The sequence below is a fragment of the Hyla sarda genome, chromosome 3 (genome assembly GCF_029499605.1).
Source record: "Hyla sarda isolate aHylSar1 chromosome 3, aHylSar1.hap1, whole genome shotgun sequence".
Classification (NCBI taxonomy): domain Eukaryota; kingdom Metazoa; phylum Chordata; class Amphibia; order Anura; family Hylidae; genus Hyla; species Hyla sarda.
This window is the reverse complement of record NC_079191.1, coordinates 239,361,117-239,483,615: the sequence shown is the minus strand read 5'-3', so window position 1 is coordinate 239,483,615 and position 122,499 is coordinate 239,361,117. Positions and strand designations below refer to the sequence as shown.

General features: G+C 43.0%; 1 protein-coding gene and 1 long non-coding RNA gene across 2 annotated transcripts; one reads left to right on the top strand and one right to left on the bottom strand.

Moving 5' to 3' along the window:
• Nucleotides 1–19,966: 19,966 nt before the first annotated feature.
• Nucleotides 19,967–84,090, bottom strand: CDC40 (cell division cycle 40). The gene is made up of 15 exons (XM_056566312.1): nt 83,746–84,090; nt 60,056–60,142; nt 59,186–59,315; nt 56,549–56,632; nt 56,142–56,281; nt 55,957–56,053; nt 52,210–52,349; nt 48,948–49,022; nt 48,131–48,176; nt 45,598–45,699; nt 44,822–44,937; nt 38,459–38,592; nt 27,552–27,628; nt 20,898–21,042; nt 19,967–20,559 (listed from the first exon to the last, which is right to left on the bottom strand). Exons 1-15 carry the CDS (start codon nt 83,893–83,895, stop codon nt 20,382–20,384), a joined length of 1,701 nt encoding a protein of 566 aa, XP_056422287.1. The 5' UTR covers nt 83,896–84,090; the 3' UTR covers nt 19,967–20,381.
• Nucleotides 84,091–84,142: 52 nt separating this feature from the next.
• LOC130362199 (uncharacterized) lies at nt 84,143–99,328 on the top strand. The gene is made up of 4 exons (XR_008891315.1): nt 84,143–84,234; nt 93,221–93,470; nt 98,415–98,540; nt 99,046–99,328. It is a non-coding gene; the product is annotated as an uncharacterized LOC130362199 (long non-coding RNA).
• The last annotated feature ends 23,171 nt before the right edge of the window (nt 99,329–122,499 follow it).

The window sequence follows — 122,499 nt, the reverse complement described above, 5'->3', positions numbered from 1 at the left end:
GCCGCTACCTATCATTCGCCCTGATATCCCCTGTTCTATACCTAACCCTAGGCGGAGTTGACACCCTGATAAGGGAGGCCCCGCTCTGGAACCTAGTCTATTCTGTCACCTAGTTGCCCTGATATACGGCAATTAGGAAAGTACTGACTGTCTCACTGGGGAGCCCTGTATAACTAAGTGGACAGGGATGGATGACCCTATCTTCTATATTATAGATGTTTATATATGATGTGAGACTTCACCCTAGGGTGGAAAGAAAGAATAGACAATTTCTATCAGATTGATGTTAGACTCAATATGATATTGATGGAACTGCTCTAGACAAAATTCTGTGTCTCATATATACAGCTATATCTCTATAATTAGACATGAAGATATGCTCATTGTACTGTATATACAGTGGCCCACGAGGCCTAGTGGATGGCAACACAATTGGACCAGTTATAGTACCTCCGGAGGATAGACCTGAAGTCACAGCTTGATCACTACAACCAGCCCACAGAATAGATTATATATCAAAGAATTACATCTTGATTATGGATGCAAACATGTAAAGAGTCACACATAAATCTGAATACAGATAAGGATATACTTATTCGATATAGGAGTTGAATAGGGATGTCCCGACGCGTTTCACCCCCCCCCCCCCCCCCCTGGACAATTGGGGGCTATATACACGCTCAGGAATGATGGCCCATGGAGGAGCAGTGTAGATTGTAACTGCCAGAGACCATCTACACGGGGAATGGGAGGACTACAGTACCCAGAAAGATTATCAGAATTAGGGTTATTTAGTTTAGAAAAAAGAAGGCTTAGGGGTGTCCTAATAACTATGTATAAATATATCAGGGGACAGTACAGATATCTCTCCCATGATCTATTTATACCCAGGACGGTATCTATAACAAGGGGGCATCCTCTACGTTTAGAGGAAAGAAGGTTTCTACACCAGCACAGACGGGGGTTCTTTACTGTAAGAGCGGTGAGACTGTGGAATTCTCTGCCAGAGGAGGTGGTCATGGTGAACTCTGTAAAATAATTTAAAGGGGTACTCCGGCGCTTAGACATCTTATCCTCTATCCAAAGGATAGGGGATAAGATGCCTGATCGCGAGGGTCCAACCGCTGGGGACCCCCGTGATCTGGCACGCCGCAACCAGTTAAAATCAGTCCCCGTAGCGTGTTCGCTCCGGGTCTGATTACTGTCTATCATGGGGCTGGAGCATTGTGATGTCACAGCTCCGCCCCCTCAATGCAAGCCTATGTGAGGGGGCTGTCTGGATGCTGGGAGTCTGGATGCATTTTGGAGAATAACAACATTACAGGTTATGGATTCTAGATCTATATGGACAGAAGGTTGATCCAGGGATTTATTCTGATGCCATATTTGGAGTTGGGAATTACATTTTTACCTTGAGTAAGGTTGAACTTGAAGGACTCTGGTCTTTTTTCGACCGGATGAACTATGTTACTTTGACAGGTACTCTTTAATAAAAATCACTTATTTTTCCATTTTACAAAAAAGAAAAAGAAATCAACATGTTTTGGTGTCACCGTGTGCATAAATGTCCAAACTAGGGATGTCCCAAAACCATTTTTTTAGACCGAGTACGAGTACCGATACTTTCATTATAGTACTTGCCGATACCAATTACGAGTAATTTTTTTTTTTTTTTTTAAGGGAATCTGACACTAGGGTGACCCGGTTTCTGGCACTGCTTAACCTGCTGATATGTGGGTTCCTTGTTGACTACAATGGAGGCGGCTGCTGTAGTATGAGCAAAGATTTCTCTCTTCTTCATTGGGCAGAAGAGGGAATTTGCATTGGCAGCGAGACCGATGTCTCCGGAGCAATTGCGCTGATGTTCACATGGTGAGTAGTGGTAGAAACCGGTCACCTGCACTGTCTACCTATAAATTCATGTTAGTGCAGGTGACTCTGCTGTAAGATTGCCTTTAATAGTAGGTAGTATCCCCTTGTGGGCAGTACAGATAGTTACAGACATTACCAGCAACCCCTGTAGACATAAGTAGCAGCCCCCCCTGTAGACCGCAGCCCCCCTCTTGTAGACAGCGCCTTCCCCCTTGTAGACAGACCCCCCCCCCCCCTTCTAGACAGTAGTGTCATATGCACAGTGTACACCTCAGCAGTTTCATATACAAAGTATATGAAAGGTATATCTTTGGCTACCTCACTCCACCTCCTCTTCTCCCGGAGCCCCAGTCATGTCTCTCCTCATACTCTTCTTCCTGACAATCCGCAGCCGAGCACCAACGCTCTGCTTCCCCATTCTCCCATCCGCATCATGGTGTCCTATGGAGGAGCACGTGACATACACGTCACTCTGCTTCCTCCAAAGTGTTACGCTGGGCGCAGTGGAGGAGTTGGAGTTACTTGTGTATCACATGCTCCTCCATGGGACGCCATGATGCAGACGGGAGAATGGGGCAGCCACACTTCATGGACATTAAACGAGTCCCGGATACCATGCAAATACTAGGTATCGGCCCTGATACCGATACTAGTATCGGTATTGGGACATCCTTAGTCTAAACTATTAAAATATATTGTTTATGATCCAGCATGGTAAACGGCATAAATGTAAAAAATATCAAACACTAAAAATACAGATTTTTAATCTCATCATATATCAGAAAAAAATCGAAGAAGCTATCGAAAAGTCCCATCAAAACAAAAATGATACCAATAAAAACTACAGATCACAGCGCAAAAAATTAGCCCTCATACATGTATCTGTATACGGAAATTAAAAAAGTTATAGCAGTCAAAAAAGGACAATTTTATGTATACCAACTTTGTTAAAAAAAATTAATAAATAACCAAAAAAGAACGGTCCTCAAAAGCTTCCATGGGTCCCAAAGCTGGTCCCGGTCACAATAAAACGGATATAGACCAAATAAATGTTAAAAATAATATAAAAATGTAATGCCGGTAATTAAATGTATTCAGGATACACAAAATATACTGAGAGATCGCTGCAGAGCCCTTGCAGCTACTCCCTGATATTCTTTGTACTATTACTGTCTAAAAGCAAATACTGAAATTATCTGCACAATAGAAGCTCTGGATGTTGGCTGATAGGATGGAGTGGTAGTTCCAATATCTATCAAGCATATATTGTAAGGTCCCATGTGTGAATGGTGTATATTAGATTTTGCACTGGAGAATTAGTTGTATATCAATCTATAATAAACGCTAAACTTTCAGAAATAAACAGCAATTAAAAGATGTTATCACTGTGTACTATGTATAAAAGTCAATGAATCCTGTGAAATAAAAGTATGCAATATTGGCTCTATGAGCCGTTCATAGTTCTTTTAAAAATATGTAATTCCTGTGAAAGTGAAGACAGCTTATGCAGCCTATCCTTGAATCCATCCCATATGTTCCAATCAAGGAATGAATCTTTAAATCCATCCCATATGTTCTTATAATTTCCCTTATAAATAGAAGAACTACTACAGCCATCATGCACTAGCTACTGAAGAAGGGGTGAGACCAGCACCCTGAAATGCGTTTAGCCTCTACATTATTGTATCTGCACCAGCATTGATTGCTCATACAGGATCCCGTTTGTACCATAGCACTACTTTCTGTTTGTACTATATCGCTACTTCCTGGGACTTCCGAGACTTCCGACTCTCACATGGGAAAGCACCATAGAGACAGCATCTCAGCAACTGAATATCTGACCTCTCGCTCCCCGCGCTCACAGACGTCGGCGACCTGCTAACTTGGTGGCGGCTAGGGGAATCTGGTAAAGCTGGCGGGATAAGCTTTGTGGAACAGATCGCCTAGGAGGACAGGTGGGAGGTGTACGGCACCATTTGTTTAACTCCACAGGAACTCCATCCATTGGCATAAGAAGAACACCGAATGGCTCATAGAGCTAGATTTGCATGCTTGCCTCCACAGGAACTATTGCCTTTCTATAGACAGCACATAATGCCAACTGTATAAGCTGTCTTTCATTCCACAGGAATTACATCTTTTAAAAAAAAAAAAAAAAAAATACTATGAATGGCTCTGCAGCGATCTCTCACATACATTTTAATTACCAGCATTAAATTTCTTTATATTCTTTTTTTAACATTTATTCGGTCTATCTATATTCGTTTAATTGTTGCAGGTACCAGTTCTGGGAATCCTGGAAGCTTTTGAGGACCGTTCTTCTTTGGTTATTTTAGCTTCCACTTTGTGGACATCTAGGTGTATTCGTCCATTTTCAGTTAACCTCGAGCTTTGTGTACTGTAAGCTGCACTGACTTTTTTTACTATACTTCTGTTAAAAAGAAGTTAGTAATTTTTTAAAGTAGTAAAATAATAGAAATACTATACAAATTGGGTATTGTTTTAATCACAACCTACAGAATAAGGATAATGTATCTTTTTTTTCAGCAAAAATTGCAGTGTGAAAAACAAACCTTCCAAATGTTGCATGATTGCAGTTTTCTTATAAATATCTGCCCACAAATGATATTGTTTTGGTTTTGTTTTACATTTTATGCTAAAATCAAAGGTGTCATTACAAAGTGCAGTTGGTCATCCAAAAAACAAGCCCTCATATGGGTCTGAAGGTAGAAAAATTAAAGAATTATGGATTTTAAAAGGAGAGGAGAAAAAACAAAAACGCAAAAATGAAAATTTGCTTCGCCCTTAAGGCCAAAATGGTCCTTAAGTGGTTAATGTCTTACCTAGGATTTTCAGCACTGGTTACTGAGACTGAAAAGTTGCATTCTTCAAAACATTGGCATTCTCAAATTTTGATTTCTTTAAAAATAAAAAATTACATAAAAAGAATGTCTCCTTATATAAAGACTCCACATGCATTGTTTACTTATTCTAACATATGCCTAGGTTGTATCATTGCTGCCCCCTGCAGGTTATAAGAAATCAGTATCCCTTATACTGAGGGCTTATTATTATTAAAAATAAACAATGTGCTTCAATTCTAAATCAGTTGACTGTTATTGAACCTTTTACTGGTCCAAAACCCAAATGAATATTAGAAGATAGATGATATGTTAACCATTTAAAGCAGTTGAAATCATTTTGCTATTAAATACTATAGTCAATAATATATATATATATATATATATATATATATATATATATATGCTGTGTGACTTACTTTATCACACTGTAAGACAATTATTGTATCCAAATGTATTTTGTTAACTCCAAAATAATCTTATATTTGTTTTCAGCATGTCAGATTTTTCTGGATTTGCTACATATACAAACTTGGGACAAAACTGTTGGTACCCCTCCATTAAAGACAGAAAAACCCACAATGCTCTCTGAAATAACTTAAAACTGACAAAATAACAATGAATAATAATGTACTGAAAATGAACTGATGAAAAACAGACATTGCTTGTAAATTGTGGTTCAACAGAATCATTTTGAAAGTCAACATAATGAAACTGACCTGGACAAAAATGATGGCACTTGAACGTAATATTTTGTTACACAACCTTTTGATCAAGTGATTTCTGTAACTCTCAATGAGTCTCCTGCACTTGTCTTCAGGTATTTTGGCCCACTCCTCATGAGATGCTGCTCCAGCTGTCTCAGGTTTAAAGGGGTCTTCTCCAGTCTGCATATTTTAGCTTCTTCCACAAATGTTCAAAAGGATTCCGATCAGGGCTTATAGAAATACACCAGAATAGTCCAGTGTTTTGTTGTTAGTCATTCTTAGGTATTTTTAGCTGTGTGTTTTAAGTCATTATCCTGTTGGAGGACCTATGACTGAGACCAAGCTTCATGACACTGGGAAGCACATTTCACTCCAGAATGCCTTGATAGTCTTAAGATTTCATTGTATCCTGTACAGATTTAAGATACCATGTGCCAGATGCAGCCCCAAAATATAACTGAGCCTCCTCAATGCTTCACAGTAGGTACAGTGTTATTTTCTTTGGAGCTTTTTGGCACAGACTCAAAAATGAAGCATACAGTTTTGTTTCATCTTTTTAAAGGAAATACTCCCAGAAGCTTTGTAGCTTGTCAATATGCATTTTGGCAAATTCCAGTCTCACTTTTTTCTGATTTGCTTTTAACAGTGGTGTCCTCCTCAGTCACCTTCCATTAAGTCAACTTTGGCTCAAACAGCAACAGAAGATGCTATCTGACACTGATGTAACTTGACCTTGGAGTTCACCTCTAATGTTTGGTTACCATTCATATTATTCTCCTCTTTGATTTGTCATAAATTTTTCTCTTGCAGCCATGTCCAAGAGGTTGGCTACCAGGGCCGGACTGGGGATAAAAACCAGCCCTGGAAATAACTGCATACCAGCCCCACTTGTCAACTGGCACAGCCACAATGTAAATGACAGAAGCCTAGTAAATAAAAAAAACAAGCTTTTACTACACCCCTTAGGAACGGACCCATTTTTTGTACTCCGGTGGGGAAATAATTTTTATTATTATTATTTTTTTTTTTTTTCAAATCAACAGGCTCCCTCCAGAAAGTTAAAAAAAATTGTATATTACTTCTATTAAAAAATCTTAATCCTTCCATTACTTATCAGCTGCTGTATGCTCCACAGGAAGTTGTGTAGGTCTTTCCAGTCTGACCACAGTGCTCTCTACTGACACCTCTGTCCATGTCAGGAACTGTACCGGAGCAGGAGAAGTTTGCTATGGGAACTACACAACTTCCTCTGTAGCATACAGTAGCTGATAAGTACTAGAAGGATTAAGATTTCTAAATAGAAGTATATATATTTGAAAAAAAAGATATATATTTTCCACCGGAGTAACCCTTTAATTACCAGGCACTTTTTTTTTAAATAATTTGACATGTGTCACCTTAAATGGTAATAACTTTAGAACACTTTTTCTGAGCGGAGCTTTTTCTGAGATTGTTTTTCGTGACATATTGTACTTTATATAAGTGGTGCAGCATTTTTTGTGAAAAACTCCAAAATATTGCAAAATATGAGCCAAACGGGTAGACAGTAGGTAATGCCCCAGTAGGTAGTGCCCCAAGTTAGTAGTGCTCCCAGGTAGGTAATGTGCCCAGTAGATAATGCTCTTAGTAGGTAGGTCCCTCAATAGGTAGTGCCCTAGGTATGTAATGCCCCAGTAGAAAGAGTCCCTAGATAGATCATGCCTCCAGATAGATCAGTTGCCGGCATGCCTGGACAGCCAAAGTCATGCTGGGAGTTGTAGTTTTACAACAGCTGGAGGCCCCCTGAGATCTAACATAGATATAGATAGATAGACATTAGAGAGATAGATAGATATGAGATAGATAGATAGACATTAGAGAGATAGATAGATATGAGATAGATAGATAGACATTAGAGAGATAGATAGATATGAGATAGATATGAGATAGATAGATGATAGATAGATATGAGATAGATAGATAGATAGATAGATAGACATTAGATAGATATAAGCTATATAGGAGAGATAGATAGATATGAGATAGATAGATAGATAGATATGAGATAGATAGATATGAGATAGATAGATATGAGATAGATAGATCAGTGTTTCCCAACCAAGGAGCCTCCAACTGTTACAAAACAATAACTCTCAGCATGCCCGGACAACCAAAGGCATGTTGGGAGTTGTAGTTTTACAACAGCTGGAGGCCACCTGGTTGGGAAACACTGAGATATAACAGATATAGATAGATGGACATTAGAGAGATATAAGCTATATAGGAGAGATAGATAGATATGAGATAGATAGATATGAGATAGATAGATAGATATGAGATAGATAGATATGAGATAGATAGACATGAGATAGATATATAAGTGGTGCATGAGATATGAGATAGATATATAAGTGTCCGGGCGGGAGCTGTGTCCCCCAATGGATCCTTCGAGAAAGAGATTTTACGGTAAGTGTTAAAAAATCTCCTTTTCTCTATCGGCTCCATTGGGGGACACAGACCGTGGGACGTACCAAAGCCGTCCCTTGGGTGGGCAGATAAGTAATGAGGCAGACGGCCGATCCACTGCCGCCTGCAACACTTTACGACCCAGACTAACAGCAGGCCGATGCGAAAGTATGAACTCTGAAAACCTCGAGAGAGAGTGTGCAAAGACGATCAGGTAGCCGCCTTGCAAATTTGCGAGGCAGAGGTTCTACTCTGGAGAGCCCAGGAAACCCAACAGAACGTGTGGAAGGAGCCACAACCCTGAAAAGGAGGAATCTTCCCCTTACAGCGATAGGCTTCCGCAATGGCCGACCGAATCCACCGAGAAATGGTGGCCTCGGAAGCAGGTTGTCCCTTGCGACAACCTTCCGGAAGGACGACAAAGGAATCACACTGACGAAACGAAGAAGTGATGGAGAGATAAGACCGAACAGCCCAAAACTACATCCGGCTCGTGTAGCAAGCGCTCCTTAGGATGAGAAAGAGCCGGACAAAAGGACGGGAGGACAATGTCCACATTGAGATGAAAGGCCGAGACCACCTTAGGAAAAAAGGAAGGAACTGGCCGGAAAACGACCTGTCCTGGTGGATCACCAGAAACGGAGAACGTAAAGAGCTGCCAGTTCAGACACCCTCCGGATGGAGGTGATAGCAACAAGAAACGCCACTTTCCAAGAAAGGAGGCGGAGAGGCACCTCTCTAAGGGGCTCAAAGGGTTCACCCTGGAGGGCACTCAGAACCAAGTTCAAGTCCCAAGAGGGAGAAGGCGACCGATAAGGAAGAACAGCGTGCGCCACTCCTTGCATGAAGGTCCGGACATGAGAAATAGAAACCAGGGGCCGAAACCTGACCTTTAAGGGAACCGAGAGACAACCCCAGTTCCATCCCCGACTGCAAAAAAAGGAGAGAAGATGGGGAATCGAGAAGGCCACCGGGGAGAAGTCCTGAGCTTCACACCAACGAAAATAAAACCGCCAAGTACGGTGGTAAATTCGTGAGGAGGAGGGCTTACAACCCCAGAGCATGATGTGAATTACTTGGGAAGAGAACCCGCAGGCCCTCAAAACCGCGGTCTCAACCGACATGCCAACAAATGTAGTGACTGTAAATTGGGGTGGCAAGAGGCTCCTGGGAGAGTAGGTCCGGGCGGAGCGGAAGGCGCAGAGGAGCGTCGTCCAGGAGCCTGACTACGTCGGCGTACCACGACCTTCAGGGCCAAACTGGAGCTACCAGAAAGGCGAGGACGTCCTCTGCCTTGAGCTTCCTCAGCACCCTAGAAAGGAGCGGAAGAGGAGGGAACAGATAAGGTAGGGAGAACCCCACCCAAGGAATCACTAGGGCGAGGGTCCCGGAAGTTGGACACAAACGGGAGGAACTTCCTATTGTGCCGAAATGCGAAGAGGTCCACGTCTGGAAGCCCCAGAGGTCGCAGAGCTGCGCGAAGACCTCCGGATGAAGAGACCACTTGCCGGGGTCGGGTGAGGACCGACTGAGGAAGTCCACTTCCCAGTTGAACACTCCCGGAATGTGAAACGCTGAAATGGCCGGAACCTCACTCTCCACCCAGGTGAGAATCTTGGTCACCTCCGCCATGGCTGCCGAGCTGCGAGCGCCGCCCTGTGGATTATGTACGCGGACAGGACGAGACTGAAGACGGGACTCCCAATGAAGAAGACAAAAAAAAGAATCGCCCGTAATTCCAATATGTTTATCGGAAAAAGGATCTCCAGGGGGGACCAGAGTCCCTGGACCGTCCAATCCCTGAACACGCCGCCCCAGCCCGACAGGCTGGCAACCGTTGTAACAACCTGCCAGAGAAGGGGAAGAAATGACTGCCCTTGGAGAAGAAGGGGGGAGCGGAGCCACCAGAGCAGAGACTGACGGACCCTGCGAGGGAGAACAATCTGACAATCGAGGGACAGAGGAGACCTGTTCCATCGAGAGAGAAACGCCAGTTGAAGGGGGCGGTATTGAAACTGGGCAAAGGGTACGGCCTCCATAGTTGCCACCACCCGACCCAAGATGTCCATACTGTGCAGATGGAGACTGATACCTGGGTCCGAAAAGGAGCGGAACCTCAACCAGAGCGCCAGGCGTTTGTCCAGCGGAAGAAAAAATGCGGCAGAGGCCGTCGTATCGAAGTCCCAGGAAGGTTAGAGACTGGGTAGGACAGAAGACTGACTTGTCCCGGTTGACCATCCACCCGAAGCGAGTCAGAGAGTGGAGAGTGACGTCCAGATTCTCCAGAGTCTGGGCTCTGGTCGGAGCCTTGATGAGAGGGTCGTCCAGATAGGATATCACCGAGATTCCCCTCGACCAAACAGGCCCAACACTGGCGTAAGGATCTTATAAGGACCCGAGGAGCCGTGGCCAAACCAAAGGGGAGGGCTACGAATTGAAAGTGCCCCTCCGCACTTTGCGGAACCGCAAGCCGAGGTAAAGGATGATGGCCCGGAAATATTGGCACATGGGGGTAGGCATCCTTGATGTCCACCTTGTTCCAGGGATGCCACCACCGAATGGAGAGATTCCATTCCGAAGTGGTGGATGAGAAGGTGACGGTTGGATTGGTCACACAGAACCGTCCATCTTGGGTACCACAAAAAAATTTGAATAGAAACCCCGAAAACGTTCCCCTGGAGAAACGGGGACAATAACCCCCTGGAGAAGCAGAGACTGGAAAGTCACTCGAAATTGCTTCGCCAGAGGAGGAGACCGGGGGGCCCGGGATCGAAAAACGCGATCCCTTGGAAGGGAGGCAAATTCAATCCAGTAACCGTTGGACACCACAACCCTGACCCCAGAGTCCTGAATGTGTGAAGTCCAGATGTCTCGGAAAACCAGAGATGACCTCCCACCCGAAGAAACCGCAGGTGGGGGCCTCACTTCCGGTTGCCCGATTTGGGCGCAAAACGGCCGGACCGGTTGGAGTCCGACTTCAAAGCCGGGCGTGCCAGGCACGAGGGAGCCTTCTTGTCCCGCGAGGGCGCCTGCCCGGACCCTAAGTTGGAACCAGAGGTCCGGGAAATAGGACGAGCCTTATTTTGAGGTAAGAAGGAACTCTTACCTCCCATTGCCTCGGAGATAATCTCATCGAGGCGTTCGGCAAAAAGATGGCCACCCGTAAAGGGAAGCTCAGTGAGAGACCTTTTGGAAGCAGCATCCGCATTCCAAGCTTTAAGCCACATAAAGCGGCGGAGAGCCGCTAGGTGACTCACAGCAAAGGCAGAACAACAGGCTGACTACGTGGGAGCTGTGCACAGAAAGTCCCCAGCTTTAGAGCATTGGAGAGCCAGAGCAGATAGATCCTCTGGGGGGGATCCCGCTATGATATCCTGATGGAGCTTTCGGCACCACTCCGACAGGGCCTTGGACACCCATGTCGAGGCGAAGAAGAGAAGAGCCAGCTGCTTCACAAGCAAACTTCGCTAAGGATTCTACCTTCTTGTCCGTGGGATCCTTGAAGGCAGCGGCATCTGCCAGAGGCAGTGTAGTCGCCCTAGAGATCCGGGAGATTGGTGGATCCACTGAGGGAGGGGAAACCACCTTAGCGACAAAGTGCTTGACCAATGGATAACGTCCTTGGATTGTCTTGATTCCCGGGAACCTCTTGTCTGGATGTTGCCATGCAGATTCCAGAATGTCTCCAAAGGCAGCGTGAGAGCTTTGAGGTGCTGCCTTAGCACGATGAAAGGATACTTCTGGATAGACATTCGAAGATCCTCTAGGTGAAAGGTGTCTCTTATGGCTGTCACCAATGAGTTCACCGTTGCAATTGAGTCCGAGCGGTCCTCTGAGTCAGATGCCGGTTCGGAAGCCTCGTCCACCAGTTCACCAGGGGAAGTGAATGAGTAGAGGCAGTCCTGAAAGGAGGCGACCCTGACCGGGTACGCAGCTCTGGCGTGGCAGAGCGGCGACTCCGAGAACGTCCTCTGGAGGAGCGACGTTTGTGCCCAGATGACAGGGGGGGGGGGGGTGGAACCCACGAAGGGAACGCCCTCGTCCATCTGAAGACTCAGTGGAAGAGTCAGACGAGGCACCCCTAGTACACTTGTAAGAGCGTGAAGCATGAGGAGACGAGGAGCGGGCCCTCTCAGAGGTCCTGCACAGGGAAGACCCCATCAGGGCGGACACCACTAGCCGGGAGGCCTCAGCCACCGAACGGGAGACTTGGGTCAAGTCAGCCATATACTGGGTCAGGGAGAAACCCAGGGTGGTGGAGCGGCTGAACCCACTGGGACCGAAAGGGCATCAGGGGGTCTGGGGGAACAGTGGAGCAGGCAGGGCAAGTGGGCTCAGCAGAGACGGACATCTTGGTGTCGCAGTGCTTACAAAAATATTAAGTCACTGATGTTCCATGTTTCCGACTAGAGGGAGGAACAGCTCTGGGAGCGGACATAATGGTGAAAAAAGAGATAGAGACTAGCCTTCTCACCCTGGTCTGTGTCCTGTCAGCTGCAGTGAGCAGATAAAAAAAAAAGACCAGCCAATAGAAAAGGGAGGCACCCAGTAACAGGCCCCACATTGTGAAAAGCGCACCCACGGCGCTGATTGAAGGCTGTTTCACGCCCCTGGAAGCTCCATGCCCTGTGGGCGGAGATAAGACCTGGCGAGAAGGACTGTCATGGGGCCCGCTCCTTGTCCCGAGCACCATGTCCAGTCCGCATAGCGCTCGGGGGAATGGAGCGGGCGGCCTAAACGCCGGCCGACACGGCTGGCGAAAGTGAAAGTAAGCCGGCGCAGAAGTGCCCGGCTCGAAGCGGCGCTGCGGCTGTAAGCCGCGGATAAGGCGCTGAAGTAAAGCGAAAGTAAGCCGGCGCTGGAAGCGCCCGGCCCGAACAGCGCTGCGGCAGACAGCCGCATATAAGGCGCTGAAGTAGTTGCTCCAAGCACACACACACACAATAAAATAAAGTGCCCCCAGAAGTAAAGTGCCCTGTAATATATGCCCCCTTAGGTGCCACTGCCCCCCCCCCCCAATAAAAAGATGCAGCCCCTGTGAAATGAAGCCCCAAAAAACTGAGGGTGGGCCAAAACAGGGGGTCTCCAGAGGTTGCGAGTCCGTACCTTTGGAGAAAAAAGGGGGGAAAGAACTTACCTCAGTCAGAAGAACCTACCTAATGGAGTCTTCAGTGAAGTCTTCAGCCAGCTTATGGTCCCTGCATCACGTCTAGCTGCTATGCCCGAGCGAGGAGAGCAGAGACATAGGGGGACCCGGACCCATGAGGTACCAACCCAGGTGCTGACCGTTGGCGAGGGGGGGTTAACAGCGCATATACGCAATGTCTGTGCCCCCTTACTCACAATGGGGAAACAGTGAACCGCAGTTCCTGAGTCCCCACCTGAAAAACGAAAAAGAAAGGGAACAACTAACACGTCCCTATATTAGGAAAATAAAAAACAGAAGACCTGGACTGGAGAATCCAGACCGCGTCCACCTCCTTCAGACACTAAGCTTAAACTAACTAGCTCAGAGCCTGAAGGCGGGTATATCCTGCTGGGAGGAGCTGACTTTTTTTTATTACCATAGTGTCACACCTCCTAGAGACAGCAAGATACACCCACGGTCTGTGTCCCCCAATGGAGCAGATAGCGAAAATAAAATAAAAAGTTCTTCAATAAAAGTACGAAGTGTAAATAAAAAAAATGCCCATTTCCCAATAAAAGCCCTGTATTATCACCAAAAAAGATCAAAAACACAAATCATATACATAATTGGTATTGCTACGTCCGTAATGACGTGTAAATCTATAATGTAAACTATAATGTAAATTATCCTGCACGGTGAACGCCATAAAAAAAATAAATTATAAATTTGCCTATTTTGGTACAAATAGCGGAATATAAAAGATCAAAAGGTAGCACATATCGCAAAAATGATGCCATTAAAAAGTACAGCTCATCCCGCAAAAAAAGTTACGGCTGTTGGAAAATGAATGGCAGAAAAATTATTTTGCTCAGAAAAGGAAAAAGAACATATAAAATGTGTAAAATGTTTATCGCCATAATTGTACTGACCCACAGAATAAATATAGCATCACTTTTACCCACAGTGTACACCATAAAAATGTAATTAAAAAATATGCCACAAATTTTCCAGTTTTTCACAATATTTTGGAGTTTTTCACAAAAAAATGCTGCATGTGTCAACAAAAATGCACCACTTATATAAAGTACAATATGCCACGAAAAAACGCTCTCAGAATTGCCCCGCTCAGAATTTCCTTTTTGCCTGACCACAGTGCTCTCTACTGACACCTCTGTCCATTTTAGGAACTGTCCAGAGCAGGATAGGTTTTCTATGGGGATTTGCTCCTACTCTGGACAGTTCCTAAAATGGACAGAGGTGTCAGCAGAGAGCACTGTGGTCAGGCAAAAAGGAAATTCAAAAAGAAAATAACTTCCTGTGGATCATAACAGCAGCTGATAAGTACTGGAAGGATTAAGATTTTTTCATAGAATTAATTTACAAATCTGTTTAACTTTCTGGCACCAGTTGAATTAAAAGGAAATGTTTTCCAGTGGAGTACCCCTTTAAGAGGTTAAGGCCAAAATGGGCTGAGTCCTTAAGGGGTTAATAAATAAAACAGCTTGTGAAAATCCCACCACTAGGGGTCCCCATACCTATGGGACACTAACCAGTCCTGCAGCAGCATCAGCCTTGTCCATGAGTAATAGTCGAGATATGATTCATAGACATGGCTGCATTAGCAGACACCAACCTCCTCCCACCATCACAAGGAGGGACACGCCCCCTTCCCCTGAGAGGATTTCTAACACTGTGAGCTAATGAAAAGAGGTATTTTATAATAAATATAAGTGATGGAGGCATACAAATTAGATGTACATGGTCAGGATTAGGTACCGAGTAATTTATACATTTTTTGGTGGGATCTGACAAGAACTCGCTGGCAACTAATCTTTTAAAGAGTACCTAACATTTTTCTAGTTTTCCCAAATCTCAGCCACTGCCTAATGCAGGGGACCTCAAACTGCGGCCCGCTGAGGGCATTTATCAGGCCCGCCGGGTGTTTTTGCCGCCGCTGCCTAAGGACATCTCTGTGTCCCGAAATATTTCGGGACACAGGAATGCCCCTGTTAACTCTGTGGCCCCGCGGTTACTTTAAAAACACAAAGGACCGCAGGGGTGTCACGTGCGTGCGCCCATAGCAACGGAGCACAGAGGAGCAGAGCAGCGAGCAGGACGTGCGCTGCCCAGCTTGGTAGGTGTAACCAGCAGCACGTCAGCTTCGGTGCTCCGACCATCGCTCTTGGAACCTACTGCTATGGCCGGTCCGGAGGAGCGGTGGTCATAGCACTGAAGTGGGGGAGTACACAGGCATATGGGGGGGGGCGGGGTGGAGAACATACTGCCAGCCTAATGTGGGGGGAACTATACTGCCAACTAAATGTGGGGGAACTACAACCTAATGTGGGCGGGAACTATACTGCCAACCTAATGTGGGGGGTACTATACTGCCAACTAAATGTGGGGGGAACTATACTGCCAACCTAATGTGGGGGGGGGGGGAGAACTATACTGCCAACCTAATGTGGGGGGGGGGGAACTATACTGCCAACCTAATGTGGGGGGAACTATACTGCCAACCTAATGTGGGGGGGGGAACTATACTGCCAACCTAATGTGGGGGGGACGACTATACTGCCAACCTAATGTGGGGGGGACGACTATACTGCCAACCTAATGTGGGGGGGGAACTATACTGCCAACCTAATGTGGGGGGGGGGGAACTATACTGCCAACCTAATGTGGGGGTAACTATACTGCCAACCTAATGTGGGGACGACGACTATACTGCCAACCTAATGTGGGGGGGGGAAACTATACTGCCAACCTAATGTGGGGGGGAACTATACTGCCAACCTAATGTGGGGGGGGGGGAACTATACTGCCAAACTAATGTGTGGGGAACTATGCTGCCTACCTAATGTGTGGGGAACTGTGCTGCGTACTTAAAAGGGGTAGTCCACTAATAAGATATGCAAGGTGTGCATAGGAATTTGTTCATTTATTTATTTTTAACTATAGTCCGAGAGATAGTGAGATAGTGAACTGGCCCCCTGTTTAAAAAGTTTGAGGACCCCTGGCCTAATCCATTCAACAATATGGAAAACCAGGTTCAAAGAGTGCAGTTTAACCTCTTGGGGACGCAGGGCATATGCATACGCCCTGGTCTGGTATAACGGGTTTGAAACGCTCTCACAGTCTGAGAACGGGTTAAACCAGGGGGGTCCTGGTTGCTACGGGCAGCCAGGACCCACTGCTAATGCCGGGCACATAACGTAATGGCATATAACTGATCAGTATCATACGCCCCATGCACACTCAATTCCGTGAACACGTGCGGTCAGTAAAAACACTAAAAAGGCTGTCCCAGAATTATTGAACACATCAATGATGAACATACAGGAGATACCTCAGTTTTGAACTTCTTCGGAATCGAGAGAGTCCTCTCGGTTGCTGGGGGTGACAGAAGGAGGCTGTTACTACAGAAGGTGGTGAGATGGATGTGCAGAGTCCAGCTGGCCTTAAAGGAGTACTCCGGAATACAAAAATGATTTGGCATTTAGTTTAGCAACAAAAGTTATAACATTGTAATATACTTGCATTTCTGATTTTGCAGGGATCATAGTGTTCTCTCCCTGGTCCGTCCGGCAGGAAGCTCAGTAGTTCTTCTGAAATACTGACTTTCGACTACTATTAGCTTCTATTACAGCGTCCATCTTGTAGTCGGAGTGTCATAACTCCCAGCATGCCCAGCGGTTCATCGTTCCCTTCCCTGCCCGTTGTCAGTCTCCCCACAGCCGCTCCCCCTTCATGAATATGCATGCAGACTTAGCCTTGATTGGCTGATCCCTCTGCACTCTGAATACTAAACAGGCAGGGCGGGCTGCATAGTGCAGGAAGCGTGCGCAGGGCACTATGGGCTTTGTAGTATTTCTAGTGCTGTGCTGAGCTCCATGAACCCGGAAGGAACAGGTTTTTCAAGCGGTACTAAGGGGAGAATAGGACGGCCTATTTTCATGCTGAAATGCTGTACAAAGGTGAGCAGATTTACTATTCTATCGATTTGATTTTTTTCTTTTTTGCCTATCCTGGAGTACTCTTTAATGATAAGGTGGATTTAAGTATATTTTTAAGAATTTACACTATGTTTTGAATTATGTTGGTCTGTTCGTATGTTTTTAATCTTTTTAGTCTTCACTTTTGAGTATTTTGAAGGCATACGCCCACTGATGTCACTGCCAGGTATTTCACACAGGTACTGACGACAGTGGGGGAGTGGTCTGAAGAAGTGCACCTGGTGAATGAAATGGCTATCACGCTCTTGGCGTTCCAACTCACCATGCTGTAAGTCTGCCGGTCACTGAATGAAGCATAGCCGTTACCTCAACTGTGGTGAGTGCCATCTTCATTCTTTTTTTTTTGCACAGAAGATTTTATGTTGGGGCAAAAAAAAGGGTAAAAAAAATTTTTTATAAAAAGTTCATTAACCCCTTTCCCTATTAAAAAAAAAAGTTTAAATCACCCCCCTTTTCCCATTTTTTTAAATAAAATGTAAGAAAGAAATAAAATAATCATATGTGGTACTGCCACGTGCGTAAACCACATGGTTGATGGTGTAGACGTACAAAAATACCAAAGTCCAAAATTGTGCATTTTTGGTCTTCATATACCATAAAAATATTAATAAAAGCGATCAAAAAGTCCCATCAAAACAAAAATGGTACCAATAAATAGTACAGATGACGGCACAAAAAATTTGCCCTCATACCGCCGTGTACACGGAAAAATAAAGTTATAGGGGTCATAAGATGCCAATTTTAAACTAATTTTGGTGCATGTAGTTTATAATTTTTTTAAGTATTAAAATAAAAACTATATAAATTGGGTATCCTTGTAACCGTATGGACCTACAGAATAAAGATAAGGTGTCATTTTTACCAAAATATTGCACTGCGTAGAAACAGGAGCCCCCAAAATGTATAAAATGGCGTTAATCTTTTAATTTCATCCCACAACATTTTTTTGGGGTTGCGCCACAGGTTACATTATAAAATAAGTGATTTCATTGCAAAGTACAATTGGTGACGCAAAAAACAAGCCCTTATATGGGTAGGTGCAAAATTGAAAGCATTATGATTTTTAGAAGGGAAGAAGGAAAAAGCGAAAATGCAAAAACGAAAATTTGCTGAGTCCTTAAGGTGAAAATAGGCTGAGTCTCTAAGGGGTTAAGTGTCAAAAGCCTTACTAAAATCTAGTTTGTGATGTCTACGGCACCTTTGCCATCTATTATTTTAGTCATATCAATTATAAAACTCAAAATGATTAGTTTGACTTAATCTAATTGAAGTAAACCCGTGTTTTCCATCTTGCAACCCACGTGATTTTAGATGGTGAACAAACTTATGCTTAAATGGGCACTGTCAGATACAAAATGTAAATGTATGTTGTAAAGCATGTATAACCAATGGGTTTTGCAATTGCTTTCATTAGAAAATTTTCAGTATCTCATACTGTAAAAGCCAGTCAGTCAAACAACTGCCCCCCCCTGCATGCTTGGACACATACTAGTCCTGTGTCCATGTATCATTACCTATGTCATGGACACACTTCCTTGATTGACAGCTGTGAGCGCAGGGCTCACAGCTGGGGGAAATATCCTCCCACTGTCAGCTTGTGTCCCGCTACTCTCAGTGAGGACAAGCTGGGAGTTGTAGTTTTGCTAATGCTAGGGGAGATGCGAGCAGACAGCATTCTGAGGGAGGGGGCGGAGATCTGCACAGTGAGGCCATGCCCCCTCCCTCTGGGAGGAATTCAGACTAGTGAGCTAAATTAAAAGTGTAATAAAAAAATAAAATAAAAGGTGCTAGATACATAAAAATTAGATTTACATGGTCAGGATTAGGTACTGAGTGATATATTGAAAAAACATTTTTGGTTGGATCTGACTAGTACGATTTAAGTATGGTTTCCATTACTTTTCCTACTATTTATGTAAGGCTTACTGGCCATACAGTAAGAATAGCCTAGATGGCAGGTAATTCATTGAAACGACCATCCATCTCTTCCTAGTCCAATGATGCGCCCCTCTCAAAGTCTGTCGGCTGGACAAAATGTCTTTTAGTGTGTTGTAGAGGTATGTTTAGCAGTCAACAATCTCTCACTAAGTGACTATGGGGCAGGAGGAACCACATGCCCCAGTGTCTATTCAGACCACACAGTATACAGGTGAAACTCAAAACACTTGAATATAGTGTAAAAGTCCATGCTTCCTTTCCTTTTAAGTTGCGTTACTGAAATACAATGAAGTGCTCCAAAATCTCCTGGTAGACGGATGCGTTGAACCTGGACTTAATGAAGCACAGTGGACCAAAACCAGCAGATGACATGGCTCCCCAAATCATAGTAATTGGGGGGGGGGGGGGGGGGGGGGAGGATTTGGTGTTTTCATGAGCTGTAAGCCACAATCATCACAGTTGAGAAATCACGGCTTGAACTATCTTGCTTTGCATGTAATGAGTCTCTCTCATATAGTTTCACCTTTTAAGTTACATTACTGAAACAAATGAACTTTGCACAATATTCTCATTTTGCGAGTTTCACCTGTATTGGGACGTTGTAGAACATTGTTTCTCAAGCGTGGTCCTCAAGTACCCCCAACAGGTGATGTTTTCAGGATTTCCTTAGTCTTTCACAGGTGATATAACTGTGGTGATGCCTTGAGGACTGTGCTTGAGAAACACTGTTGTAGAATGTTTTACTATTATGTCTAGACTTAAATGATACAATACTGCAATCATACCATGGCTAAATTCAGCTTAAATATGGAATTATGTTAGTTATATGCAAGTATTAGGACTCAGGAAAGATTATGGACATATTAATATTTGGGTCTTTCATTGACCTTGAGGTCACTAAAAATAAAATTAAAAATAAATAAATAAAAAAATAAAAAATACAGCACAACCCAGCTCTCTTCTGCAAAAAACACATATAAACAAAATGAAAACTGCAATAAAGTCAAAATGTAAAAAAGACCAATTTACAGTTTTATTTATCACATAAAAATAAAAGAAATCTGTACACATATTAAGTCTGAGCTTACATATACACATAAACAGGGATGCAGATGTAAAAAACATAAGACCTGCTGGTGAAAGAAATTTTGCGCCTGGACACAATACAAGTGTGCAGAACTTGCACGAGGCCACAGAGACACACAGGCTTGGTGTTTTGAAGAATTTACACAATAAAATATGAGCAAATGCTTCCAAATTAGGAGTAATAGAAGAACTGGGTCCATTAGTAACTTTAGGGATAGAAAATAAATTCTTGTTTATTGTCACCCTAGCATTCTAGAACACCAATACAAAGTTAAAAAATACTTTAAATAGAATATTTATGTATTTGCCCCACACAGGCACTTGACATTTAGTCCCATAGCTTGATGAGGCCGTCCCATCCACAGGTGATAACTTTGGATGTTTCATGAGGGTGCCATACAGCTCCTATACACACTTTATCATGAGCCTTCAACCTGCTGTAGAGTTTGGTAGTCTTCCAGTCCCAGATGTTCAGCTTTCCATCAGCATCACCAGAAACCACATAGCTGGATAAAGAAAAATCCATTGTTTTTACTATAATGGTAGCATCAAAAATCATTAAAAACGTAATAATAAAAAAGCTGCACCTAAAGCAAAATCATTTGCTTGTAAACTGTATCCTCACAAAACTTCCTGTTATTCATACATAGGCATCTACTGTAAAAATGTATGTTTGTGTAAATGTATTTTATGTATTTAAGCCCGTCTTCAAAGCAAAAAGGTATCTTCTAAATCAAGAAAAATCAACAGTCAGATTATATATACACATTTTATGTATCTATACGCACATCCAAGATTGTGCCCCTGCCCAGCATCTCTGCTCAGTCCACTCCTTTATTCTTACCTCATGTCTGGAGAAAAGTCAACCTGACAAGCATAACCTGCCACCATATGTCCCTTGAAAATTTTCTTTTTATTTAATCGGAATCTGTTTTGTGCCCCGAAAATAAGAATCTGGTTATCCATAGACTGACAAGCCAACCATTTACCTGTGAATCAACAAGGAAAATAATTACAATATAATATATAATTTCATAGCAAGGGGCATTCATATACCACAAGATGCATACATAGCATCACAGGGCAATAGTAACATTTACAACAAACACCAGGGCTGTTTAAATATTAATATTTTGTTTTCAGATATGCCTTGGTATATTAGTTGGTAGAGAGGACTAATGTTTCCTTACACCTGAAGATTGAAGCCAGGGACGACTATGATCACAGTGAGCAGTTTCCTTGTGTTGACTTGAAAAGGGTTTTCCATTTTAATTCTCCAATTCACAGAACAAGCAGATCGGTGGGGGTACGATCACTGGAACCAGAGATTGGGGACGTAACTGGCAAAAATAAAAAGGTGCAGACCACGCCTGTGCAGCCACGCTCCATTTACTCAGCACTATGAAATGTTCAGTGGCCCCATAGACAAAGAATAGAGCAGAGGCGTCACAGGGGTGGTACACACCATTTGTCTAGGGACAAATATGTTCCTGTTCTTAGGATCAATGTTGGACCCCCACCAAACTGCTCGTTATACCCTACCTGGTGCATAGGGGATAACTTGAAGGGGTACTCCACTGAAACTTTTTTTTTTTTTTTTTTTAAATCAACTGGTGGCAGAAAATTTAAACAGATTTGTTAATTACTTCTATTTAAAAATCCTTCCACAGTTAAGGACCCAGGGCGTACAGGTATGCCCTGATACTTAAATGGTCACTGTCATTAAAACTTATTTTTGCTATTGCACTCCTTATGGTTAATTAAAAAATATTTCTAATATACTTTGTTTAAAAAGTAAATTAAAAAAAAAACTGACGTTTTCTCAGTTTTATTTTTGCTTAAATAGCCCAAGAGCACATTTCCCCCATCTCATACAGACTTTGGACCGAAGCCCAAACACAGGAAGTGCATCCTGGAGTGCTGAGCAGGGTGTGTCCAACCTCATCCAGACCAGGGATCATGGGGATTTCGGGTCAATCGGGTCTCAGGTGACCCGAAAAAAAAAGGTCTCGGACGTCACCTATCACCCTTTACCAACAGAAGTGAGGTGGCCACCTCCCGATCGTGTGTTTGATCAGTCCGGACGACGGATCAATCACCAAGCCTGCTGGGAGGTGATCGGGCGGCGATCAGGCAAGTCGAGGGTCCCTTACCTGTCCATTGGGCAGGCAGGGGTCCCTGGAGTCGGTGACGTCAGCGGAGGCAGCAGCATCCTCAGTGGCGGCAGCAGGATACAGCAGGAAGTGAATTGTTCGCCTCCTCCTGATGCTAAGCAACAACTCCCAGCATGCATAGCCAAAGGGCATGCTGGAAGTTGTAGTTTAAAGGGCATGCTGGGAGTTGTAGTTTTGCAACAGCTGGTGACAAAACAACAACTCCCAGCATGCTTTTTCTATGAAAAAGTGTGCCTCCAGTTGTTGCATACCTGCAACAACCAGCATGCACAAACAGCCAAAGGGCATGCTGGGTGAACTAGTAGTGTGCCTCCAGCTGTTGCATAACTACAGCTCCCAGCATGCCCTTCAGCTGTCAATGCATGCTGAGAGTTGTAGTTTAGCAACAGCTGAAGGCACACTGGTTGCGAAACAGAGTTTGTTACCTAAATCAGTGTTTCGCAACCAGGTATTATATGTTATGCAATTAATTTAATGTTGTGGCACCATATGACTGGTCTGTGGGAACATAAATCGTGATGCCTGCTGGGAGGACACGACCCCTCGACAAAGGTTTGCCGAAACGCCGCGTTGGGGCTCTGCTATCCTGTGCCTATTTACAACTATGTATGGCAAAGTATATGATCTTTACTTTGTTGTTTGCACTATTTGCATTATACCTATGTTTAAAACTTTCTGCTGCTATTGTTCTGCTGTATTTTAGCCTTGCTTTATGTTATGCACCAAGGCACATTACATGATATCAGGGTGACACCTATGTTTTATTGTCATCCCCCTCCTGGGTGGATATCCTCCTATTTTAATGTAATTATATGTCAATAAAGATTATTTATTGTTCTTTACAAAATGACTCCAGTTTTTTCTTGTGTGCATATTATGTAAAGAAGATCATTGAGCATGGTATACATGGGGGGGGGGGGGGAGGGGTTATAATACTATACATGATTTACGGAAAAAAATAAATATATATATATATATTTTAGTATTTATACTTTGCTCCTAAATATCTGAGAATTAAGTGTGTACCAGCATGTTAGTGTGTAAAAAAATAAATAAAAAAAAAAAAAAAATTTTACACTAACATGCTGGTGTTGCCCCATACTTTGTTTTTCCTTTTACCTCTTGTGAAAATTAAAAGACCCCCAAAATACGGAAATACCCTATACAGTAGGGATCAAAAGTTTGGGCACCCAAGGTAAATATTTGTATTAATGTGAATAAAGAGGCCAAGGAAAGATGGAAAAATCTCCAAAAGGCATCAAATTACAGATTAGACATTCTTATAATATGTCAACAAAAGTTCGATTTTATTTCCATCATTTACACTTTCAAAATAACAGAAAACAAAAAAATGGCGTCTGCAAAAGTTTGGGCACCCTGCAGAGTGAATATCTTGTACTGCCCCCTTTGGCAAGTATCACAGCTTGTAAACACTTTTTGTAGCCAGCCAAGAGTCTTTCAATTCTTGTTTTGAGGTATCTTTGCCTATTCTTAAAGTCTTCCAGTTCTTTGAGATTTCTGGGCTGTCTGTCACGCACTGCTCTTTTAAGGTCTATCCATAGATTTTCAATTATGTTGAGGTCAGGAGATTGTGAAGGCCATGGCAAAACCTTCAGTTTACGCCTCTTGATGTAATCCCCCGTGGATTTCTAGGTGTGTTTAGGATCATTTTCCATTTGTAGAAGCCATCCTCTCTAACTTCAGCTTTTTCCCAGATGGCATCAAGTTAGCATCCAAAATTTGCTGAAATTTTATTGAATCCATTTTTCCTTCTACTCGTGAGATGTTCCCTGTGTCACTGGCTGCAATACAACCCCAAAGCATTATTGATCCACCCCCATGCTTAACAGTTGGACAGAGGTTCTTTTCATCAAATTCTGTTCCCCTCTTCTCAAAACATACCTTTGCTCATTCCTGCAAAAAAGTTAAATTTTAACCTCATCGATCCACAGAACTTGTTTCCAAAATGCATCAGGCTTGTCTACATGTTCATTAGCAAAGTTCAAACGCTGATTTTTGCAGTGAGGACGTAGAAGAGGTTTTCTTCTGATGACTCTTCCATGAAGACCATATCTGTACAAGTATCTCTTTATAGCGGAATAGTGTACCACAACTCCAGTGTCTGCCAGATCTTTCTGGAGGGATTGTGCAGTCAAACGTGGGTTTTGAATTGTTTTGCTCACAATCCTGCGAGCTGTTCTGTCTGGTCGTCCAGAACTTGCTTTAACTTCCACTGTTCCTGATGACTGCCATTTCTTAATTACATTCCGAACAGAGGATATTGACATCTGAAAACGTTTTTCTATCTTCTTGAAGCCTTCTCCAGCTTTGTGAGAGTCAACTATTTTCAGTTCCAGATTTCTAGACAACTGCTTAGAAGAACCCATGGTGCTGATTGTTGGGGCAAGGTCAGATGAGTCTGGGCATTTAAAACCTTTGAGATTGACATCACCTGGTCTTCCCAGATGATGATGATTGAGAACAATCCATGACACTGGCAGGTCTCAGCTTTGCAAAGGGGGCAGTGCATGCTATAAATTCTGCAGGGTGCCCAAACTTTTGCAGACGCCATTTTATTGTTTTCTGTTATTATGAAAGTGTAAATGATGGAAATAAAATCAAACTGTTGTTGACATATAAGAATGTCTAATCTGTAATTTGATGCCTTTTGGAGATTTTTTCCATCTTTCCTTGCCTTCTTTATGCAAATTAATACATATTTTTACCTGGGGTGCCCAAACTTTTGATCCCCACTGTATGTGGACGCAAAGTGCTCTGCAGGTGCACAACAGGGCTCAGAAGTGAGAGCGCACATGTACATTTGAGGTCTAAATTGGTGATTTGCACAGGGGTGGCTGATTTTACAGTGGTTCTGACAAACACAAAACAAATACCCACATGTGACCCCATTTTGGAACTTACACCCCTCACGGAATGTGACAAAAAAATATTTTTTCACTAAAATGCTGGCGTTACCCTCCATTTCTTCGGAGTATGCAAATATTCCATGGGGGAGATTTATCAAAACCTGTGCAAAGGAAACGTTGCCCAGTTGCCCATAGCAACCAATCAGATTCCTTCTTCCATTTTGCAGAGGCCTTGTTAAAGAAGCAAGCTGATTGGTTGCTATGGGCAACTGGACAACTTTTTCTTTGCACAGGTTTTGATAAATCTCCGCCCATATGTGGATGTAAAGGGCTCTTCGGGCGAACTCCAAAGCTCAGAAGCGAATGAGCATCATAAGGCTTTTGGAGAGAGAATGTGTCCAAAATTGAAGGCCATGTGTGTTTACAAAGCGCCTATAGTGCTAGAACAGTGGACCCTCCCCCCATGTGACCCCATTTTGAAAACTACACCCCTCACAGAACTTAAGGGATGCAGGGAGCATTTACACCCCACAGGTGTCTGACAGATTTTAGGAACAGTGGTCCGTGAAAATTTAATTTTTCATTTTCACAGACCACTGTTCCCAAGATCTGGCAAACACTAGTGGGGTGTAAATGCTCACTGAACCCCTTATTAAATTCTATGAGGGGTGTAGTTATCAAAATGGGGTCACATTTGGAGGGGGTCCACTGTTCTGGCACCACAGGGGGCTTAGAATACAAGTCGGGGGCAAAGTGTGTTTACTAACCAAATTCTCTCTCCAAAAGCTCAATGGCGCTCCTCTTCTGAGCATTGTAGTTATCCGCAGAGCACTTTACATCCACATATGGGGTATTTCCTTACTCAGAAGACATTGTGTCACTGTACCCCCCTTGTTACGTACCTTGAGGGGTGTAGTTTCCAAAATAGTAAGCCATGTGTTTTTTGCTGCTGTTCTGGCACTATAGGGGCTTCCAAAATTTGACATGCCCCCCAAAAACCATTTCAGAAAAACTCATTCTCCAAAATCCTATTGTCGCTCATTCCCTTCTGAGCCCTCTAGTGCACCCACGGAGCACTTGATGTTCACATACAAGGTATTTCCTTACTCGAGAGAAATTGGGTTACACATTTTAGGGCTATTTCTCCCCTTTTTACCCCTTGTAAAAATTCAAAACCTGGGTCTACAAGAACATGAGAGTGTAAAAAAATGAAGTTTTTGAATTTTCACCTTCACTTTGCTGCTATTCCTGTGAAACACCTAAAGGGTTAACACACTTTCTGAATGTCATTTTGAATACTTTGAGGGGTGAAGTTTTTATAATGGGGTAATTTATGGGGTATTGCTAATATGAAGGCCCTTCAAATCCACTTCAAACTTGAACTGGTCCCTGAAAAATTCAGATTTTTAAAATTTTTGAAAAATTGGAAAATTGCTGCTGAACTTTGAAGCCCTCTGATGTCTTCCAAAAGTAAAAACATGTAAACTTTATGATGCAAACATAAGGTAGACATATTGTATATGCGAATCAATATAACATTTATTTGGGATGTCCATTTTCCTTATAAGCAGAGAGTTTCAAAGTAAAAAAAAAAATGCCAAATTTTCACATTTTACATCAAATTTTGGAATTTTTCACCAAGAAAAGATACAAGTATCAACAAAAATTTACCACTAACAAAGTAGAATAAGTAACAAAAAAAATCTCAGAATCTAAATGAAAAGTAAAAGCATCCCAGAATTATTAATGCTTAAAGTGACAGTGGTCAGATGTGCAAAAAATGGCCGGGTCCTTAAAGTGAAAATGGGCTGGGTCCCTAAGGGGTTAATCAGCTGCTGTATGCTCCACTGGAAGTTCTTTTCTTTTTGAATTTCATTTCTGCTTGACCACAGTGCTCTCTGCTGAGACCTCTGTTCGTGTCAGGAACTGTCCAGAGCAGGAGAGGTTTCTTGTGGGGATTTGCTTCTACTCTGGACAGTTCCTAAAATGGAAAGAGGTGTCAGCAGAGAGCACTGTGGTCAGACAAAAAGGAAATTCAAAAAGAAAAATAACTTCCTGTGGAGCATACAGTAGCTGATAAGTACTGGAAGGATTAAGATTTTTAAATAGAAGTAATTTACAAATCTGTTTAACTGGTTTTACCAGTTGGTTAAAAAAAATAAAAAATAAAAGTTTTCCAGCAGAGTACCCCTTTAAGAAAAACAGGTCACCTAATTCTTGTTTTTTCCTTTCATAGTTTGTACCTTTCGTGTTTATTCGTAGTAAGTTAGTGTAGAACCCTCTAGCCGCATATTACAAAACATAACATAGTGAGTGCATTTGGTGCTTTTGCCAAGCAGTTGGCTGAGTTACATACCAACCAATCTGTGTAAGATGTGGATATTCATTTTACTGAAAATCAATCTAGTAATAAGTAGGAGGAATAGTCTTTTTTGCTTTATTAGCAATTTTGCTTACCATTTGGCGATAAGGTTACTGCAGGCATTGAGTGCATACTTGGCTCTGCAATGTACTTAAAATCTACAGGGATGTCCCTGTCAGAAAAAAAAAGAAAAAAAGAAACAGTTATAAAACAAGAGCAACTATACAGTCTCGTTCACATCTGCATCAAATGTTAAGAGACTTTCACAAGTTCAATCAAAAATCCTAGACAGCTTTGAAAAACCCAGATCTAGACCCTATTGTTCAGCGTTTCAAAACCAAGACAGGTGTCCTTTACCATTATCAGTGGTGGGTTGTGTAAATTAATAGAAAATTGTATGGATGACACAGCTTAGTTACCCTTTGCACAATAGCACAGGGTGGATTCTTCCTCATTTCTTTCAGAACATTAACTGCATATTGAGAGTCCTACTATGGAAGGGAGGTGTGACAGATCACATTAGAAACCTTGCAGAAAGGGGAAGGAGGATGGTGGCATGGCAGTACCGAACTCTGAATTATATTGTTATCTAGCCTCTCTACTGCAGCACTTTAGGGGATGTGACAGGGAGGAAAGGGCCCTTGGTAGAAACAGTTTGGCAAAATTCCTCAGGGTAGAATCCCTGTATGGAAGCCCTGGAGGTACACAAGTTTAACCTTAAAATATGAGCTGTCACTAGGAGCAGGATATGTTTAAATGTCCTGTTTAAATGTCCTGTCCTGTTCTTTCATAAAATATATAAATATATATATATTATATATAAATATATATATATTATATATTATATATAAATATATATATATATATATATAAATATATATATATAAATATATATATATATAAATATATATATATATAAATATATATATATATAAATATATATATATAAATATATATATATATAAATATATATATATATATAAATATATATATATATATATATATATATAAATATAAATATATAAATATATAAATATATATATATATATATAAATATATATATATATATATAAATATATATATATATATATATAAATATAAATATATATATATATATATAAATATATATATATAAATATATAAATATATATATATATATATATATTTATATATATATATATATATATATATATATATATATATATATATATATATATTTATATATATATATAAATATATATATATATATATATATAAATATATATATAATATATATATATATATATATATATATATATATATATATATATATATATATATATATATATATATATAAATATATATATATATATATATATATATATATATAAATATATATATAAATATATATATAAATATATATATAAATATATATATAAATATATATATATATATAAATATATATATATATATATAAATATATATATATATATATATATATATATATATATATATATATATATATATATATATATATATAAATATATATATATATATATATATATATATATATATATATATATATATATATATATATATATATATAAAGAAATGTAGAAACAAAGAAGAAATGTAGAAACAAAGAAGCACCATGCAAGGGATTCCAGATATCCAGGTTGGGTGCTCAGCTCCAGGGTCAGACCAGGTCCCAAAACATTGAAGTAAATAGAAGAGGGCGGCACTCCAAAGTTATGGTGAAAACCCAGTGGGTGTATTTATTCACACATCTGTACAAAACGCGACATTTCGGTCCATCAACAGAGCCTCTCTCAAGCATGTTTGAGAAAGGCTCTATTGATGGTCCGAAACGTTGCGTTTTGTACAGATGTGTGAATAAATACACCCACTGGGTTTTCACCATAACTTTGGAGTGCCGCCCTCATAATTTATATATTATATATATATATATATAAATTAGAGATGAGCAAACTTAAATTCGATTCGTCACGAACTTCTCGGCTCGGCAGTTGATGACTTTTCCTGCGTAAATTAGTTCAGCCTTCAGGTGCTCCGGTGGGCTGGAAAAGGTGGATACAGTCCTAGGAAAGAGTCTCCTAGGACTGTATCCACCTTTTCCAGCCCACCGGAGCATCGGAAAGCTGAACTAATTTATGCAGGAAAAGTCATCAACTGCCGAGCGGAGAAGTTCGTGACGAATCAAATTTACTGTAAGTTCGCTCATCTCTAATATAAATATATAACACACACACTGGGGTAAAAAAGTATTTAGTCAGTTACCAATTGTGCATGTTCTCCCATTTAAAAAGATGAGAGGCCTGTAATTTTCATCATAGGTATACCTCAACTATGAGAGACAGTGAGGAAAAAAATTCCATAAAATCACATTGTCTGATTTTTAAAGAATTTATTTGCAAATGATGGTGGAAAATAAGTATTTGGTCAATAAAAAAAGTTCATCTCAATACTTTATTACACAGTCATGGCAGTAAATGTTGGCACCCCTGAAATTTTTCAACAAAATGAAGTATTTCTCACAGAAAAGGATTGCAGTAACACACGTTTTGCTATACACATGTTTATTCCCTTTGTGTGTATTGGAGCTAAACCAAAAAAGGGAGGAAAAAAATCAAAATAGACATAACGCCACACCAAACTCCAAAAATGGGCTGGACAAAATTATTGGCACCTTTCAAAATTGTGGAAAAATAAGATTGTTTCAAGCATGTGATGCTCCTTTAAACTCACCTAGGGCAAGTGACAGGTATGGGCAATATAAAAATCACACCTGAAAGCAGATAAAAAGGAGAGAAGTTCACTTAGTCTTTGCATTGTGTGTCTGTGTGTGCAACACTAAGCATGGACAACAGAAAGAGGGGAAGAGAACTGTGCGAGGACTTGAAAACCAAAATTGTGGAAAAATATCAACAATCTCAAGGTTACAAGTCCATCTCCAGAGATCTAGATTTGCCTTTGTCCACAGTGCGCAACATCATCAAGAAGATTGCAACCCATGGCACTGTAGCTAATCTCCCTGGGAGGTGGACAGAAAAATGCAGGATAGTCCGGATGGTGGATAAGCAGCCCCAAACAAGTTCCAAAGATATTCAAGCTGTCCTGCAGGCTCAGGGGGCATCAGTGTCAGCACAAACTATCCGACATTTAAATGAAATGAACGCTATGGCAGGAGAGCCAATAGGACCCACTGCTGACACAGACCTAAAAAAAGCAAGACTACATTTTGCCCAAATTAACGTAAGCAAAATTCCTTCTGGGAAAACGTCTTGTGGACAGGTGAGACCAAGATAGAGCTTTTTGTACAGCACATCATTCTACTGATTACCGAAGAAAGAATGAGGCCTACAAAGAAAAGAACACCGTACCTACAGTGAAATATGGTGGAGGTTCAATTATGTTTTGGGGTTGTTTTGCTGCCTCTGGCACTGGGTGCCTTGAACGTGTGCAAGGAATCATGAAATCTGACGAATACCAATGGATTTTGGGTCGCACAGTACAGCCCAGTGTCAGAAAGTTGGGTTTGCATCCGAGATCTTGGGTCTTCCAGCAGGACAATGACCCCACACATACGTCGAAAAGCACCCAGAAATGGATGGCAACAAAGCGCTGGAGAGTTCTGAAGTGGCCAGCAAGGAGTCCAGATCTATATCCCATTGAACACCTGTGGAGAAATCTTAAAATTGTTGTTGGGAAAAGGCGCCCTTCCAATAAGAGAGAACTGGAGCAGTTTGCAAAGGAAGAGTGGTCAAACATTCTGGCTGAGGGGTGTAAGAAGCTTATTGATTGTTATAGGAAGAAACTGATTTCAGTAATTTTTTCCAAAGGGTATGCAACCAAAAATTAAGGGTGCCAATAATCTTGTCCAGACCATTTTTGGAGTTTGATGTGACATTATGTCCAATTAGCTTTTTTTGCTACCTTTTTGGTTTAGTTTCAATACACACAAAGGGAATAAACATTTATATAGTAAAACATGTGTTACTGCAATCCTTTTCTGTGAGAAATACTTCATTTCCTTGAAAAATGTCAGGGGTGCCAACATTTACGGCCATGACTGTATACCCTTTGTTGGCAATGACAGAGGTCTAATGTTTTCTGTAAGTCTTCACAAGGATTTCACACACTGTTGCTGGTATTTTGGCCCATTCCTCCATGCAGATCTCCTCTAGAGCAGTGATATTTTACGGCTGTTGCTGGGCAACACAGACGTTAAACTCCTTCCAAAGGCCACTCCAGGACCTTGAAATGCTTCTTACGAAGCCACTCCTTTGTTGCCCGGGCAATGTGTTTGGGATCATTGTCATGCTGAAAGACCCAGCCACGTTTTATCTTCACTGATGGAAGGAGCTTTTCACTCAAAACCTCACGATACATGGCCCCATTCATTTTTTCCTTTAAACAGATCAGTTGTCTTGGTCCTTTAGCAGAACAACAGCCACAAAGCATGATGTTTCCACCCCCATGCTTCACAGTAGGTATGGTGTTCTTGGATGCAACTCGGCATTCTTTCTCCTCCGAATACAACGAGTTGAGTTTTTACAAAAAAGTTCTACTTTGGTTTAATCTGACCATATGACATTCTCCCAATACTCTTCTGGATCATCCAAATGCTCATCTACTGGCTTAAGCAGGGGAACACATCTGGCACTGCAAGATTTAAGTCCCAGGCGGCGTAGTGTGTTACTGATGGTAGCCTTTTTTTCTTTGGTCCCAGCACTCTGCTGGTCATTCACTAGGTCCCCGTGTGGTTCTGGGATATTTGCTCACCATTCTTGTGATCATTTTGGCACCACAGGGTGAGCTCTTGTATGGAGCACCAGATTGAGGGAGATTATCAGTGGTCTTATATGTCTTCCATTCTCTAATAATTGCTCCCACAGTTTATTTCTTCACACCAAGCTGCTTGCCTATTGCAGATTCAGTCTTCCCACCCTGGTGCAAATCTACAATTTTGTTTCTGGTGTCTTTCGACAGCTCTTTGGTCTTGGCCATAGTGGAGTTCGGTGTGTGACTGTTTGAGGTTGTGGATAGGTGTCTTTTATACTGATAACAAGTTCAAACAGGTGCCATTAATACAGGTAACGAGTGGAGGACAGAGGAGACCAAATACTTAATTTTCCACCATAATTTGCAAATAAATTCATAAAAAATCAGACTGTGATTTTATGGATATTCTCATTATGTCTCTTTTTTGCCCCACTGTATAATATCTATCTATGTATATATTATCCTATCTATCTATCTATGTGTGTGGAAAGAAAGTTTCAGCACAGGAAGGCCATCAGTGTGGTGTAGGTATCCCCCAGCTTGCCAGGCTGGATATACAAACAGTGCTCCTTTCAAGAAAACAGCACCAATCACTGGGTCCAGATTAAATGCAAGTTAAGATTCTTTATTGCATTAGAGCATGGGATGCAACGTTTCGGCGTACAAGCCTTTGTCATGCTTTTTTCACGCTGTTTTCTTGAAAGGAGCACTGTATATATATATATATATATATACACATATACATATATACATACACATATCCACATGTACAGGTGCTAGAAGTCAATGTGAGGAACGCAGGGGGAGTTGCATTCCTTGTCAATATTTTTTTTTAGCTTTTTTGGCTAATAGAGATAACCTGCACCCATACTCTGCTGCCCTTTCAGGGGCAGCACTGTCTGATAAAAGATCTACTTTAAAAACAAGGGAGGATTTTATAACAAAAAAAAAAAAAAAAGACCATAAAAATACACCTTCTCTAGTTAACCCCTTAAGGACGCAGGACGTAAATGTACGTCCTGGTGAGGTGGTACTTAACGCACCTGGACGTACATTTACGTCCTGTGCATAACCGCGGGCATCGGAGCGATGCCCGTGTCATGCGCGGCTGATCCCGGCTGCTGATCGCAGCCAGGGACCCGCCGGCAATGGCCGACGCCCGCGATCTCGCGGGTGTCCGCCATTAACCCCTGAGGTGCCGGGATCAATACAGATCCCGGCATCTGCGGCAGTGCGCGATTTGAATGAATGACCGGATCGCCCGTAGCGCTGCTGCGGGGATCCGATCATTCATAACGCCGCACGGAGGTCCCCTCTCCGTCCGGCTCCCGGCGTCTCCTGCTCTGGTCTGTGATCGAGCAGACCAGAGCAGAAGATGACCGATAGAACAGATCAGTATTAGCAATCATGGTATTGCTATGAATAGTCCCCTATGGGGACTATTCAAGTGTAAAAAAAAAAATTGTTTTAAAATGTAAAAGTAAAAGTAAAAAAAAAAGTGAAAAATCCCTCCCCCAATAAAAAAGTAAAACGTCCGTTTTTTTCCATTTTACCCCCAAAAAGCGTAAAAAATTTTTTTATAGACATATTTGGTATTGCCGCGTACGTAAATGTCCGAACTATTAAAATAAACTGTTAATGATCCCGTACGGTGAACGGCGTGAACGAAAAAAAAAAAAAGTCCAAAATTCCTACTTTTTTAATACATTTTATAAAAAAAAAATTATAAAAAATTAATTAAAAGTTTTTTATATGCAAATGTGGTATCAAAAAAAAGTACAGATCATGGCGCAAAAAATGAGCCTCCATACCGCCGCTTATACGGAAAAATAAAAAAGTTAGAGGTCATCAAAATAAAGGGATTATAAACATACTAATTTGGTTAAAAAGTTTGTGATTTTTTTTAAGCGCAACAATAATATAAAAGTATATAATAATGGGTATCATTTTAATCGTATTGACCCTCAGAATAAAGAACACACGTCATTTTTACCATAAATTGTACGGCGTGAAAACGAAGCCTTCCAAAATTAGCAAAATTGCGTTTTTCGTTTTAATTTCCCCACAAAAATTGTGTTTTTTGGTTGCGCCATACATTTTATGATATAATGAGTGATGTCATTACAAAGGACAACTGGTCGCGCAAAAAACAAGCCCCCATACTAGTCTGTGGATGAAAATATAAAAGAGTTATGATTTTTAGAAGGCGATGAGGAAAAAATGAGTCCTTAAGGGGTTAAACAAAAAAAAAAAAAAAACCTCAATGGATCAGATTTACTATTGCTGTTGCTGGTGAATTTTGGCTACATGTGTTCCAAAATTGTGTTTCATAGAATGTGTGACACATTTATTATACTGTGTGCACCAATAAGAATAGCAAAATGTGCCATTTTTTAACCCCTTAATGACCACGAGCGTATATTTACACTCGTGGCCGGCTCCCGTAATGTGAAGCACGCTCAGGTGCTGAGCGTGCTTTGTACCTGCGGGGTTCCGGATGCTATCAGCAGCCAGGACCCGTGGCTAATACCGGACATCGCCGATCGGGCTGTTGTTCGGTATTAACCCTTTAGGTGCCGCAATCAAAGTTGATCGCAGCGTCTAAACTGGAAGAAGATCCTGCCGGTTAGCTCAGCGGAGCTGTTCAGGACTGAGGACAGCGGGAGGGTACTTACCTTCCTTCCTTTTGTCCGATCGGTGTTTGATTGCCCCAAGCCTGAGATCCACGCTTAAAGGGGTATTCCGCCCCTAGACATTTTATCCCCTATCCAAAGGATAGGGGATAAGATGTCAGATCACCGCAGTCCCGCTGCTGGGGACCCCCGAGATCCCCGCTGCGGCACGTGCTATCATTACGGTACAGAGCGAGTTCGCTCTGTGCGTAATGACGGGCGATACAGGGGACGGAGCCGCGTAACGTCATGGTGCCGCCCCTCGTGACATCACGGCCCGTCCCCTTAATGCAAGTCTATGGGAGGGGGCGTGATGACCGCCATGCCCCCTCCCATAGACTTGTATTGAAAGAGGCGGGCCGTGACATCACGAGGGGCGGAGCCGTGACGTAACGATGCTCCGGCCCCTGTACCGCCCATCATTACGTGCAGAGCGATCCCAGGGGTCCCCAGCAGCAGGACCGCGGCGATCTGACATCTTATCCCCTATCCTTTGGATAGGGGATAAAATGTCTAGGGGCGGAATACCCCTTTAAGCAATCGAGCGCAGATAACAGATCAATTCTATGCTATGGCATAACATTGTTCAGTGTCTGCAATCAAACTATTGCATGTAATAGTCCCCTATGGGGGCTAAAAAATAAAAATAAAAAAAAGGACAAATATGATTTAACCCCTTCCTGAATAAAAGTTTGAATCACCCCCTTTTTCCCATAAAAAAAAAAAAAAAAAAAATGTAAACAAAAAATAAAATAAAAAAATGTGGTATATAATAGGGATCGACCGATTATCGATTTCTGACGTTATCGGTATCGGCAATTAACTTGCTGATAATGTCCCAATACCCCCCACCGCACAACGACCCCCCCCCTCCACCGCAAGCCACCCCCATTGCCTCCCCTATCCCCGGTTTTATAATTACCTGTTCCCGGGGTCTGGGGCCCACGCTACTTCTGGCTCCTGCTGCGTTACGCTGTTCGCCGCTGCGCAGCGCGGTGACGTCCTCAACGTGACGTCACCGTCAGTGCGCACAGTGACAGCGCAGAACGGGAGCCAGAGGTAACGCGGACCCCGGGAACAAGTAATAATAAAACCGGGGATAGGGGAGGCAATGGGGCAGCGGCGGTGGGGGCAGTGTGCGGGGGACAGAAGTGGGTGGCGGCGGTGGTCTCGGATTCAGCCAAAGCCGCTGCAGTTCATTGATTTAAAGCGCCCGCTTTAAATCAATGATCTGCAGCGGCTTCTTGGGGGTGGAAAAATAGCCGATAACTTATACGGGAATATCGGCATAAGTTATCGGCCTGAAAGGCCACAGATTATCGGTATCGGCCCTAAAAAAACTATATCGGTCGATCCCTAGTATATATAATGTTAATTAAACTGCACCGCCAATGGCGTTAACATAAAAAAATTCCAAAGTCCAAAATTGTGTATTTTTGGTCACTTTGTATACCCTTGAAAAATAATAATGTATAAAAAGCGATCAAAAAGTCCCATCAAAACAATCATGGTACCGATAAAAACTTCAGATCACGGCACAAAAAATAGCCCCTCATACTGCCCAGTATATGGAAAAATAAAAAAAGTTATACGGGTCAGAAGATGACAATTTTAACCATACTAATTTTGGTGCATATAGTTATAATTTTTTAAAGTAGTAAAATAAAATAAAAAAACCCTATATAATTTGGGAATCATCCGTATGGACCTAAAGAAGATATGGTGTAATTTTTACCGAAAAGTGCACTGCATAGAATCTTAGGCTCCAAAAAATTTCAAAATAGGATTTTTTTGTCCAAATGTTGCCCCACAATTTTTTTCTGGTTTTGCCATAAATTTTGGGTGAGATGATTGAGGTCACTACAAAGTACAATTGGTAGCGCAAAAAACAAGTCTGTAGGTGCAAAACAAAGCGTTTTGATTTTTAGAAGGAGAGATGGAAAATACGAAAGTGCAAAAACAAAAAAAAAACTCTGGTCCTTAACCTCTTGGGGACTCAGGGCGTACCTGTTCATCATATCGGGTCGGTCCCGGCGTCTAACGGTCATCGGGACCCAGGGCTAATAGCGCACATCACCGATCGCGGAGACATGTGCTATTAACCTTTTAGACACAGCAATCAACTTTGAATCGCGAACGGTGATGCATGCTATTAGTCCCGGGTCCCGACTCAGTCGGGCTGATCGGGACCACCACAGTGAAACCGCGGTGTCCTGATCAGCTAGGATGCGAGCGGAGGGTCCATTACCTGCCTCGGGCGCGTCCAACCGCTCCAAGCCTGAGATCCAGGCTTGAGTAATCGACCGCCGATAACGCTAATCAATGCAATGATATGGCTTTGCATTGAACAGTGCTGGCAATCAATGTTATACCCCCCTATGGAGGCTATAACATTGCAAAAAAAATATATATATATATATATATATATATATATATATATATATAAATATGATTTAAAAAATAATAAGGTAAATTAAAATATAAACATGTGGTATCGCCGCGTGCGTAAATGTCCGCACTATAAAAATATATTGTTAATTAAATCGCATGGCCAATAGCGTACGCAGAAAAAAATTCCAAAGTCCAAAATAGCGTCTTTTTGGTAACTTTTTACACCATACAAAAATGTAATAAAAAGCGATCAAAAAGTCAGATCAATACAAAAATTGTACTTCAAAAAATTATGCCTTATACTGCCCCGTATGCAGGAAAAAAAAAAAAGTTATAGTTATAGATGGCAATTTTAAACGTACATATTTTCCTGCATGTGGTTATGATTTTTTTTCAGAAGTAATACAAAATCAAACCTATATAAGTAGGGTATCATTTTAACCGTATGGATCGACAAAATATAGATAAGATGTAATTTACTGAAAAATGTACTACGTAGAAACGTAAGCCATCACTAGGGTCTTTAGGTGCAAAATTGAAAGGGTTACGATTTTTAAAAGGGGAGGAGGAAAAAACTGTGCAAAGTGCAAAAACCCTGAGTCCCCAAGGGGTTAACTAATATTTTCGCATGCTAAAATTGGCGTAGGTATGAACTGTACATATGCAAGTTACATTTACAAAGACTTTTTTGTGCAAAAAAGTGCTGCATTATGAGCAAAGATAGAATTGGCAAAAATAATTTTTTTTGAGTTATGAAAGTAAACTAGTGAAAAGATGGAAAAAAAAAATTGTCCATTCCCCCAAATGATTCCAAACTTTTAGCTGTGCACACATTCTAAGTTGCTCCAAGGAGTTGTTCCCTAGCGCACCAACTAATCTTAATTGAATTACTGTAGTAAATAAAATGCAGTTAAAACAGGCTCAAGCTGTTAACCATTAATTACAGATGCAAATATATGCGGCACAGGAATGCAAAAGCAAATCTGAACAAAAGATTGTGATATTTAGAATCAATACCATATGGAACACTAGAGCATACGCTTAGATGGGATAGAGGTTGATGAACACTTTTGCTTGTCCTCAAGAAATCTTTATGCTTACCAAAGTACCAATTTTATGTGTACATTCCCATAATTTCTGTTAAATATTGGACTTACCACTCCCAGACTCTCAAGCTCTTATCATCGGAGGTGCTTACAAAACGCCTGTTCTCATCAACAAAAGTTATTGTGTTGACAGCTCCCAGATGCCTGTCATATTCTTGGACAATCTCCCCACTTCGAATATCCCACTGAAAGTTTAAATGATAAAGAAATAAATTATATATTCTAAATTTACATAAATAATCAGGTCCCCTCGAATATACTCTATGCAGCTTTTGTTCTTGGAAATGTTCCTGTATTTTTTTACATTTTTTTTTTTTTTTACTAATCTTACCTACATGCTGCAGATTTGTTCCACATGGAGATGAAAGAAAAAGTGTGATATTAGAAAAATAAGTGTTAAAGCTGAACTTTATCAGCAAATATATTCACACACCAGTTTGGACATTTTTCATTTTGTGGTGGACTTACTTTTAACTTTGCATAGTAAGTACTTTTATTGCCAAGGTTTAGACATCAACCCCTTAGGGACCTTAAGGACTCAGCCCTTTTTTGCAATTCTGACCACTCTCACTTTAAGCATTAATAATAACTCTGGGATGCTTTTACCTTTTATTCTGTTTCCTAGATTGTTTCTTTGTGACATATTCTACTTTAACATACTGGTAAATTTTTGTCGTTAGGCTGCATCCACATCACGATTTCTCCATCCGACCCGAGTACACGATTTTTAGAACTTAAAATCGTATGAAATCGTATATAAAGTCGGATCCATTGACCTCCATTAAAAATTCGGATCCATTACACACATCCGATTTGATCCGCATCCGATTTCACACGATTTTTGTTCGGGTCTGAAATCGGGGTTGACCACGATTTCAGACCTGAACAAAAATCGTGTGAAATCGGATGCGGATCAAATCGGATGTGTGTAATGGATCCGATTTTTTAATGGAGGTCAATGGATCCGACTTTATATACGATTTCATACGATTTTAAGTTATAAAAATCGTGTACTCGGGCCGGATGGAGAAATTGGAGAAATCGTGATGTGAATGCAGCCTTACTTGAATGCTTTATTGGTGAAAAATCCCCAAATTTCATGAAAATTTAGCATTTTTCTATCTAACTTTGAAACTTTTTGCTTGTAAGGAAAATGAATATTCAAAATAAATTATACATTGATTCACATATACAATATGTCTACTTTATGTTGGCATGATAAAGTTGACATGTTTTTACTTTTTGAAGACATCAGAGGGCTTCAAAGTATAGCAGCAATTTTCAAAATCTGAATTTTTCAGGGACCAGTTAAGTTTGAAGTGGATTTGAGGGGCTTTTCTGTGAGAAATACCCCACAAATGACCCCATTATAGAAGTATAAAGTATTCAAAATGACATTCAGAAAGTTTGTTAACCCTTTAGGTGTTTCACAGGAATAGTAGCAAAGTGAAGGAGAATATTCAAAATCTTCATTTTTTTTTACACTTGCATGTTCTTGTAGAGCCATTTTTTGAATTTTTATAAGGGGTAAGAGGAGAGAAGTTTGACAACTTTTCATGTGTAAAAAAAAAAAAAAAAAAAATTTCCCCAAATTTTACATTATTACAAGGGGTAATAGAAGAGATGAGGTTACAAATTTTGGGGGGCATTTTTTCCTGAGCATTGAAATACCCCATGTGTGGACGTAAAGTGCTCTGCTGGAGCACAACAGGGCTCAGAAGAGAAGAAGTCACATTTGGTTTTTGGAAAGCAAATTTTGCTGAAATGGTTTTTGGGGGGCATGTCGCATTTAGTAAGCCCCTATGGTGCTAGAACAGCAAAAAAAAAAAAAACATGGCATACTATTTTGAAAACTACATCCCTCAAGGAACATAACAAGGGGCACAGTGATGACTTTTCGTTAAAGTCGGATGTGTAAATGACGTCACTAAAATGCTGTTTACACCTTGTAAAAATGTAAAATTTGGGGAAAAATCGGACAATCGGAAAAATCGGACAACATGCCCCACAAAATTTGTAACCTCATTACCTCTGAGTATGGAAATACCCCATACATGGATGTAAAGTGCTCTGCTGGCGCAATACAATGCTCAGAAGAGGAGGAGCGCCATTGAGCTTTTGGAGAGAGAATTCGGTTGGAATAGAAGGCTGGGGCCATGTGCGTTTACAAAGTCCCCAGTGGTGCCAAAACAGTGTACCCCCCCCCCCCCCATGTGACCACATTTTGGAAACTACACCCCTCACAGAATTTAATAAGGGGTGCAATGAGTATTTGGCACCCCACTGGCGTTTGACAGATCTTTGGAACAGTGGGCTGTGCAAATGAAAAATTACATTTTTCATTTTCACGGACCACTGTTCCAAAAATCTGTCAGACACCTGTGGGGCGTAAATGCTCACTGTACCCCTTATTACATTACGTAAGGGGTGTAGTTTCCAAAATGGGGTCACCGTTCTGGCACCATGGGGGCTTTGTAAACACGTTGCCTTAAACTCCAGAAAAATGTTCTCTCCAAAAGCCTAATGGCACTCCTTCTCTGCTGAGCATTGTAGTTCGCCTGCAGAGCACTTTACATCCACATATGGGGTATTTTCTTACTCAGAAGAAATGGGGTTACACATTTTGGGGGGTCTTTTTTCCTATATTATTCATTTTCCCATCCAACTTCGAAAATCGTCAAAGACCTGTGGGGTGTTAAGGCTCACTGTACCTCTTGTTACGTTCTGTGAGGGTTGTAGTTTCCAAAATGTGGTCACACGTGGATATTTATTTTTTTACGTTTATGTCAGAACCGCTGTAAAATCAGCTACCCCTGTGCAAATCACCAAGTTAGGCCTCAAATATACATAGTGCACTCTCACTCCTGAGCCATGTTGTGCGCCAGCAGAGCATTTTATACCCACATATGGGGTATTTTTGTACTCTGAAGAAATTGCGTTACAAATTTTGGGGGTCTTTAATCATTTTACCTCTACTGGGGCCCCTATCCCGCCACCGATGCCTGGGATCGGGGGCCCCAGCCTCAGGTTAAGCCACCGGGCACCCGCTCACGCCCTCCGGAACAGGGGCGGAGTGGGTGCCGTTAAAGATACCCCCACAGCAGGAGTCCTGACGGATAAGAACGATCGTGAGGTGGCACCAGTGCCACCTCACTCCTGCTGCTAAAGGATGATAGGTGCTGTCTCAGACGGCACCCATCATCCTTTTTTCCAGGTGACTGGAACCAGATTGCCCCCGGAATTGCCGTAAATCGCCCATCTGAATTGATCGGAAATTTGCAATGATCCCGGTCCAATCCCCGCCCGGCGAGCAGCAGGGACAGGAAATACTCAGGGCGTACAGGTACGCCCTGAGTTCTTAAGGATCGGGGATGCAGGGCATATGCATACGCCCTGCGTCCAAGAGGTTAAGGGCAGTGCTCGTTATATCCATTTGCGAGTATCCTATAATATGTGCACTTACATTTTGAGATAGTCTGCAAGTTGTATTTCAGATTTTTGTCCTAGAATATATTGAACAGTCTGACGTAGATCTTTCAGAGTTGCTTCTGCCTCAGCATTATTTCTAATACAACGGTGCTGGACCCTGATGAACAGCAAGTACCTTATGATATTGGAGATGTCACAATGGGGATAAGGATTGTGAGCTCCATGAAAAACAAATCCCTTGGTATAAACTAATGTAACAAACAAAGGCAGCTGCAGCCTCTCTGCATAGTTCTATAGACTCATGAGAGTTAATCAAATTTCACTACACATGCTCAGCCCACTGGTTCATTGTAGTGCTCCTCAGAGACCTAAGAGCACTTAGCATCCCTTTAACAGAGTCAATCTGACCTATCACCAGGACTACATTAGATAGTACTACTATCTTCAAAAAAATTCAAGACCCCTGAGAAGGAGGCTTTCTAACCACCTAACCTACAAATATGAGGGAATAATGGTTCTGCAGATGGCTTTCCGGGGGAAACTACACTGCTCAAAAAAATAAAGGGGACACTAAGATAACACATCCTAGATCTGAATGATTGAACCAATCGTATGAAATACTTTCGTCTTTACATAGTTGAATGTGCTGACAACAAAATCACACAAAAATGATCAATGGAAATCAAGCTTATCAACCCATGTGGGTCTGGATATGGATTCACACTCAAAATCAAAGTGGAAAACCACACTACAGGCTGATCCAACTTTGATGTAATGTCCTTAAAACAAGTCAAAATGAGGCTCAGTAGTGTGTGTAGCCTACACGTGCCCGTATGACCTCCCTACAATGCCTGGGCATGCTCCTGATGAGGTGGTAGATTGCCTCCTGAGGGATGTCCTCCCAGACCTGGACTAAAGCATCCGGCAACTCCTGGACTGTCTGTGGTTCAATGTGGCGTTGGTGGATGGAGCGAGACATGATGTCCCAGATGTGCTCAATCGGATTCAGGTCTGCAGAACAAGCAGGCCAGTCCATAGCATTAATGCCTTCCTCTTGCAGGAACTGCTGACACACTCCAGCCACATGAGGTCTAGCATTGTCTTGCATTAGGATGAACCCAGGGCCAACCACACCAGCATATGGTCTCACAAGGGGTCTGAGGATCTCTTCTCGGTACCTAATGGCAGTCAAGCTACCTCTGGCAAACACATGGAAGGCTGTGCAGCCCCTCAAAGAAATGCCACCCCACAACATTACTGACCCACTGCCAAATCGGTCATGGTGAAGGATGTTGCAGGCAGCAGAACGATCTCAACGGCGTCACGTGCTCAGTGTGAACCTGCTTTCATCTGTGAAGAGCACATGGCGCCAGTGGCGAATTTGCCAATCTTGGGGTTCTCTGGCAAATGCCAAACGTCCTGCACAGTGTTGGGCTGTAAGCACAACCCCCATCTGTGGACGTCAGGCCCTCATACCACCCTCATGGAGTCTGTTTCTGATCGTTTTAGTGGACACATGCACATTTGTGGCCTGCTGGAGGTCATTTTGCAGGGCTCTGGCAGTGGTCCTCCTGCTCCTGCTTGCTCAAAGGTGGAGGTAGTGGTCCTGCTCCTAGGTTGGTTGTTGCCCTCCTACAGCCTCCACCACATCTCCTGATGTACTGGCCTGTCTCCTGGTAGCGCCTCTATGCTCTGGACACTACACTGACAGACACAGCAAACCTTCTTGCCAGAGCTTGCATTGATGTGCCATCCTGGATGAGCTGCACTACCTGAGCCACTTGTGTGGGTTGTAGTCTCATGCTATCACTAGAGTGAAAGCACCGCCAGCATTCAAAAGTGACCAAATCATCAGCCAGGAAGCATAGGAACTGAGAAGTGGTTTGTGGTCACCCCCTGCAGAACCACTCCTTTATTGGAGTTGTCTTGCTAATTGTCTAATTTCCCCCTGTTGTCTGTTCGATTTGCACAACAGCATGTTAAATTGATTGTTAATCAGTGTTGCTTCCTGAGTGGACAGTGTGATTTCACAGAAGTGTGATTGACTTGGAGTTACATTGATGTGTTTAAGTGTTCCCTTTATTTTTTCTGAGTAGTGTACCGTATATACTCGAGTATAAGCAGAATTTTTCAGCACGATTTTTTGTGCTGAAAACGTCGCCCTAGGCTTATACTCGAGTGAAGGAAAAAAAAATTATAGGCATACTGGTGGGGGTGCCGAGGAGGATGGGCCAGGCCGTCCACCGCACCCAACTACGCTGCAGGGACCATTCGAATTCAAGTGGAGAGGGTGAGCCAGTCTGGACCATCCGTCTTGATTGGAAGGCCCCCTTCACCGCTCTGGGCCAGGGGCGTCCCTGGACACGGACGTCCCTCTGCAGCGTCATCAATGCAGCATCACTAGTACGGGGCAGGCCCGGAGGGGAGAAATGGTCAAGATGGACAGTGCGGACTGGCTCATCTCTCCCCTTTGAATTCGGACGGTCCCCAAAGCTTAGGTGGGCGAAGATGGATGGCTGCTAGGGAAGGACCAACAGAGCTACAACTGGGGAAGGGAGTAGAGAACAAGAGAGGAGGGGGGTATGATGAGGAAGGTCTAGATGATGACCAGGGGGGATAATGGGGGTCTGGACGATAACAGGGGGTCGGGATGGTGAGGGGGGGGGGGGGGGGGAGTTGGAGATGATGTATTTTCCACCCTAGGCTTATACTTGAGTCAATAAGTTTTTCCCAGGTTTTTGGGGTGAAATTAGAGGCCTCAGCTTATATTCGGGTCATCTTCTACTAGACTATATACGGTATGTCAAAAAGTCCAACCACAATTACATTTCTGTTAAAACTTATTCTTAATACAGAAATTACCAATGTAGGATCTAGTGAATAAGATATGAAGCATTTGTTGAACAAATAGTTGTTAGAAATCAAAACCCACTTTTAAACAGTCAAAATAACCGTAGAAGCTATGTGAAGGACACTGCTACTCACCTGTACAATTTTTTTATCAGACATTCCTGCCACAAACAGATTTTGTTTATCTTCATCCGGATTGAATTTAACACAATATGGCACCTTTCTGTTTGTAAACCTGGATATACACTGACCTAAAACAAAAAATATATAGCTTATAAATAACCCTGGTTCATTTAATGGGGTGTTCCCAACTACCTTTTTATTTTGTTTGCGCTGTGGCAGTCAGTGCAGCTTCCTAGTTTTATGCAGAGATGTGTGGGATTCCCCCGCAGAGTTCAGGCCAGTTGCATACACACGCACACACAATCACAGACATTCACACACACAGACATACACAAGCAGTCAGTCGGATACATACTTCAAATCACCTTACTAGTTCTCATCTTGCACATAGGAGCTTGTTCTGACTGTTGAGTTTTTTGATCATATGATCAAATTGTCCTACTCTCACTCCAAGAAAAAGACTGAGGACACTCAGATATATGCTTTTCTACAGAACCTACCCTTCCATAGGAGTCAGACAGCTGTAAACAGACAGATAAAATGGCGGGCTTCACACTGCCAGAGACAGCCGGCAGTGTGAACGTAGCCTAAGAAATACCCCTCTCCGCTCTACAGGATTGTTGTTTTTTTTTATCTCAATAGGAGATGCTTTTTTTTTGGATAGAAAAAAATGTCCTACAGCTAAAGCAAAGAAGAACTGCAGTTTCTTATGAAAGCACAGACATTCACAAAACTTTACACAGAGTTTCCAGCTATTACATTTAATATTTAAACCATTAAACTATTACCTGTTTCAGAGTCCCATAATTTGAGATAGCGGTCATATGCTGCACTTAGGATTTGGGTGCCAGCATTGTTGAAACAAATGTCACGAACAGCTTTACTATGGCCTAAACAGCAACAAAAACAAAAATGTATATACATCCAAAGTAGTACGTCAGCAGTGATCTATGAATATGATCTTTTTATCATTTTCACCAGTGTTACTTCTCCAATCATTTAGATTAGGTGTTAAGAGATATAACTGCATGTCAAGCAGTTACCAAGGCAACTACAGTATATCACACCAAGTGATTTTCACTTATCACATTAATTTGTAGAATCCTGCATAACACTCTCTGGGTGTTGTAAGGCAAGTATACCACCCAGCTTAGCAGTTGCATCTCTCCATGCTCGATCTGAATACTGGGTGTGAGTAACGCTAGATTCACACTTCAAAATATAACCAACTTGTCAATAAATTTAAGATGACAGTTTTATCTTCACACACTGGTTTAAAGTGAACCCCTGCCAATGTAGGGTTATGCTGGATAGGCGCATGCTTCTTGATAAATCCAAGGACTTCTGAGGCTGCCTACTAGCAGGCTAAAATAGCTATACATTTGGTGAGTGGGGGTGACTGTGCCCACTGTGTGCAAAGCATCACCCCCTCTGCAACAAGCTCAACCCAATTGACAAGCAAGGGGCAGATCTGCAAATAAATTGTGACTTTTGGCCTATCTGCTCTAGGTGCAGACCTTAATGGATTTCCCCCTATACCTTAAAAAAGGAACCAAGCATTAGATGTTACCATATATAATGCTTGGCAATGTGTATATATATGGTAAAATCTTTATCCTCACCATCCCCGAGGTACATTTTTTTTCTCTCCCAGGGATGATGAGGATATGAAGTTTGTAAGTTACCCCCAATGCCCCATAAGTATTGTGCTTGACTGGGAGCTGTACTTACCTAGTCCCGTTGCTCCGGCCGTGGGGACGCCCCCTGCAGTGATTGATGGCCCGCATCACCTGTCTGCTCCACCTGAGCGATGACGTGGGCCGCCAATCACAAAAATCTTCTCAATAGTGTTATTGGGGAGACCTAAGCACCATGGGACATCTAAAAGCGGTTCCTAGGGTAAGAGGAAGAAAGAGGCACTGATGCTGACAAAACTACCCTGACAGGACCAGTGCATCATTACCCTAAAAGGCAGATTAGAACTATGGTGTAATCATTAAATTGTAAAACATAAACCCACTTTGTATTAGTCCAGATGATAAACAGCTAAATCAGGAGCTCCAAGTGAAAAATCACCTTGACCGGAAAGAAAGGAAGGAGCGGAGAAGAGAGGAGGGCTATAATCCAGGTGTGCAAACTATGGGGGGGGGGGGGGGCAACGGAATTCACAAACATCCTCCCAAGAAGGAGATGCAAAGATAACGCATCTAGGGCTCAAAGACAAACCAGAATTAAGCGGGAAAAGAGCAGAAGGAGAAACTGTCTACGTGTAAACTTTTTCAGAGACAGTGCGAGGTGTGGGAGAAGCCAGTTGCCTTATGAGAAGAGTGCTGAAGGACCACAGACTTTAGCAACTTAGCTGTAAACTGAATAGGCTAGGCCAAAAAAAGTGGAGAACCGACCAGGGAAAAGTGGTCGAAGTGGGGAACAGCAGGAATGGAATCCTTAGGGTCTATTCACATGGCAGAATTTCTGCACAAATTCTGTTTCCGCATTCATTTGGGTGGTTTCTGGCTTGTGCAGATTGTGTGGAATAGGTGCAGAATCCGCATGCAGAAATTCAGAAGTGTGAATGGGAGTGCGGAATCTAGAAGTCTATTGAGCTGTGAGGCGTAATTCCGAATACACAAAATCTGCCATGTGAATAGACCTTTACAGGGGAAGTATATAGATTCCAGGGGAAGGATATAGTTCTGAAGAAAAGTTGTGCCCTAGGACCAAATAAGAAACTGTAGGACACAGACTGAAAAGTCTGTAAAGGAAGTTGTGAAGTAGTGAGTAGACTGCACTATCTATCCTGAAGAGAGGTAGGTGGAGACTCAAAGTATGTTACGCCAGGGAATGCCAGCAGGCATTCCTAATTCTGAGGAACCTACCCCAGAGAAAAAAAAAACAGATGTAAGTGTCATGGCAGGTCAGTCACAGGTGAGATGTGACAGGGGAGGTATATCACAGCCCCGGAGTTGTCTGCGGCACGCTTATGAATGTGTTGCGGCAGCACATTAGTTAGAAAAATGCTGTTCAGAGTGTCACCTATCACTCCTGTCTGTTGCACTGCAGGGAGGTGATTTGTACAGAACAGGAAGTCTCAGCTTAGTTTTTAGGCCTAGTGGCCAAAATGGAAACTTCAAATTTTTTTATCTATATTTTGAAATCCTGAAATTTTTAACAAACATTACCAAACGTTTGTAAAGAATACCGGTACATATAAACACCTATTAAGATTTAAGCAATAGGACATTTCCTTCAACAGGTAAACATTCTTTTGTTCCAAGCAGACCCTAAGGAAATTGAAATGTATTAACAAAATTCATACTGTACCTATGAATGTTCGTAAACATCTTCGTTCATTGTATACTTCCCAAAGCTGCAACAAGAAGAGATTTCACAAAAACAAAATGTAACTTACATATTTTTTACTGGAATTTCTTTACAAAGTTTAAGAAAATAAAGCATGGGTAAGGCATATTGTTTGGTCATGCATATGAATACACAAATATATGAAGGATACACAAGTGTATGAATAATATTTTATTATAATGAATATGGTTATGTATCATGTATCAATGTTCGTTTTGAATGAATTTCATGTTAATATCAAAGTATATTCCATAGAGATGATATAAGGAGAGGAAATTTTCATAGTGAACTTTCCAGGTTTAAAAAGTGTACCTGTCGCTTAAAAATTTTTTTGATATGTCCTAGACACAAGTCAAATGTTTTGATCAGTCAGGCTCTGAGTGTTCAGACCCCAATCAATTGCTAGATAGAACTGGGAGAAAAGCATGGCTGACCAAGAAAACAACCCCATAGACTTACAATGTAAGTTTGTCTCTCAGAGCACTCTACTCCCAGCTCGTTCTAGCGATTGCTCGGGATCCAGGCACTCAGAACCTGACCAAAATTTTTTTGACACGTTTGGGACCCCCACTTTCTCTTGTACAGGGCCCCGGGGGTGAATGGGGTGTGTCAAATTGCACAAAACATCTCTCAATGCTTCTCTATGGGAGAGCCTAAGCGCTGCACTCGGGAACCTGCAGTTCTCCCATAGGGCTGCATGGAGGGGGCATGTTAGCCATCATTTTGTGGCTCCTACAACCAGCACCAGAGTTTTAAGGACCTGAGAATTTTTACTAACCTTAATCTTGCAATCCATAGAAGAAGACAGAAGTAAATGGCCAGAAAGGGGAAATAATCTTACAGCACTAACACCCTAAAAGAAAGAAGGAAAGATAGATAAAGCAAATTACATTATAAAAAAAAAATTGTAATACTAAGTCTATAGCTAGCTGCATAGAGTAGGAGAAAACCAATTTAAAGTAGTCCCACCCACCAACCTAAAACTGTATATCACATCCATAAATGAGTGCAAATGGTGACGCACAGCTCTCACGTCATCAGGACGTGACAGCCGCGTAAAATCTTCAGCGTCCGCATACAGAGCGCATCGCTCGGGGCGTGTAACTCCACATCACTAGGACCTGGAGTTGAAGAAAATACATATGCGATTAAGGGGGACGGCTTAGTCACCATCCTCCGGGACCCAAAGTTTGACTGCCAGTGGGGGACACCCCTGCAGAGTGCATCTAAAGGGGGTGAATTACAGTATTTTACAGGACATTTATGGAAGCAGGTATCATTTCGGATCACAAGGAGATAGTGGTATGAGGCGTTCCGCTTGTTTCTGGTCCAAGACCCCTAATTACACGTATGTCTCAGAAAAGACCTGAGTTTCTCTTTAATACGTCGGGTAGGATTCAGATTCAACTTTTCATAAGCCTTCTCATCTGCTAGCTGGCGTCTCGCCTCAGTCTCATACTGATTAGTGGACCACACCACAATACTCCCTCCTTTGTCAGCCCTCGAGACCACTAGATCTTCCCTTCTTGCTATCCACTTAAGACCTTTCCTTTCCTCCACAGAAAGATTATTAGAAGCTTAGGGATATACAAGAGCCTTCATATCCTTTCTGACAGCCTTCAAAAACAAGTCTATAGGACTCCCTGTTAAAAGAGGGGGATTAAACGTAGATGGGACCCCTCCTGTGAAGCGTTCTGCACCTATATCATTTATCTCACATAAGGATGCATCAATAGCTGCAAGTTCAGCTAAAATATAGGTGTATCCTGTCATGTCTGTGCCAAAACCCTTCTCAGGAATAAACCCCAAAGGGCCAATTTTACGTGGGGTGTCACTTTCTTTCAAAGTAGGAATGCTAGTTTTATGACTCGCAAAAAACTTGATTTATTTTTCTTACCGCTTTAAATAAATCAATTTCAAAAGAAGTAAAATCAAAATTTTCAATGAAACCGAAATTCAGGCCTTTAGATAGAGCTTGAACTGTATTTTGGGGGAGAATGACGTCTGTCAAAATCTCCAAACACTCCTCAGTTACTCCTTCCACGATACCCCTTTTCGTTTCTGAAACCACTTGCCTCGAGGAATTTCTCTTTCCACCACCCCTCCTCGTTTTTCTTCTAAAGGGGGTCCCTGCGTGTGACTAACACTTTATCTGGCCGTATGTGAACAGGAATATGTATTTAGTACTAAGAATCCGTATGTCAGCCACACTCGTGCATTTTGGAGATATATGGACGATATACCAATTGTCTGGGAGGGATCACAAGAGTTTTTGTAATTTCATGTCGTATATGGTGATAAGAGTCTGGAGTTTTTAGATCTACACCTCTTTGTTAAAGACAACCATTTGAAATCACAAGGATTCAGGAAAAAAGGTGTCTAAATTCTTTGTTACACAATAAAAGTTCACATCCTGCATACATCAAAAACGGAATTCCTTATAGTCAGCTTCTAAGACTTAAAATAATAGTAATGGAGAAGATTTCAACATACAAGCGGAGGATTTATTAACAAGACTAAAAGTCAGTATCCAGAGCGAGTGTTGCAAAGAGCATATCACAAGGCCAAACCAGAGATAGGGAAAGTTTAATTTTCAGGAGGAAACCTGTTACTAGGGACGACAACAGAAATAGAAGATTCACATCTGCCTTTAAAAACAGTCCCTTGAATAATACTGTAAGAGCTGCTATAACTAGCAATTGGCATTTATTGTCCTCAGATCCTGATATTGCAGAGACTTCATAATAGACCTACCATTACCTTCAGAAAAAACACCACCATATCAGACTACATTAAAAAACATAAAAATCAAAAACAATACAAGTTGGAAGAGAACTGGCTAACCTCGTGTGCCCTGAAGGGAAATAAAAAGTGTGGATTCTGCCCTCAATGCAAGCTTAACTCCAATTCTCCCAGCGGCATTCTTGGAGGTTACAATTACGTTATAAAAGGAGTTGATAACCTGCCGAAGTACATTTGTGGTGTACTTCAGGATTTAAAGCTGTGAAAAATATTACAATCGGGAAGACTGAGAGACAACTCTGGATTAGGATAAGGGAACATATATATATTAAGTGAAAAAAGGTGGAGGATCGCCGAAATTTGTTCATCATCATATGCAGGCAATACACAACAGTGACTGTTCACACTTGAAATTCAGAGGTTTGGAGCTAGCAGGATAGATAGGAGCCGGTTATTATTACAAGCTGAGGCCCGCTGGATTTTGTGCTTAGACGGGCAAGGCCCCTTAGGGTTAAAGGATAGGCTAGATATATCCCCTTTTCTTTGAATTATAATTGTGGTATTAAGAAAGTAGTAAAGCGTAATTAGTCTATACTCCCTTTCAGTTAATAAGGAGATTTATTTTGTTCTGTTCTTCATATTTTTGTTTTTACTGCAATCACATCACGGGATCACATGACCACTATACTGCACAGCGCGATGACATAACCGAGGACGGAAGAAGCACAATCTTTTGCATGAAACCATCGGCAGTCGCCTCTGAGTGCCCCATGCTACTTTGTCAGTCGACCCGGAGGAGCAGCCCGAGATGGGAGCAGTGTCACCAGAATTTATGCGGTGAGTGCAGGACGCCTGTTCAGTTCTAAGTTGTACTAGTGTTGATACCTATTATCATACTGTCCTAGCACCGTTGTGACTGGAGTTATCTGGTTACCTGCAATGCCTTTCTGTTGGCCATCTCTGGGAGCTGCCTGACTAAGGTATCGGTGCCACTTGTCTTTCTATAAACTAGGCCTGATGAGACTATGCATTTGCCATGTCTCCCTATAGTTATTGTATGCCTGACTGCACATTTCCGTAACACAGATTTCATGTTTGTTTGACAGCGAATACATCCTCATGACCATATTCATGAACTCAACCACATTAGATTGAAGAGTATAACCACATTTTTTTGGTGTATTACATTGTATCACAAATAACCTATATAAATAAAAGACCTCAAACCCCTTTTACACAATTTTACTCTTATTAAAAATGTTTTTATCTACACTTTTTATTTGTAATATTAACATTACCTTTGTATGCCCGGACCAAACGTGAATTTGCTTCTTGGGTAGATAACATTTCTCAGGCAGTTCAGTAGACCGCAGGTTAACATCAACATCTTGAGGAATGTGTAAATATGATCTGCCTTGATAGTCAAACATTTCCTTAACTAAAAATAAAAAACAAAAACAGTATGCTCAAGATGAAACAGTGAATGTTTAAAGTGAAACAAAAAGTTATTTTAGGATATGTTTCGGCTCCATTTAAAGGGGTACTCCCGTGGAATTTTTTTTTTTTTTTTTAATCAATTGGTGCCAGAAAGTTAAACAGATTTGTAAAATACTTCTATTAAAAATATTAATCCTTCCAGTACTTTTTAGGGGCTGTATACTACATAGGAATTTTTTTTTTTTTTTGGATATCTCTTGTGTAGTGACCACAGTGCTCTCTGCTGACCTCTGCTGTCCATTTTAGGAACTGTCCAGAGCAGCATATGTTTGCTATGGGGATTTTCTCCTGCTCTGGACAGTTCCTAAAATGAACAGCAGAGAGCACTGTGGTCGTGACATAAGAGAAATCCAAAAAGAAAAACCTTTCCTCTGTAGTATACAGCCCCTAAAAAGTACTGGAAGGATTAAGATTTTTTTTATAGAAGTAATTTACAAATCTGTTTAACTTTCTGGCACCAGTTGATGTAAACAAAAAAGTTCTCCATGGGAGTACCCCTTTAAGTTTTCTATCTGCCACAATTACAAAACATCCCAACAATGGCTGTAAATATCCATAGATCTTAGGCCCCTTTCACACTATAAAGTTGCTCTGTTAAAAGACCCGTTATAAACTTCCGCTAGAAAAGCCTTAAAAACGGATGTTAAACGTCCGTTACAAAATCCTATTCAAGTCTATGGGATTTTTTGATTATCCGTTATGACCCATCATAGCCTGTCATGAATAAAGGACGTTATTTGTGACGGAAGAAAAAAAACGGAACATGAACTCATTTTTCTTCCGTCACAAGAAACGGGTAAATTAACGGCCGTTATTTTTAACACTGAAGTCTATGGCAAACGGATGAGCCTTTATGTCATGAGTTTGCATCTGGTTTATTATATCCGTTATTACTTCTGGGCATGCTCAAAAGAGGCGACATCAGCAGACTCATGCAGTGCTGAGGGACTACTACTACTACTACTCCCATCATGGAACAGACTTGTTTCCATGATGGGAGTAGTAATTCCCCAGCTGTGTGAGTCTGCAGACAGATGGGGAGGCTACATTAGTGTTTGTACTACTACCCCCATCATGGAACAGAGTCTGTTCCATGATAGCGGTTGTAGTACAGGGGGCTGAGGGATTGATCGCACCGGGTCTCGCTTCTTAGACCCGATGTGATCTGAAGGTATTAAGCAGGGGAGCTGGTGGCATGCTCCGCAACTCTGCGATGTATCTGTTTTTTTTTTGTTTTTTTTAAATCTCTCGTGGGAAGCCCTGAATGGCCGATACTGAGGAGCCATTCAGGGATCCCAGCGGGGTTTTTAAAATGATCATTGTGTTTGGCAGTGAGGGCGATATGTATATTAAAAGTGCTGTCGGGAGCAAGATATATAGCGCAACCGTCAGACTCTCGCAGCTGGGGAATTAATACTCCCATCATGGAAACAAGTCTGTTCCATGATGGAATAGTAGTAGTCCCAACTGTGGGAGTCTGTAGGCAGTGGTGTTAAAACGGCCGTACATGATGGATGTTATAACGGGTCTTAACGGATGAATATGCCCTTTAATTTTGACGGACATTATTCAGCCGTTCGCACCCGTTATTTCATCCATTATTATACATCCGTGTTTACACAGAAAACGGATGCTTAACAACAGATGAATACTCAGTGTGAAAGGAGCCTCTTTAATGTGTCCTGACAGACTGACAAGAAGTATACTAGAAACTGCTTAAAGGAAAACTGTCTGCCTGTTCACCCACACTAAACCTAATACACTGGGTTATAGTTTGCATGAACAGAAGGACAATGAGGGGTCACTTACTTAAATGTGTCCAGTAGGTCCTGAGATATATCCCCCAGAAGATTCTCTGCTGAATTCAGTGAATCGCGCACAAGGGGGAGGGGCTTCATGACTCCACTTTACTAGGATGTGGAGTCAGAGACAATGAATATGTAAATTGGGCCGATGAAACGCCGCCCCGAGCGTGATTCCCTGAATTCAGCAGAGAATTTTCTGGGGGATATATATCAGGACCTACTGGACATATTTAAGTAACAGACCCCTCGTTGGACTCCTGTTCACCCACATTATAACCCAGTCTATTAGGTTTAGTGTGGATGAACAGGCTGACAGTTTTCCTTTAAAGGCCATCATTAATAAGACCTTTGATGTGTGTACAGCAAGGACTGGGTAGAAATGACCTGCCTTCAAGCAGAACTACCTGGGGCTATGAAGTCTTTCTGCGAAAAATCGTGACAGTTAAAAGCATAGTACTTTAACCAATAACAAAATATGAAAGTGTAAGCTTAACTTTTTTATGAGAATTTTATACAGAGGTCCCCATCTCACCATAATCACATTCTACTACTGGAAACTGAAGTATTTTTTCTTTGTCTTAAATATTGAAAGACTGCATCAAATATTTCAGGAAAATATATGTATATGGTAATAGCTCTCTGAAATCATACTGAGGGATAGCAATCTATAAACATAGCCTTACTCAAATACCAGGCAGTGGTTTTAGTTAAAGGACATGTCAATTATTTAAAACTTATTCTTAAGCTATGTTCACAAAGGCAAAAATTTACATGTGGACATTCACCCGACAGCAGTGTGTCTGCACTAACATACAGGCACTAGGACCACTCGGAAATACGCCATCTCATAGACAGCAATGCATTTCAGTGTGGAGTCCGCAGAAAGAATAGACCTGTCTATTCTTTCTGCAGATACCGGAATTTGATGTTTCTGGCACGGAAATTCTGCTATGTGAAGCGCGCAGCAGATTCCCATTGAAATCAATAGGACTCTGCTGCTGCGGAATCTCCATGCAAAATTCCATCATGTGAACATAACCTTACAGTCTGCTATAAAGAGAAAGTAAACACAATACTTGTTTTATTCATGTTTCATTCTGCACCTCTATTGTAGTTTTCGTTGCTGCCTTTGTATGCTTTCCTGCAGCAATAACATCCTGAACACACTCCAGCCAGTTACTGGCCTTATGCTCAGTGGCCTCATGTGCCCCAGCACAACTGGGTAAGGCCATGTTCACACGGCGGAATTTGTGTGTGTAATTAGGTGGAAGAATTTCACCAAAAATTCCACCAAAATTCACTGCCCATTTACTTCAATCCCAGTCACACAGCGGAATTGCTGTAAAATTTAAAGACCTGTCTTTAATTTTGCACAATTCCACGGGAGAATCCCAATGAGGTGTATGGGGCTTTGAGTTTCAGCAGAATTCTGTGTTTTGAGAACAGAGAATTCCGCAATAATTCCACTGCAAGCTTTGCAGCACTGAATGTGAGCGGAATTGGAGAATTCTGCAAAGATAGAAAAAGCACGTATAGCATATTATTTTTATCATCCTTGTGGGCTGTAGTTTTAAATAACTCCTTTTATAAACAACGCCTTTTATAAACCTTTATGAGCAACAATAGTTTTCCATCATTTTATATTACATACTATCTACATTTAGTTATGATATAAATAATCAATATTTTACGAATTCTAAATATACAGTACTTCAAAATAAAAAGTATTTATAAAATAAATACCGTGCAAAATAGTCTTCTCATCCGCAGGCTTATCGTCTTCCTGTTTGCCTCTCTTCTGCCTTTTCGCTGTTATCTCATCAAGCTCCTTTTGCTCATCCTAAAATCAATGAAGCAGTACATGTTTGAAATCCCTTTTACAGCTGCAAACATCAACTTCTCTATTGTATGTATGGCTTAATAGTCACCTCAGATGGTTTGGCAACATCTTTCTCATCGATGTATTTTGCCCAAGGACCCAGGAAACCATCTATGTCAGCCGCATCACTTCCTTTCAACTTTTTCCGCTTATCACTTTTTTTCTGGCCACTCTCAAACACTGTTAAACCTAATGGAGTAACATAATTTGAGCCAAGCAAGAAAACTGGTTAGGAACAAATACAGGTTTAACACTGAAGCATGATTTATGACAACTACAGAAATATAAGAAGCCTGCTGAACAAATAAAGAGAATAATAAAGAGAATAATAGAAATGTTTAACATTGATGATTTTTCTATTTTTTTTACTTTTAAGTGTAAACGTACAAAAAAAAAAAAAAACACAATCAGAATTGTCTAAATTACAGTGAAACATATTACAAACCAACTTCTTACCTTGATTTTTTTCAGCCTCATCAACAGAGCCAATATATTTTGTGGACGATTGCTGTAAGTCTAGTGAAGGGTCTAAGGCATATCCTGGAAAGGAAGGGGGCATCAAGCATTATATAGGGTGAATTATTTGTACTAAAGAATTGATGTTAAATCATCAGAATAACTTGGAATCTGTTTACATTGATGAAACTAGATTATCATGCAATGCAATAGAGATGTACAATTTCTTTATAAGGTTTTTCCCCCAAAAATAGGTAATACATGTAAGATCCTAAGGGATTTGCATTTTACTCAATTGTTGATTGCCAAGTATACAGTCCTTCCTCTCACCACAGCCACTGTATTGGAGGCTTCTACCAGCTCAGAGGAAACACTCAATGGAGTTTTAGGGTGCATTCTCCACCACTGCTTTACTCAAACTGCTCCAGTGCTATTGCACAATGAAAAGGAACCAGGAACTTTGGATACGGTGGTAATAACTGATGGGGATCTTAGCAGTGGAGCCACAACTCATTCTGCGGAAAATATATCTAGGTGTTCTACTTTATCTTAAATATGCCCACAGACAATGAATGCTGTAACATACGTACACTCCTGTTCCATTTAGACCGGAGTTAGGGAGTCCCATTTATCAGATTGTGGTGTCCCAGCAGTCAGATTCCACATGATCATACACTTGACCTCTATCCTGTTTATAAGTTTCCATCTAGGAAAAACCACTTTAATACACAATGTGGTATATTAAGGCCTAATGCAGATGGGCATATTACAGCTCTGTATAGTCTTTAGGTTGTGTAGAGCTGTAAAACAGTACCCAGAGGCTTTACTCGGCTCTAATTCATTCCACATATGTCCACGAGGTGAACAGTCAGTAAGCATTTACTCCATAAGATAGCAAGTAAGAATGTAGGTAGCATAAATTAGGTGGGCTTGTATATACACATACCGCCTGCTAAAAAGAGCCACTGCCATTTTTTTTTCACTACCAAAATACTAGCCTACCTTGTTATTTAAAGAAAAATAAAACTAAACTTAAACAGGGTAGTTTGTGGGAAACTTTCAAATGAAAATAGGACATAAAAGTATGTAAGTAAACAAAGGAAAAAAAAACTTCAACACACTGTCTCTTACCTTCCTCGTTCCAGCTTTGCCACCAATATAACAACACTCTGCTGCTCTTTGTCCAGTTGTTCCAGGCTTCCTCCTCATTCATGTCCCAGAACACCGAGGCACTGGACAGCAGAGCTAGATTATACCGGCAGCTGTGTGGGAACGAAGATGGCAGTTTTTGTTTTGTTTTTTCTTTTTTTTACAACCTTCCCGTCGATATTTTAATTAGAACGTTTTGGCTGGACAACCCCTTAAACATGAAGACATTATTTAGCAGCACATAAGCTCATTAATAGCAGTTATCAAGACAAAAGTCCACTGCAAATTCCACAACTAACCTCAGAGTCAAGATATGTTCGGTATTGAAAATAACTCAAACTCACCAGCAAAGTAGACTGAGCAAAATTATAAAGACAAGTCTGTCTTTTTTTTTTCTATATGTTGTCATATTTCAGGTCACTTGCGATTTTTACTATACCCATCATGTTAGATGTCCGTTTACCTATGTTGTTAGGATCCCTTCGTGCGGTGCGAGAGACACGGGCGGTGTCTTTTACTGACTCCGCCTCGCTCTCCCGTCACGTAACTGTCTTGCCACATCAAGCGACCAAGCGTCCCCTGTTGCCTAGGATTCCGTTTGCAGATGCGTGATGCTAGAGTTCCGGGCGGCGTCTTCTACGGACTCCGCCTAATTCCTCCATCACGGCATTGTTCTGTCACATGACCTAGCGTCATGAGCTGATCACGCCTCTCCATCTTTGCGCTGTGCCGATATTAACTGACACATTAGGTCTTATGTTGTGTGTCAAGCACATATGGGATGATGTCGGTGATGTGTTTGGCAGTGTTTAGTACGAGTGAGAGGTAAGGTGTTTTACAGCTGGGTTTACTTTTGTGCTATTGGCTGAGTATATATGTCCATCTCAATACATGCATTATGATTGGTGGGCAGACATGTTCCCTTGGGGGTGATTAGAGACACGCCCCCTGACGAAACACAAGTGAAACGTACGTTGGGGTAAGGGTGAGGTCTCTGGCAGTATACATGGCAGGATGTACTAAGTTTTCTTTATATTTCTTTCTAAGTTTTATTTATGTATGCTGATCTTTGTTGTCCAACTTACCTGAGTTAGTACTCTGCATTTGTAATATGAATGTGTTAATCTCTGCTCTGCAAATACAGGGGATATATCCTCTTGATTTTTGGACATGTATTCTGTGTGATTCTGCTGTCCCACCACCTCAACTCTTCTGTAGCTGTCAATTTAGTGCCTTTTTAATTTTTCACATCTTTGTTTTTATAGGTCTGCTTTGTATTTATATTTTATAAAACATTTTTCTAATTTGAATTTTGATGGTGATCAAAATTATAGAAAGACAATGGAGTCAAGGACAACAGAATCAATGTTAACATACCTGCCAAAATATTAACCTACCTGGAAGCATGCATAATTGCGCCAATTCTGTTATCTACTAAATGCAAAAACATGCAGGAAATAAGCATTTTAGGAGCTTTTTATCTCTTACCATATGTTGCAAATGTTCTTCTCTGCTGTTCAAACATGAAGTCATTTATGTGTGTTGGTTCGGCATATCCTGAAAGCATGTTCCTTGGAGCAGCCATCTGCTGGCTTTTAAATGGATTGTTGGGTCCAAGCTGCAATTACATAAATTTATTTTATTCATAAAATTTCAACCAAACCTATTACACTGAAAATACTCAGAAAGTAAGACTCTGAGCTTCAAAAAGGACAGTATATTTTAGGACCATGTGAAAGCTGTATTTTACACAAATACCCCAGCTCAGGGGGCTAAAACATAAACTAGATCATCCCACATAACAGGAACATGTATAGGATTCTAAATAATGTGATTTACAGACCTCTTAATCTAGCTACATGCCAATCGATATTCTGTTAAACAGATGACATTTCCGGTTTCTGTATGTTATGGTAGCTTTTCTTTGTCTTTATTTAAGAGTGAAATACAGAAAGGGTATATATTGTGTCCACTGAGCATCTGTCGAGATGCCAGAGTGTATATAGAAAGTGATATAGAGATATATATATATACATACATACACATATACACACACACACACACACACACACACACACGCCAGATGTCTCCTGACATCAAAGTAATCAGATCCTTCTATAACAATTAGGTGTCTGTTAAAAGAACAGACAAGTAGCCTCCAACTAAAGGAGATGAAAAGATGGTATTATCTTATGTGTATAAGCATATCCAATAGGGTGTAAAGTCAGGAAAATATTGTAGGGTTTTAGCATAGACTAAGAAAAGCAACAAAGAAAAATTAGTTCACAACATAAAACCGTTATAGAGTCTGACAAATCTGAATAGCTTTTTACTAAATACCGTAAGTTGTAAACTTACCTCAGGTGCAAACAAGGTGTCATATGTTGGATTGAATTGTACTTCTTTAATGGAGGGATCGAGATGAACGCCAACATCCACATTTTCCTGGAAAAAAAAGAATTGTGCTTGTTGTATTGGAAAGTATTGGGGGGAATAACACAGCAAACAATACAGAGTTCTTCTAAAACCAGTACACTTGGTTTGAGCGGCAAGCCAGGGCCTTTCACTAAAGTTTGCAACTTTTTCTCCAATTTACACAGCTCTCTAAAACTTAAAAAGGGCTTTATGTAACGTAGTGTGGCCTCCCTGGCTGGATTTATTAAACTTACGCCAGACAACTTTCCTTATAGGTTTACTTCTTACATATGAAATGACTCTACTACTCACTTAAAAGGAGTATTCCGGCGCGCACTTTTTTCCTTTTATCCCGTCCGGGCTGCAAAATAAAAGAACACGCACTTTCTCTTACCTGCCAACGAGCCCCCGGAGCTCCGGTACACTTCGGTACAGGTGTTCGGTCCCCTGGCTGTATTCTTCTTACTTCCTGTTAACCCGGCACGTCACACGGAGATTCAGCCTATCACTGGCCGCAGCGATGTCCCGCCTCGGCTGGTGATAGGCTGAAGCTCCGTGTGACGTGCCGGGTTAACAGGAAGTAAGAAGAATACAGCCCGGGGACCGAACACCTGTACCGGAGCACCGGGGGCTCATTGGCAGGTAAGAGAAAGTGTGTTTTCTTTTATTTTGCAGCCAGGACGGGATAAAAGGAAAAAAGTGCGCGCCGGACTACTCCTTTAATATATTTTGCATTTCTTATCTTGTACTGATGTAAAGTTACAGCCTGCATTATACTCCAGAAGGAGTAGTCACAAATCTACATGCTTCAGACCTTAAATTTTACAGCATCCCTTGCAGAGAAGAGAAGAGCTTGCATTCTTAGAGGAACAACCCCTTTTTTTGTGGCATATGAATGTAAAAACTCAAAATTTCATTTTTTCCAATCAGACAGGTCCAATGTTGCAAGTGTAAAGGGCCAGAAATACTTAAAGGAAGGCAATTGTAAAAGGTAGGGGTAAATTGCTCCTTTCTTTTTTTTTTATCCACTGGTTCAGAACTGTATGTAAACCCAGTTTTTAAGTTGAACTGTGGCTGAGAAAGACAGGCAGGCACTACTGCATGGCTGGCAGGGGTTAATAGACAAACGTGTGGAACGGAATGGCGCAGAGATATCCAAAATGCTCCCTGGGGGTGCTAATCAAAATGTCCAGGTATAGTATAAACACTACGTACAGAGAAGAAAGTAGATTGCACTCACCCAGTGGAGCTGTTAAAAGTCACACTAAAAGCTCCACTGGGTGAGTGCAATCTACTTTCTTCTCTGTATGCAATTTTTAGGTTGTTTGCATAAAAATGAAAGACATCCCATATTTGCTGTTTATTATAATGGAATCACGAATATGAAAACAAAACAAACAAAAAAAATCAATGTGGGTAAACACTACGTGAAGAGTTTAAGACTGGGATTTTATATGGTAGGCATTAAAGGTTGTCAAAAGGTGCCTCTTAATAAAGTTGGTGCATTTTGGGCTGTCCTTAAAGGGGTACTCCGGAGGAAATTTTTATTTTATTTTTTTAAATCAACCGGTGCCAGAAAGTTAAACAGATTTGTAAATTACTTCTATTAAAAAAAATCTTAATCCTTCCAATACTTATTAGCTGTTGAATACTACAGTGGAAATTATTTTCTTTTTGGAACACAGAGCTCTCTGCTGACATAATGACCACAGTGCTCTCTACTGACATCTCTGTCCATTTTAAGAACTGTCCAGAGTAGGAGAAAATCCCCATAGCAAACATATGCTGCTCTGGACAGTTCCTAAAAGGGACAGATGTCAGCAGAGAGCTCTGTGTTCTAAAAAGAAAACCATTTCCTCTGTAGTATACAGACCCTAAAAAGTACTGGAAGGATTAAGATTTTTTAATAGAAGTAATTTACAAATCTGTTTAACTTTCTGGCACCAGTTGAGTACCACTTTAAAGACAAAAAAAAAAAATAATCTACATTTATTGCATCATTTTGTATCTTTAATAATAAATGTGGCCCCACGCAATCTCTTAACCTGCTATAAGCCATGAATTTTAGAGTGAACATGGAGTGTGCTTTTAACATTGCAACTTTTTAAAGACCAAAAAATACTGGTGCAAAGTTACTGATAAATCCTAGGGCTGCCACTAAACTTTTTATAATCTATTAGTTGGCCGATAATTTTTTCAACAAATCAGAAAAAAATTATTTGAGGCGTGATCTGTATTTAAATTTTTTATTTTTTTTTATCAGCGTCAATTTGGCACAGATCAGATTTTTTTAAATGACTTTTTATTCAATTTTTCTTCTGATGTGTGAGGTGACAAAAAGAAGAAAAATAAATCAGATGTTCAGTTTAACTTACAACATTCACCGTGTGGGATCAAGTTATAGTTTAATAGTACAGATAATATGCTACAGACTGACATGACTTGTATGAGCAACCATTCAACTGCTCATACAGATCAATGGAGTACAAATGAATAGCAGAGTCCCGGCAGCAAAGAGGTCACCTAGATTGCATATGCCTTTTTTTGCATCGCAGGTAGCAGATCCAGACCACTGCACCATCATTTTCACTTGTAATGGCCATTTAGATGCCCATCAACTTTGGCAGTGGAATCTACATGGTTAATGGCAAAAATAGTTGAGAATTTTCATTAAATTGATTATATTGATTAGTTGTTTCAACCCTTATAAATGCCTTCCTATGTATATTACTACACATTCGCCATAATAAATTGCAAGTTGGGCATCCCCAAAATCATCGCATGTAAACTCTTTTGCTAAACCTGACTCAAAATAAATAAAGCTGATAAAATGGAGAAGCCTCCATAATGAATGATAATAAGTAACAAATAAGAAGCAGATAATTACCCACAACCACTTCTGTACAGTGTTATTATAACAATGAGTCAAAAGAATTTACACTACTTAATTGTATTACATGAGAACATGTACTTATTGTATTAAGCAGCTGAAAAACAGCTCCTTGCTGTGGTGCTCAGCAGCTTCCATGCAACACATTATCAGTAAAGCTCCATCACAACTGTCTGGAAAAGAAAGCCTTAAAGAAGAAAAGTGCTAAATAGACAATTATTCCTATTGCATGTTAATACATCATCAATACAATGCTGACTGTACACAGGTCAGTAACGCAGCATAGTACACTGTAAATAAAAGGATGACCATAAAGGCTATGGACAGGCTTGCATTGATTTAACATTCATTTCCTGAAGGCAAAAAAAAGTAACTTTCTAAATAGTCTTCAATAGAAATTTCCTACCATTTGGCTGCTTCTCAGAGCTAAATGTATTCATATTTTGCAACTGAAAAACCAGTCCCCTTCAACCAAATGAGGTTGTTTCTGCAGCAAGCACAAGGGTTTCTGTAAACATTTTGATAAATTTGATAGTCGCAGATATTTCTGCCACATGTGAAGCCAGCCTAAAGATATGTTCACAAACTGAATACACTGCAGATCTTTAGCAGAATTAGCGCACAAAGAGCAAAATACTAAACAAACGGGGGAAATAAACTGTTGTGCACAATAGCTGCTCTCTCTTTACACTTGTACAAACCTCTTTTGTGGGTTCCTTATCTACAGCTTTTGTGAGCTGCTCTCTAGGGCCGGGTTCAAACTACGGAATTTGCGAGCACAATTCAGTTTTGAAATTCCGCTTGTAAATTCTGGTGCAGCAGAGTCTTATTGCTGGCAATGGGATATCGCTGCACACTGCAGAGTTATCGAGGCAGATTTTCGAAAATCTGGTTGAAAATTTGTCGATGGGGACAGCAGTGTCTGCCTGGTCCTAGCGCTGACTTATTTAGTTGGCGCTTGCCACACAGAATCTCGGGACGGATTTTGTCTGTCCGGAATTTCCGAAGTGTGAACCTGGCCTAAGGATTCTTCTCCTTTTCTCCACGGCTGCACTGTACAACTTTCTCCTGCTATCTCTAAGGGAGCCACTCATGTCATGTTTTGTGCCTCCATGGCTCAGAACCGTTGGAAAAAAGCTCAAAATCGGCTGTCAATGTATCTGTGCTCAGATCGGCACGAACCCCATTCAATCCAGCGACCCCAAATAAGTCACCTAGTTACTTAGGTCATCTTCCAACCATATGCAATGTAGTCTCAAACTAAAAAATGTGTGGTCTGCTGTGTTTTTCAGTCAGAGCCAAAAGCTGGATATAATCAGACAGTCCCTAACTGATTCAGTTCAGGTCACTGGATTAAATGTGTTCCGTGCCGATGCGAGCACAGATACGTCAGCAGCCAATTTTATGCTTCTCCTACGAGATCCATGCTGTGGAGGCACAAAATTTGATCCAACTGCTCCCTTACTCTGAGAATAGAGGTGTGGAGACACCCTATATACTTCTGTTCCCTTTGGCTGTTATCCTAGATTTGGTTGAAAGAAATGCAAGAAAAACTTCTCTGGACAAAGCATGAAGGGCATGTGATGAAGTGGTTTGCCCACAAACGGTGTCGACACAGGCATCACGTCTTACCCAGGTATATTGTAAACTAGCTGAGTACCCGGCATTGCCCGGTTTTTCCTTCTTAATCCTTGTTGGGGAGGAAAATCAACAAAGGAGGAAGCTTTTGACTTCATATCCCAACCTCCTATCCCTACTGATTTGTGATGAAGATATTGGGCAAGTGGCTTTGTGGGACTGGGAGCGATTTGCAAGCCAGATCGATGCACAAAAAGGCCAGATAATAGGGCTGTAGCTAACGATTTTTTATATAATCGATCAATTAATCGGAAAAAAATTCTAAATGTCAAAAAAGGGGTTCAGCTGATTCTACTTGAAGAATTATGTACAATGGCCATATTAAAGAAAGTTTCTAGCATGTGATGTGACCAAACAGCAGCAATTGGATTTTTTTTTACGTTTACACCGGTTGCTGTACAGAATCATCCAGGGTAGAAAATTGTCCAGTTGCCCATAGCAACCAATCAGCTCACTTTCATTTTTGAAAAATGAAAGAAGCAATCTGATTGGTTGCTATGAACAACTCAGCAACTTTTGCTCTGGACAGGATCTGACAAATCTCCCCCCACGAGTAGGAGAATCAGCAGCAAAAGCTGTATGGGTGACCCTACCTTAATAGTAAACACTGTTGTAGGTATTAGAGTCACAACATTATAGCCAGGGGATAGATACAAAGGTTAATTAGATTACAGTTAATGACACAAAATAAGCATGCAACATGCACACACTGACCAGTTTCCTACACAGCCAAACATGGCTTCTTTTTAGAGGTCAACAATGGTAACAGATGTCACCCAAGAGCTGAAAACCATCAAATGTCAGGTTTACAATAGACGTTCCACAAGGCAATGAATTATCAGCTTTGACAGAGTAAAAAGCTGTTAACTGCTGTGCGTAGGAGAGCGGCTTTTAACTTACCAGCATGTTTCCAAGGTGACAAATTAAAATTCTACTGTTCCAACTAAAAGAACATTTCTGTAACAAGTTAGAGAAATACTTCTGAGGGTGTATTCACACGTACAGTATCCTGCACATATTTTATGCACAGGATTTTAAGCTGTGTTCAGTTATTTAGTTTACACTGAAATCTGCAGCTTCAAATCCTATGCAGTAAATATGCCCAGGATACTGTTCGCGGGAATACACCCTAAGGGTACGTTCACACTAGCAGATCCAAAGCGTATTTTACACTGCAGATCCGCCGCATGGTGCCTTCACATGTGCCTGCTCAGAACGGCAATACGCCACAACTAGCAGACACACTGCGATTTGCAAGTCACCGCGCGCATGTGCAGTATACTCACACATCGCGGCAGCTCTATGCCTAGCTCATGGAGCAGGGGGAGCGACTGCGATGTGTGCGAGTACACTGTGCATGCGTGAAGACTAGCATATCGCTTCAGTATGTCTGCTCGTAGCAGTGTATTGCTGCTCCGAGCAGCCACATGTCAAGGCACCATGCAGCGGCCCTACAGCGGCAGATCCGCAGCGTAAGATATTCTATGGATCCACGCGTGTTTACGTACCCTAAGTGTCAGTTAACACATACATATTTTTGCAGCAGATTTGCTGCTGCAGATTTTGCTGCCCATTGACTTCAAAGGGCAGCAAAATCTGCTGAAGCAAATCTGCAGAAAATATGCACGTGTGAACTGACCCTTAGGGTCTATTCACACAAAGTATCCTGTGCAGTATCAATACGCAGGATTTGTAACTGCAGATTAGAAGCTGTACTCTCACTCTTCACCAAGTAAAACTTTTAATATAGTGTTCTTTATGTAATTTCCAGACACTTTCCCATTCACTTTATTTTAAAATTATTTACAAAATTATGTTTAAACTGTGATTGAAAAATCAGCCACTAGGTGGCACTGTTCTGTTCCGTGCCACAATATACATAGTGAGTTCGGTCTCCTCCCGGCCTGGCAGGAGACCGAACTCCGAAAGTGAGTGAGGCATAGCTCCCGCTCACTGAGAGCCGGACGAGGCTCACTGCAGCGCTGGGGCCCCAAGAAGAATGCTGCGCCTGCCTGACATATCTGCACAGAGAGGTCTTCTATTCATCACAGCGATGTTTTACCGTCAGGGAGAGCAGCAGCGATGAGAAGGCGGAAGCGGTCCCCGCAGCAGGCTTCAGTGACGTTGTGCCTGCTGGGAAGCGCCCACTCCCTCCTGCCGGCAGCTCACACTATGTGAGCAATAACAAAGGTATGATACAGAGCTTTTTAAAGCTCAGAAAAAAAAATGAAGGGCAGGAGGGGTGTTAGGAGTAGTTAGGGAACATAGCCTGAGTTAGAGTAGCTTATTTGGTGACAGGTACACTTTACATTGAGATCTGCAGCAGAAAATCCTGCGCATCAAATCTGCACAGGATACTGTACGTGAGAATAGACTCTTAGGGTACATTCACACGTGCATATTTTCTGCTGCAAATCTGCTGTTGCAGATTTTGCTACCCACCGAATTAAATGGACAGCAGATCTGCGGAAAAAATATACACGTATACATAAAAAAAAAGTATAAAAATGTTGATATTTAGAAAGGGAAAGTCAACTATGCTGTTGAATACAGCAGGAGAAAAAAAAACAATGCAATGCTTGTTTTGGAATATAAGTTATCAGGAAATGGATTCTGCAGAACCTAAACACAAATGCTGTGTGAACTTGGCCTAAACAGGGGGAAAAAAAAGTGTCCATAAAGTGTGAGTCTGCACACACTGCATTTTCAACGCAAACCCACAGTAAAATCTGCATGTGTCAGATGTAGACTTTACCCCTTTACACTGAACAGAAATGGATATGCTGTGAACATTAGTATATGAACAAGACCTGCTAAAATCTCATCCATTTGCTGCTACCATATCCCCCTGCAGATTTTCAATATAGACAAAAGTATGGATTTTTTTTCAGGCATTTCTCCATAGGTTTCTTTATAGAAAAAAAAATGCCTCAAAACGCATGGCATTTTGTACAAGCCATAAAAAAAAAAAAAAAAAAAAAAAAAAACAAACAGTTAGGCCTGGTTTACACTACAGAATTTCCAAGCGGCAATGGGATTCTGCTGCACAGTGCACACTGCAGAGTTTGAGGCAGACTTTCTGCCTGGAAAATCTCCTCAAAGACCTCCGCCAGACCATTGAACTTGCTCAATGTTCTGACAGATCTCCGCGCTGCAGACACTGCTGTCTATGGGGACAGCAATGTCTGCACGGTCCTAGCGCCGACTGATTCAGTAGGAGCTGCCTACACTTAGGATATCCAGATAGATTTCATCTGTACGGAGATTACACAGGGTGAACCCGGCCTAAGTTCACATACTGTTTAATTTAGTAAATCTCTAGTGGCTGAAACTGGGGAAGATGAAGAGCTTTGGAAACATTGATATGTGCTGAACCACGGAAATATTGTTACAACTTTTCCCCTGTAACTAAACTGCCATAGTACATACAGGGATGTGGAAGTCCTTTCGCCTGACGCCTGGGACATGCAGTTCCGATACAGGGCTAAATCTATGAAAAATTCACCTGCCCAACGCAGGTGAATTTTTCATAGATTTAGCCCTTTATCGGGCAAGCAGGGCCGGATCGACTTCCCCCCCCCCCTTTTTTTTATTTTTTTTTTATTATAAAGCCGGTGTGAGGTGCAGGAGCAGACCCAGACTTGCATGGGACGCAAGTCTGCACCTCACACCAATGCTCAGGGTGTATGGAGCGGGCTGCTGACTCGAGCCCGTTTCATACTCTGCGGCCCTTGGCTGATTTCAGTAGCCAGGAGCCACCGCTAATAGCCCGGCATGTGGCGATTGCCGCGGCTGACTATTAACCCTTTAGATCACTGCTGTCAGAGTTGACAGCGGTGTCTAAAGTGATCTTTTAACCATCCCTGGTGGATCTCCAACACAGATCAATGGAGTTCAATAGAACTGCATTCATCTGTATGAGGAATCTAAATGATTCCTCCTAAAAAAAAGTGTATTTAAAAAAAGAAAGTTTAATAAAGTTTAAAAACACCCATTAACCCCTTCCATATTAAAAGTTCCTATCACCCCCCTTTTCCATATAAAAATATGTACACATAATAAAAAACATTTTGGTATTGGCGCGTGCGTAATTGTCCGATCTATTAAAACATAACATTATATCCTGTACGTTAAATGGCGTTAACGTAATAAAAAATTATGTTTCTAACATGATATTTCAGAAAAAATTAAGTAAAAAAAAATAAATAAATAAGTGTTCCAAAAGTCCGATCAATACCAAAATGGTACCGATACAAACAGTATATTACGGCCCAAAAAATTAGCCCTCATACAGCCCAGTATACGGAAAAATAAAAGATGTTATAGGGGTCAGGATTTTTTTTTTTTTTTTTTTATTAAAAAATTTTTTTTTTTAAATTATTAAAACATGACAGAAACTAAACAAATTTGGTATTGGTGTAATCAGGCCTACCTAAAGTATCAAAATAATATTTTTTGTTCCAGAGCATAAGCTATGGAAAAATGAAAGGTGTCATTGCAAAGTATACAAGTAACAGGTGTGGACAATATAAAAATCACACCTGAAAACAAATAAAAAGGAGCGAAGTTCACTTAGTCTTTGCATTGTGTGTCTGTGTGCGCCACACTAAGCATGAAAGAGAAGAGAACTGTCTGAGGACTTGAGAACCAAAATTGTGAAAAAATAATCTCAAGGTTACAAGTCCATCTCCAGATATCTAGATTTTCCTTTGTCAACAGTGCGCAACATTGTCAAGAAGTTTGCAACCCATGGCACTGCAGCTAATCTCCCTGGCCGTGGACAGAAGAGACAAATTGATGAAAGGTGTCAACACAGAATAGTCCGGATGGTGGATAAGCAGCCCCAAACAAGTTTCAAATAAATTTAAGCTGTTCTGCAGGCTCAGGGAGCATCACTGTCAGTGCAAACTATCTGTTGACATTTAAATGAAATGAAATGCTATGGCAGGAGACCCAGGAGGACCCCACTGCTGACACAGAGACCTAGAAAAGCAAGACTACATTTTGCCAAAATGAACTTGAGTAAGCCAAAACTCTTCTGGGAAAATATCTTGTGGACAGATGAGACCAAGATAGAGCTTTTTGGTAAAGCACATCATGAGGCCTACAAAGAAAAGAACACAGTACCTACAGTGAAATATGGTGACGGTTCAATGATGTTTTGGGGTTGTTTCGCTACCTCTGGCACTGGCTGCCTTGAATGTGTGCAAGGGATCATGAAATCTGAGGATTACCAAAGGATTTTGGGTCGCACTGTACAGCCCAGTGTAAGAAAGCTGAGTTTGCGTCCAAAATCTTGGGTCTTCCAGCAGGACAATGACCCCAAACATACATCAAAAAGCACCCAGAAATGGATGGCAACAAAGCGCTGGAGAGTTCTGAAGTGGCCAGCAATGACCTATGGTAAAGCACAGAGGAAAACACTAGCTAAGTGATTACGTACTCTAAAATCAGTGCATGTACAAAAACTCCAAAGATCTGAATAAAGAACTAATAAACAAATAGAGTTCAAACCACCAGACAGGAAAATGGATGAGTCTAAACTGACTCTAGGAACAGGCAGGAATATAGCATAATCCTCCAGTAGACACGAAGTCCCCATGAATCGGTAACAGGGATCTATCGCTAAACAGGAATAATCGCAGTCGCTCATAAAACCTCCAGTAGAGTCCCCATGGATAGGTAACAGGGATGCCCAGTTACAACAGGATATAATTATAGAACACGGTTCACACTGAACAAAAGACAGGAATAATTGCAATCCCTCAGAAAACCTCCAGTAGACACGGAGTCCCCGACGACAGGTAATAGGGATATCTAGATCAGAGCCTCAAGTAGACACAGGAATGTCCCCATGGAACGATAACACAGAAAACGGATACAATAGAAAACAGTGTGAACAGATACTTAACAGAAAGGATATACAAATCCTAGAACCGACTAAACAAACAGCTTAAAATCTACTAAGAGCATGCCACATAACCATGGCTAAAACCAGAACATACAGGGTGCGTTCCCACATGGCGTATACGCAGCGCATTTCACGCTGCGCAAAATTTACGGCAGCAGCGGGAAATACGCTGCGTATTCCTTGCTCACTATACACATAGGGCTTTCCGACGGCAGCTTTGAGTTTTGGAGGCGGAGCCGGGTGTCACAGTCACGCCGGCACACGGCCCGCCTCTAAAACTCACTACACGCATAAGGCTGCTGCCGGAAAGCCCTGTGTGTATAGAGAGCAAGGAATACGCAGCGTATTTCCCGCTGCTGCCGTAAATTTTGCGCCGAGTGAAATACGCTGCGTATACGCCGTGTGGGAACGCACCCACAAGGTGCATGCTAAGATAGTAGATTAAAAGCTCAAATAAATAAAGAGTGTTCCACCAAGAGAACCATAGCAGCATGTCAGGATCTCAGGAGTCAAAATATCAAATGTACTGATCTCAATCACCAGCCCAGAAGCTGGGTTGAGCTGATCCTTATATAGACACACCCTCAGAGCTATTGGATAGCAAGCCAAAGGCTTTAACTATTCCCTGACGAGGGAACATAAAACTGTTCATACACAAGCAAATCCAATAGCTGTGTGTGAACACAGACCAAGACAGACATGATACAGGTAACATTAAATGTCTAAAGATCGGCATCAGTCTATAGGACTTACCTGCTTGCTCTATTGCAGGGGTACATCGTATCCCAATCATATAAAAAGATGCATCTAACAAAAACAACAACATTACTATGTTCAGAAAATGGAATTTCCGCAAGGACATTCCACAAAGAATTCAGCACGGACATTCCGCTGAATGCTCTGCACAACAGCAGAATTTTCACGGCAGATGTTTCCGCTCCGGAAATCTCCATTCCAGAGTCCGCAGAAAGAATAGACATGTCTATTCTTTCTGCACAGCCCGTAAGGAAATGCATTTCTGTCTATAATTTGGTTCATTTCTGAGCGGTCCTAGCGCTGACATAATGTCCGCACTTCCACCATGTGAACATAAGCCTAACCTGAGGGGGCGGAGCATGATGTCACACGGGGGCGGAGCTGTGACATCACAATGCTCCGTCCCCGTGATCGACAGTAATCAGACCTGGAGCGAACCATCTCCGGGGACTGATTCCAACGGGGTGCATTACAGCGGCGGGAACCCCCGCAATCAGGCATCTTATCCCCTATCCTTTGGATAGGTGATAAGATGTCTAAGCGCTAAAGTACCCCTTTAAGAATTGGCATGTCAATTCTTGAAGCCGAAAATAATTTTCAACAGGACCTCCTTTTGACATCAATAGGGCTTTGATTCAACAAGGATTCTAGGCAGAATGTGAGGCAGGACCCACCTGGAAATTCTGCTGGAAACCGCCTTAAGGGTGCGTATACGCAGCGTATTTGACGCTGCGCAAAATTTACGTCAGCAGCGGGAAATATGCTGCGTATTCCTTGCTCTCTATACACACAGGGCTTTCAGGGGGCAGCCCTATGTGTGCAGTGAGTTTTGGAGGCGGAGCCGCGCGTCAGAGTCACGCCGGCACACGGCCCCGCCTCTAAAACTCACTACACGCATAGGGCTGCCGCCGGAAAGCCCTGTGTGTATAGTGAGCAAGGAATACACAGTGTATTTCCCGCTGCTGCCGTAAATTTTGCGCAGCGTCAAATACGCTACGTATATGCCGTGTGGGGACTCACCCTAAAATTACTAGTGTGCACTGGTTTCTGCATGGAGAAGTAGAGAATTTCAGCTTTTCCTCGTCATTTTCTCAGTACTGTATTAACAAATGCAGATCAACAAAGTAAATTCCACAACATACTGGGAAATGTTCCTGATTAATACATTGAACGGAGGCTGTGACAGATGCCATTAAAGATTTTGGTGATAGACACAACAGTAGGCATTTCTTTAATGCATACATCAGTACGTGCTATAAAGGCATCCATCCACAGATAAATCATAAAAAAGCTATTGAAATTCCCATGATGTCTCCATTATATGGTTGCCTGTGACATATGCTGTACAGTGGCATCCGTCAGCCATACACTAATATGGTATCCATTTTATGTTTTTCTTTTTATTAATCGGAACCTGTGCACAGGAACAGTTTAGTCTATACACTATTTTTTTGTGGCAGATTGGCCAAAACGGAGACCAAAAGGACATTTTGGGCTTCTTAATAATAAACCTATGGAGTCATTTAGTATGTACGGTACTTTATGTGTATGTTGGAAAAGTTTCCTAAGGCCCAGAATTTATCAATTTGCTGGCTGCAAAAATTGTAGTGATTTGCCCACAATAGCCAATCACAGCTCAGCTTTTAAATCATGATGAGCTCTGGTAAAATGAAAGCGGAACTGTGATTGGTTGCTATGGGCAAAACACTCCAGTTTTCTCCAACAGATTGATAAAGCAGAGCCTAAAATGTAAGGAAAATGCAGTGTGAACCCAGCCCTAAACTTAATAATTTACACTACAGGAGGATATAAAAAGTGTTCCCACCCTTTAAAAATACCGCCAACAGATTTAAGAGTGTGGTTGCCGCTGTGAGTTTGAATGGGGACAGGCTATAACTTCAATTAAGTCGGCATGGATTTGCCGCAGCAGAAACTAGGTTGCTGAAAAATCTGCCGCGGACAGCCCAAGGACATCCTTATGATAGGGGAGAAGATTTGCAGTCCTAGAGAACTCCTTTAAAAGGGATTCTCAGGTGCTTAGACATCTTATCCCCTATCCAAAGGATAGGGGATAAGATGCCTGATCGCGGGAGTCCCGCCGCCGGAGCGTGTTCGCCGGTAATCAGACCCAGAGTTTGATTACAAACGGGATGCCGCATGCAAGATCACGGGGGTCCCCAACGGCAGGACTCCCGCGATCAGGCATCTTATCACCTATCCTTTGGATAGGGGATAAGATGTCTAAGCACTGGAGAACCCCTTTAATGTGACCTATGGCATGAACAATTTAACTGCAAACCAGCTTTCTGCTGCAGATTTTGTGCAGTGAAATTTCTGCAGCTGAAAATGCACAGCAGGTTACATTGACCTCAATGAGGATCTGCTGTGGATTTTCTGTGAGTAAAATATGGGAGGGAATTTGGCATCAGAGGCAGGGAAGCTTGAAAAGCCAGCTCCCACCTCCATCGCACACAGGGGAAGATGTACATATTAGCAATGGGGCAATATCTCTGGAATGGGACCTCTTTTTAATCAGGTTCCCAGGCACTTTAATCCTAGTACGGGTGAGCCATATGTCAGATTCCCTTTAATGGTAATACAACAAGTAAACCCTGAGTAACATAATCTGCCTACTTTATGAGAAGATACAGTAAGTACATTCTGAAGGAAAGCAAGAAGTAAAATGGTCATGGAATTAGATGTTATCGCAACTTCAAACTTTTTTCCTTGTAGGCAAAACATGAAGTAGTAAAAAAATAAACCTTCCTTAAAGGACATCTGCAGCATTACAAACACTTATCCCCTATCCTCAAGATAGGGGATAAGTGTTTGATCGCAGGGGGTCCGAACGCTGGGGCCGCGGCTGTCCCGTGCAGGGGGCGTGCCAGCCGCAGCATGACGTTGCAGCCGGCACGCCTCCTCCATACATCTCTATGGGAGAGGCAGGGAGGCAGCATTCGTGCCTCCCCGCATCCCCCATAGATCTGTATGGGGACGGGGAGGAGACAGGGCGTCACCGTCGACCTCTAGGTTGACGCTACGCGCCTTAGCGCTCACCAGGAGCGCTTATGGCAGCGCCCCGTTAGGGAGATCAGGGGGGGGGGGGGGGGGTCCCAGCGGTCGGACCCCCCGCGATCAAACACTTATCCCCTATCCTGTGGATAGGAGATAAGTGTAATGCCGCTGCAGTTGTCCTTTAAGGCCCCTATACACCTTAACAACATATTGGCTGAATAGGCCAGCCATCTAATGGGTATGCTGATCTCCCAGCTCTAACCAAGCATCATCTGTTGGACTGCCAAATGTTCATATGTGTGAATGAGTCGAGAGGTAGATGTCAGTAAACCATTCAGCCAACACACACAAATGGCCAGCTTTAGGCCTTGTTCACACCTGTGTATTTGATCAGTATATTTAAAAAATGTTTAAGCCAAACCAGAAGTATATTACCTCTGCCGGCAAGGACTTCACACACTGCCACAGCATCTGTCTTCCGGATATCCAGGAAGGATATTTGTGGAAAGGAAGTTTATGTGGCCAAGCTAGCTACCCCAGGTTAGGGGGAATACCGATGACACCAGTGTCCAGGTAGGCATACATTTCTAGGAGGCTGCAAGCCAAGAGAAAAAGGAAAGTTAAAGGGGTATTCCGGCCTTAGACATCTTATCCCCAATCCAAAGGATAGGGGATAAGATGCCTGATCTGAGGGGTGCATCTGCTGGGATCCCCTCATTCTCTGTGCAGCCAATCACCCCCCCCCCTCCCAAAGACATAAATGGAGGGTGTGTGGCGTTATGTCACAAGGGGGTGTGGAGTGACATTACGTCTCCATCTCGGAAAACCAGCGTTTCCAAGACTGAAGCAGGACCCAGCACAGAATTCCAGGTGCTGCACTGAAATCGCGGGGGTCCCAGCGGCAGGACCATTGAAATCATACATCTGAATCCTATTCTTTGCAAAGGGGATAAGATGTCTAAGGCTGGAATATCCCTTTTAAAAAGGACTCCTGTCTTGACACTCTCCTACTCCTATAGCTTCCAACTATGATGCTACGGTTTGGAGAAGGCCCTCGTCTGATCAGCATGACTGTGCCCGACTGCAGAGAAAGGTCCATGAAGACATGGTTTGTTGAGTAGATTGTGGAGTACCACAGATTTTTGACATCTACAATCTTGTGGAGTGGAGGCCCCTAGTCCTAAAGGTAGGGAGGATGGGGTTATGGAATGGGATGTTTAACAAGGTTATATAGGTGTGATAGTGATGTGTCCACATACTTTTGCCATGTATTGTATTGACAATTAAACATTAGAGTTATTGACCAAGTATATTACAGATCTTTCTATTCTGAATCATGGTATTTTTCCTCTAAAATGGGCGATATTAAAAAAAATATATATATATAAATAAAAAAATAAATAAATAAATAAAACTCTTGAAAGAGAATGTCCACTATGACAGCTCATCTCATCATGCTTACTCTTGTATACCACAATATGCCTGCATGTCACGCAGAAATACCTTTCTTTTAATAGAGGTATTAAAGGGGTATTCCAGGAAAATGTTTTGGATCAACTGGCTCCCAAAAATTTTACAGATTTGTAAATTACTTCTATTAAATATTCTTAATCCTTCCAGTAGTTATCAGCTGTTCCTTTCTTTCTGACAACAGTGCTCTCTGCTGACACCTCTGCTTGTCACAGGAACTGTCCGGAGCAGGAGAGGTTTGCTATGGGGATTTGCTCCTACTCTGGAAGGATTAAGATTTTTTTTTAATAGAAGTAATTTACAAATCTGTAAAGGGAAGAAAATTTTAACCATAAACCTCAAGGCCAATATCAGATAAACCAATAGATGATTGATATGAATGAACCATGCTTCAAATGTATGATGAAAAAATAAAAAATAAATTAAAATACATAATCAAACTATTAATAAACCTCCTTTCACAAGGCCCTTGTGAGGAAGTAAATGTAATAGATGTGACAGAATAATCAATTGATTATATTAAAATCACACCACTGCATACATTGTTATATAATTCATTAGTCCGGCATTTGCTGGTTCAGAATAGTAATAAATTTACTTACAGAAAATTCGATTCATCACGAACTTCTCGGCTCGGCAGTTGATGACTTATCCTGCGTAAATTAGTTCAGCTTTCAGGTGCTCCGGAGGGCTGGAAAAGGTGGATACATTCCTAGGAAAGAGTCTCCTAGGACTGTATCCACCTTTTCCAGCCCACCGGAGCACCTGAAAGCTGAGCTAATTTATGCAGGATAAGTCATCAACTGCCGAGCCGAAAAGTTCGTGACTAATCGAATTTACTATAAGTTCGCTCATCTCTAGTAATAATCTCACATTCTGCAAGTTTAAGCAGCATGGGCATATATACCCGAGTCCATGAGTTAAATGCCAATAGTGAAAATATATTTACCAGCCAGATGTAGTTAGATATGTTGCTCCAAACAAACTGGCACCGGCAAGCACCCGTCCGAGCCAGGGTCTGTGTGCAAGTGCTGGCGTGCATTCATCCTGGCATTCATCGGGTCTGTGGCAGGCAGACCAGCCGAAGAAGTGCACACCAGCGCTTGCACTCAGCGCACACAGGCCCCGGCTCGGACAGGTGCTTGCCGGCGCCAGTCTGCTCTATATGGCTAATGAATGATATTTAGACAAATACATCGGTCGGTGAGAGGGAAAGGAAGGGCTATGGGTTTAGTTCCCCGAAATACCCCTCTAAAAGGCGTTGCCCAGGCAGTGGGTGCTATTAAAGGTGTTGGCAACCTTTTTGCATCTTTATGTAAATGTAATCATAATGTCATCATAACAGTGATGCACTTAATATAGTTATGCTCCGTTGTGGCCCCATTCTGTAGGTAAGCCCGCCGATCCCCTTTCCGGCCGACGGCTCCTCCCTCCATATACAGTGCATCTGGAAAGTTTTCAGACCCTTTCACTTTTTCCACATTTTGTGGACTTAATGGGGTATTCCAGGATTTTTTTATTTGACTATGCTACAGGAACTGTAAAGTTAGTGTAGTTCATAACTGTCTGTACCTGTGTGTGACTGTGGTCTCGCAATTCTTAGGTGATTTTCACTACAATATTTTTTTTTTTTTACAGCATACAAAATTATTCAGGTCTCAGGATTTCCCAGGTTGCAGTGAGGCCACATCACTAGTCAATCGTGCAAAGTGAGCCAGTCTTGCTTCAATGGATGGAGCGACTGCTGGGTGGAAGAGAGATCATTTTGCAACAGCTGGACACATCCTGGTTAGAAAACACTGGTCTTTTGAGTATAATGCAGCTCATTTGTGTTTTAGTGGGTGGCGTGGCTGATGTGTGGGAGGGAAGAAAGTGACCTCACATTTACAAACAAGGAACTATGGGATGTATAGTTTGAGAGAACGAACCAGAAATACATAGGGGGAGATGTATTAATGTTGTTTTTGGTAGATCATTTTGTTTGGTCTAAATTTGGAGCAATTTCTCCAAATTTATCAAACTTGTGCAAGCCCCATGATAAATTTCGTGCAATGGTCTAAATCTCCACAAAGTTCTATTTGTAGACCTGTTCTACACCTCACAGGAATAGTGGTGTATCCTGGACGCTGGGCTTTTGTTCTATTGTTTTTCAGGATTCCACTGAGGTTTTTTTTTTTGTCCACCAGCAAAAACGCCTGAAAAACGGTCCCAGCTTTTCCTGCATTTTGGTAATTTTTCTTGGGGGAGATTTATCAAAAACTGTACAGAGGAAGAGTAGTGCAGTTGCCCATGGCAACCAATCAGATTGCTTCTTTACAAAAATGAAAGGAGCAATCTGATAGGTTGCTATGGGCAACTGCACCGCTCTTCCTCTACATAGGTTTTGATTAATCTCCCCCCTTGTGTTTTTTCCTGCATTTTTGCTGGTGTGCGGAAACAAACATTTTTGTACCCTGTGTGCATTTTTTTCACTGCAGGTACTACTCCATGGGTCGGATGCAGAGCGCCCGCCCCACGGAGTGTAAGGAGGTGAGGAGTGATGTATAGCATATACATATACAGGGTGCAGAGCATCACTACTTACCTCCGCCCACTGTATAGTATACAGGGGGCATAGTGTATCCATGTATACTATACAGGAGCCCAGCAAGGAAAGAGTTAATCCACACTGCAGCTCTGAGTTAAATCTTTGTGCGCTCTCCTGTATATACAGCCATCTATAGATGACTGTATATACAGGATACAGTAGGCAGACAAGAACAATTGGAGGCCCCCTGTTACATACTGCAGTATGGGCGCACTCCCCAGGTGAGATCGCAAATGATGTCCTAACCTTTTTTTTTTCTCATTTCAGATACGTGAATGGGGAGGACTACGTCAGATTCAGTGTATTGCGATGATGACCAGCTTTTTTTTAATGTCAATAAAAGGTTTAATGAGGGCTGTGTGGGGAGTGTTTTTTTTTTTTTAAATAAATTTTTTTTTCAATGCCGGGCTTAGCGTTAGCCACAAAAACAGCTAGCGCTAACCCCCAATTATTACCCCGTTACCCACCGCCACAGGGTTGCCGGGAAGAGCCAGTACCAACAGGCCTGGAGTGTCAAAAATAGCGGTCCTGGCTGGGGTTATTTAGGTTGGGGAGAGCCAGTAACAATGGTCCTCGCCCACCCTGGTAACGTCAGGCCGTTGCTGATTGGTTGGTATCTGACTGACACTGAAAATATGGGGAACTACACACTTTTTTTTATTACAAAAAAAAACAACACATAGGCTTCCCCATATTTTCAGTGTCAATCAGACACCAACCAATCAGCAACAGCCTGACATTACCAGGATGGGCGAGGACCATTGTTACTGGCCCTCCCCAGCCTAAATAACCCCAGCCTGTTACCGCCTAGGCCAAGGAGCGCTATTTTTGATGCTCCGGGCCTGTTGGTAACGGCTCTTCCCGGCACCCCTGTGGCGGTGAGTACCGGGGTAATAATTGGGGGTTAGCGCTAGCTGTTTTCGGGGCTAACGCTAAGCCCAGCTTAGTAATAGATTCCGTCTACAAGACGGCTTCCACTAATAAGCCTGAAATTTCAATTATAAAAAACACAACACATGAAATAAAAAATGGATTTAAAAAAACACTCCCCCACAGCCCTCGTTAACCCTTTTATTGACATTAAAAAAATGCTAGTCATCGTCACACTCCACCGAATCTCAGGTAGTCCTCTGCATTCACTTATCTGAAATGACATTTTTGGCGCTCTCCCCTGGGTAGAGCGTACATAATGCAGTGTGTTCCTAAAGAGGGAGCCTCCAATTGTTGCTAAACTACAACTCCCATCATGGGGGCTGTAGGTAAACAACAGCTGGAGTCTCCCTGTTTGGGAACACACTGCCAAAAAGGCTCTGTTCCCATTATGCAAAACGCATAATGAGAACAGAGCCATACTTACCACCTTGGCTTCAGGCCTGGACTGTGAAGCTCCGCCCCCTAATGATGTCATCACTAGGGGGCAGGGGCGGAGAAGTTGCAAGGGGTCTCAAGAGTGAGACCCCTGAGATCCGTCAGTCTGCCCTTGGACTACTACTCCCATCATGGGAAATTTTGTGTCCCATGATGGGAGTAGTTGTAGTACCGCAGTGCTGAGGGATGGCTCTTACACATCCCCCAGCTGCGAAACTGTATTGTGACTGTTAGGACTACTACTCCCATCATGGACAGACTCTGTCCATGATGGGAGTTGTAGTCCTCGGGCTGAAGGACAGATCGCAGCAGGTCATTCTCCAGAGACCCACTGCGATCTGCATTTATTAACTTAAAAAGCCGTCGGCAACGCTGCACTCCCCGCCGCCTCCTCCTGTATACAGATGTCACGATTCATAATCCCCGCCACCGGGAGAGGGGAGCTCTGATTGGTGGAAAGCTATTCACCACTATACACCAATTACAGCTCCTGTCTTCTGGCAGGGGTTATGAATTGTGACAGGTCTATACAGGGGAGCGAGTGGAGCCGCTTCTACAGTACTGTATATAATTGTTATGTGTACTGTACCCCCCCCCCCCACCCCACACTAATACTGACCCCTTCTATAGTGAGCGCTGGGACCGCTGTGTGATTGACAGGTCCCCAGCGCAAGTGTCCGGCCCCACTGACCTTTATATGTTATAAATCTTTATGATACACACTGCCCGTCCTCATCTTCATTCTTCTGATAGCGGAGTCGAGCGGCTTCTGTATCATAGTCTATAGACAGAGCGCCCCCTCCCGGCCTCCACACTGCACGGGGCTGGGGCCAGACAACGGCAGGGGGCGCTCTGACTATAGTGAAAGCAGAAGCCGCTCGTCTCCGGTATCAGAAGAATGAAGAGGAGGACGGGCAGTGTGTATCATAAAGATTTATAACATGTAAAGGTCAGTGGGGCCGGACACTTGTGCTGGGGACCTGTCAATCACACAGCGGTCCCAGCGCTCACTATAGAAGGGGTCAGTATTAGTCTGGGGGGGGGGGGGGGGGGGGGGGGGGGGGGGTACAGTACACATAACAATTATATACTGTAGAAGGGGTCAGTATTAGTCTGGGGGGGGGGGGGTACAGTACACAGGGGTCAGTATTAGTCTGGGGGGGGGGGGGGGGGTACAGTACACATAACAATTATATACTGTACTGTAGAAGCGGCTCCACTCGCTCCCCTGTATAGACCTGTCACAATTCATAATCCCCACCAGAAGACAGGAGCTCTGATTGGCTAATAGTGGTGAATAGCTTTCCACCAATCAGAGCTCCCCTCTCCCGGAGGCGGGGATTATGAATCGTGACATCTGTATACGGGAGTCGGTGGCAGCGCAGTGGAGCCGCATGTACCGCCGGCTTTTTAAGTTAATAAATGCAGATCGCAGCGGGTCTCTGGAGAATGACCTGCTGCGATCTGTCCTTCAGCCCCAGGACTACAACTCCCATCATGGACAGAGTCTGTCCATGATGGGAGTAGTAGTCCAACAGTCACAATAGAGTCCCGCAGACAGGGGATGTGCGTCTCTCAGCGCTCCGGTACTACAACTACTCCTATTATGGGACAGATTCTGTCCCATGATGGGAGTAGTTGTAGTACTGCAGTGCTGAGAGACGGCTCCTGCATCCCCCACCTGCATCTTCCACCGTCTGCCATTTTCTACGAGTCCTTGCTAGCACTCTTAGGTTTAGACTACTTTTCTTGCAAAAAAGCGCAATTGCGCAAAAAAAACCATCTACTTTTTTTTTGCGCAATTGATAAATACCAGTCCACTGGATTAGTTGGTGTACGGTAGACCAAACTGGTGACAACTTTAGAAAACTGTCCACCAAAAAAAACGCAGCTCTATGCAAAAAAAGCGCAATTGCGCAAAATTTGTAGACGTGAAAAATGGTCTAAATGCAATGATACATGTCCCCCATAGTTCACAAAAAGCTAGCCACAGTGTTATGGTAATCTCACAACATAGCCATTTAGCCCCAAGACAAGTGCAGATCCTTACTAAGCATGTCCATTACTGTCTGCCAGGTACGTACTAAAATCACCTTATGGTGGCTAACCCCTTTAAGCTAAAATAAAAAAAACTCAAGTTCCTCCATTATTCTGCACTCAATAACCTATAAAGACTAAGTAAAAACAGAATGTAACAAATATAATCAAAAGGAAAAAACTAGAATATTGCATGGGCATAAGTATTCAGACCCTTTACTTAGTACTTTATTAACGGGGTTATCCAATATAAGGTGATTTAAGTACGTACCTGCCAGACAGTGTACATGTACATGCTTAGTAGAGATGAGCGAAGTTACAGTGATTCGATTCGTCACGAACTTCTCGGCTCGCCGAGCCGCGAGGTTCGTAACAAATCGAATCACTGTAATTTCTCTCATCTCTAATGCTTAGGAAGGATTTGTGCTTGTCTTGGAGCTAAACGGCTATGCTCTGAGTCAACTATAAAGCTGAGGCTCTCTTTTTTCTTACTGGATACTTCCTGTTGGAGTTCCCTCCCTCGAATTACATGTCCCAGAATTCCTTGTTTGTAAGTGTAAGGTCATTTTTCTTCCTCCCACACATCAGGCACTCCACCCATTGAAACACACCTGTGCTCCCTTCTACACAATAGACCAGTGTTTTCTAACCAGGGCAGTCACTTTACCTATTGAAGCAAAGGCAGGCTTCTTCTGAACCCCTGACTAGTGGTGTAACATCTCAGGCCCCACTACAACTTGGGAATACCTGAGACAATACATTTGTATGCTATTAAAAATAAACCTATAAGGCCTATACTGTAACCACATACATTACCTAGGCTAACAGGGCACCTGACAGCTCAGAACAATCAGAGCATAAAATGGTTAGAGGGGGCATTTACATCACAATTTTTTTTATCAGTTCCTCCTCCCCCTCAAAAAAGGTCAAAAGGCCATTCCACAGCTGGGCAGACTCTGGCAGCCAGGGGATACTACTACTGTGTGAGTCTGTGGGCAGCTGTGGTGACTACAGTATCACTTGTGCTACTACTCCCATCATGGAACAGAGTCTTCTCTATGTTGGGGGTAGTAGTACAGGGGCTGAGGGATTGATTGCATCGAGTCTCACATCTGATCCCGGCTACAATCATAACTTACAAACCGGGAGAGAAGGCTGCATGCCGCGCCGCCTCGCTCCCCAGCGATGTATATTTCACACTCAGAACTTCATATTCCCTGCCAGGAGCCCTGAATGGCCGGGTTTTTAAGTTATACAGTGAAGGTTAGTGTTTTTACACAGCGCCGGCCAGCCAGGAAATGTAATGCCGCCCGCATACCCGGCAGGAGCTTTCCCTCCTACTACTACTGCTCCCATCATGGAACAGAGCTTTCCCTCCTACTACTACTGCTCCCATCATGGAACAGAGCTTTCCCTCCTACTACTACTGCTCCCATCATGGAACAGAGCTTTCCCTCCTACTACTACTGCTCCCATCATGGAACAGAGCTTTCCCTCCTACTACTACTGCTCCCATCATGGAACAGACACTGGTTTATAAGCTATGATCGCAGCCAGTCTCAGAAGACCTGATGAACTCAATCCCTCAGCCCCTGTACTACTACCCCCAACATGGAAAAGAGTCTGTTCCATGATTGGAGTAGAATCCCATAGCACTGCAGATGTCACCTGTGGCTGGAGTAAACTGTAACAAACAGTAAAGAACCGTGCACATACAAAAACTGATACCTGATACATCTAGTTGTGCAAGTTTTTGTATGGTAGGTCAATATGTTTTTTATACGGTTGCATACGGTTTTCAAATTAAACGTATCCGTATAGCAAAATCGTGATGCTAAATCGTGAGGAGAATGCACCCTATACAAAACCTTCTGTTCGCTTCCACCTTATAGGAGAGGACGGCCATAGGATAGCAGACAAGTCCACAGACTACATGTACAGCGCCCCGTGCCCTCCATTACCTTCACTGCCACCTCCGGCGCGGAGTCCACTACTCGTAGTATCCCAGAACCGGGCGGTAAAGGCTTTAAACACGGGTTTACTAATTCAGAGTCTTCGCTTTCAGACTCTGAACCGCTGCTGTATGAGACAAGGGAAGCTCCAGCCGCCATGATATCGACGGAAGTACGTCATCCAGTGCCCGCATGCGCACGGCCTGTACACTGGTGGGGAGGAAATCCGGGGGATCGGGGGAGTGATGACTGCGGGGAGAACGGAATCCCGGGGACCGGGGGAGAAGGGGCCGGCTCTTTCCGCTCCACCCACCCAGGTAACACCCGGCCTGTCACCAGTGGGGCAGCTGCATCCGGGTTGTTCCCAGTGAGTGGAGGTAATGTTTACTGGGAGTACGTAGTAAAGCGCTTGCGCAGTTTACTACGGAAGGGCTAGCGTTGTCAGCGAGTCTGCGAGCCTATGCGTAGTTTACTACGGACTTCGGGAGCGTAGTCAGAGTAAGTACTAGCGTAGTAAAGCAGGCGGGGAGGGTTGGAGACAAGTGTAGTTAGCGTAGTGTAGCTGAACCGGAGAGAAATAGATGCCGGCACAGGCAGAAGTGCTTCAGTAACAAGACTGTGTGATGTAGGGTAGGGTTTGCGTAGTTTAGTATCAGTGTAGCGTAGTTAGCTTAGATTGTAACGTAGTGTAGGTTTTAAAGTGAAGGAACTACAACTCCCAGCATGCCCAGGCAGCCAAAATCTGTCCAGGCAGGATGGGAGTTGTAGTTTTGCAACAGGAGAGAAGTGTAGTTAGCGTAGTTTCACACAAGTGTAGTGTAGTTAGCGTAGTTTTACACAAGTGTAGTTAGCGTAGTTTTACATAAGTGTAGTTAGCGTAGTTCTACACATGTGTAGTGTAGTTAGCGTAGTTTTACACATGTGTAGTGTAGTTAGCGTAGTTTTACACATGTGTAGTGTAGTTAGCGTAGTTTTACACATGTGTAGTGTAGTTAGCGTAGTTTTACACATGTGTAGTGTAGTTAGTGTGGTGTAGGGTTAGCGTAGTTTTACACAAGTGTAGTGTAGGGTTAGCGTAGTTTTACACAAGTGTAGTGTAGTTAGTGTAGTGTAGGGTTAGCGTAGTTTTACACAAGTGTAGTGTAGTTAGTGTAGTGTAGGGTTAGCGTAGTTTTACACATGTGTAGTGTAGTTAGTGTAGTGTAGGGTTAGCATAGTTTTACACAAGTGTAGTGTAGGGTTAGCATAGTTTTACACAAGTGTAGTGTAGGGTTAGCGTAGTTTTACACAAGTGTAGTGTAGTGTAGGGTTAGCGTAGTTTTACACATGTGTAGTGTAGTTAGTGTAGTGTAGGGTTAGCATAGTTTTACACAAGTGTAGTGTAGGGTTAGCGTAGTTTTACACAAGTGTAGTGTAGTTAGTGTAGTGTAGGGTTAGCGTAGTTTTACACATGTGTAGTGTAGTTAGTGTAGTGTAGGCTTAGCATAGTTTTACACAAGTGTAGTGTAGGGTTAGCGTAGTTTTACACAAGTGTAGTGCAGTTATTGTAGTTTTACACATGTGTAGCGTAGTTAGTTTAGTGTAGGGTTAGCGTAGTTTTACACAAGTGTAGTGTAGTAAGCATAGTTTTACACATGTGTAGCGTAGGGTTAGCGTAGTTTTACTCAAGTGTAGTGTAGTTAGCGTGGTGTAGGGTTAGTATAGTTTTACACGTGTAGCGTACTTCACTTACTTTTACACCTGTTATGTGAATGTAGGGTTAGCGAGTTATACCCAGGCGTATCTAGCTTAGTTTTACAGGCAGATGGAGCATAGTTTTGTGAGCGTAACGCAGGGAAGCTTAGTCTTAGTGAAGGGACTACAACTCCCAGCATGTCCAGAAAGCCAAAGGCTTTCCAGGCAGGATCGGAGTTGTAGTTTTGGAACAGTAGCAGAGGCAATTGCACTCTACTAAATTCATGTAGCAGAGATGACTGCGCTCTGCTACATTAACCCCTTAAGGACCCAGCCCATTTTCACCTTAAGGACCCGGCCATTTTTGCACATCTAACCACTGTCACTTTAAAATGTAGCATTTTTTTTTTACTTTGAAGCTCTTTGCTTATAAGGAAAATGGACATCCCAAATAAATTTTATATTGATTCACATATACAATATGTCTACTTTATGTTTCCATCATAAAGTTGACATGTTTTTACTTTTGGAAGACATCAGAGGGCTTCAAAGTATAGCAGCAATTTTCCAATTTTGCACAACATTTTCAATATCGGAATTTTTCAGGGACCAGTTCAGGTTTGAAGTGGATTTGAAGGGCCTTCATATTAGAAATACCCCACAAATGACCCCATTATAAAAACTACACCCCTCAAAGTATCCAAAATTACATTCAGTAAGTGAGTTAACCCTTTAGATGTTTCACAGGAATAGCAGCAAAGTGAAGGAGAAAATTTAAGATCTTTTTTTACACTCGCATGTTCTTGTAGACCCAGTTTTTGAATTTCTACAAGGGGTAATAGGAGAAAAGGCCCCCCAAAATGTGTAACCCAATTTCTCTCGAGTAAGGAAATGCCTCATATGTGTATGTCAAGTGTTCGGCAGGCACAGAAGGGAAGGAGCAACAATGGGATTTTGGAGACTGAATTTTGCTGAAAAATTTGTAACTCCATCTCTTCTGAGTATGGAAATATCCTATTTTAGGAAGTAAAATGTTCTGCGGGCGAACTACAATGCTCAGAAGAGAAGGAGTCACATTTTGGAAAGCACATTTTGCTGAAATGGTTTTTGGGGGGCATGCCACATTTAGGAAGCCCCTGTGGTGCCAGAACAGCAAAAGATACCCACATGGCATACTATTTTGGAAACTACAACCCTTAAGGAATGTATCAAGGGGTATAGTGAGCCTTAACACCTCACAGGTGTTTGACGACTTTTTGTTAAAGTTGGTTGTGTAAATGGAAATTTTTTTTTACAAGGGTTAATAGGAGAAAATGACCCCAAAAATTTGTAACCACATTTCTTCTGAGTATGAAAATACCCCATGTGTGGACGTCAAGTGCTCTGCTGGTGCACTACAATGCTCAGAAGAGGAGGAGCGCCATTGAGCTTTTGGAAAGAGAATTCGTTTGGAATGGAAGTCAGGGGCCATGTGCGTTTACAAAGCCCCCCGTGGTGCCAGAACAGTGGACCCCCACACATGTGACCCCATTTTGGAAACTACACCCCTCACAGAATTTAATAAGGGGTGCAGTGAGTATTTACACCCCACTGGCATTTGACAGATCTTTGGAACAGTGGGCTGTGCAAATGAAAAATTAAATTTTTCATTTTCACGGACCGATGTTCCAAAAATTTGTCAGACACCTGTGGGGCGTAAATGCTCACTGCACCCCTTATTACATTACATGAGGGGTGTAGTTTCCAAAATGGGGTCACATGTGTGGGGGTCCACTGTTCTGGCACTATGGGGGCTTTGTAAACACATGTGGCCTTCAATTCCAGACAAATTTTCTCTTCAAAATCCCAATGGCGCTCCTTCTCTTCTGAGCATTGTAGTTCGCCCACAGAGCACTTTACATCCACATATGGGGTATTTTTTTACTCAGAAGAAATGGGGTTACAAATTTTAGGGGGCTTTTTCCTATTTTCCCTTGTGAAAATGAAAATTTTAGGGTAACACCAGCATTTTAGTGAAAACATAGTTTTTTTTTTTCCATTTTCCCATCCAAATTTAATGAAAAGTCGTCAAACACCTGTGGGGTGTTAAGGCTCACTATACCCCTTGTTACATTCCGTGAGGGGTGTAGTTTCCAAAATGGGGTCCATGTGGATATTTATTTTTTGCGTTTATGTCAGAACCGCAGTAAAATCAGCCACCCCTGTGCAAATCACCAATTTAGGCCTCAAATGTACATGTGCGCTCTCACTCTTGAGCCTTGTTGTGCGCCTGCAGAGCATTTTACGCCCACATATGGGGTATTTCCGTACTCCGGAGAAATTGCGTTACAAATTTTGGGGGTCTTTTTTTCATTTTACCACTTGTGAAAATAAAAAGTATGGTGCAACACCAGCATGTGAGTGTAAAATGTTTTATTTTTTTACACTAACAGGCTGGTGTAGCCCCCAACTGTTCCTTTTCATAAGGGGTAAGAGGAGAAAAAGCCCCCCAAAACTTGTAGTGCAATTTCACCCGAGTACGGAAATACCCCATATGTGGCCCTAAACTGTTTCCTTGAAATACGACTGGGCTCCGAAGTGAGAAAGCGCCATGCGCATTTGAGGACTACATTAGGGATTACATAGGGGTATTCTACACCAGTGATTCCCAAACAGGGTGCCTCCAGCTGTTGCTAAACTCCCAGCATGCCTGGACAGTCAGTGGCTGTCCAGAAATGCTGGGAGTTGTTGTTTTGCAACAGCTGGAGGCTCCGTTTTGGAAACACTGCCGTACAATATGTTTTTCATTTTTATTGAGGGGGACAGTGTAAGGGGTGTATATGTCGTGTTTTACCCTTTTTTATGTGTTAGTGTAGTTTTTTTTATGGTACATTCGCACTGGCGTGTTATGGTGAGTTTCCCGCTAGGAGTTTGCGATGCAGCGAAAAATTAGCTGCAGCCCAAACTTGAAGCAGGAAACTCACTGTAAACCTGCCCGTGTGAATGTACCCTGTACATTCACATGGGGGGGGGCAAACCTCCAGCTGTTTCAAAACTATAACTCCCAGCATTACTGACAGACCGTGCATACTGGGAGTTGTACTTTTGCAACAGCTGGAGGCACACTGGTTGGAAAACCTTCAGTTAGGTTCTGTTACCTAACTCAGTATTTTCCAACCAGTGTGCCTCCAGCTGTTGCAAAACTACAACTCCCAGCATGTACTGATCTCCGAAGGGCATGCTGGGAGATGTAGTTATGCAACAGCTGGAGGTATGCAACTTCAACTCCCAGCATGCCGAGACAACTGTTTGCTGTTTAAGCATGCTGGGATTTGCAGTTTTGCAATATCTGGAGGGCTACAGTTAAGAGACCACTGAATAGTGATCTCAGACTGTAGCCCTTCAGATGTTGCTAGGCAACTCACCAGCTTCCGTAGGATCAAGGGAGCCAGCCACACGACATCGCCGCCTGTCGATCACCGTCGCCCGCTGCCTCCGGATGGGTAAGTGGATCTTCTGCCGTCGGTCCACTTCGGTTTCCCCGTTCTGCCCGGCCTATTGTGGGTGGGCAGAACGGGGAAACCGAAAGTTAACCCCCGCCCCCGATCTGCTATTGGTCGTTGCTTCTGGTGACCAATAGCAGGGATAGGGGGGTGGCGGCACCCCTGCCACCTCACTCCTATCCCTTCAGGGGGATCGTGGGTGTCTTAGACAACCGCGATCCCCCTTATATTCGGGGTCACCGATCACCATAGACCCGGAATCGGCGCAAATCACAGGTGTGAACCCCCCTGGGCATTTGCGCGGGGTGCCTGCTGATCGATATCATACGCCCTGCGTCCTTAAGTACCAGGAAGCCAGGGCGTATCCATACACCCTAGGTCCTTAAGGGGTTAATGTAGCAAACGAAATTGCGCTCTGCTATGTTAATGTAGCAGAGGCGAATGCGCCCTGAGCTGCGCTAGTTAATTCATTAGGGTTATACAGCCATCTGTATAGATGGCTGTATATGGTTATCAGAAGGCCACTTACCCTCCTCCATTCCTGCTCCGTCACTAGACGTGGAGCTACACAGGAACATTACAGAGCTGGAACAGGGGTGGTAAGTTAGGCTCCCTAGGGGGAGAACACCCAAAAATGTACGAACCCATTTTTATGTGGTTTTCTTCTCTCCTAGTTTCAGATACTTGAATGCAGAGGACTACGTCTGATTTAGTGGACTACGTCGATGACCTGCGTTTAAAAAAAAAAAAAAAAAATGGTTAACAAGTGGGGGAGTGTTTTTTCTAATAAAAATATTTTAACTTGTATTTTTTTTTATTACTTATCAGGCTTAGTAGTGGAAGCCATCTTATAGATGGAATCCATTACTATGTGGGAGCTTAGCGTTAGCCCCAAAAACAGCTAGCACTAACCCCCAAATATTACCCTGGTACCCACCGCAGGGGTACTGGGAAGAGCCCATACCAACAGGCCCAGAGTATCAAAAATGGCACTCTTGGGCCTAGGCGGTAACAGGCTGGCATTATTTGGGCTGGGGAGGGCCAATAACAATGGTCCTTGCCCACCCTGGTAACGTCAGGCTGTTGCTGCTTGGTTGGTATCTGACTGACAGCAAAAATGTGGGGACAATTTTTTTTCATAATAAATAAAAAAAATGGAAAAAAAAACACATGGGATGCCCCACATTTTCGTTCTCAGCTACCAATCAAGCAGCAACAGCCCAATGTTACCAGGGTGGGTAAGGACCATTTTTTAATGGCCTGTTACCGCCAAGTCCCAGGAGTGCCATATTTGACGCTCTGGGCCTGTTGTTCCCAGTACTCCTGTGGCGGTGGGTACTGGGATAATATTTGGGGTTTAGTGCTAGCTGTTTTTGGGGCTAACGCTATAAAACAGCTTCCACCACTAAGCCTGATAAGTAATATAAAAAAAAAAAACACAAGTTTAAACATTTTTATTAGAAAAAAAACACTTCCCCACAGCCCTCGTTAGCCATTTTATTAAAACAAAAGGAAAACATAGGTCATCAATGTAGTCCACCGAATCCGACGTAGTCCTCCGAAACTAGAAGAGAAGAAAACACACAAAAAATGGGTTAGTACCCCTGGACAGCCACTTTTTATCCCCGTTCCAGCTCTATCATCTGTATACCCCTAATGAATTAACTAGCAAAGCTCAGGGCGCACTTGTCTCTGCTACATTAACGTAGTAGAGCGCAGTCATCTCTGCTACATTAACGTAGGACAGCGCAATTGCCTCTGCTACATTAACATAGTAGGACGTACTCGCCTCTGCTATGTTAACGAAGCAGAGCACAATGGCCTCTGCTACTTTAGCGTTGCAGAGCGCAATGGCCTCTACTACTGTTGCAAAACTACACTCCCATGCTGCCTGTACAGCCTTTGGCTGTCTTGACATGCTGTAGTCCCTTTACTGTAAGACTAAGCTACACTACACCCTACGCAGCGCTCCCAAAACTATGCTCCATCTGCCTGTAAAACTAAGCTAGCTACACTGCACCTGTGTAAAACTCGCTAACGCTACTCTAACTACACTGTGTAAAACACCTGTTTAAAACTACACTAACCCTACGCTACACCTGTGTAAAACTAAGCTAACCCTACGCTACACTACACCTGTGTTAAACTACGATAACCCCATGCTATGCTAACTATGCTACACTGATGTAAAACTACGCCTGTGTAAAACTAAGCTAAACCTACACTACGCTAACTATGCTACACTGGTGCAAAACTACGCTAACCAGACGCTACACTAACTAAACTTGTCTCCTGTTGCAAAACTACAACTCCCATCCTGCCTGGGCAGGTTTTGGCTGTCTGGACATGCTGGGAGTTGTAGTCCGTTGATTGCAAAACTTGCCAAACTACAAATGCCATCCTGCCTGGACAGTCTTTGGCTGTTCGGGCATGCTAGGAGTTTTAGTCCCTTTACTGTAAAAATTGTAAAACTACAACTCCCATCCTGCCTGGACAGCCTTTGGCTGTCTGGGCATGCTGGTAATTATATTTCCTTCACTTTTAAACCTAACCTACATTCCTTAACTTTAAAACTTAAACAGTACCTATCATGAACTGAACTGTCCCTAATCCCCCCCCTCATGTAAAGGCTGCCTGGGATCACTTACGCCCTTCCTTCTCTATGCTGTGATCCCTGTCTGGACCGCGCATAGAGGCTGTGAATACAATGGGGTCGGCAGCTCCTGAGTCTCCTCCTCTTACTACAGCGCGTTTCTTACAGAGAGGAGGAAGATCGGAGCACAGAGCTGCCGTTCCCCGCTGCCTGATAACAAAAACCTGTGCCAGGGGATCCATTACACACAACTAATGGTACCTGACAGACCCCATTCAGGGATGGTGCAAGGATTTTTTCCACCCTAGGCCAAACCTCAGTTTGTTGACCCCACCCTTTGTTCAGACACCTCCTTCCAGCACAATTCTCACCTCTGTACAAACTATCCCTGTGTATTGCTCCATACAGTAATACAGTGGTCCCTTAAGTTACAATATTAATTGGTTCCAGGTCGACCATTGTATGTTGAGACCATAACTCTATGGAAACCTGGTAATTGGTTCTGAAGCCCCCAAAATGTCATCCAAGAATAGGAAAAAGTGAGGATTCAACAAAAATAAGTTGAAAACTAATACAGGTAAAGCAAGTCCTTACATATAAATGTAAGAAAGATCTGCTGGGAGCTGTAAATCATTGTCGATGTAGAGAACAGGAGATTCTTCAGGGTCCTGTACTGTACATGCAATGTACTAAAAAAGTAAAATGGAGCCGCCCTTACTTGGTGTCCAAAGGAGTAGCTAACCCTGGCATAGGAAAAGGGTAGTACAGAACATGTAGTACCACCCTGTACTGTAGGGAGGCGCTACCAGACAGACAGCCAGTCAGTGCATGCACTTCAGTAGTACAGGTGTTTTACCAGTAAAATGCCCATTCTGACTGGTCAGTTCTTCCAGCCATTGACACATTGCACACAGGGCAGTCTTTAACGTGGGGCAAAGGGGGCAGCTGCCCTGGGCCCTGTCATTCCTGGTGGCCCAAAGCAGCTAGTCCTTTAGCCCCTACATTAAAATAGGCCCAGTAACCTGCACAGGCGGCCCGCATAGGCCGCCCGGCACCTGCGGCAGCAACATGTGGAGAAAAAGAGGGCCGGCCCTGCGATGTCCCAGGCTGGCCCTGTTTCCATACCTAGACCCTGGGTGATGACGTGGTCTGCGTAACCTCCTGACCTGCACGTCCCTGCTGCGTGCCCCACATGACGTCAGGGTAGTGTAGGAGGCTCCTCATCCTAGTGGCTACTGCCTGCTTGAGATCCCGCCTGCGGTCTCTGCCTCTGCAGTCTCCCCAATGGTACCACCAGTCCACCAGACATGAACTGATTTGACATTCAGGTACACAGAAAAGCTAGGTGACAATTTCTCATCTAGCTTTTCCATGCTCCTGAATGGCATATCTGCTTATCATAGCTCAGCTATTATAGATTTACCTATAACGTTTAGTCAAATCTGTCTATAATAGCTGAGCTATGATAAGCAGATATGCCATTCAGTAGCATGAAAACACAAGGTGAGGAAGAGTGGTGCAGTTGCCCATAGCAACCAAACAGATCGCTTCTTTATTTTTTAAAAAGGCCTCTGATTGGTTGCTATAGGCAACTGTGTCTCTCTTTTTTGACAGAGGTTTTGATAAATCTCAATGTGTCACTGGTTGCGAAAAGTGCACTGTGTAGAAAGCTCTTCAAAATTGAATTTTTTTTCTCATTTTGTCCCACTAATATTTTTTGTGTGTTTCACTGTAGATTTCATGGTAAAAGAAGTGAAGTCATTGCAAAGTACAATTGGTGACGCAACAAACAAGCCCTTATATGAGTCTGTAGGTGGAAAAATAAGAGTTATGTCTATTAGAAGGTGAAGAGGGAAAAAAACGAACAGAAGGAATCGTCACAGAGGTCTGAACTAGATGGAAAATTAAAACGACTCTAATAAGAGAAGATATTGGCAATACCATTTGGGCACTATAGATAGGCGGGGTTCAGACTTGTGAAAAAAGTAAGTTGTTTAAAGTGCATCTGTCGTACGTTAGTTTCACACTGCTGTTGTGCCCCACCCTTAAATGGCCATTAGGCTCTTTTTTTCAGCCTTTAATGGCCGTTTTTGGGACAGGGCACAATGGGCAATAACGGCCCCCGATGGATCCCATTTACTATAATGGGGTCCGTTAGGAACCGTTATTTTGTAATTGGACTAGCAGGAGAAAATGATGGTGCAAGCAGTAATTTTTCTCGCGCTATTCCTAGTGCTGGGCGCTATGACCTAAAACTTATACCACGGTATTTTTTCAGGTTTTGGCGGTATCACGGTATTACCGTGGTACCATGTGGGAAACAGTGTAGAAGTGCAGCGGCTGACAGTTAACCCCTTCCCCGCCATGGGGACCGTGCGCATGGCCCCTATAGCGGGGACGGAGTTAACTGTCAGCCGCAGCGCTATCGTGATTCCCCCCACGGGCGCACTGTCAGCTATTTACATACATTGTCAGCTATTTACATACATTTATAATCCCCGTCCCCAGCCGCTGCAGAGCCTTCTCCCCTTGTGACAGGCAGGCACAGGACATCTTATCTTCATCCCCGCTCTGTTCTCTGATCGCCGAGCAGGGATGGGAATGTAAGAATCAGCAGAGCCTTCTCCTCCTGCAAGCGCTGAATGTAAGGGCGCGCAGAGCTTCTGATCCCCGTCCCTGCTCGAGGATCAGAGAACAGAGCGGGGATAAGGATAAGATGTCCTGTGCCTGCCTGTCACATTTAGTGCTTGCAGGGGGAAGGAGGTCCTGCAGAGCCTGCGCCTGGGGACTGGTATGATAAACAAATAGCCTGTGGGAAGGGGAGAGGGGGGCTGAGCAGGGAGCAGGCTCAGGGCTGAGGGAAACATCAGAGCCAGGGGATGAAGTTTCTGCGCTTTCCCCTGGCTCTGATCACTGAGAACAGCTGCAGGGAGAGCGGGGATGTGCACCGCACGGGAGCTCAGCGGCTCCTGCACGTTTGCCGCATACTCCTCCTGAGGATGGCGCAGATGCGCCGAAACTAGTAGAGGAGGCAAATTTCAGATTTTAATCAATTTCACAGATTCCATTTGTTTGGGTACTGCAGACCCATAAGACAGGAAACCACTGGGTTGATCCCAGAATTCATTACTTATCTGGAACTGTGAAATTTGTGGTTTTAATCACTTGTCATCATTTTATATGATAATATAATAAAAGTTATATTTTATTTCATTGGGGGGTTCACCTTAAAGGGATTTGTGCCCTGGGCTTAGGCCCCGGGTTTGTGTGATATATATTAGTGGGATCCCTAACCCACCTAGGGGTTCTTTTTGTGGTCGCTCCTGCACATCCCGCGGCTCCGTCACAAGTAATTCATTCGGGGGTGGGGGGAGGGGCCCGACCGGTATGCCAGTATAGGCAAAAATTGATATCATGTGACAAAAAAAAACCCAGTATAGCCCTAGCTATTCCTCCAGGCTCCCCCGACAGCCGTCACACTACCGGGCCCTACTGGCAGTGTGAAAGAAGCCTTATGCATATGAAATTGCTAGCATAGCCAAAAAAGATGTTGATGTATGGATACTTTGCATATCTTCATAGATGTTGTCTGTTCCTTTATTTCGCTAAACAAAAATAACATTTTTTAGGGGTGCATTGAGTGTCAAAAAGGTGTGGGTAGGGTGCGCTGTGCTACAGGGCTCAAAAAAATTGCTTGCCCAGGGTCCAATCAAAATTAAAGATGGCCCTGGTTGCACAGATCTGGACTGTCCATAGCATTTTATGTTGAGTCTGGTTCCAAGTTACAATGGTACAGAAAAGACCTTTCTATGTTGAAACTATTCTATGTTGAGACCAATGTAAGTTGAGGGATCACTGTAGTGTCCATTTTGTGCCCCCAAATAGCAGGCCCCCCTCACATTGCCCCTAGCCATGCCCTCTCACATTACTCCCAGCCATTGTCTCCTTACATTGCCTCCAGACATTGCCCCCCCCCCAGCAATTGCCATCTCTCAATATCCCCATCCATTGCCTTTTCACATAGCCCCCAGCCATTGCCTTCTTATCTTGCCCCAGGCAATGTCTCCTCACGTCCTGCAGACCCAATGAAAAAAAAAAAGAAGCTGGCATGAATATAAAACAGCGTGTATACAGTTCTTTTCCTTTTTATGCTTTGTTCATGTTTAGAATATATCGATTCTACTGTACAGAGTTGTATATATAACTTTTATGTACAATTAGCCTGGATTCGGCTTTTTTCTAGTCCATATAACAACTGTGACTTGATGTAATTTACGTATGTTATTATCAATTTATGTACGATTTCTTTCCATTTGTACAATTTTCTCAAAAATTCTCATGTTAAAAAAAAAAAAAAAAGTCCACTCACCTCTTGATTACCGGAACTTCTTTTCCACCAGTATTTCATACTGAAAAAGCCAGTCAATCAAATTAGCATCTAAAGGATATAATTAAAAAAATGGTGGAAAAGATGTGGATTGAAGTTAGAAAAACTAGTAGAGAGGAATTAACACAGTGGTGTCAACAAACGAAAAAAGGAACATGTTGGTAAATATGATAAACGTTCGTCTAACATCCAACATACTATTAGGAAGTATTGGAAGTTGTTATCTACAGACAAAAAGTATAGATTATTGTTTTGAGATCCCCCTATGTTTACATATAAAAAGGTAAAACTACAGGAGATAAACTGGTGAGAAGTGACATTATGAAAAAACGTAAAGACAAACAAACATTTATGGCAGCTAGAAAAAAAAGGCACTTTTTCGTGTCTCTCTTGTACTTGTGCAATGGCATTATAAAAGGTGGTGATATTTTACATCCGACTAAGGGCCACAAAATCCCTATTAGAGGCTATCACACATGCAACAGCTCTAATGTGATTTATCTTCTAAAATGTTCGGTTTTGTCTATGTAGGACAGACCGCACGAATGATTAAAACTAGAGTTGGTGAGCATAAGTCTGCAATAAGACATTACAGTGGAGATCAAAAGTTTGGGCACCCCAGTTAACAATTTGTATTAATGTGCATAAAGAAGCCAAGAAAAGATGGAAAAATCTCCAAAAGGCATCAAATTACAGATTAGACATTCTTATACTATGTCAACAAAAGTTAGATTTTATTTCCAACATTTACACTTTCAAAATAACAGAAAACAAAAAATGGTGTCTGCAAAAGTTTGAGCACCCTGCAGAATTTATAGCATGCACTGCCCCCTTTGCAAAGCTGAGACCTGCCAGTGTCATGGATTGTTCTCAATCATCATCTGGGAAGACCAGGTGATGTCAATCTCAAAGGTTTTAAATGCCCAGACTCATCTGACCTTGCCCCAACAATCAGCACCATGGTTTCTTCTAAGCAGTTGTCTAGAAATCTGAAACTGAAAATAGTTGATGCTCACAAAGCTGGAGAAGGCTATAAGAAGATAGCAAAACGTTTTCAGATGTCAATATCCTCTGTTTGGAATGTAATTAAGAAATGGCAGTCATCAGGAACAGTGGAAGTTAAAGCAAGATCTGGAAGACCAAGAAAAATATCAGACAGGACAGCTCGCAGGATTGTGAGAAAAACTATTCAAAACCCATGTTTAACTGCACAATCCCTCCAGAAAAATCTGGCAGACACTGGAGTTGTGGTACACTATTCCACTATAAAGAGATACTTGTACAAATATGGTCTTCATGGAAGAGTCATCAGAAGAAAACCTCTTCTACGTCCTCACCACAAAAATCAGTGTTTGAACTTTGCAAATGAACATATAGACAAGCCTGATGCATTTCGGAAACAAGTTCTGTGGACCGATGAGGTTAAAATTGAACTTTTTTGCCGGAATGAGCAAAGGTACGTTTGGAGAAGAAGGGGAACAGAATTTAATGAAAATAACCTCTGTCCAACTGTTAAGCATGGGGGTGGATCAATCATGCTTTGGGGTTGTATCGCAGTCAGTGGCACAGGGAACATCTCACGAGTAGAAGGAAAAATTGATTCAATAAAATTTCAGCAAATTTTGGATGCTTACTTGATGCCATCTGTGAAAAAGCTGAAGTTAAAGAGGATGGCTTCTACAATTGGATAATGATCCCAAACACACCTCGAAATCCTTGGGGGATTACACCAAGAGGCGTAAACTGAAGGTTTTGCCATGGCCTTTACAATCTCCTGACCTCAACATAATTGAAAATCTATGGATAGACCTTAAAAGAGCAGTGCATGACAGACAGCCCAGATATCTCAAAGAACTGGAAGACTTTTGTAAGGAAGAATGGGCAAAGATACCTCAAACAAGAATTGAAAGACTCTTGGCTGGCTACAAAAAGCGTTTACAAGCTGTGATACTTGCCAAAGGGGGCAGTACAAGATATTAACTCTGCAGGGTGCCCAAACTTTTGCAGACGCCATTTTTTTGTTTTCTGTTATTTTGAAAGTGTAAATGATGGAAATAAAATCTAACTTTTGTTGACATATTATAAGAATGTATAATCTGTAATTTGATGCCTTTTGAAGATTTTTCCATCTTTCCTTGGCTTCTTTATGCACATTAATAAATTTTTTTACCTGGGTTGCCCAAACTTTTGATCCCCACTGTACATAGGGGGAGATTTATCAAAGCTTTCTATGTCCCGCATCAATATAGACCAAACTACAGAGTGTTAGGCTGGTCTATTGTGATTTTCATGGTTCTTGATAAATTCTGCGCACGGACTTTGGGATCTATGCTTTAGACTGCATTTAAAGGGGTATTCCGGGATTTTTTTTTATTTGACTATGCTACAGGGGCTGTAAAGTTAGTGTAGTTCATAATATAGTGTTTGTAACTGTATATAGTGTTTGTAACTGTGTGTGATGGTTTTCTCACAATTCTTCTGTGATTTTACCTCACTATTTTTACCAGCATACAAAATTACTGTTGTCTCGGATTTTTCCCAGCTTGCAATGCGTCCGAGACCTGACTCACTAGTCAGCTGATGACAGGGAGCCTGTCTGCTTCAATGGGTGAAGGGATCAATCTGCAAGTAATGCAACAGCTGGAGACACCCTGATTGAAAACCACAGGTCTGCAGCTCATTTATGTTTCAATGGGTGGGGTGGCTGATGTGTGGGAAGGAAGAAAATAGAATTGTGGGATTTGTAGTCAAAAAAAGAACAGTCAAACAGGAAATACAAGTTCACAAAAAGCTAGCCACAGTGTTATGGTAATCTCACAACATAGTCATTTAGCCCCAAGACAAGTGCATATCCTTCCTAAGCATGTCCATTACTGTCTGCCAGGTACGTACTAAAATCACCTTATGGTGGATAACCCCTTTAAACCTGCTCCAGCATGGTCTGACATTTCAGCATACTTTCAGCTGATGCGACTTGTCGCTGAAATGTCGCTATTGATAAATTCAGCACCAATGCATTTTTCCATCTAAAATAGACAAGAATGCATCATGTTCTAAAAATCCTCTAAGGCAAAAGTTGCAAAAAAGTCGCACATATTTAGACTGCGACTCTCTGTGCGACAAATTTAGATGGGAAAAACCAGTCTAAATCCTTTGATAATTCTCCCTCATAGTCTCCAGATCTCAACTTCATAGAAAACCTTTGGAGGGAGTTCAAAGTCCGTGTTGCCCAGCGACAGCCCCAAAACATCACTCTAGCTCTAGAGGAGATCTGCATGGAGGAATGGGCCAAAATACCAGCAACAGTGTGTGAAAACCTTGTGAAGACTTACAGAAAAAATTTGATCTCTGTCATTGCCAAAAAAAAGGGTATATAACAATGTATTGAGATTAACTTTGTTAATGACCAAATGACTTATTTTCCACCATAACTTGCAAATAAATTCTTTAAAAATCAGACAATGTGATTTTATGGAATTTTTCTCTCTCATTATGTCTCTCATAGTTGAGGTATACCTATGATGAAAATTACAGGCCTCTCACAAATGGTGGCTGACTAAATACTTTTATGCCCCATTGTATGTTGTGGCCTAGTGCTAAAACACTGCAAAATGACAAAGGGAAGACAGAATTTTAGACATTTTTGCTAATTTATTAAAAAGGGAAAACTAAAATTTTGCATGGACACAAGTATTCAGACCATTTGTTAAAACACTTGAAATTAACTTTGGGGGTCTTTCTTTTCTCTTCTACTACTTCTGCAGGAAGGCTATTCCATGTATCCACTACTTTCTGAAGTAATACTTCTTGATATTACTGCATAAACCTTGGCCCCTGTATTATAAAACTATGTCCTGTTGTGGTAGTTTTTCTACTTTTAAATATCCTCTCCTCCTTTACTGTGTTGATTCTCTTTATGTATTTAAAGTGTAGCTCCCACCAAGTAATATATAATATAATCTGTCCCTACCTATTAGTAATCAAGCCCTAACCCCCTACCTGGCTTTAAAAAAAATTAAATCGCTTTAATAGAGCAGATTTAGTGCTTCTAAATCTGCTCTATAAAGCAGGGCAGGAAGCAGCGCGTCCCAGCAAGCGCAACGTCACTGATGCCTTGCTGGGCGCTTGCTTCCGCCCTCAGATCGTCTATGCAGCGCTCTGTCGGGAGCGCGCATAGATGATCTGCCAATAGCGCGGCAGGCAGCTCCGGGGTCTCCTCCTCCCTGTTTACCTGTGCATGTGCTATCCAGGGAGGAGGAGTAGAGGAGCATCGCCGGCCTGCCGTGCACGATAATACTGCCGAGACCCGGGACCGATTACAATAATGGTAGCTATTCTAAATAACTTACCCATCCGGAGGATCAGCGCAGCAATGAGTGCGAGCGCTGCCTCCGGACAGGGTAACGGGGGCGGGCGGGGCCGCGCGCGAGGCCAGTGGAGCTGGCCAATGCGCGTAGCCCCAGTTATCAGTGTGCTTGCTCTCGCCTGTTTGATTGACAGGCGGGAGCGAGCACAGCAGTGCCTGGATTTCGACTCATTGCCAGACTGAAATGAGTCGAAATCCAGTAGTGACGTCACTGCTGAATGCATTCGGCCACTAGGAGGGCGACCCCTAGTGGCCGAATTTAAAAGTGATTTTAAACTTGTTTAAAATCACTTTTTTTAATTAAAGTATATTAGAGATATGTTGTAGTACTTAAGTACTACAACATATCAATTTTTGTACTTCATGACAGTGCCCATTTAAAAGTTTCTTTCATACCCTCTCTGATTTCTTCCAAGCTATACATGTTAAAGAGTTACTCTGGTGGCAAAAAAAAAATTCAAATCAACTGGTGCCAGAAAGTTAAACAGATTTGTAAGTTATTTCTATTCAAAAATCTTAATCCTTCCAGTATTTATCAGCTGCTGTATGCTCCACAGGAAGTTTTGTAGTTCTTTCCAGTCTGACCACAGTGCTCTATGCTGACACCTCTGTCCATGTCAGGAACAGTCCAGAGCAGGAGACATTTGCTATGGGGATTTACTCCTGCTCTGGAAAGTTCCTGATACAGACAGAGGTGTCAGCAGAGAGCCCTGTGGTCATACTGAAAAGAACTCCAGAAAGAAATACAACTTCCTCTGGAGCATACAGCAGCTGATAAGTACTGGAAGGATTAAGATTTTAAATATAAGTAATTTACAAATCTGTATAACTTTCTGTTCACAATAATTCCTAAAAGGAAGAAATTAGAAACTATCGGGACTCTTCATTAACCTCTCTGCCCTATCAAACTAAGTAATTGAGGGAGTAATGAACTTACTAAGAGGGTGACCAAGAACACAATGGTCACTCTAGCTCAGCCAAAGATCCTGTGTGCAGCTTGGAGGAATTTCCAGAAAGTAAGCCATCTTAGCAGCACTCCTCCAATCTGTGATTTATGGCAGGTTCGCAAGAAAGAAGCCTCTCCTTAGTAAAGGACCCATGAAAGCCCATCTGGAGTTTGCAATAACAGCACCTAAAGGACTCTCAGGCTGTGAGAAAAAAGATACTCTGGTTTGATGACATCAAGATTGAACTTTCTAGCCTCATTTCTAAGTATCATGTCTGGAGTAAACCAAGCACTGCTTTTCCCCTGTCATGGAACAAGTGGGGCTCCCTTACATAGGCACAGACCAAATCCACAGCTAACACCACCATCTCGTCTTATCTCTGTCGCTGTAATGTCAGGGACGAGGGCACCAAGATGCGCATGTCTGAGACAGAACTCGCGTCTACTATGGCCTACATGCCCAAACATAGAGGCGTGCACACATACGGGGAGATTTATCAAAACCTGTGCAGAGGAAAAGTTGCCCATAGCAACCAATCAGTTCGCTTCTTTCATTTTTAACAAGGCCTCTGCAAAAAGAAAGAAGTGATTTGATTAGTTGCTATGCGCAACTGGGCAACTTTTCCTCTGCACAGGTTTTGATAAATCTCCCCCATAGAGCACATTGTAACGCTGCTGAATGTGGATCCTCTAACCTGTTTGGCAGATTACATGGGCCGTATCGGGGAGCGGAGTCTAAGGTGCCGCTGGTATTAACCAGAGCGTGCCGCAAGGCAGGATGGGCTTGCGGCAGCAGGCAACACCCAGGTCGCTACCCCAATATGACTCGACCACACAGGTAACTGGGCAAGACGAGGTACAGAAGGATGAGACGGAGGCGTAGTCGGATTTAGCAGAAGGTCAAGGCAGGCGGCAAAGGTGCGTAGTCAAATAGCGTAGCGGAAGGGTGAAAATACACAGGCAAGGCAAACAGACAACAGGGAACGCTTAATCTCAGGCTAGGGGCACTAATTATGGGTGTACTGATTGGGACACACGCTTCGGAGCTGAGAGACAGTGGAGGAGGCGGCAGAGAGTAGCTAGAAGAAATCCCGGCACTCACTGTATATGCTAAATCACAAATGTTTATTTATCCATATGCAAGGCAATGCAAAGTAGCGACTCGCAGGACGCGTTTCGGCCAGGTGGCCTTAGTCAACTGATCTGGCCACCTGGCCGAAACGCCTCCTGCGAGTCGCTACTTTGCATTGCCTTGCATATGGATAAATAAACATTTGTGATTTAGCATATCCAGTGAGTGCCGGGATTTCTTGTACCTACTATTTGCACCTCTGGCCAACGCGCACCACCACCTATACGAGTGCCGACTCCCTACTACTTCTAGAGGAGGCGGCAGAGGACCATGGTAAGTGACGGGCTGGGATTTGCATGGGGCGCATCCCGCAATGTGAATCCCAGTCCTGCTGGCAGCAGGGGAGACAATGCGCTCACGGCCAGTGCAATGTGTAACACACATCATCTGTACCTGTAGAGCATGGGGGAAATTCTGAGGGATACACCCCTACCAGCAGACAATTCGGTAGAACAAGCCACACCTGATAAATTCAATAAATGAGCAAAGATTTCTAACATTCTGTTTTCTGTTTATGCTTTTATTTTTTGCAGAATGATAAGGGAAAATGTTATGTTTTTATTTGAGCACAAATCCATAACACATCAAAATGTGGAAAAAGAATTGTACAGTATATATCTGTTGTGGTCATGGACATATGGGTACATATAGAGGGTATAAACAATTGGCCTGGGGTGTATCTTGGCCGGTTGTGTAGGTACACCTAAAGAAGGGGACCCACCTGATAAAATGTAGAAAAATGAAATGACCTGAAAAAAAAGAGGTCGTCGGGGGGGTGGGGACAATTCACCCTCTGATTAGACAGACGTGAGGAGGGGGAGGGGTGTTAAATAAACTGGTCCCCTCCCAAAAACAAAGTTAAATAATTTAATTAAGTTAAACTTATGCCACCAGAATCTGTGTGTCATTAGACACACAGGGATATTTTTCTACCTCTGCATGCCTCTGAATATTCACATTCTCTTTTTCTCAATTTTTATTTTGCCTATATGCCCAGTCTTCCGGAATAAAAATCCCATCCTCTGGCCCTTAAGGCTTTTAGGGCCCGAAACATGACATTGCGCTCAGCTTATCGCTGGCTGCATTGATGACCCACCTCAGCCGGTTTCATGACACTGCTGCTATAAATGGTTGAGGCAGGACATCGCTGTGGTTGGCAATTAAATGAAGGCAGTGTGACTCATTGGGCCCCAAATGCCATAAGAAGACTGGGGCCAGAGGACAGGAGACCAATTCCAGTGGCACTGGGGGAGCGTGGAAAGGTAAGTTAAAGTTTATTATTTTTATTCCGACAGCCCAAGCATAAAGGAGAAAGAAATATTTTCGCTGGATAACCCCTTTAAGTGTTAACACTATGATCATAATGATTTCAGAGTTTTAATGGTTAAATGGCCCTGGGTCCATTGATCATCTAAGCAAACATTGATGTGTATGAGCAGAAAATTATTTGCGCTGATGTCAAACATGTACACCCAAAAGCAGGGAGGGGTTAATCCAGGGAAATCACATTTGTGTCAAGTTAGCATGACTGTACCATATGACAAAGCTAAATACACAGTTAAGACCTTCATACTAGACCTCTTGCCATGTAGTAACAGGGTATTTTACATAAGCATCTGTCACCCAATTACAAGAATGACATCAAACTGTTTTGCAGCTGTGAATCAGCTTATTTTATTTACATGGTGACTTGCCCCTATAGTAAATTGTAAGAATTATGAGCACAGAAGTGAGAGAGAGAGAGAGAGACGGCTGCAGCACACCAGAGTATCCAAATGCAAAAAAGTGATTTATTCCAGCTAAAAATAAGACGTTTCTGTGGTCTCACACCACCTTTCTCAAGTCGAAAGGTGAGAAAGGTGGTGTGAGACCACAGAAACGTTGTCTTATTTTTAGCTGGAATAAATCACTTTTTTGCATTTTGGATACTCCGGTGTGCTGCAGCCGCTTCTTTTTTCTACAATTTTGGACCCACATACTCACCTTTTTTTTTTGAGAGTTCTGCTTCAATTTTTATATCTATATATACTGTATTTATCGGGGTATACCACGCACCGGCCTATAACACGCACCCTCATTTTACCAAGGGTATTTGGGTAAAAAAAGTTTTTTACCCAAATATCCATGGTAAAAGAAGGGTGCGTGTGTGTGCATGCGTATACCCCGATACACCCCCAGGAAAGGCAGGGGGAGAGAGGCCGTCGCTGCCCGCTTCTCTCCCCCTGCCTTTCTTGGGGTCTAGAGCCCTGCTGCCGGCCCTTCTCTCCAGCTGGCTATCTGCGCCGCTGCCCGTTCTCTCCCCCTGACTATCGTGCCGGAGCCCCATAGCCAGGGGGAGAGAAGCGGCGCCGCTGCCCCGTTGCCTCCCCCCATCCCTGATTGCTTAATTACCTCTTGCCGGGGTCTGGTCCGCGCTGCTTCAGGCCTCCGGTGTGCGTCCCCTACGTCGTTGCTATGCACTGCACGGCGCGGCGCACTGACGTCATGCACCGCGCCATGTAGCGCATAGCAACGACGCAGGGGACGCACCCCGGAGGCCTGAAGCAGCGCGGACCCGACCCCGGCAACAGGTAATTATGCAACCGGGGATGGGGGGAGGCAACGGGGCAATGGCGCCGGCAATGGGTGCCGCTGCCCCTTCTCTCCCCCTGTCTGTCGGCGCCGCTGCCCCATTGCCAGCGCCGCTTCTCTCCCCCTGGCCATCGGCGCCGGCACCGATAGTCAGGGGGAGAGAACGGGCAGTGGCGCCGATAGCCAGGGGGAGAGAAGGGCCGGCAGCAGGGCTCTAGACCTCAGGGCAGGCAGGGGCAGAGAAGCCGGCAGCGCTATCTCTGCACCTGCAAAGCCGCTGCAGTTCATTGATTTAAAGCGCCCGCTTTAAATAATTGAACTGCAGCGGCTTATCGGCGTATAACACGCACATAGACGAGGCAAAAAATTTTAGCCTAAAAAGTGCGTGTTATACGCCGGTATCTATCTATCTATATATATAGCAATCCAAGGGAAGCAGCACCCCAAAAAACAGGTAGTGTGGTGCACGCAGAACCGAACCCCGGTCAATGGTCCATATGTAGATAAATTAGTAGAAATCCGCAGCACACGAAATGATGAAAGTGCAAAAAAATAAAATTTATTCCATATCTTGGTGAAAGTTACAGCGACGTTTCAACCAGCTCTCCTGGTCTTTCTCAAGCATAACACAAGTGAATAAAGCCATCATTCTTATAGGCCACACAATTACAGATACAATTAATACAAAAGTGTACAAAATCATAATATAACACGGTATATATCACTCCAAACTAAACAGATAGTGCACAGTGTATAAATGCAAATGTATCAAAAAGTTTCCACAGAATCATATATATGTGCAATCCCAAAATTAATAAGTAATCCCTAATAGGGTCCTGATGATTACTCAGAACAGATGTGTACATGTGAATTAAAATATATTAAAAACAAGATATCTGCAGTAACGCTAATGGGAAAAACTCACCACAGTAATGGAGAATGTAAGCGTGGGTAGATTCAAACTGCGCATGTGCGCCAGGGATCTGTAACGGAAGTCTGAGGGTGCATAGGACCTGTAGTCATGGTGATAGTACACAAGGTAAGAGTGTCGGTACTTCTGCGCACGCGCGCAGCGTTCCAAGCCTCACTTTCATCCCCGAACCTACACATACTGTTTGCGCTCCAAGTCTCATTCTGAGGCTACCGAGTGTCCAAATCACCATGTCATAATGTCACATGACCTAACTAAAGGAACATAAAGATGGTGTAAAAATAAAGTAAATAAAATAAAATAAATAAAAATTAATTAATAAAGTGTTCCTCTGGAATGGTCCAGTCTGGCATGTTTTAGTCAAAGTCACATATTATCAAGGAGTCGTGCCAGTACAGTTCCAGATCACGGACACAATGAAATGTCCGGATCCAAATCCGCTGGAGCACGGTATCCAGTGGCAACCATGGTCTGAGGTCATCACTTTCACCAGCTCACAATAGCACCTTCCCTGTTATGTCTTAGGCTCAAGCAAGGACTATTCACATGCTCCTAGTGGAACTGCGTCCACCCGGGACCCACTCCGTTGCTGTTGGCAACAGCAAAAAGAAAATAATAAATAAATGAAAAAAATAAAATTATAAAAAATAAAAATATATATATACATATAAGTATCAAATGATGAAAAAAAAGGGAAAATAAAAATAATAAAATTAAAAAAATAAAGAAATAAAGATAAAAATAAGAATAAAATGATTGAAAAGAATTAAACAAAAATAAAAAAATAAAAAAATAAATAGAAATTATTAGGTTATATATGGATGGAAGAATCTCTAGGTATATCAATAAGTACTATGCACCCCAAACTTCCAACAGATCAAACAAACAATACATATAGCAAAACAATAATTTATTTAGTGACAATCCAGTGAGTGACTGTATTTCCCATCCAGTTACTGCAGAAAAAAGAGAAAGAAAGAACATGGTTAGTAGAATTCCTAAAAAAAGAAGAACCACTAGTTCATAATATAATACTATAAATCACTTGTGTTAAATACACTGGTTTCTGTGAAACACATTCCGGGGGGGAATCTAAGAACAGCTATTTCCCCAATACTCTATGTGAAATTTTAAAGTCCACATTCAGACCATGTGGTTTTAATGAATTTAAAGTGTAAATCCATCTCAGCTCCAACCTTTTTAGATGTCCCTGTCTGTCTCCACCCCTCTTCAGAGGTGGTACATGATCTAGGACCATGAATTTTAGATCTCTCTCACCATGTGAAAATTCCGAAAAATGTTTAGATACGGGCAGATCAAGTTTTTTCTTGCGTATTGCATACCTATACTGATTTAGTCTAGTCTTGAGGTCCCATGTGGTCTCACCTACATAAACAAGACCACATGGGCACCACAGGACATAGACCACAAAAGGTGTATCGCAGGTAAGATATTGTTTAATAAGAAAATTCTGTCCTGTGGATGGATGGACAAAGACATCACCCTTGACCATCAATCCACAGTTAACGCAGGATCTACAGGGAAAGCTGCCTTTCCTAAAGGTCGTAAGGTACTGTTGGTTCTTTCTCTTTTTTCTGCAGTAACTGGATGGGAAATACAGTCACTCACTGGATTGTCACTAAATAAATTATTGTTTTGCTATATGTATTGTTTGTTTGATCTGTTGGAAGTTTGGGGTGCATAGTACTTATTGATATACCTAGAGATTCTTCCATCCATATATAACCTAATAATTTCTATATATTTTTTTATTTTTTTATTTTTGTTTAATTCTTTTCAATCATTTTATTCTTATTTTTATCTTTATTTCTTTATTTTTTTAATTTTATTATTTTTATTTTCCCTTTTTTTTCATCATTTGATACTTATATGTATATATATATTTTTATTTTTTATAATTTTATTTTTTTCATTTTTTAATTTCATTTATTATTTTCTTTTTGCTGTTGCCAACAGCAACGGAGTGGGTCCCGGGTGGACGCAGTTCCACTAGGAGCATGTGAATAGTCCTTGCTTGAGCCTAAGACATAACAGGGAAGGTGCTATTGTGAGCTGGTGAAAGTGATGACCTCAGACCATGGTTGCCACTGGATACCGTGCTCCAGCGGATTTGGATCCGGACATTTCATTGTGTCCGTGATCTGGAACTGTACTGGCACGACTCCTTGATAATATGTGACTTTGACTAAAACATGCCAGACTGGACCATTCCAGAGGAACACTTTATTAATTAATTTTTATTTATTTTATTTTATTTACTTTATTTTTACACCATCTTTATGTTCCTTTAGTTAGGTCATGTGACATTATGACATGGTGATTTGGACACTCGGTAGCCTCAGAATGAGACTTGGAGCGCAAACAGTATGTGTAGGTTCGGGGATGAAAGTGAGGCTTGGAACGCTGCGCGCGTGCGCAGAAGTACCGACACTCTTACCTTGTGTACTATCACCATGACTACAGGTCCTATGCACCCTCAGACTTCCGTTACAGATCCCTGGCGCACATGCGCAGTTTGAATCTACCCACGCTTACATTCTCCATTACTGTGGTGAGTTTTTCCCATTAGCGTTACTGCAGATATCTTGTTTTTAATATATTTTAATTCACATGTACACATCTGTTCTGAGTAATCATCAGGACCCTATTAGGGATTACTTATTAATTTTGGGATTGCACATATATATGATTCTGTGGAAACTTTTTGATACATTTGCATTTATACACTGTGCACTATCTGTTTAGTTTGGAGTGATATATACCGTGTTATATTATGATTTTGTACACTTTTGTATTAATTGTATCTGTAATTGTGTGGCCTATAAGAATGATGGCTTTATTCACTTGTGTTATGCTTGAGAAAGACCAGGAGAGCTGGTTGAAACGTCGCTGTAACTTTCACCAAGATATGGAATAAATTTTATTTTTTTGCACTTTCATCATTTCGTGTGCTGCGGATTTCTACTAATTTATCTATATATATATATATATATATATATATATATACACACAGTGGTCCCTCAACATACGGTGGTAATTCGTTCCAAACGACCCATCGTTTGTCGAATCCATCGTATGTTGAGTGCAATGTAAAGTATAGGAAGCTGTACTTACCTGTCCCCGCCGATACCAGACCAGGTCCTCACCGCTCCCGCTGCTGTTCCAGGGGCTCCCGATGCTGCTCCGGTGTCTTCTTCGCGATCCTCCGGTGTCTTGCGCATCTTCTGCAGGGTCCGGGTCTCGCTTTCTGGTGACGTTATTACGCTGCTGCGCCGGCGCGGCGTGCGTAGTGACATTATAACGACGCCGGAAAGCAAGGCCCGGCCCTGGAGAAGATGCGCAAGACACCGGAGGATCGCGAAGTGGACCCGGAGCAGCTGGAATAGGTAAGCGAACCTGCCAGGGATACTTAAACTGCTATCCGACAGCAGCTTAAGCATTTTGCGCTGTCGGATAGCAGTTAATGCGATGGCCCGACATATAAAAGCATCGTATGTCGATGCTGACATCGACATGCGATGGCCTCTGAGAGGCCATCGTATGTTGATTTTATCATATGTCAGGGCCATCGTAGGTCGGGGGGTTACTGTGTGTATATATACCTCACCGCTTTGTTAATTTAAAACTATGACCGTATCTGTGATTCTATAACTGTCTTAAATCAGTGTGGCTAAACTTTTTTTTTTTTTCTCTTTATTTTTGTTTTATTAAATATAACAGTCATACATTAAAAAGTAATCAAACAGTACTGTGTTCCATATTACTAGAGATTTCCTGTAGTGTATCACAACAAACATGAAAAGAAAGAAGAAGAAGAAAAAAATAAGAGAAAAAAGAAAATTGCCGAAGCCCGGGAAAAAAAAAAAAAAAAAAAAAAAAAAAGAAGGTACATAGCTAAATAATAGGAAGGTATGTGGGGCTGCTAATGGAGCCTAAACTTAAGCCACTTAGCTGATTTGTGGCTAATGCAATGGATCTTATTATAGTTAATACCAATTTTATTTTGGAGGTGTTGAATTTCAGGTGCAACAGCAGGTTTTGTGGGCGTAAGTAAATGGACTGCAATTGTAATATCTGGAGCTGGGGTTTCACTGAGGTCCAGGTGCAAAAGAGCCACTTCTGGGCCCCAATGAAAGGAATACCCTGTAATTTGGCCCAGGGTGGAGTGAACCTCATGCCAAAATGGCAGAGTTATGTCGCATTCCCACCATATATGTAACAAGGTGCCCACTTTTTTATTACAGCGACAACATTCGCAATGGGGTGATCAGGGTTTATTTTTGAGAGTTTACATGGGGTTAAGTACCACCTATATAAGATTTTCCTTGCATCTTCTAAATGAGTAATGTTGTGTGATACTTTTGAACTCAAAATGAAGGTATGGGCCCAATGCTCCCTACTGAAGGATCTTCCCAAATCTTGTTCCCACTTTTTTACAACATATAGGAAGTTCAGTAGCAGGCAAAAGAGCATTATAAGCCCTAGATATGCCCCTGTTGGTTAAACTTAGGTTAGCAAAAAAGTTGCTGTATAGTGATTTGTTTCCAATATATGACATTTTTTAAGATGAAATGTAATGTCTTATTTGTAAATATTTATAGTATTTATACTTTGAAATGAAAACAGCCCCTTTTCATCTGCAATGTCAAAGTATGAAAGAATGCCCGGCTCCTTCCAAGACATAAAGTTGATATTCGGAATTTGACCTTGTACAACATCCAGAGGCCTATTGGAAGTATAACATTTTTGACAAGGGAAATAGAACAAGTATGGAAGGCGGCTGCCATCGTAGGGGGACCATTATGTAGGGGCTTATTTGACACCCGAGAAATCCAAAGTTCTGGGGTTAGGGAGCCGGATTCAACACAGGAAGGTTCTATATTTACCCATTGCTTAATACATTGGTGAGTATGTATAATAAGGTATAGTGGGAAGTCAAGAAGTTTATTTCTAAGAAAACCCACTCCCAAAAAAAACAGCTTTTTAAAAGCGTAAATATATCCTTTTACACACCCTGTTGTGTGTGACAGAAAAGGTAACTAAGAACCGGACCTTTGAGTGCACTTCCTTCTCCAGATCAGATTATTCATTAAAGGGGTTCTCCGGTGCTTACACATCTTATCCCCTATCCAAAGGATAGGGGATAAGATGCCTGATCGCGGGAGTCCCGCAGCTGGGGATGCCCAGTAATCAGACCCGTAGCGAACACGCTCCGGGGACTGATTACAAACGGAGTGCCGCGTGCATGATCACGTGATATCACTGGACCTGATGAAGAAGGGGGCAACCCTTTGAAACTCGTTGTCCACGAGCGCTTTAATAAACCAGTTTTTTATTTTCTAATTTACTGCTGGTAATACGGCTTTAATTTCACTACTCCTATCTTATGAAGAGCGCCACAAAGGATCCTTTCTTCTCCTCCTTCTCCATTGCATAAGACCGGCGTTGATTCCATCCCAATCGGGCGGATCCTGGCAGCACTTCCACGCTTGAACCACACCAGTTGGGCCCCTATGTCTTCGCAGGTGTTGTGCCCTTAGCATAACGCCCCCAGGTGAGCGTAATACTAAGAGTATTTTTATTCACAATTTTTTATCCTGGGTAATGGCACAAGGTTGGTCGCATTGTCTCTCTTTTTTCTTCTTCATATATGAGCATACAATTTGATTAGCTATTTATGCAAGTTCCGATTATGCCGCCCCATGTATGAAATCATCTTTTTTTAATATGTTTGCCATATACTTTTTGTCTGTTTCAATAAAGTTTTATATTTTATATACAACTAGCTGAGTACCCGGTGTTGCCCGTTTTTTCCTTCCTCATCCTTGTTGGGGAGGAAAATCAACAAAGGAGGAAGCTTTTGACTTCATATCCCATCCCCATATATTGTTGTCATATCCCAACCCCATATCCCGTCCTCATATCTCAACCTCATATACTGTCCTCATATTCCATCCTCATATCCTGTCCTCATATCCCAACCTCCTATCCCGTCCTCATATCCGGACCTCCTATCCTATTATCAAAATATCTCTATCCGTTTGGAAGTTATGCAGTAAAATATATTTCCCATAAACTTGTATGGGACTTTAAACAAAAACCCAGACCCTGGCAAATAGGGGTGAGTAAGGGTTAAATCACCTATCCTATGTTTGTTGTTGACATATAAGTAACATGTGTGCCAAGTTTCATTTTAATATCTTCAGCCGTTTGGACATGTTGCTGGAACATACACACATACACACACATTGAGTGTTATATATATAGACTAGCTGAGTACCCGGCGTTGCCCGGTTTTTCCTTCCTAATCTTTGTTGGGGAGGAAAATCAACAAAGGAGGAAGATTTTAACTTCATATCCTGTCCTCATATTGTTGTCATATCCCAACCCCATATCCCATCCCCTTATCCCGTCCTCATATATCAATTTCATATCTTGACCTCATATCCCGTCATCATATCTCGACCTCATATCCCGTCCTCTTATCCCTACCTCATATCCTGTCCTCCTATCCCGACCTCATATCCCAATCTCCTATCCCGTCCTCCTATCTTGACCTCATATCCCATCCTCATATCTCGACCTCCTATCCCATCCTCATATTCCGTCCTCATATCTCAACCTTATATCCCATCCTCATATCCCTTCCTTATATTCCAACCTCCTATCTCGACCTAATTTCACGTTCTCCTATCTCGACCTCCTACCCTGTCCGAATATCCAGACCTCATATCCCGTCCTCATATCCTGTCCTTATGTCCCATCCTCATAACCTGAGTGCCACCGGGGACCATCCCCTCACATAACACAGCGTGTGGGACACAAAGCTACTTTATTTCCAGGAGGAATGAACGAGACAATAGAAAATGCCCGCAGATAATCTGTGAAACGCGTTGCATGATGGGTGATTAAAGTTGATTTTACCCTCCGAGTGTGTCCAGCGCCTCCTGATGTCCGCCACCTCCTTGGAGGCTATTTGTTTTCTTTGTGCATCTTTCTGAAGGTGGACCGGCTGCCGGCATACTTACACACAAGTTTTGTAACATTCTGGGAGCGCATTGTAACTACCTCTGTTCACCCTGGTTTTTAGTGGTAATGCGCTAGGTAGCGCCCTCTCTATTCCTTTGCTATCCTCATAACCTGTCTTCAAGTGGGACTGATTTGTGATGAAGATACTGTAAGCTGGAAATAGAAGGGGGCGTGGCTTTGTGGGACTGGGCATGATTTGCAAGCCAGACCAATGCACAAAAAGGGTAGAGAATAAAAGGGTGGGGCTTAAAATGTGGGTGTATCTTTGTGAGATGGGGTGTGACACATTCACCAGGAGATGCCAAGCAGAGCTTGTGGAGTAAGGTACTGCAAGTCCCATATACTTGCATCTTTTATATAAGGGTGTAGATAAGGGTTAATTTAACTATCATATCTTTTTATTTGACATAAAAGTAATATGTGTACCGGGTATTATAGAAATATCTCCAGCCGTACGGAAGTTATGTGGGTAAATACGTTTCCCATTGATTTGCATGGGACTTTATACAAAAACCCTGACCCTCACAAATGGGCTAAATAAGGGTTAAATTAACTATCCTATATTTTAAGTGGACATATAAGTAACATGTTACCAAGTATTATCGAAATATCTCCAGCCGTTTGGAAGTTATGCAGTAACATATATTTCCCATAGATATGTATAGGACTTTAAATAAAAACCCTGACCCTGGCAAATAGGGGTGAGTAAGGGTTAAATCACCTATCTTATGTTTGTTGTTAACATATAAGTAACATGTGCGCCAAGTTTCATGTTAATATCTTTGGCCGTTTGGACGTTTTTGTGGAACATACATACACACATAGAGTTTTATATATATAGATTTCACAGAAGTGACTTTTTTTCCTTTAATATTTATACCCTTGGTAGGTAGGTAGTGTGCCACCTGGTAGGTAGACTGCCCCCTGGTAGGTAGTGTGAACTCTGATAGGTAGTTATTGTGTCCCCTGGTGGATAGCGTGCCCCCCTGATAGGAAGTGTACATGCTGAGATCTGAGGGTGATAGGAATGTGATTGCTGCAACCACACTCCTATTACTCTCAGGCAGCCTGTAAATTTGACAGATAAAAAAAAAATCTTGCTTTCTAGGTAAAAAGAAAAGTATACAAACATAATATATATATATATATATATATATATATACAAATATATATATACAAAACATTAAAAGGGCATTCCAGGATTCTTTTTATTTCACTATTCTACATGGGCTGAAAAGTTAGTGTAGTTCATAATATAGTGTCTGTACCTGTGTTTGATGGTGGTCTCGCAATTCTTCTGTGTTTTTTGCCTCAATGTTTATTTTTAACAGTATACAAAATGTTGCACTGCAACCTAGGATAGCTAGCTAAATAGGTAAGAAGGTAGCCAGATAGCTAGCTGAGTAAGCTAGCTAGTAAAGTAGTCAGATAGGTATATATAGCAAATTTCATGGTGCACTATAAGTCCCAGGGTGCTCTGTTCTCAAGACCTGACATGGCCATTGAATTCCAAAGAAATGAAGATGGAAGACGGAGTGCCATCTTCCATCTTCGTTTCTTTGGTATTCAGATAGGTAGGTAGCCAGCTAGGTAGATAGGTTACCAATTAGGTAGAGAGGTAGCGCCTGCTTTACTAGTATTAAGATATGCCCCCCCGCTTTCTCCCGCCAGATTGGAAAAATGCATACTTACCTCCTGTCCAATGCAGCGATTTCCCTTGCAGAACAGCCAGGTCGTGTCTGCCCTCCAGTGGTTACTCAGACCCAGGGCTATGGACCCGTGGCTTCAGCCCCCTAGACCCGTGGCTTCAGCCCCCTCCCCTAGCGATGCCACTGGTACCAACAATTTTGTCAATGTCTGTATTGTTAGGAATCATGGCAGGTGGACAGCAAGTGGTGGATCCTCTTGGTCTGGGTGGACGTAGACGTGAGCCGTGCCAGGGAGCGGAGTCTAAGGTGCCGCTGGTCTTCACCAGAGCCCGCCGCAAAGTGGGATGGTCTTGCTGCGGCAGGCAGCACCCAGGTAGGACACTGGCAAGATGTGGCAGATGGCAGAAGGTCAGAGCAGGTACACAGGTACAGGTAGGTAGGGAAACAGGGAACAGGTACACAGTAGTGAGACACAGGACTTCACTATGGCATAAACAACCAAACATCCGGCAGGGAAGCAAGGGAGGAGCAGGAATATATGGACCAGGGAACAGGTGTAATCACTTTAATTAATAGGGCACTGGCCCTTTAAGAAACAGAACTCCGGCACGCACGCACCCCAGACGGTGGAAGCACTAGTGTTGAGCGGCATAGGCCATTTTTGCAAATATATGGACGAATATTGGTCATATATTCGCAACATTTGCATATTCAGGTTTTTTTTTTACTATGCGCCATAACATTTGCATGTGCATTCACCATAAAGTTTTCATGCGCATGCACAATATCGGGTGATAAAAGAGCTAAAAGAAGGGAGGGTTCAATATGCGCGAAAATTCGCATATGCAAATTTTCAGGCGTCCGCAAGTCTGACACAGTAACTAGTATTGGAGCCTTGTTTACACCACAAGCTGGAAGCAGGGAGGGATGATCGCTGTGATGTGTACTGTGGAAAAAAAAATTGGAATATTCGTAATTGCGAATATTTTGTGCTATATTCGCAATATTCGTGAATTGCAAATATTCGCGCCCAACACTAGGAGGCATGCGCACCGGAGATATGAGGACAGGGACACAGTGAGGCAGTGGCTGAGGGAGGTTAGTGACAGTCTGGCATTCACATGTGGGCGCATCCCGCGATGCGGATCCCAGCCCTGCTGGCAACAGAGATATGACAGCGCGCTCACGGCCAGCGTGTCTGGCCGGAGCGCGGCTGTTACATGTATCTAGATGCGCGGCTGTTACATGTATCTAGATGGAAACAAGTTAAGACAGTTATCACAAAATTTCCTTAAGGGAGATCTAAGGGAACAGTCAAGCTATATTCTTAGTCATTAGATTATCAGTAAATCACTGAAATTTGGGGGGCTTTTCTGAAAAACATTAAAGGTAATGTGTTATCAGAGAATGACCCATTGTTTGAATCAATTTCTATGGCAAACATATTTTTTTAGGTTTTTTCTTTCTAACTTTCCATTTTATTATCATCACAGACAGGATTATAGTGAAAGGTGACACCAGTAGATAATAAGATGGCTCATTCACAATAGGTGATGGTCACATCTCCCTTCCTCCCCCTCCATGTACAATGACTTATGCACAGTTTATAGAGCATGCCTAGAAAACTTTTACATAGTCCCCTCCAGTCTATTGTTTCCCATAGGCCATTTAGCTGCAATAAAGCCATCTCTCTAAGGGTGAATTTTTACTTGGAAGTTTTTTGGAAACTCACTCCCCTGGTATCTTTCTTCCTGTTAAGAACTCTGGAAAGCTGTACCCTGTTCTAGCATGGCATATAAAGTGCCAGGAATGCGTCTGCTCCAGCCATACAGATTGGATGCGGCACCAGAGCACTAGTGCTATGGTTTAACCTTCTGGCTGCTGGAAGTTTACTACAGAGGGACTGTAGATGGTGGAGCAAGACCAGGTGAGCCAGCCTGTGAGAAGTCATAGCATGTGAGCAGCTCTGTCGTGTGATGTGCAGGTATGGTCTTTGCACTTACACCATGTGGGTCCATAGAGTGATGGCATAGTGGGTAGGCTGTGGGTACCACAGGTGACTGGTATTTTGGGAGGAATAATAAAATAAGGGCAAGATTGGGGGCCACCCCCTAACATTCCTTGGGGGTCAACAAATATTATAACATTAGCATCTCCTTAGTGGCTTATGGGTGTGGTGGTGGCAGGTAATGACATATGGTGGCACATGCCTATGCACACTCACCTCATCTAATATGCTCTGCTGTGGCAGGACTGGCCTGATATTAGGAGCTGGCACCTAAGGCCACATTCACACCATGTTTTGGTGTTTACTTTGGTCTCTACGTCAGCTTCATGTCTGCAACTAGTCAGAATAGGAACTTGTTTCCGGTGGACTATTGACTTTAATGGTCTAAACGTGATCGAATAGTAACATATCAGGTCCATTTCCCAAACACATCCTTTATCTGTGCAGAACTCAAAAACCTGGCCAACCATGTTTTTAAAACAAACACAACAAGAATGTGGTCTAAAATGTCAGGAAGTGCTCGAGCCCAAATGCTGATGTGCATTTATAGGGAATAGCAAGTCCTGCACTTGTGGTCCGTTGCTATGGGCAATCCCCAGCAAAAAATGCATACAATGGAGGATGTCTGCAACCGACCACAAGGACCAACATATATCATCCTTACCCGATGAATGGGTGTGTGGATGTGAACATAGAGAAGTACAGAAACACAACATAACATAAATGCACTGGTGTGGTGGATGTAACAATGACATTGGCTAACCCTCAAAACTGATGTAAAATTGAGACATTAGCAAGTATATCCTGATATGAAGGACATACCTGAGCCCGCATACCAACGCCAAGGTTTCTCAAGTGATGCGGGACCTAACCTAAACCTGCCTGTGCATGATAAGTGTCACGATTCGGCTTACAGGTAGTGGATCCTCTGTGTCAGCGAGGGATTGGCGTGGACCGTGCTGGTGGACCGGTTCTAAGAGGCTACTGGTGTTCACCAGAGCCCGCCGCAAAGCAGGATGGTCTTGCTGCGGCAGTAGCAACCAGGTCGTATCCACTAGCAACGGCTCAACCTCGCTGACTGCTGAGAAGGCGTGGGACAGAAGGACTAGGCAGAGGCAAGGTCAGACGTAGCAGAAGGTCGGGGCAGGCGGCAAGGTTCGTAGTCAAGATGGATAGCAGGAGTTCAGGTAACACAGGCTTTGGACAACACTAAACGCTTTCACTGGCACAAGGCAACAAGATCCGGCAAGGGAGTGCAGGGGAAGTGATGTGATATAGCCAGGGAGCAGGTGGAAGCCAATTAAGCTAATTGGGCCAGGCACCAATCATTGGTGCACTGGCCCTTTAAGTCTCAGAGAGCTGGCGCGCGCGCGCCCTAGAGAGCGGAGCCACCCGCGCCAGCACATGACAGCAGGGGACCGGGACGGGTAAGTGACTTGGGATGCGATTCGCGAGCGGGCGCGTCCCGCTGTGCGAATCGCATCCCCGACGGCCATATCAGTGCAGCGCTCCCGGTCAGCGGGACCGACCGGGGCGCTGCAGGGAGAGAGACGCCGTGAGCGCTCCGGGGAGGAGCAGGGACCCGGAGCGCTCGGTGTAACAGTACCCCCCCCCCTTAGGTCTCCCCCTTTTTTTGTCCGACAACTGCTTTACCTGGGACGAGGACACCGGGAAAGAATGGAGGGTTTCCTCAACGGCAGGCAGTACAGCAGGAGTGGGAATGGGGAGGGAGGGCAGAGGGTGAAGCTTGGCACGGGGCAGGGTGACACCAGGACGGGGGCCATGAGGAGGCACTGAGGCTTGCCTGATGGGACTGGGAGGGGGGGAGAGGCATTTCTTGTGGCAAGCAGAGTCCCAGTTCTTGATCTCCCCGGTGGTCCAGTCAAGGGTGGGAGAATGAAGCTGGAGCCATGGCAGACCGAGGAGGACCTCAGAGGTGCAGTTGGGGAGGACGAAAAATTCAATCCTTTCGTGGTGGGGTCCAATGCACATTAAGAGGGGTTTTGTGCGGTAACGCACGGTGCAATCCAATCTAACTCCGTTGACCGCGGAAATGTAGAGCGGCTTGACGAGACGGGTCACCGGGATGCAGAACTTATTCACCAAAGACTCCAAAATGAAATTCCCAGAGGCACCAGAGTCCAAGCAGGCCACGGCTGAGAGGGAGGAATTGGCTGAAGGAGAAATCCGCACGGGCACCGTGAGACGTGGAGAAGCAGACTTTGAACCAAGAGACGCCACACCCACGTGAGCTGGGTGCGTGCGTGCGTTTTCCAGACGTGGAGGACGAATAGGGCAATTCACCAAGAAATGCTCGGTACTGGCACAGTACAGACAAAGATTTTCTTCCCTACGGCGATTCCTCTCTTCCTGGGTCAGGCGAGACCGACCCACTTGCATGGCCTCCTCGGCGGGAGGCCCAGGCGTAGATTGCAAAGGATGCTGTGGGAGAGGTGCCCAGAGATCTAAGTCTTTTTCCTGGCGGAGCTCCTGATGTCTCTCGGAAAAACGCATGTCAATGCGGGTGGCCAAATGGATAAGTTCTTGCAGGTTGGCAGGAATCTCTCGTGCGGCCAGCACATCCTTGATGCTACTGGATAGGCCTTTTTTAAAGGTCGCGCAGAGAGCCTCGTTATTCCATGATAATTCGGAAGCAAGAGTACGAAATTGGATGGCGTACTCGCCCACTGAAGAATTACCCTGGACCAGGTTCAGCAGGGCAGTCTCGGCAGAAGAAGCTCGGGCTGGTTCCTCGAAGACACTACGGACTTCAGCGAAGAAGGACTGGACTGTGGCTGTGGCAGGATCATTGCGGTCCCAGAGCGGTGTGGCCCAAGACAAGGCCTTTCCAGAAAGAAGGCTCACTACGAACGCCACCTTAGACCGTTCTGTAGGAAACAAGTCCGACAACATCTCCATATGCAGGGAACATTGAGACAGAAATCCACAGCAGAGTCTAGAGTCCCCATCAAATTTGTCCGGCAGGGACAAGCGGAGGCCAGGAGCGGCCACTCGCTGCGGAGGAGGTGCAGGAGCTGGCGGAGGAGATGGTTGCTGCTGTAGCAGAGGCAGAAGTTGCTGTAACGTGGCGGTCAACTGCGACAGCTGCTGTCCTTGTTGGGCAATTTGCTGCGATTGCTGAGCGATCACCGTGGTAAGGTCAGCGAGACTTGGCAGCGGCACCTCAGCGGGATCCATGGCCGGATCTACTGTCACGATTCGGCTTACAGGTAGTGGATCCTCTGTGTCAGCGAGGGATTGGCGTGGACCGTGCTGGTGGACCGGTTCTAAGAGGCTACTGGTGTTCACCAGAGCCCGCCGCAAAGCGGGATGGTCTTGCTGCGGCAGTAGCAACCAGGTCGTATCCACTAGCAACGGCTCAACCTCGCTGACTGCTGAGAAGGCGTGGGACAGAAGGACTAGGCAGAGGCAAGGTCAGACGTAGCAGAAGGTCGGGGCAGGCGGCAAGGTTCGTAGTCAAGATGGATAGCAGGCGTTCAGGTAACACAGGCTTTGGACAACACTAAACGCTTTCACTGGCACAAGGCAACAAGATCCGGCAAGGGAGTGCAGGGGAAGTGATGTGATATAGCCAGGGAGCAGGTGGAAGCCAATTAAGCTAATTGGGCCAGGCACCAATCATTGGTGCACTGGGCCTTTAAGTCTCAGAGAGCTGGCGCGCGTGCGCCCTAGAGAGCGGAGCCGCGCGCGCCAGCACATGACAGCAGGGGACCGGGACGGGTAAGTGACTTGGGATGCGATTCGCGAGCGGGCGCGTCCCGCTGTGCGAATCGCATCCCCGACGGCCATATCAGTGCAGCGCTCCCGGTCAGCGGGACCGACCGGGGCGCTGCAGGGAGAGAGACGCCGTGAGCGCTCCGGGGAGGAGCAGGGACCCGGAGCGCTCGGCGTAACAATAAGCAAGAAAACAGGGGCAAATGCGCAATTACAAAAGCTTTTGGTCCGACTTACAGACTGCTCCCAGTATCAACTCCAGTGTGTGGTCACACAATCCTGTAGTGACAGAGGATATGTTCAGGTAAAAGAACGAATATTGTCATTGTTAGATTATGTTCGGCCCATTAAAGAAAATAGATCCATCAGTAACATAGGAAACTTTTAATATGTTGTACATCTTGGCAAAACATTAGTCCTTTCTAATATACTTTATAAAAAAGTTATCTTCTTTTAATAAAAATCATGGCTTATAATGAAAACTACTAGGGGTCCCCATACCATCCAGAACATAATCCTGTATGGCTGCAGCATCATCCTTGTCCCAGCTGATGCACAGGCAAGGGAGTAAGAGACTAGCACTCCTTTGTGGTCACTCCTGTCCTATCGGACTGCAGCATAAAAACAGAGAGAAGGGGGTAAAAGAGCAGCCTGCAGTGATTGAATGAAGAGACACAGCACAGCAGGGAGAAAGTGAATGCATGGTGAGGGCAGGCTCAGTGCTTATCTCTGACATGCCCCTTCCTAAGCAGGGAATGTTAGAATATGTGAGTAGCTAAAATTTGGGAAATTTCTGAAAAGGGATTTGTGAGCCAAATGCAATAGCTATTAATATAAAAAGACAGAATCTGGGGGGGGGGGGGGTGGCGAAGCACCGCCGAAGATGGCCGCACTCTAAACCTGCTCCCGCTACCTAGGGCTACTGCTGGCTCCTTAAACCTCTGAAGAGGACTCACCAAATGGGGAGAACCTCCCGCCGGTCACAGAAGAGCTCCTTTGCTGCCTGGCTATCTTCCGCTCCTCCCTCGGGCATCGCTAGATTCCTCCTGACAGCTCCTCCACTGCCTACGGGCCTCCCGCCCGCCATCGCTGGTCTTGGCTCTGGACTTCGCTCCAGCTCCACTGGCGCTGCTGCGCCTCAGTCCTCCCAGCTATCTGGCTGGCACCTTCGGACCTCAGGCGGTCCCCCCTCTGGCTGCGCTCCAGACCCTCCTGTGTCCCCTGGCCTGCCATTTCTGGTGCTGGGCTCCTTCACACTGCAGGGGCCATCTTCTCCGCAGCCTGCCTGCTCCCTGGCTTGTGCTCCTGATGGCGGCTCTGTTCCTCCTCCTGTCTCTCAGGGACGGTGCTCCCCGGCGGGTCCACCGGACTGCTTGCCTTCACCAGCTCCTCCTGCTCCAGCTGTAGGCCTTCAGGTGAGCTCTCCTCCCACGCTTTCTCCTGGGGCCCTGGAGTCCTCTCTTTCACCCTCATAGACTGGTCGACAGCCATCTTGGGCCTCCCTGGAGGCTGGTCCCACTCTACCTGTGCCGCAAGGCCCTGGGTCCACTCCGCCATTAACCCCATCCCTCCTGCCTGCTGTCTGGACCCACTCTCCTCCTAGGGTCTCTCAGACCTCTCAGGACTGTGTTTCTTGGGATCCCTTGCCAAGGTCCCCAGCTCCTTCTGCTTTTTCTCCTAAACCTCAAAGGATGCAGTCCTCTACCAAGCTGAACGTGGGGGCCCCTCACTTTGTTTCTAAGCCTGTCCCTACCACCTAACAGGGGACTAGTGCTACTGATATACCACCTATGGCTGATAACCCACATTGGGACACTCTCTCTGATGCTGAATTGGACTGCTCGGGTGTTTGCTCCCCCTGCCTGGAGTCAAATTCTTTCTCAGATTCCTACTAAGGAGGACTTTCGCTCTATCATCTCGAAGGTTAAGGACACTTCTAGAGCTGAGATATCTTCCCTGCGCAAGGACCTGCAGCACGTTTCCAACAGAGTTGAAGGATTGGAGGAGGCTCATGACTCCACTTGGGCTTATGTGGCACAACTAGAATCTACCATCAAACGGCCTTTCTCAGTGACCTGCATAGTCATGTGGAGGACCTTGACAACTGGGGGCACCGCAACAACAACTGAGGAGGACCTTCAGGTGACTGTAGAGGCCATCTTCAACCTCATCTTGGGAGAACATTCCTCCCATATGATCAAGCTGGACAGGGCCCATCATGCCCTCTGCCCGAAATCTG

Excerpts from the sequence above, each read along its gene's own strand:
- CDC40 (XM_056566312.1), bottom strand. The coding sequence starts at position 83,895 with ATGGCGGCTGGAGCTTCCCTTGTCTCATACAGCAGCGGTTCAGAGTCT. Across the intron at positions 60,143-83,745 it reads CGCCGGAGGTGGCAGTGAAG|GAAAATGTGGATGTTGGCGT; the intron begins GTAATGGAGGGC and ends TTTTTTTTCCAG. Across the intron at positions 27,629-38,458 it reads AGCTTGAGAGTCTGGGAGTG|GGACATCCCTGTAGATTTTA; the intron begins GTAAGTCCAATA and ends TTTTTCTGACAG.